Source organism: Manacus candei, unplaced genomic scaffold, assembly GCF_025592945.1.
Source record: "Manacus candei isolate 608988 ecotype Guabito, Panama unplaced genomic scaffold, ASM2559294v1 h1tg000011l, whole genome shotgun sequence".
NCBI lineage: Eukaryota > Metazoa > Chordata > Aves > Passeriformes > Pipridae > Manacus > Manacus candei.
In genome coordinates this window covers 24859381-24970647 of record NW_026138059.1, presented here as the reverse complement: position 1 = coordinate 24970647, position 111267 = coordinate 24859381, and the positions used below count along the sequence as shown (strand labels likewise).

Sequence of the window (111267 nt, the reverse complement as noted above, 5' to 3'; positions counted from 1 at the left end):
ATAAGAAGTGAGATGAAAAGCCAAATTGGGAAGATACATGACTAAAATATTAGTAGATTTGAGGGAAAGGGAGAGAGGAATGGAGTTGGAAAAAAACAGGTATAGGAGTTGTAGCTCCAATGTATACCTTCCCAAAGCCTATATGGACCACTGGAGACCCTACTCTGGCAAAGCCTGAGAAACCTGCTGGCAAAGTCCCATCACCTTCTAGATATGAGGCTCCTGACTGCATTTGAAATTAATGAGGATCATGCCTTAAATGCAGTACTATATAATTCAAAGCTATGGAAAAATGAGATCCTCATTATCTCGAACTGGCCAGCCGGGTTTAAAGAGCCTTTTTGATATTAGTTACCTAGGTATAAAATGGTAGCAATAGTCCCTAGAGGCTGCATGAAGTCTGTTAGTTAATGCCTTCAGCCCCCATGGTTACTGGCACTGCTGAATCTTAGAATCATAGAATGGTTTGGGATAGAAGGGACCTTAAAGATCACTTAGGTCCAACCCCCCTGCCATCAGAGCAGCATTTTGAAATACTGCCTGCAAGTTTTTGCTATGCAAGAAACCGTCAGAGGGTGCAGACTGTGCAGAGAACAACTGATATCTTGAAAAACCATTCAATACATTCTCATCAACTATTCTGGGCACCGGGAGAGGGAAGGGACTTGGGAAAAACAGAAGATGGTGGAGCCATTGACTGCCATAATGTGTATACAGGTGCAAACTGAATTTAAGTTGCATAGACAACCAAAGTTCTGGCACTTTTCTAACTTTCTGGTGCTCTCTATCGCAGTCCTAATAATGTTGTTTTGACACACGGTTGTCTGAGAGTGTGAGACAGATGCACCTCTGGTATATTTTATCTGGAGATTTTGCCTAAGATCCTCCCCTTTTTAATTTCCCTCAAGAGCTTTTATGCATGTCTTTATAGGCCCAAACTTCATATTCAAGATATCACTATCAAAATATAGATATATCAAAATATTCAATATATTTTATATTGAGTGGAAAACTATGAGGTACAATGTTTGGATTTGATGTGGATGCTCAGGTATGGTACACAGCTAAAAATTTCAAAGTAGATGATAGCAAATTTTGTCTGATAGAAATGAACTTGTCATTTTTAAAGAACTTGAACACTATCACAATGTTTTTAAAGCTGCATCCTCAGTATTGGAATCATCTTCTTCTGCTTAAAATTTTATTGATTTCTTTCCTCTTTAACCTATAGCCACATTCTCATGATCACACATTGCATTCCTGCACTCACAATATGAAATTCACAATATGAAAGACAGGATGGCAAATAAGTGTGATATCACATTATTAAAAATTTTTCCTGTCTTATCTTTTAAATTTTCTCCTGACAGATTTTTTCATTAGTACGCTTTCAGAATTCCACATATCCCACTTTCCAAGTTACTGATGTGGCTTTACTCTGTGAAACAGAAGTCTCTGAATAATTAGAATTTTGTTAGTCAGCCAAGTATCTCTCTTGCCTCTAGGCATTACTGCAGCATGAGTGAAAAAAAAATAGTCTGAATTTTTCCATTACATTTACCTCCCATCTTCTTCAGCTGGTTCTTTCTCCAGAATAACTGTCCATACTATATAGTTTTTTGTTGTTGTTATTGAAATATTTTGTGGCTGTAATAGACGTTGTAAATTCTTGCTGTTTGTATTTTCTTACCTTCACAGAATTTATGTTTATCTCTACCTCTAGCTATATTTATATTTATATTGTGAAAATATATTTTATATAAAACATGTATTATATAGAAGAATACAGATATTCTTACCATCCCAGAATATACATATATCTGTATACCATGACTATATATGGAATTTATATGTATATATATACACATGAAATACATATTAAAGTAATTCTTACCCATATATATATTACCTAGTTGGAAAGTGACAAATAGCAAATCTAAACCTTGTCAGATGTATTTTCCTAAATACAAATTTTGAAAAATATATATTTTTTAAAATGGTGCTGCTATTAAGAGGAAATGTAAAACATAAAGAATTTTAAGAGTGTTTTCCAGCTAAAATGCAAAGCTAATAATGGAAATTATTACCTTGGGAGTTTATTATTTCAGCACTGCAAGAGATCTTTCATATTGTCTGTGACATTAGCATTTGGTAAATACTCCAAAATAAAAAATGTTTGACGTGTGCACCAAGTGCCTTTCTGTCTAAAATGAATATTTTAAATACATTGAAGCATGTATATTTGATGCTGGGTTTGTTTGTGTATTTATTTACCGACTTACATAGAAAGGATTCAGAGGACATGAATATGGAGTGCTAGGCATAATTTTCACAAATATTAAGTGAATGTTCTGTTAAAGCAGCTTTTATATATATACATTCTTAACCACCTTGTTCAGATATTTTTCTTTGAATGTGTACATATATTAGACTATATATTAATATATGTATTCATATATAATTTTCATTATATATGAAAACCAGGGCTATGTACTAACTGCAGGATAGCTGAGGGTTTCATTTACTGATGCATTTTTTGCTTTTATCAGAAAAAAACCCTCATGTTGACTGGCAGCATGCTGGAAATGTAGAAGGGATTCAGTGGCCTCTAAAGGAAATACAGTTTTAAATTCTGCCCTGGCTTCCTCTGAAACTTGCAGTGACTTTACTTTGAACTGCAAGGGAGTGATATCGACTCTCAGCTGATGTCGCAGTGCCAATAAACATGTTCCATTTGGAGGAGGGGAAGGAAAGCCTGTCTTGACACTGCACGACCTGTGTCTGCTCAACCAGACAAAGAGAAAATATTGTCTTCTGAGGATTCATCCTTTCACTGCAGTTCTTCAAAGAACTGTAGATCTGAGATGCCCTTCATGAGTTTGCTTATATCATGAGCAAGGAAATAGTGGAAGAGCCATGCTTGTTTTTTCCCACACTGAAGCCAAGAAAAAAAACTGTTTGAAGAAAAACTGATGGTATTTTTCTAAAGAGGTTACTATTTTTCTTCCCTTTCCTGCTGCAGCTTCTGTTCTCTTTCATTGCTCTCTTTCCATGGTAGGAGAGCAGGTGCAAGGCAGACGCTTTGGCAGTAGAGATGTTCTAGTACTATAATTATAATCAACATTTCTGTGTAAAATACCCAAGGGTTTCTGCATGCACAACACATATAGGAAGTTCCACATGGAGTTTTCAGTTGCTTGCTCTTAGTCACAAATGCTAGCATGTTTAATCTTCTGGAGAATTCCATTTTTTGAGGGGGTGGGGAGGGAGTGGTGGGTCAGGGTTGAAATGAGAGGTAATGTCTCTGGGAAGTACTGACTTGACCAGGCTTAATCCTCCCTTGCGTTCAAGATGCCCTTGGTGTAGTGAAATGAGAGGAACCATTGTGAATACTCTGCAAAAGCTTGGATTTATGAATGGCATCAGCCTCAGCCTCCCCAGCACACCCTTAGGTACGTATGTAAGGCTGACAGTGGAGAAGGACCAGAGGCATGAGCAGCACTAGGCTTTGTCATTTTTATGGGCTTTACATGGGCATGGGATTCCCTATCACAGGCCAAGTAGCAGGACAAATCTGTAATGGAACTCAGGGCCAGAAAGCAGTGGCAGCGTAAGCTTTCTGGGAGCACTCCCTGGAGGAGGTGGGCGTGGGGTTTGTGTCCTGCTCTGTGCTATGCACGCAAACCACAGTGACAGTTGGGGTAATGCCTTTCTGAGGCAGACACAAGAAATTAGCTTGGTTAACAGCACACCTCAGTGAGCACTGGAACCAAGGATATAATTTTCAATAAATCATTTATTTCAAAAGGTTTGTCTTTGTGTGTGCAAATGTGCACGTTTCTTTATTTCTGTAATATAACTGTGTGCAGGCTGAGAAATACTTGAATTTTGTTTGTTTATTTTAAAACATGCATCTCCATTTTTAATAAATTATGCACAAACCTGTTTTGTAGTTCCTTCTAACCAAACTGTTCTGTATCAATGAAGTCCAGCAAGATGGACAAACTCACCACAGCTCTCTGCTCTCTTCTCTGTTGAACTGGACTGCTATGATTAAGTGTCCCATGAGGACATTACTCACATTCCTATTTATCAGTTAAGATTTCTATTTCCCAGACTTCTCGAGTATTGTGTTTAAGAGTCTGTGTTTCCATAAACCAGAATTCCAGTAAATATAATATAGACAAATGTAGAATGTGTGAAAACTCCAGCTTTCATTGTAGAGGGGAAGGGGTCTGCTAGCATTCAGGGTAAAAAAAAAAACTGTAGGAGTGCTTTAAAATGGAGGATTGAGGACAAGGTGACAGATGTAGGAGAGCATGCCAGTTGGAGTGACTCATTATTGAAAGGGCAAAGCTGAAAACGCTCTGTGTGCCTGAGACAAGATGACAAAATCCAAACATCTTGTAGATGCCTACTAAGCAGGCTAGAAGATAATCAGTGTGATATTATAATACAGTGGAGTTCAAATATATCTGAATAACAGAGAAGACTACACCATTAGAGGAGCAGTAGTGTTTGTTAGAAGAAAGCAGAGTTTCACAATGGTAACGGAATGAATATGTGCTGTAAAATCAATTTGGGTTGAAATTTCTTAGCCAAGAGTTAAAAAACAGTTGTCCTGCACTCAGAGGTCAGCCTGGCCTCTCTAGAGGACAGCACACCCCATCCCAAGGCAGGGCGCAAAGCAGGGGGAACCAGCAACACTCTACACATACCTGTCCTTCTCTGATGATGACAAGTGCGGAAGTCTGCCTGGCAACCTCTGATAAAATGCTTACCTGTTTAATGGGTAAAGTTAAGCCTGATAAATCCACCTGATGATCGAGGCTGTGCTTCTAGTGACTCACAAGGGTGGTGACAACGGCTGCAAAACACCCTCAGATTAAAGGCTGCAAGGGTCAGATAAGTGCAAGGGAAGACTTCAGCTGTCTGCAGGGGGATTAGGAAGAGTTCAGAGCACGCTATTATTCAGAGACAACAGTTTTAGATTGTTTCAGTTCTTGGCCCAACTAGTCAGATGATCTACAAGGATAAAAGCCATTCTAGATTTAATCCTGAGCAGTTTGAAGGAGGTATTTCCACATATAACTGTGGAGGAATAGTTTTGTATCCATGACTCTAAGGTATTCAAATCCAGTATCCCTACAAAAATGGAAAAGACACTAGCATCCTGAGTTCAAGGGGTACTGCTCACAAATGGTGAAGTTAGTAAAAAATAAATTACATGGACTATAAAAAAAGTAAGGTGAAGGTTTTATATGTGAGGGAGTAAGCATGGCTTGTAGAAATTGAAGTTACACTTCACCAATGTACTAAGCATTGTTTAAGGTATAAGAAACTCATTAATTAAATTTAGAAACTCATTGCCACAGGTTGCCATAGAGAAGTTTTAAAAACTATCAGATGTAGATAAGGCAGATACATCTCAGTCTTCTCAGCATCCAGTGTCAGAGACTAAACTGGACAGGCACCCTGCCTATCTGAGAGTTGCTTTTCTTACACTCTAACCAAAGTCATTTAAAAATTGGAGGAAAAAACAAGGTACTATTTTCTCCCCATCAGAGAACAACTTTTAATTATTGCAAACTGGGCTGGATTCCAAGTGAAAATTTCAAGATGAACAGCTCCAGCTAAGCTATCATATCCCAGGGGTTCTGATTACTAAATGGAAAATAAACATGAATACCAAGTCTTTCTTAACTGAATGAAGCACAGCAGTTCTCTGTCTGGTTATTTTAATGAAGATAAACATCTTTAATTCATATGAAATATATCTCTTTCAATGTGCAATTCAATTATTTCCACTTCCACATTCTTCTTTTATAGTGAGAATTTGGTGAGAAAAACTGTTAATAGAATAGGGTAATTTTCAGACTGATGCTTCCCCTTGTCACACTTGGTTACTTGAAAAACACAGAAAATGGCGTTGTACTTATCTGCCTTTTTCTGGTGTCTCGGTATGTTCTGTGACTTGTCTTGAGACACCGTGGGCCAAGAACGATAAATTTAATTAAGCTCTTTAAGAAACAGTGTTCTGACTCAGTAAACATTAACACTTCCCCTTATGCCTGAACAAATACAAAGATCTGGTCTCAGCTTGGGAATAGTTCAGAGTGCTAATACAAACAACACAACTTCAGCTATTTTTACACATGGTTCTGAAAGGTTTTCTAGCATATGTTGATCACACTTCTCACTTAGGAAGGTAACTTTACTCTGTTACTCTATGTCTTATGAGCGGAACCTTTCGTGTGAATATGGGAAATGATTTCTTTAGGATAACGAAGGGGGGATCTGTGCTGAGAAGCCTCTAGATAATCCTCCCATAGCTAAAAAAAGGGGAAAAAAAGGTGAATAAAACCCAACTGCCCAAATAACTAGAACTTATATCTGCAGTTATTCTCCACTGACAAGAAGGTCAGATTTTTATAGCCCCCCTGCCAGGCTGGAGGGGCTAGAGTTACTTTTTTTTTTTTAAGTTTGTATCCACTTAATTTACATCTTACACAAATATGTAAAAGTCACATGTAAGCAGATGTATGCATAGTTATATTTGAGTTTATATATTGATCAATAAGGGCCAATGCTGGCACACCAGCATTGACTGCATCTCTGTGCCAGATCAGCCACTTGCTCACTCTGCTCCAGCAGACCTTTCTTTCCATCTGAGAGGCTGTGTCACGCTCCACTCTTCAGAATTCCCTTCATTTGTGTTGTGCTTTAAACTACTGATTGGTGTTTCAGGTGGGCAGGTGGGGATGCACAGGAACAGTATAGGAATTGTCCATCCTCATGCTGTTGAAAAGCCATATGATCTCACAGGTTTAATGCTCCTGAGTCTCTTGGGGAAGAAGGGCTGTGCTCACAGTGTACTCAGAGAGGAACAGTATCACACACGTTAACTCATTCACAAAAAGAGGATTTGGGAGCAACAACGTGGTAAAGTAGTGAAGTGGCAGCACAGCTGAGGTCCTGCAGGCCTGTGAGATGCTTCCCTAGGGGTTTTAGGGAAGGCATCTTTGGAGCACTGTGGGAATGAGTGCATTGCACAGTGGCTCAGCGATGCATCAGAAATGCAGTAATTTTCATTTTTTAATTAAGCCATGTTTAAACTCAGCAGTGCAAATATGGTACAATGGGATTTTTGTTGTTGCTTCTTATGCCTTTTATTACAATGGAGAAAGAGAAAGCTCAAGAGGTTTCTAAATTGTCAGTATTTTTGTAAAAGGAAACAAAAGCACTTGCATCTATTTGCACTGGAAGACACACAGCCTTGGCCTTGTTACTTAGCTGATACTTGTTATTATTTCTGTTTCATCTAAACTGATGTCAAAAAATGCAGATTCACCTGTTGAGCTTTTCTACTTGTCATTTTGTGTTCTACTGCTAGGTGACAAATTTCCTTTTGCAAAATCTGAGAACAGGGAAATGCTTACATCCAAGATTATTTTTAATTTTAAATACATGATAGGACTTACTATTTAAATAAGTCTTTGAAGTTTTATGAGCACTGAAGGCTCATATTGAATTGACCCAATTGATGTTCCATTTGGTCATCAAATTATCCAGTCCTTACCCTTTTCCTGACTCTAAGCTACACCTTGTTTAAAAATACACACATGTTTAGCAATCAGCGGTTTTTGGCCTATGTGAATTTTGTGTCTTTTAGGTTCTGCGGGAAAGAGCCAACTAGTTTAAAGGATCCCTATTATTTCACTATCTTTGTTTGCAACTGTGTTTTATTTCCTCTTCAGAGCTCCACTCTCATTCATCATGTTTCTTTTGTTCCATTTTATTATCAGGCTGTTGTCTAAGAGAACACGAGCAAAACACTGAACACCCCTTTGTTAGTTAGTTGTCCTTATCGTTATCATCAGGATCAGTTCCCTTTACATTTTCACATCTGACCAGCCTTCCTGAAACTCAAAATTATATTACAATTAGAAATGTTGTGGACGTAATGTGCACAGGAACTTCCTATTCATATCCACAGAGTTGTGTATCTTGAACTAAGCAGAAAAACAAATCACTGCATTTGGAGTGCTAAATGCAGGGATAAGGCAGGGTAGACCATGATCTGCTGTGGGATATGTCCATTTTATCTCTCATATTTCTCAGCTGAAATGGGGTTATTGATCCTCATAAACCATATGGGAGATCTCAGCTGTGTTCTGCACCAGGATATATCTGTTTGACTGTTATCTCAGGCTGAAAGAACTAAAACTTTGGCTTTCAACTACCCCAGAAAATGCCCTAATCAAGCCATCCTGATGGGGGAGGGAGAACGTCCCCTGAGGACAATCTGCTGTACAGAAAAGTATTTCAGGATTCACTGGCCATAAGATAGTGGAAATCATCTCCTGAATCTAGAGAGCTGAACAGGTCACAAGAAAAGAGCAGGAGCCCAAGCCCTCTCAGCACATCAACTACATCAGCTGGGGAAATGGGTGTAAGGAGGGGGATGCATGGAAAAATACCTGGTAGGGGCTAGGACGGAAAGCGGCCAGACAGGGAGCAGAGGTACTGAGCTGGCAGGAGGAGGGCACAGCCACTGAGTGTGACTGCTTAACACTGAAACCTCTGCCTGCAGTCCATGCAAGGAGGTTCCTGTCAGATGCACAACCGTAATTTATTGGCATGGTTATCGTGATAGCAACATCTATTGGCATCATTATTCTGGGAGTAGGAAAGTTGCACTATTCTAAAGATCCTCATTCACAGATTAGGTAGTGAAAATGTACTTTGTAACTCAAACATATATCTTTTTTTTCCTTTGCTTTCAAGACTTCCTTGTGCAGAAGCATTTCCAACAATATCTTTTTTTCCTCCTGGAGTTCCAGTTTTAACTACACCTGTTGGCATTCTATCAGTATGAGAATGATCTGCTTTTTCTCTAGAGATCAGCAGAGAAAAGAAGCAGAATGTGTGCTGTCTGGATCTCTTCCCTCATTATCCGTGCCTTTCACTTTTTTCTTCCTTGCTGTAAACCTTGAGAGTATATTTTGATAACCTCAGCAATCTGCTGAGCAGATCTTGCTGCACCTTCAATTGACACAATGCACAAAATGAGGTGAGAAAAATACAGAGTTTGCAGGTATGATTACTCGTAAATATAGAGACTGCTTGTCTTTCTGCTGGGCAGCACCTATGGTGAGATTCAAGGTGAGCAGTCATTTAGAGGATGATCTTTATGTTCTCTCCAAATCCATGGAGATTTTGTGTAACATTCTTGTTAATCTGTGTATTTCCATAATGAAAAATAGAAATAGATTGAGTACACTCCTTGTTCCAGGTGCACAAAAAGAATAGTGGGAAATCTGCAGATCATTGTGTTGCACCCAATAACCTGTATATCGTTTGTCATATAAACTTTCCTTTCTGATAAAGATCCTTTGTGTCTATTAAAAAAAATCTGTAGAGTTATTGATGTTTTGATTTTTTTCTTTTCAATTTTTTAATTGATTAAGATTAGATACCAACACTCATGAGCCAAATTTCACTGCCTGTGCTGATGTTGCTTTAACAAGAGGGCAGTGGACGAATATAGCAGTTGGGATTGAATCAGGCCAAGATTTCTTCATGATGAAACAATATGAAGCCCTGGCTAGAAAGCAAATGACATAGGCTAGTCCTGAGAATTCATTCAATTCCCAGAGCATCCCTTTGCATTGCCATGAACCATGCTATTCTGAGCAGTGCTGGTGCCCCTCTGACTGGGGGATCATGCCATTTCAGATCACATGCTTCTACAGGACAGCTTGTGCAATGTTATGCAGAAAGCATAGAGCCTAGGATGAATTTTTTTTTCATAATCTCTGAATTTGTATCTCAAGCCTGAAGAACCTTACATAAGATATTTGAGCACACTGAGCTTAGTGAATAAACTAGCTTTTGGTAAGTAAGGGGTACTAACACTCTTAAAAAAACCCAACTTGAGATTATTTCTCTTACACATTCTGCTAGAACATTCTGCTTTCTAATTATTTTCCTTATCTGAGAAGTCAACGTTTTATTCTTTATCCATTTGATACCTTAGGGCTGACTCTATGTTGTATAAACTGAGGAAAGGGTTTATACAATGTGGTTCCCTGTGTTCCTAAGTCAAAACGAGTTTTGCCGTCAGTGAGAACGGCATCATATCATATTCCCACGACAGATTTTGATGACAACAGGATTAGAATATGCAGCTTAGTAAAGGAAAGAAATAGTGGAAGGAAACAAAGTCTTAAGAAACAAGGAGATCCTGTTTTCTTTCAGCTAGTTTTAACAGCAGAAAAATAAAGCAATGTCTTGAAAATTTCAATTTGGGGCATAAAATGCCTGACAGGCATTTTATCATCTCACATTTGTCACAATCACTAAAGCATAGAAGTTGGGGTTTGCAGGCTGTTCAAGTACAACTATATGTGTTATGTTTTTATCATTATTTTTTTCTACATTTTTATCATTTTTTATTGTATGAAGGAAAAGAAATAAGAGATCTGAAAAATGGTAACTTAGTAACTGAATGTAACATAGAAGTAAAAAAAAAATTAGATTCCAGATGTCTAATTACACCTCCTCTCTAAATCTACTCTAGTAAACTTCAGTGGAGTCCACAACACACAGGGGTATTGGAGCACCTAAGACAACAAAAACTGAAGCTCTGTAATGTCACAAATCAAGAATCATCTTTTCAGCTTCTCAGCTGTACAGAAAGTCTCAGAAATGCCCATTCAGCTTGTCCTACTGCAGACTTATTTACACTGGACACTTGATTAAAAAAGCTTTTTAGTGATAATGTTTAATTTGAGCATGTTCTGTACTTTAATGCTTATTCTATTTTCCTGCTCTACTAGCTTAGACATGTTAGAGATTAACATCTTTTTTTAAACTTACTAAAACCAAATCATTAATTCTGAACCAACTGCCACTGAGGAGTAATTCCCAAGTCATGGTTTCTCATGGACCATCAGTAACTGCACTCAGCCTGTGTACGGCTCCAAAACTGGTGAGACTTCTCAGGTTTTGCGGTTTCTTGAAGGGCTGGCTTGGTTCCTTTGGGATGAACAATTCACCTTTAATTATATGTTAATGATTATATTGCTCTTCAGTTGATTGACATGCTTGATGAATATATGCCAGCATTTAATCAACATACTTTAACATTTCTCATCTGTACTGGGGACACAGCTATTAATGATGAAAAATGGGTTCCTGTTTAGTCTTTCTGCTTAGTATTATGTAACTTCCCTGAGAATGTAGCAGTGAGAGATTATATATGAATGTTCTAACATAGTGAGTTAAGCTCACACATCTGTTAACTCAGAAAGGTGTTGTCAGGTAATTTAAGTCCAAAATAATAAAATATAATAGTTAAGTATATCTGAGCTTCTCTCAGTTGGACAAGAATGGTTAAATGGTTGTCTACATGGTTAGCTCTTGTGGACAATTTGGTTAAAGCATCAGAAGTATTTTACAAAAACAACTGACCACAGAAAGCCTTTAGGATTTATTTTAATATTTCAGGTAAGGCAGTTGGTGCTTAAGTTCACATCTATAGAGAACCAAATCAAACCAATTCTGGGAACTTTCATATCATGCCATGAATTCTGTTCTTCAGGCATTCTCAAGCTTCTGGAACAGGTTGCCGAAAGAGGTGGTAGACACATGTGCTGGTTTCAACTGGGATAGAGTTAATTTTCTTCACACCACAACAACACTTCATCTCTGGAAACATTCAAGGTCAAGTTGAATGGGGTTCTGAGAAATCTCGTCTAGTTGAAGATGTCCCTGGTCATTGCAGAGGTTTTGGACTAGATGACCTTTAAAGATCCCTTCCAGCCCAGGTTGTTCTCTAATTCTATGAAGCAGCAAGCTTTTTGTTGTGGTTTTTTTTAATTAGTAAAGATAGTCCAGAGAAAAAAAACCTGCTGGTTGTCATCATACCATCTGACAAGAAACAACCAAAGATGGTTGTAGCTCATGTGGTAAGTGCTGGACTACACAGAGCAATTTTGAACCCCCCAACAGTCTTCTCAGGGTTACTGTGGCCACACTGTGATATCTCCTCAAAATCCACTCAAGTGATCAATTTAAGCTAGCTGGAGGAAGCCTATTTCCACACTGAAGGGAAAGTGATTTAAACAATCCACTGCCATTTATGTAATTTAAAATTCAATACACTAAAAAAGATAATTAGTATTTGGTGCAATCTGAGAGCAACTACAGCCCTACAGTAACAGATGAAAGAATTCCCAGCCACAGTCATCAATAACATCAATATCAATTAGGATCTCCAGGGGAAGGCCTGATACAGGTATCATAAGTAATAAGTGTGGAGAGAAAACAGGACAGGTAATGCAATTACTGCCAAAACACACAGTAACTGCTTTGCAATCTGAGTTTTGCTAAATTTTGTAGGGCTGAAATACACCCTGAAGATCAGAATTAAGTGCTGAGGAAAGAAAAACCATAGAGCAAGGTGGCAGTAAAGGCACAGTGCCTCATTAAATAGTTGTTAAAGTACTAAGACCAGAAAGGTTTCTTTCTTTGCAGCTCCCTAAATGCTTAGCAGAATGATCTGCTGAGTAACGTGATCAGGATGCAAACCTTCAACCCATGTAGCTGAAATGTATTCAATTTATGGCTGTTTCTCAAGAGGAAGCTAAGGATGAAATAGCCAAGAGTGTGCTGTGGGCACTGGTGAGTGTGGCAGGCACTGAGGAATGTGCAGTGCAGTGTGTGGCCCCAAACACCCACCACCGCAGAGACAGAGAGGACTCCCCAAAGCTGCTTCCTAAAAGCCTTTGGATGAAGCTCTCAAATGAAGCTCATATTTTCTCTGTGGACTTTAAGGGTATGAAAGGACCAGCTCTGTGCTCAGCCTGTATTGGGAAAAAGAAAAATACAAACTACAGCAACAAATTTTCAGCTAGCACAGAAGTTTTCTTTTTTATTTTCATAAAATTAACATGGGAAAATTCAAAGTGGTGCATACTAAACTTCAACATTTTCAAATATGCAGTCCTACAAATTTTACACCTAGAATTTTAAGGGAAATAAATTAAGAGATTTTGTAATTACTAACAATAATATTTAAATGTATAAACATATTTCAATATATGCATTTTCAACATTAAAAAGGGGGGAAAATATATAGAAGGTAATAGGCAAAACACTGAAATGGTTACTATAAGAATGTAGCAGCCAAGAGGTGAGGCTAAAAATGTGTTCAAAGGTGTCTGGATCTGGCACTAGGTGATATGGTTTAGGGGTTACAGTGGTAGTACCAGGTGAATGGTTGGACTGGATGATCTTGAAGGTCTCTCCCAACCTTAAAGATTCTATGATTCTATGAAAAAGGCAAGTAATCAATGTCATGGTTTCATGGCAGGTATATCTTCTCAAATTTCAAATTTCACTGTCTTTGACTTGGCTACAGTTCGGGCAATAGTGACATATAGCTATAAAAATATTAATATATAAAGATATATTAATATACTTAATTTATATTATTTATTTATATATTTTTATCTGAAAGCTTTTATCTGGTGAAAGAAGGCAAATTCTAAATCTAGTCATTTACAGATTGGTCTCAAGGTAGATGAGAATGTTGATCTCCAATGAATCAGGCAGGTTTTGATGGATCTCCCAGCATTCAGATTCTGGGCCAAAGCTACTCAGCATTTATGTTGGTGGTTCACAGGATGAGTCACAAAGTCTTTGCTGGCAAGATTTTGGATCTCAGAAGATTGCATTGGTGGCGTACTAGGAGTCAGCTACTTAGTGCTCTGGATCTGCTGTGTTCATGGTCCTGATACAGTAGGGTTTGTTCTAATGTCTACAGAAGAAAGACCCAGTTATTGGGGGAAAAAGCATATTTCTACACATTTTCAGTGTAAAAGGATATGCTGACAATTAGCAACTGTGGAGAGAATGAAATGAAAAAAATGAAAGAGAAGACAAATCATGGTGTACCACTGGTTCTGCAGCTGTAAGGAGGAAGGTGGCCTGTAATTGAGGAGGCAAACCTGCTCCCTGTGCAACCCAGATGGGAGAGTGCCTACACTGCACCAGCCTTGAGAAGAGAAAGGGGGGTGATTCTAAAACCATATCTCATACAGAGAAGCTGCAGTGATTTCACCCTGGAAAATAGGAACAAGATGTGGTCCAGAGATTGTTATCTGAGCTTAGCTGAACAGAGAGAGTAGTGAATGACTGAACACTTTATCCAGAAAGAAAGAGATGCTGCTCACATGCTTTCAGGTGAACTAGCTGTCTCTCTTCTGCCTCTGGGTGTGATAGGGAAAGCTCTGTATGTGTCTCTGTGTGTGCATGCATTTGAAATCCAGGGCTCACCCTGTGTACCCACTGGTGGTCTTCTACAGAGAAAAGGAAACTTTCTGCTGTGCTCTTAATACTCATAAACTTTGCAGCTCTGCAACAGGACAATGATTATAATCAAATCTCATGCTTCAAGGCTTCAGGGTCAGGAAAAAATAACACCCTTCATGCCACCATCAGTACATGCTCCAAATCCCTCCGGGGCCCAACAGGAGAGTCTTTTCATTTTCCATGAGCTCAGGCGTGCTGAGGACCCTGGGAACTTTACCTGCCTGTGCATGTGGAGATGATTTTACTGCCTGAGGTCATACAAAACCTGCTCCTAGGTTTTGGAAAACAGGTAATATTTAGTGTATCTAAAAGGCATCAGCATGATTCCAAGTGTCCTGGGATTTATGGGTGAGTTTATCTGCTACTCTGATTTCAACTTAATTTCTGTATAGAAAATAAATTCCAAACTGAAGCTGAAAATATTGTCTTTTTTCTTAATTCAGAGGGAGTCACTCTTAATACAGAAAAGCAAATCCGAAGAAAAAAGGACTGAATAGCTAAAGGGAATAGAAGGATAGATGATGTTCAGGGAAAGCTATAACTCAAAATTGCTATTACATTATTAAACAAATTGAAAGAAGGATAGAAAAAGGTTGTTTAATTCCAGCAGGCTCAGATAAGGATAGTGATCAGTTTAGCTATCTCACCTTTCTTTTCCACTTTACTGTAGTGAGCTGATACTAATCAACATTTCATTCTGTTGGACAATAATGGAGAAACATACTTTAAAGGAGAAAATGTACTAATACAAATTCAGAAAACTTGTGAGCATGGAATACAGCTGTTCTTTGGACATATCACAATAATCATGTATGACCAGTAGCAAACATGTTAGAAAAGGGATGCTTAAGATATTTTACTTTGTGCTAAGTGAGAGAAGCAGCTGTGAAGTTTGAGCCTGAATATCAGTTTATCAATTTTACATATAATTTATGCATGTCCTCAAATAAATTTGTGTGTTAGTCAGAAGCCTTGAGACTACTTTAGCTTTGCCACTATTTCATGGTGGAAAGAAAGAGATGTCAAGGACATGAAATGTCTAAGTAATAAGACCTATTAACCCTCACTTATTTAACAGGATGTAACTTCTCAAAGTGCATTTCACTACAACATTAAAACGATTTGAGCACAAGCAGAACATGAACCAAAACAAGTGCCAGATTCCTGAAAGGTACAGATGTAAAGTATCTCTTTATGTTCCCCTGTCCTTTTGCCTTCTCCTAGGATGGAGATCCTGTATGAATCTTTGGTCTGAACCAATTGAGCCTTTTTAATATTCTAGTTCTGCACATTGTGTTCCACCTTTCCCAAGTCAAAACTCCCAAATGAATTATAATTGATTTAATAGCTAACGTGTTCTATAGGATATACAAGAAATCCTCGATCTCTGGAATTCATTATCTATGTTTAATGAGAGACCAGAACAAAGTCTTAAAAATCCAAATTTGTGTTTGCAAAATAAATTTGACTATTCATGTTGTCATATTCATGTAGTACTTTGCCCTTTTTCATTCCAGAAGCAATCCCTCAGTATCAGTCAATATTAATTGACTAAAATGAAATGGATATGTAATCATAGGAAAGGAGTCCTCTCAGATGTATTACTGCACATCTGAGTTGAGGATTATGAAAGCAGACATTCTGACCCAGCAATATGCAAACTTCCTAGCCCCTCTTCTTAACTAAGCATACACAAAATGTCACTTCAATGTTGCAATTAAGTTTGCAAAGAGAGTAGTAAAGCCGGGCGAAAATATAGTAGCAATGCTTGGGGACAAATTGTCCACCTCTGGGTAAGTACTGCAAATGAACCTCCAGTGTTGTCAGTTCATCAGGTTCTTGTTTTAACTTAGTCTAACATTCCTCATTTCAAAATAAGTTACCTACTTCAGAGAGGAGAGAAGCCTGACTGGACCCCTGTGAAGTTTTTAATAAGCCTTCCAAACAGAAAAAACTATTAGCTCAGCTGTGCAAGGGAGGTGCAGTGAGGGGAGTTTCAAGATGGCCATAACTGAGGAGAGGAGAGAGGGAGGGATGGAGAATAACAGCACTCTATGCTTGAAGGTAAGCAAATTATTGGAGAGTGTACTCTGAGAAATAATAGAGGATCAGCACTGGGATCCAGTCTAATGTTCAGGCTTGGGGAATGAGAGTGCACCAATGTGCACACAGCTGCAAGACCCCAGTTGGTCAGGGGAGCAGCTGGCTGGCAAGCTGGGGGAGACTGATGACCTTAATGGCAAGACTCCAGGACAACAGGTAATAGTGCAAAGTGAATTGAGAAAGGCCTTGGCCTCACATGTGACCAACAATGCCTGTTTTCTAGTCTCCCTGGTATGCTCACAACAGGCAATGACAGAAGCCTTCAAAGTTAGTGAAGAGACCGTTGCCGTAAGCCATCTGCACCAGTGCTCAACCCCGTCACCTCTTCTTAAGAGATCCCATCCCCTCACTTCTTTCCTTGGCTGTTTACTTCTTACTCATCCCTCTCCTAACCTCACCTGACTCTTGCCCTCCAGATGGCCCTCATCAAGCTGATGTCTTTGTAAGCCCTTTACCCTATCTATGATGCTCTAGCCCCAGTGGCAGATGGGTGTTTTGTTGGGAGACAAGGAAAATCTCTGGGCATATTTTCAAGGTGTGGAGGTGAAGGACAGAAGATCAAATGTCTTTCTCCCAAACCTGTGATCATGTGGCTCAGAGCCAGTCTGATGATGGGCGTGATGGGAAGCTCTTTTGAGCAGGGAATACCGAGTAGGGAGAAGAGGTATTTAACCTAAAACACAAAGTTGGTACAGGAATGAAAAAAAAAAAAAATGTCTACAAATAATTCTAGGCTGGAAATTAAAAACTTTCTAAGCTTCAGAGAGGTAGAGAAGAAGAAACCATCTGGGTAACTCTTGTGGGAATAAAACACAGTAATTAGATTTTAAAATAGAGCTTCGTCAGTTTATGAATAGCATTACTTTACCTAATGGCTTGAAAATGCAAAAATTGGGCTTCGTGACATAAAATCCTATGCAACAGCCTATTTAGACTGCTCGGTCTTCAGAGCAGCACTGGTCCCTTCCCATGCTCTTTCAAAGTGCCAACATAGTTTATCCACGACAGTTGTAGGGCTTTTTATGTGCTGCCGTATTTAAAAGGAAATAACCCAGGGCAGAGGGAGGGAATTAAACAAGAAAAAGTAGTTGTGACGCTCAGAAAGGCTATTTGATTTGAGGGGGATATGCAGATTCGTGTTTTGGAAGAAGTTGCTACATTTCGGGTATCACGTGGCAGGCAGTCTATTTTCTGGGGCTGCCCCGGGGTGGAGCCGCAAGCCAGCAGCCTCAGCCGGCTGCTCCATCAGCAAGAAGGGATTGTTCCGCTCGTGGTTGTTTGGTGCCATCTATGGCCAGATACTCGCTCACACACCCCAGGATCGTTCTAGGAAGACAAGCACGCATGTGGGTTTAATGAGATCAGCAACGACACTGATGTACAATACACCTATAAATCTGTCTATGGGTATTCACATATCGCTTCTCTGTCAGCTGTTGGATGCTACCAGTGAGCTCCTCAAGGCTGTTAGTACCTTCTGGAGTTGCTAATACTTTTCAGATTGGCCTTTGTATCCAAAGAACAGAATATTAATTTGGGGTATGGAGCTAGGAAACTTTACTGGAGAAAAGGAAGTACAGTACTAGAGAAGATGCAGCATGTGTTTTTCTACACAAATGAAGAAAATAGATGTCAGTTGCTGTGTCATCCCCCTTTTCCTCCCATGCATCCTCAAGGACAGACAGCAGTCAGTGCCACAGCCAGAGGTCATTGTGTGTTTTTGGGGATGCTGTCTGGCCATGTCCATGGCTTTGCAAAGATGACTCTCTGATGTAAAAACCACTGAGTGCATAAGCACATCCCCAGCCGTGCTGCAATGTGTCTGTGAGTCCATCTCTTGGCAAGCAATGTCAGCAGTGCTGCCTATCGACTCTTGCCCCAGCAGCAGCTTCTCTCTGGGGGACATTCAGTGGTGCTGGCAAGGGCGTGTGCACAAACCCAACACTACCTGGAGAGCTTGCCAACCTCAAGGCAGAGGTCTGTGTCTTCTCTCTCCTCTGTCTTGTTTCAGTTCCACTGTCTGACTCTGTATTTGTGGACAGCTGTCAGGCCTCCCACAGTATTTCTGGAGAAGTGTAGGGCACATCAGAGCTACGACTAACCCTGGGAATGTCTAAACAACCTCTTGAAATGAGTCTCCCTCCTAGAGGGATTAGAGGAAGGATGCCAACACCTGCACACAGATCATAGAATCATAGAATCATAGAATCAGCTGGGTTGGAAGGGACCTCTGAGATCATCAAGTCCAACCCTTGATCCACTATCGCTGCAGTTACTAGGCCATGGCACTAAGTGCCACATCCAGACTCTTTTTAAAAATCTCCAGGGACGGAGAATCCACTACTTCCCTGGGCAGCCCATTCCAATGTCTGACCACCCTCTCTGTAAAGAAATTCTTTCTAATATCTAACCTAAACCTCCCCTGGCGCAACTTGAGACCATGCCATCTTGTCTTGCTGATAGTTGCCTGGGAAAAGAGACCAACCCTCACCTGGCTACAACCTCCTTTCAGGGAGTTGTAGAGAGTGATGAGGTCTCCCTTGAGCCTCCTCTTCTCCAGGCTGAACTACATGTCTAGGTCTGCATATGGGCCAAGCATCCAAACTCCCACAGCCACTGAGAGAGGGCAGGAGTGGGATGCAGCACCCACATACAGGCACCTTGTGTCATTAAGATGCCCTTGTGTATCTATCTCACTTATCCACACAGAGCTCCCACATGCAACAGTGGGACCTGCAGGAGACCCAAACCCTTCTTTAGCAAGAGCTAGTGGCCCAGCAGGATGCCCAAGGGATGTCCAAAAGGCTCTAGATGCCTGTATGTGGGCAACAGTAGGCACCTAAATTCAGGTGTATTGATCTGGAGCTGGATTCCACTGATAATATTGCTCTCTTCTCTGAGCTACTCACAGCCCACAAACAGCTGGTGCAGTCTACAGAAAACAGATTTCAGAATATTACTCATAATATCGCACCAATAATTTCTACTGATTCTAATTAATGGCTGCAATGATGGTTAGTCAGTTTAGATCATGGGAACTGCTGCTGAATTTGAAAGAACAGTATTTTAAGTGATTATTTAAATGGCCAAATTACTGGAAAATTGTCTAGAAATCTGTATGTATAGTTTCAGTCATCTGATATTTACTCATGCAGTGCATCTCCTGACAGCATCAGTGAGGTTTGTGATGTAATACTCAAGTGAACGTGTTGTGCATCTGCACGTTTTATGTGTGACACAGAGAAAGAGGATGGGAGATGTGCTCCTGTATTTTGAGTAAGCTCAGCTGTTCTGCATTGATAATAACACTGCTTTAGACTACACATGGACCAGAATTTTACTAGTCAGGGTCTTCAAGGTTCAGAATTTGAAAGTCCCTCACTATTTGTGATGTTTGCTTTGCCAATAAGCTCTAAATTACTTCCCTGGATTTTTGAAAATTCTGATACTCAGAAAGAGTTATGTCTTCCGAGTATTCCAGGATCCATAGGAACCAAATGCCAGTTTAAGATATATAGATATATATATGCAGTAGAAAGCAATAAATGTAGCTGGGCAGTAGGGGGAAAAATAGAAAATAAATTAATATCCTCAAAACACAAAATATACAAGAATATTAAAGAGAAAAAAAGCCAACTGTGAATATAACAAAAGAAGGTGCAGGATCACTGAGAATTTAATGTGATGAAGCTGTCAAATGACAAAAATATTGTAGTACTGGCACCTTTTCTTACCAAGGTGAGTAGATGTGATATCACAGCAGCACTTAAAGGAGAACAGAAGAGGGAAAAGCAAGATGTAGGGAACTTTAAAAAGATATATTTTCATTGAAGTGACTGTTGGTATGGCACAACTGGCATTATTTGAGTATGGTGTATAGATGCCTCAGAGAGGTGTCTGACTTTTGAAAACCAAACTGATCAATACATAGTCAGAGAAATACTGTTTTAAGCTTTACAAATGCAATTATTTTTAAGATAGTAATACTGCAGCCAGCCTGAGCAATGTACACCTGGAATGATGAGTTTGGTCTTCAAATGACAGAACTGTAATATTTGGCAGTTACAAGTCCATTTACTTCAATAGGAAGAAAAACCTTTTTTGATTTTGTATAAGGAGGTGAAGAAGCACTGAGACTAAGTGAATCATAGGTCATGTCAGAAAGAGCAATGCAAAATTCATATATCCTAGGTCTAATTATCATGAAAAAAACAGTACAACTTTATGCAAATCAAACATGATAGTGAATGCAAGTATATCAGTAGGGTATTCACATAATCTTTGTTACAGGACATTACGTAATCTTTTTTTACAAACTCAATTTGGATTTTAAGGGTTTTCTGAATAAGAAAGGCATATACTAGGGAGAGTGGATAACCTGGAACCCACTTATTTATGCTTTTGTTTTCTCTCCACTTTCAAAGAGCTAAAGCACAGAATTAATCATTATTGTTTGACTATTTTAATGGCTTCACTGCACATGCTCACTATCAAAAATAGTTAATGTTGAAATCCTTTTAAGGGATACTTCACAGACATTTTGATCAATTATGTGTTTGTGGTTTTGCCTGTAGGTGTATATCCACCTTGGATATACATCCATATTTTACTGGATTGTGTTCATGCCTTAGAGGGACCTCTTGCATGTCATTAACTGCTGCCTCAAAATGCAAATCTAAATGAAAACAGGAAAATCAAAAGTATGCTTCCAGTGCCTTCAATATTATCAGAGTATTTCCTGTACGTGACCTTTGAAGCCAGAACATTTTTCATTGTAGAAAATGTTTTAGCTCTTCTTAACATGGAAGAGGTCAAATAACTGATCAGCCATTTATGTGCAGAGTATGCTGCTGTTGTGGTGCTTCCCACCCCCCTCAGGCCCCCCTGCAGAGACAAAAAGAATATTTGCAGATTTGTAACATTTGAACATGTCTTACTAAAAGAAACTAGTTCAGAGCCAGCAGCCTCACTTCTGGCAAGGTATCTAAATACAGCTGTACAAACGGACCAGTTTCTGAAGTTGAAGCAATAGTCAACCCTGCTGAAGTGGAAGAATCTATCTTTTCTCTTGGCTCATTGACAGAGATGCAGTCATCTCCAGAGTCCAGAATTATCCACTGCTGTTAATCCTGCTTGCCTTTACTGAGAACGCAGTTGACCTCCAATTTGACCCATCTTTGACAACTTCCTTCGCCTTCAATTACCAGAATTGCATCCATTCTTTTTGCAAAATCTGGATCACTAGGATCTCCCTTCTCATCTGCTGCTTTTCAGAGCCTGCGATGCAGTCCTGGTTCCCACTGTATGCAGGGTTATGTCCCAGAAGTGTTCTATAATTAGAACTGACCACACAGATATGCTTCAAGAGATTATGCAGCTGAAATGCAGAAAATACTTACTTAAAAAAAAAAAAAAGTAGTTGGTTTCAACTTTCATTATTGCTGCTTTCTGTTGGCAGCTTTCCTTCATGGTATTGCACATCACTTTGCCTCCATTCATTTGAGCAGAGGTAACCAATACCTCTTCCATTATTAAAGCCTTGGGAACAGAAGATGAAATCCTGCCTTTGCTGAGGTCAATGACAGAACTCCTGTGAACTTCAGTGCCTTGAGTATCAGGCCAAAAGGGATCATTAGATTGTCCTGTATATCACTGATATTGATGTTGTGTTGGACTACTGCCTATCCTCCAGATGGCATCCAAGCTGTGACTGCTAAAGGACAGAAAATCCACCACAATCCCTGGTGGTGACATGTTCCCATGATTAGTTACCAGCCCACCAAAATAAAAAAATCCCGCATTTTATCCTATTAAGCTTGCCCAGTTTAAAATTCCAGGCACTGATATTTTCATAGTTTTTCTTTGCAAATTGAAGAGCCTTATCTCACCTTTCATATTTTCCCCAGAAAAATGCCAATTTACTGTAATTTAATCTCTTTTTAAAATTCTAACATATACTCTGAGTAATAACTACAATTTCTGATCCTTTGCCAGAAATTAGCTTGTTTCTGTTCCTTTTGCCTGGGTTCTCCCCTATATTCTGAAGATGATCAAAGGACTCTGTGGTGTTTCAATGTCCATCTCACTAGCTCCACCTACAGCATTATCTTTCTATACTTCTGGTTGCAACCCATCTATGTGTGTCACGTGTAGTGCTGGGTTCTCCCAGTGATCTGTTTGCCTGCCGTGGTCCTTATATCCTCTCTTGGATACGTCCCTGATAAAGACACAGTTTGAGTACTTTTTTTCCCAGATGTATAAAAGTACTTTGGGCTATATCAAAATATGTTTTGGTGCAGGTAACTAAATAGTTCAGATCAACGTGTAGGATAGCTCAGTCCTCATCATTATAATATTGCCAGTCCTTGTTCTCTGCAGACCAGGAGTGTTATAGATCTGTTACAGAACACAGAGAGCATTGCATATGCTACAGCCACGCATCCCATGTAGAGCCCCATTAGAAATACTCACATTCAATAGTAATCCCCACGGATAAGTCTGAAATGCTCCATCTGGCTTATTCTTGATCCTGTTTAAATATTCTTTATTGGTATTTTGCACTGATTAACTTTACTTGGAAAGCCAGGTGAATGTCCTCACAAAAGTCTCTCAAGTGGCAATCACACAGATACATTTATCAACTAGAGTCTCATAGAAAAAAGAAATATGTGGGGCAAGGCTCCTGTAGCCAAGACTCCTATGGAGCTGATGAATCTAAGGTTATAGCAGTAAATGGAAAAGGTAAAGAACTGGCCATAAGCAGGACCTTAAATACATCAAACTGTTGTGAAATTCTGTTTGGACTTTGAGTCATCCCAGTTAAAGGCAACCTGTATGTATTCACTTGGTATTCTGGGTAACACAGCTTCGAAGCCAGGCAGTGATGCTGAATATTTTTTACTAGCCATCAGGGCCTTGGTACCTAATCATTATGGTCAGGCCAAGGCAAAATAGTGATCTTAATAAAGATAGCTTGTACAGCATGTAAACAATTTTTAAAGGCTTATCTTCTAATGCAATTATACCATAATTAGTATTTTATAACACCACTTTGTGTTTAACACTTCTGTTGCAGCATGCTATTGCACAGTACTTCACACTTTCACAGCACATTCTACCTGAGAATCTGACCCTCTACCAAGAATAATGAGCCGAGCTCCACAAAACTACCCTGAAGCAGCCCTTGTGCTAGTCCAAACCCCAAGATGATGAAGAGGAATGACAGCAAGGATAAGGAGTGTCCAAGAAAGTCTATGGTAGAACTGATTCTGGAAATAAATTTCCTATTATCTTGCCTTAGGCTTTCACCACAAGACCATTATTCTCCAGGGCATAGCAGTGAAAAAAAAAAGGGAAAAAAAAAAGAAAAAGGCTTTAAAGGCCTTTTATTAAGAAATATTTAATTCCATTAATAATCTTAAATATTAAGAAATATTTAATTTATTAGGAAATTATTAAGAAATAATTTCAATATTTTGCATGAGGATGTTCCTAGGATGTTAGTGCGCTAATGTACTAGAGAGGTCAGAGTTTGCAAAGTCAGGCTCTCAGTAGCTGGGAAAAATGCATGTGCAACATTATCTGTTTGCATTACAGCATTTTTATGAGGATCATTCTTTCTCTGCACTGAATAAGCAGAAATAGCTGTGAAAAAATTATCTGCAATCATATAATTAAGAAGAATTTCAGGGTCATGTAGCTGGTCTAGCTGTTGTCACCATGACTCCTGCTTCACAAGCTCAAGAAGTTATAAAATGTGCAGAAAATGAGGCAGGGGACTGCAAGCAATTGAATGCAGCCCTGGAGAGATTGATGCTATCCCCACCTCTGTCATTCTTCATTTTCTTCTGGCCCAATGGGAGGCATCTGGATCTAAATTAGAAAAGGGTTGAACATTCACAGCTGCACTTAAAACTGCTAGCTGCGATTTGAACACATAAAAAAAATCAGGCTCTGAGTTTCTAAAATTGGGCACACAAATTTAGATAATACTCAATAATTCTGGGTTTAACATCTGTTCTTCTGGTCTCTCTGTCTCAGGTCCCTGGGCAGAAAATTAAGTGGAGAATAACCTCAAAACAGAGCTGTAAGGATACATTAATAAAGTTGGTAAACAGTGATAATATTGCAAAGAGATCATCACAGTAAATCTCAAGAGGAGATTAATAATTCAATAGAGGATTTGAATAATTGTGTTAATAATGTGTAAGTAAGGCCGAGCTTACTGAAAGTGGAATATTTGATTAGCTTGCACTCAGCGAGCTCTGTCCATCCTCCTGACAAATGAGGCAGGGATCTGGAAAAGGGATGTGACAATGTCACAAGTGAGCTAAATTCGAGTTGCTCTTCTAATTTTGGCACTCCCTAACTTTTAAGAGCCTGAATAGCTCTGTAAAAACTTTAGTTTATTACATGCCTCTGCAAAATAAATTCTATGTATACTAATTTTTCGGTATACTTTGGGTGTAATTGCCGTACTTGGTAAATAGCAGCTTCCACAAACTTGCATTTTATGTGACAAGTACAGGGAATTATGTAGAGAGAAGATAAGCCAGTTCAGTGTTGTGAGCACACTGAAATATCATGTACAGATAATAATCACTAACTCCCCCTTTGTTTTAACTAGGTACTTTTTGTTTTGTCTTTCTCTGCTCAGGTATATTTATTATGAAAAATCACATGTTCCTGCTGCTCCTGAGAAGCTGGTATACTCTCCATATGGAAAAATCTTTGGTGTCTCATAGTGGGAGCACATGCTCTTTTAGACATGACCGCTGCCTTCAATTACACAGGTGCCACCTTCACATCATTGCAGAGCAATCTCCTTGACATCCCACCAGTGGGATTTGGCAGACCACATCCTAGGAGTGCCATAACAGGCAAAACCATAGCATGTTAATTTTAAAGGGATTTTTGCAAAGCGATGCATGGATATTGTGTTTCAAAACGCACATGGCAGAGGGATGATAACAACTGCTACCAAACGCTGCGCTGCAGTGCCTCGGCCCTTTTCCTGAAAAGCTGTGTAAGGTTTTGCTGTCACCAGCTTGATTTTGCCTCTCTTACAGTCCCTTCCCATCACCAGAGGGAATCCTCTGGCAGTTTAGGGATGAACAAACCCTATCCCACTGTCAGAAAGCACCAACATAATAAGGCTGGAATTTTTTTCACTGATAGTCATTGACTTACCTACCGTATCACCCTTCAGCTGCTGCTGGAAAACCAGGCTGTACAGACCTGTGGCCACAACAGACCAAGGAGTAATATATTGAAGGGATGATGCAGCCTGATGAAGCATTGCATCTTGGGTTTATCTTTAGATAACTCAAGCTCCATTTGACTCTTCTGATTCCACCAGCCGTCTCTCTTCAACTGCTTTCAGGTATTGGCAGCCCCAGCTTCCGTCTGGGGTCAGACCTTGCAGACTGACTTCTGCATCACTGGGAAATAGTGCTGGTACTTTTACCAATTTACACCTGCTCGAATAAAAACAGGACTTTTGCTTTTAAAAATGAGGTTTTTATCTATACAGAAAACTACACAATGACAAAACCTAGAACCCTGTTATCTATTCCAACACCAAAACAGACACATAATATAGCTTAATTCGAATGCCAGCTTGTAATGTAATAATCTGTTTTACATTATTTCTGGTCCAACTTGATATAGCAAATTTTAATAGTTTCTGATTTTTTTACAGTATGTATTTTAATCCGGAAAGGAAGGATTTTTCTTCTATCTTCAGAGAACTTCTAAGGCAGTCAGCCAATGTAGAAGGTGTATTTGGAAAATTTCCCTTTGTTCAATTAAGACAGCTGGGAGCAATCCAGATTCAATGCAGTGCTTTCTCTAACCAGCTCTCATCAAATTTATTATTAATTTTTTTAGCCTAGCTTTCAAGCAAAACTGATGAGGATATTAAACTATGAAAAAACCATTCAGATGAAGGGCTGACTTCATCTCTCAAAAAGCAGGAGAGCCAAGGTTAAAACTGTCACTACTAGGAGACCTCTATAATATTAAAGAGACACAATGAGAACAAGCTAAAAATGGTATTTCAGGATTAACTCAATTTTTTTAAATGTGTTTGCAGATTTGTTACAGAACCAACTCCTACTTATGTTAGGTGACTAATCTCATTGCAATGTAGTAAGTAGGCAAATAAGACAGCCTTTAATGACTGTTAGCTTGCTGAATTAAATTATAGTTTATTTTAATAATTCTTTAAATATATATACCCTTAACTACTGAATTGATTTATATTTTTGATATTTGGTCCTACCAGTGACAGAATGAGTTGGATTTTATAGGAAAAAATAGGAAGAATAAATATGTAAATCATGTTAAACAAGTATTGCCTGCCATGCTCTGGAGCACTGTCATCCGAAGTGAGCCAGGGAGCAAGACTATAAAATCAATGTCATATTTAACTGTGTTTCTTGGTCTGAAAGATTTTTAATTAAAAAAAAGAAAGAAAGATTAGCCTCTCCCCTGTGTGCACAGATTGGGCTGAATTAAACGTTTAGACTGGTGAATTGTTTCATAATTGGTTTTGATAGTAGAACTAGTATTATGTCTGGCTGTAAATTCAAAATCTATGGCAAGAATGCTGGCTAGCTGGTAATCAAATACTAGTTAGTTTTATTGTAGAAACATGGCACAGTAATCTGGAATGAAACATGTACCTTACTGGTGATCTGTAAGAATTAAAAAAAAAAATAAAATTGTGAGAAGGTAGAATATTTATTAAAGTTTTTGCCCTGACAGTGAAAGCATTGCTTTTTTTTAAACTAAAGAACTAAATGGAAGAAATGTGTGTATATTTGCTAGCAAACAAATACATCTTGAAGGCACAGAAGGTACTGAACTGTAGGAAGAAACATTAAATGAAATGATGACTGTTCCAGTTCTGAAAGATTTTGTGTTGGCTCTTTGTTGCAAGAGGGTTGGAGCAGTGTATGTTGTGATGATCTATGTCTGTCACTTTTATGCAAGTTCAAAAATTGCTGAAGGGAAATCTAAATATATTCAGGATTCTCTCTGAGATTCAAATTCTAAACCCTTTATTCATATCAAAGAATAACTTATTCCTTTTGTAGTCCTATAGTCAGTGCTCACCTTCCAGAATGAGGGACTTTTCAGTAGATATACACAGTGATGAGCATCTTTCCTACCAGTTGCTGTCCTGGTCCTTACATATTGAGCAAATTGGTTCTATCCTACATAAAGGAAAGATTTTTTTCTGTTTATGCAAGCCTAGAAAAAGCACTGAGGGCTACTGTGCAAGCGTATCTTCATATACTTCCCAAGTTTTGTGTTGCCATCCTGGTTTGTGCAATCGGAATCTCTAAAATCTCCATCACACTACGTGCAATTGTTTGCATGTTTGTGGACATGCACACACGCAGTCTCTCACTGAGTTTTCTCCTGCCAACTTTGCTAACTGAAAGGCATTAGAGCTTCCACTGGGTCTAAGTGTCACCAAATTGGATGCAACGGTACAGGGTGCCGTTTCATCCTAAATTTCCTAAATTTTGCACACAGTTTCTTCTCCTAAGATAAAATAATTCCGACTTATACTGGATGAAGGCCTTAGGATTTTATTTCTAGTAAAATCCATCATATTAAAATTGACTTGCTGAGTGAATGGGATGATAATATTAAGGCAAAAGCCTTTTAACCATCCTACACAGCTGCACAGATTGGGGATTAGCTTGTGGTCTACCTGAGCTATGTAAGTGGGAAGTCCCTGAAATAGGTATGTATACAGCTGAACAAATCACCATAACTTTCTCTGCTCTAGTATTATTGGGTCATGCAAGTAGCAGGAGATAAAAACACATGGCACAAATAGGTCAGAAACCCTCCTGATGGTCTCTTCCATGGAAGCAGCCACTACTGCAGCCTTCTGGAGGAGCAGATGTCCTGTTCCTTCTCCATCTGCATCTGGAAAAGAGAGGGAGTTTCCCTTGCCTCCTCTTTCCCCATCTCTCCCACTCAGTTTCAAGGGAGAATATTAAAGCCTATTTACTCGGGATTTGTGGAGAGCTCTAAATTCACCTTCTCTAAAATCTTCTTTTTCTTTTTAAAAGAGGGCTGTAAAGAAGGATATTCTGAAGTATTTTCAGCAGCTCAGCAGGTCTCAGGTTCTGTGACCTTTGATACAGCCTGGAGCCTTTATTATTGCTGAAGACCAGGTGTTCATCCTGCACTTCCACAGGCTCTGAAATTGTCAGCTATAAGGAAAGGGATTAATGACACTCTTGAAATCCCGGGCAGAAGATTGTAGAAGATTTGTACAAAGACACCAGAGGGATTCCTGCATGTTATGTGCTTTGCAGAGCTAACACTTTTCAAGTGTCCTATCCCATTGTCTCTGCTTTGCGGGATTCATTCAGGGATAAAACAGTATTAATGGGGAAGTAAAGGTCACAGGGTTTAAATTAAATTGGTGAAGCTGTGACTAACATTCATCTTAGGTCACTTTAGGTGCCCACACCATGGATATTTGTGTGTGAGCTCATTACCTGGCTTTTCTTTATTGTCAAGGGAACGATATATGCAGGATTCATCTGATCCTTATGAAGGCATCTATTTTATGTTATGCTAAGATGGATTGTAGCTCAGAATTATCTCTTTTTGTCTAGAAAGCAGATAAATAGCTCAGCTCAATGTCCAAATTTTAACAAATGAATCACATTCCTAGAGGTACATCTCCATCTCTCCATACTTGTGATATTGCCAGTACAGTGTACTCAGTCATAATGGTGACAGGAGTGTAAATGAGAACTAAAACCACATGTAGCTTTGAAGAAGGTTAATAGAGTATAGGAAGAGCCAAAGACAAGGACATCACCTAGTAAGGACTAGAGAGAAATGCTTCCGCAATGATTTTTTATTTCCCCAGTTACAGTGGGACATTTTTCACCCTTTTTTCCCCCCAGTGATTATTTCTCTATGAAAAATTCAATTTTTTTACTGTTTCCAAGACAATACTTACATGTTAGGTACTGTAAAAGGCATCACAGTATTACGTGTTTAGGAAACCTCCTCTTAAAATACTATACCCAAAGTATCTTCAACAGATTTTAAGCTGACTATGAGTCAACTAATCTTTTTTAGATCATTAAATGTTAAGTATCTGGTTTTTTTACTTTTTTTACTCGAGTGGGTGAGTGGGTGCTTGAAGCTGGTTCACTGCAGGTTTTGTTACTGTTTTAAAAACACCCTATTTGGTTTTTTTTGCTATGAACCTTTATTATTTAGTATTGTCCTTTTTGGAAAACAGAGATATAATGACCCAAGCTGAAATATATCTGAAGCCATTCAGAAACATTATCTAATTCTTTATTTGCTATGTATGTTACATGCAGAAGAAAAGTTTAGTTACCCTTGCTTTTAAAGAAACCAACAAACCACAAACTGAAGGTGCATATGCACTTGAACAGATATCTCAGCTATATAATTTTCCTGTAAAAGACCAAAACAATGTTTTGTTGCTGTGAATTGAACATGAGCCAGAACCAAGTTTACAGACCCACAGTCCTGAGAGATCATGAAGAATCCACGTCATCCAATTGTTCAAAATCATCAAAGTTCAGTGCTAAACTTAAAGATGTCTTTGTGAGTTTCAGAGAGAATTTTTTCTTGTTTATAGCTTTGTGTGTCAGGCTTGACAGCAAAGTTTATAATTAAACCTGAGTTCCAGACCTGTGAATAGAGAAAATTCTGAAACTTTTGATAAACCTCTACAGCAATACAAATGACAAAACTGTAAATAAAAAAAAAAAAAAAAAAAAAAAAAAACCAAAACAAACCCAACATTATTTTATCCAGGTTCTTTGGATTCCTGCATTCATGGGGGATTTTGCATCATAAAGACGATGTGCTTGATTTTCATAAAGACCTCTGCCATCCATAACCCCACTCTGACTCAGAAGAATCACGCCATCCTTACAGTGTAAAGTCTTACATTTCCTGTAATTCAGACCATTGATTGTAATGAAGCCTGTAGGACTCATTACATCTGCATCAAACACATACAGGAAATCTCAAATTTTGACATTTTATATTCTGTACTTGCATATATACTCCTCTCACATTCCATGCTCTTGTAAAGCATCTACACGAAAACTTTCTGCAGGAATACTGGAACAGAATATGGCTGAATTGTAAAACAAGGCAATCAGACTTTAACCCTCCAAGGTAACCAGTGCAGAGAATTCCAGGTGTGTGAGGGATGCACAGGCAAGGCTGCCTGCATCAGATTTATTTGGGTAAAGAGTGCTAGCTCATGACCTTTTGTTGCCAGTGCTCAATAGAAAAGAAATCTTTAAGAGTTCTGGTTTGTTTCTCCCAGTTTGTGAGCAGTGATACAGCAGCAAACTTCTTTTTCTTCCTAGAGATTTTTTTGAGGCAGTTCAATAACATTTCAAGCATGTCTGATGGCAGTGAAGAACCAATACACTAAAAATCAGAGCGCACAGGGGCATTCCTGCACTGTCTTGTATCATCCAAAGAGTCTAAACACTATGGTAATCTCTAACAGTTTGAATTAACTCTGCAAACTGCTCTGGCATTTTAAATAAAGGCTTACCACATAATTTAGGCTTAGTTTCATCAATACAGCTGACCTATGGTCTATTTGATGCATGGCAATGACCACTAAAATTCTCTTCAGTGTCTGATATAGGTTAGAAAAATCATGATGAAGGGTTGCAGCATCCCCATTACTGTTATTCATGGTTGAGATCAGCCATCTTTCCTACTGAGGGGCTGGAAAGAGACGGCATGCCATTCATATGTTGTTTTTATTCCACTAGAAATACTTTGTGGGATGATTCTGGTAGGTTTCCAGATCCTTTATGGGGCAGGAGTGGCATAAAAGGGCAGCAGCAGACTGGAAATCCAGCTCCATTATTCTGCTCAGTTACTTATTTGCCAATGCAGATCCTCAACAGCTACTTTTAATCTTAAAAAATGGATGGTTTAAATTAATAATGATGGTAACAAGATGCAATCTAAATTAGTTATTCCACTTTATTACATCTATTCCGAAGTCATTATCGGTGATCAGAATGACTATCAAGAATTCTGGATATCAAACCTTCATAATGGATTAGGTGAACTCTCTGATGTCAGGCTTGAGAGAGAAAGACCAGTTCACCCCTACTGAAAAAGTAATTTAATGATGACTCTACTACTAATGTACATAAAATGCATACATTACAGGTCTAAAGGATTGGTATGCTCATTCTGTCTTTTTCATGAGTAGTTATCAAATAGCTTTATAATCCAGGTGAAATTCAGTGCAAGTAAAAAACAGTGTCTGCATGGCATAGAGAAATGGCTGTTTACTCTATGAATGTTTATAAAAGGGACATAAATGCATATCATTAATTATTCTAAAAGACATAAATATAAATATGTTAGCATTATGCAGTGAGATAGCCTCCCTCTACAGTAGTCCCACTCAAATTCATCAAGATGAAACACCCACAAATACTGTGTTCTGCCCTGATCTGCCAAGTCTGACACTGTAAATGAAAGAAAAAAGATGAAAAAGGATGAACTTCCATATTTTCCATATTCTCTTCCATATTCTATTCTAAGTACAGCAGTAAGACTTAGTAACTAATTTACACAGCTGTAAGCCACATATATATGTGTCCATGTGTTTATCAACACAGTTTGTACACCAAAATATAAATGGAGTATAATATAATATACATATTTTCTGTATCATACCCTTGCTACACCTTTTTAAAGATTTTTTTCATTAATTTGCATTTTTCTGGCAATTTTTAGACTTAGTGCCTAGAGATTCACTAAAAGAATTGTTTCACATTGAACAAAGATAGCTTTTTATTGGTTCTGTTCCTTAGGTCTCTAGTGCTGCAAACAGTTTATTATGGAAAGTCTCTAGCACCATTAGCAATGTGGTGAGCACTTCCTCAACATAAAGAGAAGGCAGTCCCTGGGGGTAATAATACTTACATTCCATACAGTGAAGCTGGGAGGTTAAATTAGCATCTGTGAAGTACTTGGAGTTCTTCGAATGAAGGACGCCATAGAAATGAAGGCTAAAGCAAAGTACATTGTGAAGCAAAAATGTCAACAATCATGGCCATAATTTTTCTATTAGCAACATGGAGAAATGAGACATACTACTTGTGGATCAGTTATTACAGACTGAAATTTTCCACTTAGGCTATTAATTATATACCCAGGGATACAAATAAGTAGCCCAGGAGACATGATCAGTTAGGCAATGTCTGTCTTCATTTTGCTCTCAATCCATGTTTGCTTCTAGAGGCTGTTCCTCTCTTCTGAGCATAAAAATTTGTACTCATCTTTAATCTCTTGTTCTTGCGGGTTCTGCTATGCTTCCTTTTATGTGGCCTCAGTCTGGGAGTACAGAATTATCACTTCCCTTACCACAGTTTCTTCTAGAGATCATTTTAGCCATTCTGCCATCAGAAGCAGCATTTCTTGACCAAACCATGCATGCAATGTATACGAGTATGCATACTAAAAGAGCACTGCCTTTTTCTAGTTATAGCCTTTAATTCTCTATGTCACCCCAAATTTAGCACAATATTAGCCCTCATACATGTAATTTCTAATTTGAGGCAGGGTCAATAACTTGCTCCTGTCAATCTTTGGATCTTAAAAAACCAACAACACTTTCCAGAGCTGCAAAATACTCATAGTACCATCACTTTCAAGGAGAGTGCTGGCACTCAGCACTTCCAGAAAACAGTCTGTCTCATCAGATAGCTAAACAAAGATTGAAAAATTTCAGTAATGTTGGGCTTGTTCTTCTTATAGGCTGAACTCAACTTGACATCAGGAAACATTTGGCTCTTTTTCTGAACTCAAAGTAATTAACAGGTAATTGTTTTCCTCTTAGACTAAGTATTCTACAGCAGCAGGATAAACACAGTTTGGCTTCATTAAGGATGATGCTTAAACATTCCTTATGGTAATTAGTATTTTTTTTAATATTTTGAGCAGTCAATAATGTGCTTACCCAACTGCACTAAACTCAAAAAGAAATTAACTTTGATTCATATTCTTTAAGTAGTAATTTAGTTTACTAACTAAGGTCAGGTGCTGCATCTCCTGTAAAAATTATGCTTTCTTGTGATAACATAAGTGTATAGCCTGTGAGGAAGCATTCCTACCACGGTCTCATCAACCAAATTAATTCATCTACCCCGTGCCAAATCTATGACCCTGGATTTTTATAGTCCAAATTTTCCAGAAGTTGAGGCTGGCTTTTCTGGATTTCTCTTCAAGTATAAGCAGTTTTGATGAAATGAGAAAATCATACCACAACCAGAGGATACAAGGAAAGAAATGAGGAATGCTCTGTAGGCAAGGAAACATGCTCTCACTATGTGCACTAGATTGAACTGCTGAAGAAAGAGCAGCTGTGAACATCAGGATTGCACTGGGCAATGCCTATGCCAAGTACTTACCTGCATGGTGTGTGTGCAAACATAGGATTGGCCAGTTTTCTCCTGTGCTGGAATATATGGTTTTTTCCAATTAGATGGTAATTATCAGACTGCAGAGTGAGCTAAAGAATGGTCAGGGGAACTTACATTTATCACTGTTCATTATAGGCCTCTGAGTAAGGATTGGAGATTGCAAAAAGCCTGATTACAGTCCTGCCACTGTGGAAAACCTTTTGGCTTGGATGTAGTTTGAACCAACCATTCTGTGTAAAAGGATGCATATCTCCCTCTACAGAAAGAGTAGCAATGTCTACAGCTGGGCAGGAAAAAATGCCATGGTACACGTCTATCATGAGAGTATGCAAGAGCCTTCAAACACTCTAATTCATTTTCTCAAAATTCTTGAAAGAGGACACGAAAATCAGAATTTAAGCACTCTTGTAATACCAGTGTCATCCCTGTCATACATAGAAATGAAAATGACACCCCAGTCCTGTTGGTGGTATCTGATTACAAAGTCCTAAGTCTGACCAGGTTTTTTTTCCACACAGCATCACACTGAAAGTTCAAATATGTTGTTTGCCTGTAATGACCCCTAATCCTTTATCAGAGTAAAAGCTTTCCAGTAAAGTAATCTTATAGGATTTGCTTCTAGATATATGCACTTGACTGCATTAAAGTGTTAATGATTCCAGTTTACCAAGCAATCCAAAATCAGAAGGGCTTAGTCTTTTATATGGTTGGGACACAGTCGATATTATGCAAGACCAATTAACTGTGCAAGTCATAAAGTCAAGAAGAAGGAGTGAAAGAGTTGACTGACTATGTCTCATCACCAAAATGGTTCTTAGGTTGCCACTGGAGGCCAGTACAATCAAAAGTGTCCTTCTGTGGGTGTACAGATTCAGTTAAAGAGCAACTTCAAGCTTGGAAGAGTAGGATGTGAGAACTCACCACGCCGTACGAGTCACGCTACCACTTCAAAAGCACAGCTGAAGAATTTGGTCTTACATTAGTAGTCTGAGTTTTAGGCTCACAGCCCTCAGCAAAATTATGATGTGCACGGAAAATACCAAAACCATTAAAAGATTAGGGATTAAGTATTGCTAAAAACAGAACCAAAAAATCACTATGATATACATATATGCATATATAAGTTTTAGCATACATTCATATATCTAACTGCATAAACCAGCTTCTTTTCAAGTGAACAGAGGTCATATTTAGTCATAAAGTATTACAATTCATAATCTCCCTTCCCTTTTAAATACATGCTTATCTTTTTATGCTTAAAACTTATTTTACCCTCTGGGTTGAAAATTGTACTTTTATTTGACATATGTCTGAGATCTATTGAACCGCTGCTGAACAAATCTGTCACTGAAATTATAACTTCAGAAATTTCTTAGCAGACTTTGACTGTCACTTTACTGTACAGCTGAGTATTTCTGAGCCTAGAGCAGCGACAGACAGGGCAAGCACCTTGAACAGGAGGTGGGTTGCCCTTCCTGGCCTTGGCTGAAGGCCCACTGTCTTAATAGTTTTTGCCTAACAGTCTCTCCATCAGCTCCTGCAAACAGCAGACAACATGTAAAATAAAAACATGTTGTAAATGCACATAGTTTGCAAAAGTACTCAGAATGTTAAAGTTGCTGTTTAAAAGCAGCCCCCCTTTTGCACAAATTGACAAGTTGCCAAGAGCCAGACAAGTAGGTGAGAGACCAGGCTTAGGTTTCAGGATGGCAGCCTTTACTGATTCAGCTGAGCAAAGAAATGGAATTTCCTTCTCTTGGTAGCCTTTTCTTTTTGGAAGAATATAGAGAAGCTTTCTCCTTTGCAAATCATTGCTAACTGCTTCTCATCCCTAGTAGTACTTGCGCTCAATGTAAGCTATGGCACATAATGCTTCCACTGACAGAGCAGACAGAAGCCAGGCAAGTCACAGTCAGTGAACCATCCCTGGTTCTTTACATGATGGCCGTAGCCAGGATACTACCACTGTTGTATTAAAATACAATTATTACAGCTGTACAGCTGTATTATTGCTGGTTTTAATACAAGAACAATTCACCATTTACAGAAAAATGCTGGCACTTTGTCACTATGAATAACAAAATAATGCACTGTTACCAAAAAATGTTGGTTTTGCTTGAAAAGAAAAATTGAATGTCCACAAAGCCAAGCTAAGTTAAATCCCTGTTGTCTTTCCATGGATCAAAACTTCTATGGCACATGAAATTTGGATTTTATTTCAGGCAGCATCCTTCCCTCTTTGAGGAAATGATGCAGTTGTGAACAATGCCTTCAGAGTTACTTTGTGTTCAAAGACAGGATTGTCAATTAGTCAATGAGTAATAAATTTTAAATGTCAATTAGTAGTAAATTGTCTGTTTCTGTATAGTCCCGCAAATCTGTTTCATGATAATGTCTGTGAAACCCAGCATGACTTCACCTAAATTTTTTAATAGTTGTTCTCCGTCCCACTATCAGCAGCTTCAATGGAATAATAAACATTTGTATTGAGGTTGACTTACAACTTTCTTAAATTACTCCTCACGACTGTCTAATATCAATATAAAGCTGTTATTTCTACATTGAATATATTAGAATATGTATCATCTATAGAAGCAGCAAGTTGGGTACCTTTTGGTACACAGACTTGTTTAAATAAGTCTGTAAAAGATTAGTGCCCAGTGTAAAAGAAAGGGTAAAAAAAAAAAAAGATAGAAGTCTGAGTCTGTTGTGTGGAAGTCCAATATACTTCAAAACTCCAGACTTTTGCATTGGAGACTCTACTGGGATTACAAAATTAGTGATCAAAATCAATACTAAATAGTGAGGAGTTTCACAGGTACTGACTTTCATGATTACAGGACTTTTCCTCCACTTCTGATACATGTGTCCATCTGCCCCCTTTCTGGTCTACTAACCTCAGTGTTATTGCCAGACTTAAGCCAAAAGCTACTCCAGCAGCAAAAGCTATCCTTGTGATGTGGATGACTGGGTCCACTAAGTCATCAGTCAACAGAGGTCTCTAAGATGATATGGATTTTAGGGTTTTCCTTGTGGGAACCAGCATGCTGGATAAGGGGAAGGAACACAGCTGTTTGATCTGTACAGAACAGCACAGCACATGCCAATTACTTCCTTTCTGTAATCATCAGCTCTCTGATATGCCAGTCGCACCATGTTCTGCAGAACACGACCTCAGTTTGACATAGCTTAGCGACCAGTGAAAGAGCTTTGTGTAACTTTCTCTCTCCTATTAATTCTCTCTCTTATCTAAATTAACTTTTTAATTTTCCAAGTTCTTCAAACACACAAAAAAGGCATTTCCTATAGGATGTAGAGTATATACTTAAACCTCTGAGCCTGTACCCTTAGCACTGTGTATTGCCATTCTCTTAGATTCAGTTGTTGAACTGGTTCTCCAAAATGTAACGAACCTTCTACCTGGGATGTATGAAACTATTCAGGCTATGTCCTTCTCAGGCCATCATTCTGACTGGAAAATTGACAACCTTCTTTATTTTCTCACTGGCGTTTTATATCACAGCAACCAAAGGAACTACTGGAACAGTTGCCATTAAGGAGTGTGAGTACAGAGGCTGCATGAATTGTTGTGGACAGAACCCACACAAGACCAAGCAATGAGGCCACATTTAACAGCAAAAGCACAGAAACTCCTAGGTCTTGCACGATTTGAGTATCTACTGTTGTTTTGCAACATCTGCTGCACGCGTTGTAGAGGAAGCATACTGCTACCTGGGTCCATCAACCTGATACAAAGTCATGAGGATGCTTCTCTTTTGAAAAGTCTTCTCCCCCTCTCCAGAGCTAAACAATCTGTTCAGGACTGCTGCTGTCACTATGGTTACAGCCAGCCTCTCCAGGACCTCTGTTTGTACCACTGGCCCTAATAGTAAGAGAGAGAAGCAGAGCAGCAGCACTGGGCCTGATGCTGGCTCAGCCGTAAACGGGATGGAGTCTAAACCTCTGCCTGGCCTCTGAAGGCAGGAAGAAAGGGCATTGAAGCTGGCTGAAGAACTGGAAGACCTGACAGGAGAGACTGGGAAACAAATGAAAAAAGGTAGAATTATGGTGAGAAGACCCTAACTTTTGAGTGTACTTTCGTACATGAAATACTGTCTGCATGCTTTGCATCACCCAAGACATGGGCATCTCTGGTGCAGAATTCAAGTGTGATGAATCAGCCCTAGACATGCCTCCTTCCCTCCATGTGGGTGCCTGAATGTCAGATTAACACAGACCAACTCTTTTTTTTCCTCATTTCAAATTCAGTTAAGAATTATCTTTGTGCATTTATCTCAAAATGGCTATTCAGTTTGTTATTAATACATCTTCTCTCCATAAAGGTTTTCATTATGAAGTATAAAGCAGGTTTTCAATATAAAGTTGAAAGCACAGTTACAAAGAGTCAAAAAAACCCCAATTCTGTGTTATTCTTAACAGCAAGAACCCTCTCCAGCTGCTTATATGGCCCTCATCTAGACCTCCTAGTGCCTCTCACCACCCAAACTGTCAACCTGGGTTTCACACAGCCAGCATACCAGGCAACTTCTCAGGACTTAGTCTAAAACTACCTTGTCAAATGGCAACCCCAATCCCCTATCTATTTAGGCCTGGGCAGCTCCCTCCATGGTCTCTCTTTATTCAATATGGTTCCTATTTCCTGTGTGGCTTGAACTCCTGTTTTGTGAGGTTGGGTTATTTTTTGGGGGGGTAGTGGTTGGTTTAAAATCCAAAAGCAATTCAGTAGATCACATCCCTTCACTCTTAATTTTAAGAGTACTGATATCTTCTTGTCCTACCCTCTTAAAGCATCTTAGGTTTTCATAAAGATCATCATGCATCAAAAATTCACGACATGCTTGTCAGGAATGAGATTTGTCTGAAATACTTCATGAATCTCACATGTCAAATGATCCTGATTTTGCTCAACAAAATCTTTGTATGCAGAAGTCAATGGAAGTCCATCTGCTGACTGTAAGAAGAAATAGAGGAGTTCCATGTGGAGCAGTACTGACCAAATGTGATATAGATGTAAATAAGAAAAATTTTCATAGAGGATTTTATTCATTAGACTGGTTATTTGTTGGTGAATATTTAAGTAATGGCAGATAAATTCAAAGCCTAAAAGGCTTCTGTAATTGCATTCTTGCAATTTTTTCCTTTGGATGCTTCAGATTGTGACTTGGCCACCTGCTGCCTTATAACAAAAATACCGAAGGATATCTTTATTATTTGCATTTAAATTCAGTTTGCAATGCATAAACTTTAAGGCAATAGTACAAATTGTTTGACTTTTCTGTAAATATTTCAACAATATGAGGATATAAAATTAGTATTAACAATCATAGTTTTTGGTGACACAGATGAGAATCTCAGTAACAGAAACTGCTGATAACAATCTGGACTAATTCAGTAAGTATCCAGACCTCCAACTGAAGATGTACACTAGATGTTAGTTAAAGTTGCATCACTAATTAAATACTTTGCCTACTATAAAGTGAAAACTATCTTGCTTGCAGCAAATAAAAACACTCTAAATTTCTGCTGGGTGGAATCAGCAAACGCCAAAACAATTTATGTATTTTTTTTCCTTCTAGTTAAAAGGAAACCTTTTTTAAAGTCAAGCCACTGTAAACTCCTGTCAGTTTTACCAAGAAAAGGTAAGTCATTCTTAATGCCAGTAATGAAACAAAAAGTATCTGTAGATCCCAACTGTTTCTTTTCCCTGAAATCAATTGGAACTACGACACCAATAACTGATTGTGAAGTACAGAGGAAAAACTGTTTGTGTGCCTCTGCTAAGACATGCTTCTAGTTGCCACAAATCACTCCATTAATGACAAATTTCTAGGAATGGAAGTTAACATTTCTGTGGTAAACGAAACGCAATTTCCAAATATTATTAAAATTTGTCTGTACTTGAACAGTGGACTATAGTAATGCTGAAGAACATACTACTATATTATCTTTCTGTGCAACTCCAGTGTTTATTCATTTGCTACTCATTACTGAATAGGGCTGAGAAGCACAGACACATTCTCACTATTGGATAATGAAATTCCCACTTACAGGAACATTCAAAGTTTGCAGACCCATAATGCTGATTGCTAACAGCGACATACACTTTACATCTTTTTTGAAACTAAATCTCTCTCCATATTCAAACACTGCATTTGAGAAAACTTTTGAATCTTGAAATCCAAACATCTTGATCTGCTCTGCAGTTAGAGAGGAATTTAACGAAGAAAATTTAGTCAATATCAAAAGCCTGAACATTCCAACACATTTCTTGAATTGACACAGGCACCATTTTAATTGCTGTTTTGGAAGAGATTTGCCATAGAAAAGATTACTTAAACTTTTGAGCATCATTTTAACAGCATTCCCAAGCTTTCAGGCTGCCTAGGACTTTAAAATCTCCTGGTTGTCAGGTTAAAAAAAAAAAAAAAAAAACGAAAAAGAAGAAGAAAGAAGTAGTAAAAAAGCTGCTGTTTCATACTGTCACAGACCACAATCCATTGTCAGTATTTTGTTCCTGGCATAATAAATGAAAATGGTGCCGTATGTCTTTGTATGCAACAAAACCCAATTATCACTTCGTGTGCACAAATCTTCAATACTGACCGTACATAGTGTTTTCTCCAGCTAATTAATAACATACACTGACTGAAATTTGTTCTACCGGCGGCTCGAAGTAATTGCTACCACTGCCATTTCGTTTAGACCCCACCCACTTAAATCACTTTACTCCAAAACTAAGTTCAGCCAATTTATGGTAATATATGTATGCTACATTTCCCAATACTCCACGGATCACTCCGTTAGGCTCCAATTACACAATTAAATTGTGGCAATATATCCTCTCGAGTGTAGCACTGGGTTGTAACCAAGACCTTTAGGGTATCTTAGATAACAGAAAGAAAACCCTTCAGGGAACATATTTCAGATGTCTTTGATAACAATAACAACATCATAACAATATTATGGAGAAGTCTAGTCTATGTGCAGTTTTGGGATCCCTCAGGGCATTATTTTAAGCGTTCACGATAGGACCACGACGCAGGCAGGGGAAGCATCAGTGGCTTCAGCTTCCCGCTAACCTCCGTGCCCCGCGCATCCCCAGCGGGACAGCCTCCGTATAGGGGCAGCTCCGGTCGACCGCCCCCGCCGCCACCTCCGAGAAGCGGGATGCGGGTGGGGGAACGGGGTCACCTGACTGCGCCGGGCCACCGATCTGCGGCGGCAAAGGCAGCGCCGCGCCGGTCCGCTCCGCTCCGTCCCGCCCTCTGCACCGGGGTAGGGGCGGCGCTGCTGCGGCAGTAGCGCGGGGATTAGGCTGCGGGAGGATTAAGCCGCCGGCTGGAAATAGCAGCGTCGGCTCCCGGGCGTGGACGCCCAGCGCATCCCCGGCGGCGGCGGCGGCTGCGGGAGGGGCAGCCCGCCCCGCACCTGGGGCTACCGGGGCCGGAGGTCCGGGGGGGGGGCTGCTGCGCCGCGGAGCGTCTCGCCAGCGGGCCGGGCGGCGGGCCGGGCCGGGCCGGGCAGCGGTCGCGGCGGGAGGCGGCGGTGCCCTCCCCGGAGAGGCAGCGGCAGGAGGACGGGAGGCAAGGACTCACTGACAGGTCGGCCGCTGGCGCTCGCTACATCCCGCTCTGCCCCCGCGCCGGGATGCTGCATGGCGCTGTGTGCCGCCGCATGCAGCGGCGCCCCGTTTCCCGGCGCGGGGGGTTCCCTGTCGGGGCCAGGGGGTGGCGGAGGGGGGAGGCACCGGGAGGGCATAACATGGCGCAACGGTGCCATAATCTCCCATCGAGGAGGCGGCGGGGCGGGCGCTGCAGCGGGGCCGGGGCGCGGCGGCGGTTCCTCCGCGGGGCCGGCTCCTGGGGCGGGCACTGCCGGGGCAGGTGCGGGAGGGGTTCCTTTCCCCCTGTCCCGGGGGCTCAAACGTTATTTGCGTGCAGCCTCCTTCAGCTGCCGTCATTATTTCTCCTTCATCCGTTCCTTGCAACGCCTGAAATACCCTTCTTTCTGCCCCAGGCGGCTTCCAGCTAGGCAGAGGCTTACACAACGGGGCGGGGGGTCTGCACCTCGGGAGGGGCCGGGCTGCCCGAGGGACCATTGTGCGTGTGTCTGTGTGCCCCTGCCTGTGCGTGTCTCTGCCGTGCCTACCCCCGGCGATAAACGTGGGATCTCCCGTTCCCCTCCCGTGTTTTCCGCCCCTGCAGAGGAGACAGCAGCCAGCACGCCGTTCGAAGATGTCGGGTCAGACGCTGACAGATCGCATCGCAGCTGCTCAGTACAGCGTTACGGGATCAGCCGTAGCCAGAGCCGTCTGCAAAGCCACCACGCATGAAGTGATGGGGCCCAAGAAAAAGCACCTGGACTGTGAGCATCCCTTTTTGTTTCCCCAGCAATGGCCCGGGGCTGAGGAGCCTGCCCGCAGGGTGCTTTGGTGGGCCTTTGAGCCGGCTGGCTGTCACGCTTGCTGTAATCCAGCTTGCAGAGCGTAAGAGTGATGGGAAATCTCCAGGAGAGGATGAGTTATTATTGCATTTCTTCTCTTATTGCATAATACTGCTCTTTCGGCCATTTTTTTTCTCATGACCTCTTGCCTTTTATCTAGGAAGACAGTGCAAAGAGTGCCTTGTGGAGCAAGGGCTTGGAAAGAGGGGAGGGGATTGGACACAGGGCAAAATGGACACACGCTTGTCACTGCCTACTTTGCTCAGGATTAAGCTGGGCTGAGGTATACATAAATGCTATGTCCAGAGCTGGCCAAGCACCGGTAGGAGTGTGGCCATCTCCACAGCAGACTTCTGAAGAGGTTTAAATGATGGTGGGCTTAAATGGCAAGGCACTGGGATAATGCTGTGCTGTAGATTGGGACAACCTTTGGAGGGCTTAAGGGCTGTTGCTGAGGTCCCAAATATCTGACAGCAACTTCTCGAGCTGCCCAGTTGTTTCCATCGTGTTTTATTGAAGATGCTGGTGGCTTTATCTCATAGATTTATGATGTATTCTGGACTGATGTTAGCTAGTTTCGCCAGGAAACAAGGTTGAAGGCAAAACATTTATTAAAAAACAACGAGCTAGTGATGGTTTGTCTTGACAATTTCAATTCAACTGTCAGTCCCTGCTTGGACCAAGTAGCAGAATAGTGAAAGAATTTAGTTGTGTGGTGTTAACTAGTCCTGTTTACCAATAGTAATTCTGTCCAGCACTGAACTTGACAGATCAACAGCAGGTTTTACTAATTTACTAAAATTAAGGGGATTTCGCATGTTTTTTTGGACATGGTAAGAAATACTTTCAAGTAAAGATCAGCAGGTTTTATACCAGGCAGTCTCTTGGCTGCTGGCCATTAATAAGTAATGCTGGTGCAGGTGTTTGTAAGTACAATTCTGATGATGCTGTGTTTGTTAAAAGGAGGTAGTATTACTTCTGGAAAATACTTGCAGATTTCAGTTCTATTGACTTTGTAGCTAACCCTCAAAGTGACAAATGGTATGCTGGTCTTTCACTGTATCTAAATATTCTTGTATATATGGCCAAGAAATGCTGGTGTAAGCAGCATTGATTGAAGACTGACTTGGGTCTAAAATGTTTAAATAGATCATCAGTCTTAAAATCATGTATTCTGTCTTATTTTCTTGTATATTTTAAAAAAATCATCTTGGTTATTGATATCTCTCCTATGTTGTTGTTTGGTAGCTGTGGACACTTTAATCTGTAAGTTGTGTCTGGACTGTCCTGCTGTAACTGTTACTAAAAGCTTTAGCTAAAAAAAACAAGTGTAGCTCATGTATTTAAAATATTCATGTTGTGTCTCTGTGTATGTATATATACATATACATATATATATATGTATATATATAAACACACATATATATACATACTATCTGGAATAGGCAGGATTAAAGAGAGGTTGAAATAACCTACCATTGCTATATTAAGGACTCTGAAGGGTCTGCATTTGGATATTGGTGCTAATATTACTACTTCAGAAAGTGAGTGTAGTAGAGATCGAAGCCAGTAGCATTCTGTGCAATTTCATATGTACCTGCATGTCAGACAAACAAGAGGAAGAGAAATTATCATCATGGCTAGGCTTCACGAATGAAGATTTAGGAAGGCTCTATCCACGTTAAGAGAAATTATAATTTCCTGTGAAGATACATCCATGCTCATTTTTCCTTCTATTTTCCAATCTGTATTTAACAGTTCAGAGTTTAACTCTCTGGTATGATTAAGGACAGAATCTTGTCTGTGGCAGGTATGCATGTTCAAAATTTGTGGACAATAAATGAAAATCAAGTTCATGTTTTAAAAGAAAAAATATTATCAGGCTCTTAAACCTTAGGCATATCCTCATAACTGTGAATTGATAGGCAATGTCTTGAACTCTGACATATGTCTTGTGAGCAAGTGTTAAAATGGGGTTTATGTATTGTAATAAGACAGTAGATTACAAGTTCATCCTCTGAAAGAGCAATGCACACATGCATACAGGAGATATGCTGCTAAGTGGAGGTAGATATAAACCATGTGGCTAAGTGCATTTCAAATTGGATAAGTAGTATTTGAAGATGTGGAGAAGGAAAGATAAAACTAGCCAATGCCTTACAATAAGCTTTAAGTCAAGGTACAAATGCCTTACAATAAGTTTTAAGTCAAGGTACAAAGGATTTAGATGACTAAAACTTCAGGTAGCCCAGAGTGATGGTTGGAGTGATGCTTTATGAAGGGCTATAATTCTTGTATTGATATTGGGGTTCTGTGTCCTTAGGGAACTCCATATTTTTGTTAGTGTTTTAGTAGCCAGGTGTCATGTCACACAACCCCTCTTCTACTCCCCTGCTTAGCAACTGGGGTTTGTAAATCAAATTGAGAGATCAACTATTTAACATGAGTTTAGTTCTGTATGGATAGGATACAATGAAGTCTGCCCTCATATGTTTTCTGCAGAAGATATTAGTTCCAGAGGGTTATAGGAAGATTATAGATGAAAAAGTGTGGGGTGTTTTGGTTTGGTTTCGGGTTTTTTTTGGTTTGTTTGTTTGATACAGATTTTCTCCTGAGTATTACTTAGAGGGGGCTTGCTCTTAGGAATAAAAAGTATGATTTGGGTATGAGTACATGAGTGTGAGGAAGGAAGGAAAGAACAGAATTTGTGTCTTCTGTGAACAAAAGCTGAACTGCTAAGTGTTCGCTTTTGTGTTTTTCTGTATATGCATAGTTTTCAAATACAGACTTCAATATAGGTGCTTCTGTCCTTTGGCATGGGCTCTGGGTGCTGCACAGGCTGGTCATGTAAAGAAGTACTGAAGAATCATTAGGTTGCTATCATATGCTCAGCAAGATTTACCATTTTCTTGAACTCCACTCTCATACTAATGAATTTTCAGCAACTGCTGGAAGTAGTGCAAGATGGCATTAAATGTGCTTCTCAAATTCCTGTGGGGAGAAAAGGAATGTAAATCTGGAGTTCTCTGATGGTTTGGGACAGTTAATATGTTAAAGCTCTGACCATTTTGGACTTAAACAAAAGTTGTCTTAAAGTCACCAGAATGATACAGATTTATATCCCTCAGCTAACCATGTTGTGTTAACCAGATTACAATTAGATACAGCCAATGAAGAAAGTCTTCCCATGAAAAGTGGTTATTAGCAACTTTATTTTGATGCAGTGAGAAGGGCCATTGCAGAGTGGGTGAATAAGGCATATGGATACATAAGCTGATAATTCTAGTGGGAAGGCAATCCTAGAGCACAGCATTGAAGTTTCACTCTCAGAATTGTTCTGAAAAATGCATTAAGGCTTCACTGAGGGTTGTGTGGGACAAGTACAATCTCAAATGGTGATGACTGATGGTATGAACAGGGAGGTGCTTTTGGAGAAGGGAAATGACTTTAAAAATGTGAAAATACATGCTAGATAAGGGAAAAGTAGGTAGATCTGAACTTGGTCCTTTTATAGAGGATCTCACTCGGAAACAGACCATCAGGCTTTCATTTAGAGAAGTGAATTGAAAACCAGTGAGGTTGTTACATCTGCAGTTAGTTGTAACAGGTTCCTCTTTCTGAAAATGTTAAAAATGACTGGGATTTTCCTTCACTGATTTTGTTGAGTGAATTTCTTTGCAACAGGAGGAAGTTATGGAGTGTATGTTCTAAAAAGACCACATGGTGCCTTCTTACTTCTTCAAAATAATTCTCATAAGGTAGAAGGCCCTTCCAGAGGCCTGATCAAGAGGTGGGAGATGTTTGTGAGAAGTGGAAGCATAGCAGATGAAGATCAGAATTCAATTATCTGTGGCTGTGGAGAGATGACCTGTGTATCTGTTGTAACATATTTCCACCCTAAGTCTAATTTTGTATATTTGTATGTAGCTGGCAAAGGCTCTAAAAGCAAGTTTATAGTTTAATTCATGATGGTAACTAAACTGCAGGGCTGGTGTCAGTATTTTGCTTATACAGACACTTTTTTTCCTGCAGTTTCTACCTTTCTTCTGCAAACTGTGGGGTTGATCTAACGAGTTTGAATCACTATGGTCTCTGCTGTTGAAAGAGAAGCGTCTGTTGACCAAAAGCAGTGGACCAAAATGAACCTTTTTGCCTAGGCTCAGTAAAGAGGAAGTTGCCTCTGTCTCATTCCTGAGGAATATATCTTTCTCTGTCTTTTGGGAGAGGTGGAGATCAATGGAGCTATCTTGAGTCCCTAGACTTCAGTTACTGTTAACTTGGCAGGTTAGAGCATAAGGTTAACTTGGCTGCGTATTTCAGAAGTTGTTTGCTGTTGAAGTGATTTGAGGAGTGTTCCAAGTCTGTTGGCACTTGGGGCCCTTTCCTAGTGGGAGTAGCGCAGATGTACTGCATTGCTCTGCAGTCCAGCTGACAGGCTTTACAGCTGTGGACGCATCTTCAAGAAAATTGCCAAGAACACAGTCCCTGTACATACTGGGCCTAATCCTTCACATTTTACTAATGAAACTGGTTTTGTATGTCTCACTGTATCTTGTATTGCAGTAATTTGTCACAGCCTCTGTGTATGAGAGAACTGACTTTTTTTAAAGTTACCATTGAAGATCAGCTGGAATACTGTGTCTTGGTTTTTGTTGTCATAGCTAAGGTGAATTTTAAATTGTGAACTTCTCTGTCACCCCAGTGAATCGTTCTCACACCTGAAAAGAAAAAAAATCCCAAGCAAGCAATTTTCTTTAATTCATTAATGGTTTATTTTTGTGTAAGGACTTTTCATCAGTCTTTCTGTGGAATAGCTCTCTGTTTCTTTGGGCTTCTACCATGTCCTTTCCCAAAACAGTATTGAAGACACACTTCATTTGGAGGCATGTAGGTTCCTGAATAGGAGTAAAAATGTCTTTCATGGGTAAGGGGAGCTAATAAGAAGGATTCTTTGAGTATTTAAGTGGCATTAACTTTCAATTCCCCCCCAGCCCCACACTGCTTCTAAGGCATATGTAATACCAAGAGAAGGCTGATCTTTTAATTAAGCTAAGACTAAGCTAACCAATAATTCTTCAAAATATGTTTGAATCAGGGTAGAAGTTTAAATTCATGTTAAGATATGAATGTTGAAACATGGGCAGGATCACTTGATCTTGTGCATCTCAGCTGTTCTGTCTTTAGGTTATCTTATGGTGCAATGCCTAAGGAAAGGAGAAGGGAGGAGGAGGGAACAGAAAAGTGGGTAGGCAGTGTAATATTAAACTTTTTTTCATCTAAGCAGTGTAACCTGATAGATGGACTAGTCCTACCCACGCTCCCTTTGTCATTTCCTCAGCTGAGGGCAGGTATTCTTAGACTTTTTCAAGAGTAAGCAAGGTCCTTCTGCTAAACATGCTTTGTCAAGATCATGGATGACAAATTCTGTGACGACTCAGGTCTTTTTGTTGTACTGACTTCCATTAGTAGACCTTGATAATGGAGTAGCTATTTATGAGATCATCAGGATGACAGTGACCAGAGCATAGTTTTAATCACTTCTCTTTAGTTGCTGAGTATGTTTCATAATAGTCTCATAGTGTTACTCCCTTAGATCTTGGGTGACAGCAACTGAACAACTTATAAACAACAACAAAAGTCTGCAGCTTGATTTGATCTGTGCCTCTGGTTTCCCAGCCTCACTCTTAACCCTTTGTCTTCTGTGCCTGCCTTACAAGGACCTGTCCCACTACTGAGGAATTCTGTGAAGTCTCCAAGAAAATGCTGTGTAGGTGGGATCAGTCCATAGTTCTGTGTCTCTGCCATGTGAAGAATCCTCTGAAGTGCTTAAGAGTAGATGACAGTCAGGATAATTTTGAAGGGCATAAAGCATTTTGTATGCTATTCGTTTTCCATGCTTCTTGCTGGATTGAGAATTTGGTAGCCAGAGGAGAATTTTCTGTTCTCTTAGTTCCTGCTTTTGAAGAAATGGTAATATAACAGAGGCACACCTACTCTAGTATTTTTTTGCCACTGCTCAAGATTTTTGCTTTGCTCTTCCTGGCCTGCTTACCTTTCCTCGGTACTGGTTGTCCATGACATGGTTTTGGCTGCAAGGCTGGCCTCTGTGAGAAGAGACTAGGACATGCTCTGTGCCAGACACAGCCAGCTCCATGGTATATCCACTGCAATACACAGCTGAGCCTATCCACCGAGCTTGTGGTACCTCAAGTAAAACCAACTTAAGGCAAAAAACACTGGACAGGCAGAGGAAGAGGGAAAAAGAAATGGCAGAAGGAACACCAAGGTTAGAGCTGGAGCAGGAGGTACTCCGTGATGCTGGAGCAGATATCCCCTGCAGCCTGTGGAAGAGACCTCTATTCTCAGCAGTCACAGCTGCAGCATCCTCCACTCCTACCAAAACCTTGCCATGTGCACCCAGTATACCCCCTGGTCGTGAAGGAAAGAAAGGGGTAGACCTTCCTCAGTCAGCTGTGGGCATACAGTATTGCTGAAGGAGCTGGCTCCAGTATTTCTGGAGGTGGGGAAAAATTGGCTGTGGAGGGATGACATTATATCCCTTCCTTTAGCCTTTCTATAGCCTAAAGATGAGTCAGTGGTACCAAACAGTATCATTAGGTTAGCATGCCCTGTTCCTTTTTGGAGCTTCTTTTCAAGGTAAGGGTGGAAAAGCGTAAGTTCTGCTGTGTGCCTAAGGGAAATACTAGAGTCTCACCAGTGAGTGTCTGATGAACCTTGAATTCCAAGCTTGAACATGGCATGCAGATGTTGGTTTGGACAGAGGGGTTTCAAATACCATGGAAACAAGCAAGGAATAAAGCAAACCAGGGTCTGAATCTCAGCACAGAACATATAAAGAAAAGAATGGGTCACCTGACACAGGGCTAAACCCTGAACTCAAACTAAATGATACAATAGAAGAAGCCTTCCTAGTAGCTTTACAGGCAGTGATCTGTAGCACAGGATTTGCAGCAGTACTTTCATTCCCCTGAGTCAGCAGTATCAGCAAGAATGCGGTGTGAAGCTTCATTGGTAAGCTGATATTAGAGTGTCCCCCCCCATCAGATTCAGCATGCCTGCATGATTTTCCTTCTGTCCAAAATTTCGTTTGCATGAGAGCTACTGGCTTAAATTAACCTGAATAAACCAGATGTTGGCAATTGATAGAAGACAACTAGAATATTTGGCAGAGGCTAGCTTGTCACTTTGCAGAATATAGTAAAACCTGCTTTTTGTGGAATCTTGCAAACCATATACTAGACCCCTAAGCCAGTTTTTAATGCTTTTAATCATGCTATTTTGATCATGTTTACTTCTGCAGAGCTGGTTGAAAACACTCAAAATCAATATATAACACGTTTTCCTTGTGCTCATTAAGTCTTCTCTTTAGGTTGTGAAACACATTTGCTGAAGTAGTTGAGAATTGTAGTTCACTAGGAGAGGGGATATACTAGCCATCTGGACTAGCTTCACAAGTGCTATTGGACATCAGCCTTGAAATGAATGTAGGTGGAATAGTAGAACAGTATTTTCTAGGCTGCTGGGAAATGGGGCATCCACTGGGCATCTGAGGCTTGCAGCTTAGTTGTAGGCATAGTATAGGAAATGGCAGTGCACAATATTACTGACTTCTGGACAAGCCAAGTCTAAAAACCCTTCTGTTTCTCCTTCCTACCCTGGACAATGTGATCTCATGCTTTGCTTTAGATTATATCTGTATCTTAACTTAGTTTAATGAAAGGGATTGGATACTAAAAGGTCCTGGTGCTATGCTGATATTGCATATTTATGTAATTTTTACTCTGGGCATTTGAACTGAGGCAACATGTCAGTCGGTTGCCTTTCCTAGAACCTGTTTTTTCTAGCTATTGATAAAACTCAAATGCGTTACTATATTTTTTGTAGAGGAGATTTTGTGAGTACATAGACATGATAGTGCTTGAAGACCACCAAGAAAGCAATCCCTGCCTCTCATGTGTACTGAGAACTGCAGGTTGCTGACAAGACATGTCTGCAGCTTGGGTCCGACTCGTGGCAATCAACTCCTTTTGATCATAAGCCAATATACAAAATTACCACAGGTAGAAAGCAAGCTGACAGGAAATCCTTTGTTGCAGTTGGGCCATAGAGCTCTAACAAAACAGTTGAGCCATGTGCTTTGCTAAGGTTGCTTTACTGCCTCAAAGAAGGAATGAAAAAGAAAGCAATGTTCTTTGCTCATTTTCTCTAGGTATTTAGGAGACTAGGTTATGGCTGAGATGTGAAACACTTGTAAGGTTAGATTGGAGAGTTTGGTCCACTTGAGCTAAGATTATTCTACCAAAGGACGTGTCTTTTCAAGAAAGTCTTAAACTTTTCTGTCCTAAAGAGGTAGGACAAGGCTGTGACTTGACTACTAACAGTATAGCCCTTCACTTCAAACTGACTCTTGGCTTGGCACGAGCGTGGATGACACAATGGCAGCGGGTGCTTCCATACCAGATGGTCAGGGGTTAGCCTGCAGTGCCTGGCAGACTCCCAGTGCCTCTGGCATAGTTTTGTTATATCTCTTAAGTCACTCTGGTAGTTTACAGAATGTTCTAAAATGGTCCTTCACAGAAGTGAGAGAAAGACATGACTGCTCAAAGCATGAATAAAACATGCTGACTTGTCGCCCACGTTTTTTAAACGTGTGCAAGTTTACAAGTTTAGAGGAAGGTCCTCAAAATAAGGCAGTGAACAGTTATCTTGCCACAGTGCAGGACTGCACTAGCTAGGGTGTCCATAATTGAACATAGATGCACTTAAGTGTTCAGTTCAAACTGTTTTCACAAGGACTCTCACTTCTCGTTTCAGGGACTTGTATGAAAGGGGGAAGCCAGCTGGCCTGTTTCCTGGCTCTAAAGGCTGCTGTTTCTCATTACATGTACGTTGAATGTAGACAACAGGTTTAACATATCATTGCATTAGTTCTTTAGCAACCCTGGAGTTTTAAAATCTAACCTTTTTAAACGGAGGCTTGGCTTTGGATCTTGTTGCATGCTTCTGCAATCCAAAGTATTGTGCCTGTCGCTCTAAGTTTTATAGCTTTATGTAAACCTATTAATAGGAGAATATACGTTTTGCTAAGGGACAGCAAGCCATAAGTAAGTCAGCATACCTAGTGTACCAGTGTTTTCAAAACATGTACATTTTATCATGGGCGATGTTTTGTTGCTGGCATGTGAAACAATGGTATTTTTATACGTGAACCTTGCCTGTGACTTTCTGATCTTTCATTCTATGCCACGTACAGTCTTTCTCATTTTGCTAAGCTTAATTTCAACTTCAGATTGCTTTGTTGTTTGTGAATGGCAAGAGTGTTAGCAGGCAAAGTTTGCTATGTTTGGAATAGGTAAGTTTAAAGAGATGCTTCTTGTTTATTGGGCAGCTGGCAGTTGCTTAGTCAGTATTATGAGAAGCCACCTTTCAAATATAATGTTCCATATCATGCTTAGGAGTTTAATCCACACTTCTGGGTGTTCCAGTCTAGAGATCTGACTCCACACAAAGCTTTGCTGCCTGGATGCGAGCCTACGTGATGCATTCCAACTTCCCCACTCATCAATAGCTTAATAGGAGACTTCCAATGCCACTTGCAAATGCATCATCCGGAAGCCTTGGTGACTTTGAACTGTTGATAACAACTTACTATTCTCAGATTTTTTAAAATGGTAGTAGTCCTAACTGCATCTTCTATCTCTCAGGTGGATGGTCCATTGAAATTAACAGATTTTTTTTTTAACATTAAGAAATCTGCAGTATGTGAAAAGCTGCTGGCTCATGTTGAAGAGTAAAGCCTATTGGTAATAGATGTGAGTTTTTTCAAAATTATTCAGACTTAAACTTGCCTGTCTGTGTGACAGAAGCAAAGAATATTGTTTAACTAATGCAGTACGGGGGAATGGACATAAAGGAATTGCACATTTGGTTTCATATTTTACTTTACTTTTTTATCAAGGAGAGAGTAAAGCAGTGTCTAATTGTGAAGGACATCAGTCAGTTTGTAAAACAACCCTGTTTTAACACACAACATTAACATATGAGGCAGCCAACTCTTACGGTCTTTTTGTTTCTTTATTGTAGATACATAGATACAAGAAGAAATGGATTGAAATGATGATAACCATGTTATAAAGTACTTGCCGCTTAGTTGCGGCTGCTTCAGTGTACTTCCAGGAGGTCATAGTGTTGTACTGGCTGTATGGAGTGGTTTGCGTTACCCTTTGTTTCTTTCTGCTACAGATATGTCCATGTTTTCAGCAGGACTGCCTGCATGGTTGTGGGCATTTCATTCCTAGTTAAGAATTTCAGGTTGTGTCATCATGTGACATCCACTGACAAAAAAAAAATGGACTCAGAATAATTCTGCTGAGGGAGTAGGAAAAACAGGACCATGGTCCGGACATGGCTTCTGAGCCTGCCTACTCAACTGACCTGTTTCCAGCATACAGGCTGTAACTAATCACCATGTCACTGAAGTTGCTTGCACGTTGCCTCATCCCCACCCAAGTTTGGTTTTTTCATGTATTCCCAATGTGTAACATCTAAGTAGGGCAGCTGAAACATCAGGCTCCTTTCAAAATATTTTCGGTCTCATTCATATTTGTAGTGGATTTCAAATTGCTGTTCTGGACAGAGTTGATAGGCTAGTAACAGCTTCATTTCTACAAGTTTATTAAAACCAAATGGTTTTCTGAGGAAAGCAGATCATTTGGGGGTAGAATTCTTCTTAGAATTAGAGTGAACGGCAGTGCAGACACTGAAATAGCTCACACACCATGGCTCAGTTGATTACCACTTTCTGCCAGATGTGTTTGGAGTGTGAGATCAGCCCAGCATGTAAAGGCTGATTAGAAAATGCTGTAGTGCAAAGATTACAGTAGATGTCCCAATGCTGCTGTGGCAAACGTGAAATCCTTGTGTTTCTAGTGTAGCTGTACTGTCTGGATGAAAGCTGCAGTTCGTACTGTTACTGATATTCCAGTAAGCAACCAAGTGGTAAGAGTTATGAATTGATACTATCAACAGGGGTTAGTCACCTTCATAGAAGGATAATCACAGACCACAGCTGGAATCCTGGTATCCAGTCATGGACATGCCTAGTGTCAATGGGCAATTGACAGTCGTCATTTAAGTAGATCTTACTGACTTTTATCCTTCTAAGCAATAATCTTTCAACTCTATAACACCTTTAAACTTGCTTTATTGTTTGCAACAGGAGCTATGATGCAGCAGGACTGTCACTTTAATGTTTGCATGGACGGAGACAACAATTCCATTCCTTAGAGGAAATTCAATAAATGCTTTAAAGGCTTGGCGGAAGATTGGCTGGTGGCTGCAGTTTCATGTTTCTTCTCTGAAATTGGAAGTACTGACTGAAATGTAGAATGAGGTCTGAGATTTGCCATGCAGGATAAAAGTTCCTTTTCATGCAAGTTATTGGTCAAATGCTACTTGTAAAGTTAGTAGGTTTTTTTCCTTGTCCCTTCCTCCTCTAGAGTTTGGCATCTAAGATGCCATATTACAATAGGATGGGAAATAGCATTTCTTCAAGACAACTGCTTTGATATTTTAACCTTATAACCATTGGTTGGTGTCCCCCAAATGCAAATGTAATTTTGCGTATCTTTAACTATTAAGAGCTCTGCAAAAAAAAAGGTAGTGCAATGTGGATTTGTGGCTCAGCTCATCTTTGGAGTAGATCAATAAAATAGAGAAGTGGCACATCTAGCTCCAGAATTACTTGGTGTTTCATATTAACATAAGCAGAACTGCTCAGTTCTTGTCTTTGAGCAGAAAAATGCACATTTCTGTTGAGCTAGTTGTGGAGCAGAATTTGTGTGGAAAGAAGGTTTGGAATGGGTTCTCCGAGTGAGAGGAAGGGAAAGTTAAAGCAGTGATTTCTCATCTTTCCTCTGCTTTGCTGAACTTCTATTCTTGCCTGAGACAAATTCTTTGGTATTCAAAGTGAGCGAATTCTGTACAAATGTGGTTCAAGATTGAGCTTCTTACTACTTTGGACAAGGAAAAAGATTCCATGCTTAATAACTAATACTTTTCCTAGAGTGAAGCTGCTTTAAAAAAGCTGTGGTGGCTGTAGTTGGGAAGAAAGCAGGTAGCATTCTTGGACTTTGGGACCTTTTTCCCTTTGTTTAGTGTTCTGGCTTAATTTGTGTGAGGCTGAAATGCTGCTTTCCATAGTAAGTTTGTACCAGAAAGTTTGTGTTACATATCTTTTGTTGTTCCAGGTATGTAATTCCTGAGTAAAATTGAACCTTTTATTCTTCTGACTAGTTGGATCGTGGAAGTCAGCAAGGTTTTGGACTTTGTTCATAAAATATATTAATTGCTAATTAATTAACTATCTTAAAGACCATACTTAAACCCCTAATGACTGCTACTGAAATTGAGCTTCTGCAGCTGGTCTGAATGTCATCTTGCAGTTGTGGTAGTCTCAAGGAGAGAACTCCAGTGTAAACACTAAAGGTAGTGTTCCCCCCGGAGGCAGTGGAGCTGTAAGTTCTGGGAACTTTTTAAGTAAAAAAAAATTCATACTTCATGAAATTTGAAGGAGTTCCTTATGGCAAGACTTATTTTTTTTAACACAGTACAATAACACTTTCCCCCCATTATTTGTGTGCTTGGAGAGACAGCTGCCTTGATTGCACCCTTTCAGATCTCCAGCAGAAGACCACCTGACTTGGCTTTTATTTTCCTCTTTCCAAGAGAGCTGAAACTGAACGTCTCAGGAGGAAAAACCATGTGTATAAATAATTAAGGACCAAAAGGGACACAAATCCAACATAACTAGTTTAATACTGCTAATGATTTGGGATGGTTTTTGCAGATGACTTAAAGCCAGATGTCTTGCCTTGATATGTTGGTTAAGGAGGGATGCAAACTGTATGGAAGTGCTTTAGAATAAAATCATCAATGTTTGTGGGCAATTTATCTTTTGCTTTGTTTCAAAACAAATAATAATGATATAGGAGGTGGTGTACTGTTGTATTTTAAAAGGAACAGAGAGATAATAAGATGATTCTAAGGCTAATTAAACTCTCAGTTTGAGAAACTGGAGGACACTCCAAGAGAAATTTGCTGGTACTCAGTCATTTGCTGTCTCTCCACAGACTCTTTATGTGATTGATAGGTTCTGCAAAACACTTGATAATACAGGTAGTGTGAGTATGCCTGTGAGTAGGCAGAGGTGAAGAAATTGTATATAAAAGCTTGTCTTTGTGTGGAGTGCTGTTGTGTGGTTCAAAGATTGACTGCCTTGACTTCTCAAACTGCAGCAAGTATTTGTCCTCATAAGACTCTGAGATATATTTTGGAAGGAGGAGGTCTTCAAGTAAGGCTGGAGAGAGGAGGTAGCAGTCCCCTTAGGGCTAATGCTCCATTACTGGGAGGGTCTTCATAGTACCTTGAGAGCGTGTGCCCAGTGGAAGATTGTATTTCGATTTGTTGAGTTGGCACAGGCATGGAAGGGCCAAGGCAATACCTGAAAGATGCTGGACTTTGATAAACGGTAGGCTTGCGGGGTCAAGGTGGGATGTAGCGACCCTTGAGGCAGACTTTTGGGGAGGAAAGAGGAGATAGCATGAACTTCTGTTCTGATTGGGGTGTTACAAACCAGATTAAGTTTCATGTGGAGGTGGAAAGAATGGGTGATAAGCTTCAACCCCACAAATAAATTCCCAGCTCTTTTTTGTGGAATTGTTTGATAATCAAAGCCAACAGCATTAAAATCATCTAATATTCTTATGAAAAATTATTGGAGAAGCAGAAACTGGTAGCTTTGTTCGGCTTTCCTGTACTGTTTTGTAGACATTGGTTTATGATCTTTTCTAGACCTCGAAGTTCAGACCTTGTATTGATTAGCACAACACTGTAGTAGCTTCTTGATACAGTTCTGTATCTTGTAAGGGAAGACTTGTACTGTTGATTGCCTATTTAATTTTTTTTTGGTTGAAACTTGTGAACTCTTGCTTTAAACCACTTGTTTCTGTTCTTGACTAGTTTGGTATAAGAACAACCCTGCATTTTCTTTTCTATTAGGTCCAAGGCATTACTTAAATACCTATAAGCAAGAAAAAAACCTTCTAAAGACTATTGTAGCATGCAGTGTAATAGTGAGGAAGGTCTGTAAGGGGGTTACTGTCCGAGAGATGTGGCAAAGTTTAGGAACTGAATGTATGACACAGCTGAGATGCTGAGGCAGCTTGTGTAGGGAATGACAGCTACTCTTAAGTTGGCACTGATATCCCTCTGAGCAGAGAGATCTTGTGCTCTGCTGCTGTTACTCTGCATACTGAAATGTAAATTGTGAATAATTAATTTTGAACTGGGAAATGCCAGGTCTGTTTATTAAAGAATTGAGGGGGGGAAAAAAACCCCACAACAAAATGAAGTTGTATAATCTCTCTCATCTAAAAAAACCCCAAAGTCTCAAAACTAGAAACTAGTTTTTAAAGAGACTGAAGGAGTCTGAAATTCCAAAACTTTCTTGCTGGTCTCTTTTTTTTTTCTTTTTGGTCTTATGAGCTTAACAAACACTAAAGCGAGTCACATCTTCTTTTAGTGGTCTGAGGTATCTTGACTTACTTCAGTCTTCCTCACTGAACTCTCCACCAATCATTCTCAATTTGGCAGTTTGTCTTTTTGTTAATGAAGGTATAAATTATACTCTAGCTTTACTTCTATTCCCTAATTAGGTTGCAGATATTTTAAGCCTGGGTCAAAAAGCTGGTCTGTCAAATGGTCTAAAGACTGATATTTAGATTTCAGTTATGGTGCCAAAGAATTGACAGCCACATATTTCTTCTATGTGCATTGGTTTTACATCTCAAAATTTAACTCAAAAAAGAATACTGAAGTTCAAGTTATAATTTAAACAAGGATCCCTAGACTTAATAAGTATTCAAAATAGCAGATACCAAATATGAAGAAAGGAAATAGGAGAAATCATGTACTGTGATCTGACAGCTATAATTTAGTCCCACAGCAAACAAATGGATTCAAATGAAGGGTACATGAGTTCTTCATTCTCCAACTATTTCCTTTCTATGACGATCACGGTGAAAGCACTTGCTGCTACTGCAGTATGATTCCTGATTGCTTACTCTGCTTGGAATTTGTATTTGAGCTCAGTGTCTGTGTTTGGGGATTAGCTGTCACTGTACTGGATGGCTGCAGTAGCATAAACTTCATCAGAAGGGTACTTTTAATTCTTTTTTACCCTGCTTGTGTGTGTCCCAGATGGAATCAACTTTGTAAGATTGTTTCTTATGGCTTCTGTTGGGCTGTTCTTCATCTGTTACTTCTTAATATTATCTATTTTGTATTAACATGTATACCTGTGATTTTCTTGGAAGAGTAAAATTCATCATCTCTTTTGAAAACTAAGTTTCTGTCCAACCAGTAAATGTTTGAATCTGTATCTTTTCAAAATGTACTTTCTGTGTTATTTCTTGTATATGCTTTCTCTTTCCTTATACCTATTCTTCCTTACCACACTGAAGTAAAATTATTTTTTCCAAGTCTTATTTTAAAATTTAGCTTAGCCACCAAACTCTGCTGCTCAGTTTGTTAAGTTAGCCATGTTGGTGAGTTGTTCCAGATGCTGATGATTGCCGTTTAAGCTGAAACTCTGTGGTATTGGGGAAAGAAACCTGGGAAACTTGGGTACCTTATCTTTGTGGCATGGCTAGATGGGAAACAACTTTGCAAGAATTACCCCCATACACCTTCCAGTCTCCTTTTTCTGCACTCAGATGATGAGTGACATCTTCATGCATGGTTTAGTTCTTTTCTGTGCACTGGAAGTAGTAGGCTTAAATTTAATCATGCCTCTATTTGGCACACTATAATTACTGATGTCCTAAAACATTCAGAGCTGCAGACTGAGATGCTGTACCCTCCAGCAGTTTGGAGAGGAGGCAGAAATGACTGACTGACTCTAGAAGCAGTGCTGTGGAAGCATATAGTAGTGCGTTGTAACCTCCATTGCCAGCATGGCTGTGGGTGGACTCCTCTGAGGTTTCATTATCTAACATCCTTCGATGTTAGTGTCTTCCATAGAGAGCTACATACTGAAACCTAGGACTAAAAGCTTCCAAATTTGATGCATGTTTCCTTATATTGAAGACAAATGCTGTCATCTGCTGTAAAACCTCTGAACGGGGTAAACAGTGAGCAAACCACTTGTGACTTGCTTCTAGGCTTTTACAAGCTGCCATCTTCTATAATGCATTAATCAGCAGCACAGAATAAAAGATTATTGGGCTGTTTGTACAACAAGATCAAGGAGAATTGTTTCAGCTCTGAGCTTCAGCTGCTGTCATTCAGTATCATGGCTTTACTACTGTAATACTTAGCAGAACTGCCTCCTCCAAAGGTAATATTACTGAGGTTATAGAAGTCAATGTTAAGTTTCAGAAGGTGTTCTGAAAAAAACCCCAAACCAACGTCCATAACCAAGACCAAAAAAACACCATGACAACAAATATATTAAATTCAAACTGGGTGAACAGTTCACATAATTTTTAATTCCTGTTTCATTACAGAAAATATTTCCCTTGGCCTGAAACTGAAAGCAACTTGCAGCTTTTTTATGGCCATAAAAAAGACAAATTTAAAGTCAAGCACTGCAGTTTTCCCAAGCTTCTGACTCTGAGCTTGAATAGGTCTGTGTAATAGAATTAAAAATACCCATAAAATCACTTGTCATAAATTAAAAAAAAACCAACAAACCAAGCAAATAAACTAAACCTAAACTTTTGAATGCATCTGGTACAGCAGTGTGGATTTCTGAATGCATCAGGTATGTCTCAATAGCTGATGTGACTCATCAGTCTGTTTGAACAGACCTGTCCTCTGGACTCTACCTGCCCTGCAGAGGCTGAATCAGTAGTTTCAGAGCAGTCTGAACCTTGACTTTCCACTTCTAGGAGCATTAATGCTCTCCATTATATGGAGGGGAAGGAAAGGAAGTCTGCATAATGGTGACCCTACTGCCCAAGTGAATTGAACTCTTGTAGAGTGTTTACAGCAGACTCGCATAGTTAAGGTATGCAAGGATCAGTCACAGAATGCCTGTCTTCTTTTAAGGTAGAATATCTGTCAATACTGAATGACTTGAGTAGTTGGATGAAAATTTCTAATCTGGGGGTGGGGAAGATATCATTAAAAATTATTCCTCTAAGGGAAACTGAAAGATGAGTATTTTCATTAGTAACACAGATATCGCTTAGTCTAGTAGTTAAACTGTTTAACTTTTCTTACTCAGGTCTTCACACTTTAAGCCTCAGCCCTACAATTAGGTCTGTATTCTGTGTTCTTTGTGTTGCATGAAGTCATCTCCTGGTCTTGCTAGGGCTATGTCTGGCATCACATGGGTTTTGGTCATGCAGTTGCAGTATGCAGTTTCCAAACATGTCTCAAAAATAGGTAATAGCTTGTAGAAGGTAATTGCTGGCTGCCTAGCAAGAGTCTGTAGGTAACAGGTGATGTAGTAAATCACAGATCCTGTCAGTACATGTGTAATATAGATGCTAGTAGAAAGCTTGCTGCCCTACTGTTTAACTACTTAACTTAATTTCATGCATTCCTCTGTGCAAGTCTATACCTTTCTAATGTACAGGACACAAAGCTGTATTTTATTTTTGTTCCCTATAGCAGTCTAATGTCTTATTTCTTCTATGTAAGGTGCAGTTGCTTGCAGAAGACTGTTATTCTTGAGTATAAACTAATGTCTGTCCTTGTGCTCTTTCCTACTGTTAAAGAGGTCTTAATGCATGTCTGAATGCAATCTTCTGCTGTCTGGGTCTGTAGAGACCCTAGAAGGTGTACTGGAGCTTGCTGATGAAACTAACCTCTGGGATGACTAGAGTATCTGTTGCTGGTGATACGTCTTGTGGCTGATGTGACTGGGTTCAGTGTGCTTGCCGTATTATCTGTAAGTGAAGAATTCAATAACACTTAGTTCTGTAACCCAACGGTAGTGAACTGCCACAGTTAACTGGAAAACCTGCAAGCTTTAAGGTTATGTGATGCTGTGCACCCTAACTTCATCTGGGATAAAGATGGAGAAATGTTTGGTCATAGCTCAGGACAGACTTACTGGAAAACTAGTATTGTTGGATGAAAGAGTTAGACCAGTGTTTTGTTTTGTTTTGTTTTTTTAATGTGGAATGTAAGCACTGAACTTACTGTTTGTCAAAATCATGGCCTGCAGCCTGGTGGTCTGAGAACTTGGCCGTGCTGCAAACCCTTTCGTCTTATTTGTAGCACCTAATGCCTTCCTTTTCTCTCTCCTGCAGACTTGATCCAAGCAACTAATGAAACAAACGTCAATATTCCTCAGATGGCTGATACGCTTTTTGAGCGAGCAACGAATAGTAGCTGGGTGGTCGTATTCAAAGCCTTAGTCACCACACATCATCTAATGGTTCATGGAAATGAGGTAACAACTCTTCCAAGACCCCATTGACACTGAGCAGATTCCAAGCCAAAAACGTTAGCAGTGCAAAGGCATCTCTTCTGACCTGAGAACAAAGGGCAAGAATGATTCTTGAAGAGAAAATTTGCCTTTAACAACATAGTTGGAGGCATGCCAATTATCTCTTCATGTCTCTTCATTTATAAAACCAGAACATAAGACCAAGATGCAGCCTGTTCCTGGATGTTGACAATTAATGTGCTATCTGAAAACACAGGATTAAACACATTTTTTGACTAGGACCAAAGTTGATGTTCTGGCATATGTGTACTGCCATCCAAATTGCTGCCCTCTCTCTGCATGAGCATTAAAACCTTTCTGGTGCTGTAAATTCAACTTAATAGCCTATTCAATTGAGTTTTCCTTTCCCTTGCTTTTCATTGACCTGTATAGACAGGTATGGCTGCATAAAAACAGAAAGAATATTTGAAGAACTTCAGTATGACTGTGGAACAGTTTGTCCCTAGCTGTATATAAAGTGTTCTCATGCAGTGAACTTCTCACAATGTAAATTTTTACTCCTATTGTTCCATTCCAAGTTTTGGCCAATATTCTCATCTGATTTCTCTAACTGTTTCAGGCTGTTAGTCCCTGTGCTTGATGTGGGGCCTTGCTTGTTATTAAAACAGGCCCTCAGTTTGGCTGAAACTGAAGGCTGTTGGATTGAAAGTCTGGGACTAGCCTGGATATGCTGCTTTGTAAGCAGATAAATCTTGTGCTCTCTCAAATCTCTTTGAGAACTAACCATTTTTATTGCTCTTTCCACAATCTGGTTTCTATTTTTCACAGAATCTATTTTTTATATTTACTGGAGATTCTGACTAAAAGTAGTTAATCTCAATGTATGGAAAAAGTTTTGAGGAACGTATTGGAGGCTAAGACAAAAATCTGGGGTTTCATGGTGTATGCTGGAAGTAGACTGTTAATCTTCCTGCTAGGAGGTGCAAAGCCTTCAGATACAGCCTGTGATAAGAAAAATAACTTTATGTTGCAGAGATTTATTCAGTATCTGGCATCTAGAAACACATTGTTCAATCTCAGCAATTTTCTGGACAAAAGTGGATCTCATGGTAAGCCTACTCATGTCTATAATCTTAACAAGATTTTGAAATAAGATACTATTGTTAATTAACTCCTTCGTTCGTAAGATGTAAATAATAAAAAATGTGCTACTGAAGCCTTTTTATAAGTACTTGATAAATACAGAAGTTCAAGTGAACTGCTGAACAACTTCAGAACAATGTTTCTCATCTCCTGCAATATTTTTACTCAAAAGGTGAAACTGTCCAAATCCCTTAAATGCTAGTTGAATTCTGGGCTGGCTCAGCTATCTCCTTAACTATTATGGGTACTAAAGTTGAAATTAATAACTTTCCATTTAGTTTTTTGGGTTTTACTCAGTCTTAAATGGTAATTTGGTTGCTTGGAGACACTGCACTGCACTGCATTTAACACTGGGGTTGTTAAATCTGATTCTTATTAATAGGCATTGTCTATAACTATTTAAGGGGGGGCTGTTAGCACCAAAAGAACTAGTTGGTTTTAATTTGATTTGAGTAATAAATTTAGAAAGGTCTAGGCAGAAATTAAGGACTTGTTACCTCTAAACCTTACAAGGTCTACTTTTCTGCTTTTTACTCTGGAATTATTAGTGAATTTTCCTGTGCCCTCACTTAAGAGGAGAAGCTTGTTCCATGGTAGCTCTACTAGAGAAGAGAGAAAGCATAATTCTTCAGCTGTCAGAGAATATTTGTAGACTGTATGCAGAGCACAGGAATGCTGCAATAATGGGCAAAATCGAAGCAATGCCACATTACTCTCGATGTAGACATGTGACACCAAAAAGACTTTAGCATCTTTTAGATGTGGTAACACAGGGCAGGAACAAAACTAAACAAATACTGAAAGTGTGTTTGTCTCACCAAAACATACTATGTATGTTCAAAGACACTGGCATTTGTCAATGATGGATTCTGTTAAATGCATGCATTTGTGTTCTTCACCACTTCAAACTTGTATTGCCATTTCATAGATAATGCAACAACATGTCATAGATAATGAGGCATCAGATTTGGTAGTGTTATGGTTGATGGCAGAGATACTTAATGATGAGTGATACTGAGGAAAAATATAGTCAATGACTAAGTCAAGGGGTGTGAATATTTACAAAGGTAGCAAAAAGGGACCTGCACTGAAGGGAAGGATGGATTGGCTTCTGCATGCGTTTCTGTAGCTTAGAGGAAGAAATTTAAAAGGACAGACTGTAATACTAACTGCTCAGATGTCATAGGCTTGAAGATCACTGAAGTTTGAGGCTGCTTGTACGGTATTATGTGCCTTGAGGATCTCTAGTGTCACACTTCAAGGAAGGGAGTAATCACTGTGGATGCCGTCATAGTTTCTTTGTTCTGATAAACCTAGTCAGGGGGATTTTGAAGGTCTGTCTAAGAGCTGGAGTGACTAACATATCAGGACTAAAGTATCAGGAGTGTTTAAGTTGAAATTGATCTTTATCCTGGAAGTCATGTACCAGTTAAACGAAAACTTTTTGCTAACTTGATATTTTTCTCCATTATTAGAGGGGTAGCTTTTGCCATCAAGTAATGTTACTTCCTAAGTATGTAGGAGCCACTAGCAGGTTTCCCCAGGAACAATGCCACTGATGCATTGGATGAATCTGTTGACAGCATAGGACAGTGGTAGATTGTTTTGGTGCATCACTACTGATTTTTCTTCAGAAGCTGGAAGATGTCTTGTGATGCCTGTTCTGTATGTGGAGTTGTATAGTGCAACAGAAATCATATAATCTTAGGGTCTATTGACTGTATATTATTGTTTACTAAAGAACACCCAAACAAGCATGAAAATTAAATATGAGATGTGTAATTGTTTTTTGCAGGTTATGACATGTCCACCTTTATAAGGCGTTATAGTAGATACTTGAATGAAAAAGCATTTTCCTACAGACAAATGGCATTTGACTTTGCAAGAGTGAAGAAAGGGTAAGCAAAGTTTAGATACATAGATTAATAGGGTTGCCATGAAAATTTTGTTTGTGGCATTATGCTCAATTTTAGTTTCTCAGTGACTTTGTTCTTATGTTCTCTGTGTAGGTACAATAAAACACCAAACTGGTTTATTTTTAAAGTATTTATAATGGTTTAAAAATTGCTAAAAGAGCAGAGGAAAGACTGGGTAGTAAGGCAGATACTAAAAACCAAAGTAAGGTGCCTTGCAGAACTGGGGGTGTTAAGTCTGACTCTTATAAATTGTGCTGCCAGCAAGACTGTGTTTATGACTTGGAAAAGAAAACACTCTGAAACCATATTTAGGATGCTTCATTATTCTTCAGGTACTTTCCCTAAGAAAGATGGCTAATTACAAACAAAACCTGAAGTGAACACCTGAAGTTCTCAGCAGGCAACAGAGCAAACAGTTGTAAACTGAACAGAATATGGTTGTAAACTGCTGGTTTTATTTCCCACAAGAACTGTGTAAAAAAAAAAAAAAAAAAAAAGTTAACCCAGCCCAGAGTAGTATGTTGGTATTTATGAGAACATTTTTGTGGTCTCTGAGTACTCTAACTGAGACTTTAATGGCTCTAGATTCTCTCTTGAAGCACAGACAAACAGCTTAACACCCACTGAAGGTGCAGCTTCATTGACTGCATGCTAAAGATGCTTCTGCTAATCAGAGTTGCTTACAGGATCCTTCAGGCAGTTCAGGTGTATTCTGCAGCTTGGGATTGTGACCTTTTAATGCTGGCATCGCTGCCATGCTGTTCTCTCATGCTTCTCAAAGAGCCAGAAGATGTGGGGCCTACTATGACAGCTTTGCTGTGTAGCTAGATGCCATTCCCTTAGTGGAGACCAGAAGAATTCTCCCTCGAACACTTGATGTTAAATAAACTTAAGTTTGGGTTGCTGGGAATCCTGCTTTGCTGTATGTTCCTGGAAAGGCTTTCTATGCATGTTATTTTTGGTGCTCAGAGTATAGCATAACGTAAGTAAGAATAGTGGTATGCATTTCCAGAGAGGAGATGCTATACCTGTCTGCAGCCAGAACAGGGCAATACATAATGGTGGTTGTGCAGGTAATAATCATAGATAAAAATTAATATGCTTGAAGACTGCTAAAAGACTATGGTCAACAGTTAAGAAATGCTATACATCTGTGAGCGTGTTAGCAGTGAATTGTCATTAGTTATTCATAACAAACTTCAGACACAAAGTTTATCAGTTCTCTAAGTACTTGTGAGGCAGTCAAGTCATTTAAACTCTCTGTTTTCTTTCCATAAAGAGATCAATCTCTTGCATTCATCACTAACACAAAACCTTTCCTCACCTGCTGTGAGGGAGGGTGGCTGGATGAAGGATTTTTCATGCCAGCTCTCATCATAATGTCAGAATCAGGAGAATCAGACAGTGCTTTTGAAAAGGTTTATAATGAGTTATAGCTGCTTTAAGTGTAAATTTAGACAACAGATCAGTTTAGGGGAAGGGAGAGGGGAAATGCTGTGGCTTCTAATTTGTATTCCCTCTTGCAGAGCTGAAGGTGTAATGAGAACAATGGCTCCTGAAAAGCTGCTGAAGAGTATGCCAATATTACAGGAACAAATTGATGCACTGCTTGAATTTGATGTATGTATTGAAGCTGACCTAGCATTAACGCTGGGCAACAACTTATAGCTGCTGCATTTTAGTGAACCCATTTCGCCTTGTAGGTAATGTTTTATTGATCATTCCGTCATTTGGGCCAAAAAATCCCCTTTTCAGTGTCCCAGTGAGGCAGTGTGGCGAAGGATGGCCCTTTCATCTGCGTATGAAATGTGCAGATTGCACTTTTGGTTTTGTAGAGAGGGAAATTGGAGTTTCATCTTCTGTATCAGTGAGGGGAAGAAATGGACAAAATAAGGAGATTGAACACTTTTTTCTGTCTCTTGGCAGAAGAGGAAGAGGGAAAAGCCCATTAGAATACCACATGTACATTGTTTGGCTTCCTCAAAATCTTCATCTGGTTTTCATCTGTAAACTAAATTGGCTAAAGGTTAATCTGGACTGTTCATAGAAATAAGTGTGTACAATATATTTATAGTGTCATGAATGTTAGTGGGATTGTTTATTTGACCTCGGGATAAAAGCAGGAATCAATTGTTGTAGGAGGTGCAGTGTAACACTTTGAGGAGGTCTTTGAAGGAATCTGTCATGAAGTTCGTCTGTTCTTGGTGGGCAGAAAGATACACTTTGAGGTGGAAGGCAGGACCCACTACAGCTCTCAGAGGAAAACCTTAGAAATACGTATCTCGCTAATGAGTTTTTTATTCCTTAAATGGCATAGGAATTGTGATAGTGCTCTCAGAAGAGGAGATAGTTTTAAGGAAAGAAATACCTTTTAATAAATGACCGCTTATTTTCTTCCCGAGTTCATGTGAGAACTGAAAGGGTCTTGACATCATTAACCCAACTGTGTTATCGTGTAGACTGTTGAGGTTTTCTTAAATTCTGCTGTAAACTGACAACTTTTGTCCTGTTTCATTAAAACTTTGTTAATAGCATATCTGCCTTCCTCTTGTTTGTGATAGGTGAAGGAGTCCAGACTAAGATGTTTACTGTTCATGTGGATACTCCTCTGCTATGGTGGATTGTTTTGGAGTGGTGAAGAAAGCAATCCTTGTTCTGCTAACCAAAACTTTTGTTTAGTATCTTAGTGTGAAAGCTTCAGTGCTTGATTCTGTCTGTAAAAGCATCAAATACCTGGTGTGAGCCAAAACTTCTGATTGCATTCAACACTTCTGTTGTAAATAACTGATATTTTATTTGTAGGTTCATCCAAATGAACTGACAAATGGTGTCATAAATGCTGCATTCATGCTTCTATTTAAAGATCTCATCAAACTTTTTGCTTGCTACAATGATGGGGTTATTAACTTACTAGGTAAGTAACCTTGAGTCTTTATCTTACATACCACAAGTGTGTGAATGACAGGTTTCCTATCTGCTTCAGATTTTTTTACTTAGCTTACATGAAGACTACATTTTTCTTGACTGTTCTGTTCTGAAATGAGACAATTTTAAGCTATAACCTCTTACATTAGTGTTCATCTGAGGCTGGATTGTCACATGCCTTTAAAATTGTGCAGATGTATACTTGAAGACACTGACCATCTCTGTGTTTAAATGAATGTACAGTGCTATGCGAGCATGCGTAATATGTCCTGCAAAGTTAGCAGCCTTTGCATTTTTAAGATGCCAGCATTCCTCTGTTATATATCACAGAATCAATTAGGTTTGAAAAGACCTCTGAGATCATCAATTGAACACCACCATGTCAACCAGACCACAGCACTGCATGCCACATCCAGTCTTTCATTAAACACCTCCAGGGATGGTGACTCCACCACCTCCCTGGGCAGCCCGTTCCAATGTCTAATCACTCTTTCTGTGAAGAACTGCTTCTTAATGTCCAACCCAAACTTACCCTGGTGCAGCTTAAGACTGTGTCCTCTTGCCTGTTGCTGATTGCCCCCACCAGGCTACAACCTTCTTTCAGGTAGTTGTAGAGAGTGATAATGCTGTGTGGTAGCCTTATATGAAGTAATGTACTCCTTAATAACAATCCTTATCTGTCTGAAAGCATGACTGCCAAAACTGGAACTCCTCCAGAACCCTACCTACCATCAGCCTACAAAGTGTACAGGAGGCTGTGAGCATGTTCTGAAGCTCAGGCAGTCTGGTGGGATCATCAAAATGAAACACTTTAAGCTGTCCCTGTAGAAGGCTTCCTTATGATGTCTAAATCCAGGGGTAGTTGTAAACTGCAGGAAACATAACTGACCCTGTAGAAAATGAGCTTCAACTGTTAAAATTTGTGAGCACTGCAGCTGGTCTATAAAGACAGCTAAAAACTCAGATTGCTTGACCAACATGACTGACCTAAAACTGTCTGCAACTAGAACAGGAAGAAACAGGCATTATAGCAGTGTTACAGTGACTGAACAGGCAAAAAGATGTTCCTGAGCTGTAAAGGTCAATGTCTTCTTTATCCATGTTTCAGTGCTTTCTGGTGGTTTCATAAAAGTAAATCCCACGTGTTTAGACTGAAACTGTAGGCATAGGAAGCTTATGGAGCAGATACAAATGTGTTGGGCATAAAAATTCAATTAGACAAGTAGACAATTTCACTGTCTACTGCTACTTAAAGTGTACGTTCAGGTTGAAATATGTGGCAGTTTAATAATGGACACAAATGAAGTTTAGAGAGCTACTTAAGTGAAAAAGGTACTGTTCTTTGGACTGAAGGCAGTGTGGAAGAGGACATAATATATGTTTAAGTATCCTTAATTATTTTGAGCTTTAAGTTTGGTAGCTAAATCACCTGCTTTTTAATCTTTAAGTAAATGGTTTACATCACATGCAATGCTGTGGCTGGTTTGGGTGCAATTTTATGGTCTGTACAATTCTTTAGCAGCTCAGCAAGCCCAGCTTCTAAATTCTACTAAGGACTAGGAATGCCACTAAATTAGTGTCCAAGTAGAAAAATGTTAATGTAGTGCCATATTCTTGAAACGGGATTTTTCTGAGAACTAAAGTTGCTGATGAATGCAGACCTAATGTAAGACTTCTTAACTGAAATTTGTCAAATTCTTTCTGTAGAAAAATTTTTTGAAATGAAAAAGGGACAATGTAAAGATGCTCTTGAAATCTACAAACGATTTCTAACTCGAATGACCAGAGTATCAGAGTTTCTTAAAGTTGCAGAGGTAAGTGACTTCCCATCTTCTGGAGTCTGGCACTTAAATATTTTGTGAATTTTTTAGCACCAATATAAAATATTAATTGCACTTGTTAAGCATCTGTTTCAATGTGTATAAATGTATAAAAGTCCTTGAATCTGCTTGTTCAGCTCTTCTTGAAGTAGTTAAGTCCTGATTAGGATGTCCATGTGTCTCTATGGTGCAACCAGCCTCAACTTTCCTGATTAACGTAAGAGGTGACATGATTTCAAATGTACCAATATTTCTGAGAAATGCTGTAATAAATGTATACTTCTAGGACAGGGTTGAACATTAGAGGAAGATATAGCAATTAGTAATAAAAGCATAATTATTTTGTGAGTCTGGTTTTTTTAGTCTTTGCAGCCAACATCTAATTAAGTGGAATGTGGGATTTTCTGGTTTTGTTCCTTGTTATCATCCTCTTATGTGGATAATAGGAATATTACATGGTTAATTAACTCCTTTGCTGGGTTCTCATTTGTAGTAGTTGGCTCTTTGGCAGAGCATGCACATTTACCATGTTTCATACTTCATCATAATGGACAGTAGTAATGAGCTGAATAAAAAGTTTGTTTCTTTGCTAATTTACTTATCTCTGAAGGCCTGATAGACTCCCTAGTGACTTGCACTGTCAGATATGAGTATTGAATCTGAGGGAGTAAAGTACATTAGAGACATAGGTCAGCTTTGCTGGACAGAGGTTATAATGACTGTACTTCAGGATTACCATGTGCAGTGGAGCTTGCTGTTCTGCAAAAGCCAAACCAATAGTCACTCTGAAGAACCATAGTGCAGCAACAGGGCAATTAATAGAAGATTTGCTGACTTAGACCCTAACTTGTTTTATTGGAAATGCTAGCAGAGAATGGCAGAACAAACGAGTGACTTGAGCTTTAGCATTTTTTTTGAAGTGATGTCTTCTAGGTTTTTCTCACTGGCTGAATTTCAGAGAACTTCATTAGGATAGGCAGGTATCTGGATAGTCTATGTTTAGCAGTTCACTACTGCTGTCCTCTGAGACAACAGGGTATTGCAGTATGGAGTATGAACTTAACCTGTGTGAAATAGAGCTCCATTTATTAATAGTTTTATTTTAAATGGATATTTAATTTGTGGGAGGGGGGAAAAGACTGGTGCAGGTTGTTGGTGGTAGCTACTGGGAAGACGAACATTGCTTTCTAAATTTGTAGTATTTTTCTAAAGACAGAGGGTGTTATAGCTTGAGGAGCAGTTCTACTCAAAATTAATGCCTGCTGCAGTGGAATAATGCACTTAAATTTTCCCTTTGCTCTTTTATATCCACAGCAAGTTGGAATTGACAAAGGTGATATCCCTGATCTTACGCAGGTAAGCTTCTCTTGTGGTGTTTTTGGATCTGTGTAGTAACTAAAAGTTATGTAATTAGGAATTACACCAGGAATATAAATGCTGGTAGGAAGTTATAGCACCTAACATGCTGGAGCTGCTGGTCCATTTTCAGTATCACTTGCAAAGTTGGGTGCCTGGCTTTGAGTTTAATGTGAAAAGGATATTTACTTAAAGGAAGAGGTCCATACTGAAGAATTCACCTGTGGCAGTTTTGATGCCAATAAAATTGGAACAGAAAAGCAACCCTAACTGCTTAATGGTTGTAAACCCCAAGTGTTCATATAGTTTTTGTTAATGTAGTTTTTGAAAGCTTCTTGAAAGCCTGGTTTAAATCAGCATCAGAATAGTGGCTCTCTTGGTTAAAAAACCACTTAAAAATTCTGAAAGTAAGACATTATGAGGGGGTGAAGAGTTTTAATCTTTATAGATTTCAGATATTATGAGGCTATGAAGTCTGGCCACTCTTTCGGCAGAGGAAAGTAGTGTGTGGAATACCAGACCACATTCTGAAATAGCTGATGTAGTATATTCACCTAACCCTGTGCCTCAGGGGCTCTTTTTTAACACAGTCCAGTCCTTAAAACCAGAAGAATTCACCTTAAACTCAGTTAATGAAATATGCTGTATAAATTTCTGTGGCACTTCTGTCTGCTTCTGCTTGCACCAGCCTGCTCTGCACTGTCAGTCAGTGCCACACTTGTTCAGCAGCACCTTAGTTACTGCTACCAGATGGTCCCTTTCACCCCATGAACCAATACTTTAAAATAGAATAGTTCTTTTGGAAGGGGGGGGATCTGCAATGATGCAACTGCCTGACCACTTCAGTGGTCTTCTTAGGTAGTCCCTCATAACTGTATTCTCCCAAAGGCTGCTTGGGACTCTCACTTATTAAGGCTAATCTGCAACATGCTGTAGCTTGTGTCTAAGACCTAGGCAGTGTATTTCAGTGATAAATAAATAAAAGGTGAATAATAAAACTGAATTTCAGTTAAGAACTAATACATAATTTGTATGTAGTATCAACTTAGGTATACTAAATTCTTATAGCAAGCCATGGCAGTAGTCAGTAGTATTCTGCAACAAGTTAGTTGTGTTGATACTCAGTATGTGTACATACTCTCTAAATGCAAACAAGTGGCACAAAAGTGTAATTCAAGTTGACAGTTGTCATTTTTGGACTTTGGCTCCAAAGTTTTGAAGGTTAAGGAGGCATCTTGGCAGTTAAAGATCTTGTCTCACTTTTATTTACTAGCTGTTCTAAAAGTGTGACAGTTTTGCCCCTAATAGCTAGTGAGGAACCCATATCTAAGGTTCTAGCGTAATGCTGACTGATAGATGTTGAAGCAGCATTTAGAAGAAATTAAGCAATGCTCAGTTTTGCAAATTTGGATGCCGGATAGTATTTACTTCCCTAATTGTTGCCTCTGGGTAGAAATTTTCTGAAGCTTCCTCTCTCTGTTTGATGGATAAGTTTTGTATTACCTTGTTGGCTTTTAAGAAGCCTGTGAATAATATGTTGGAAAGCTATTTAAAGTGTCTAGAGGTAACTGGTAACAGGAAGTCATGGACTTTTTTTTTTTTGAAACAGATTATCCTTACATGTTTAAGTAGCACAACTTCTATCTTACACTGCAGCCTTTTTGAATATGTAGAAGTCTGAATCTCTCTGGATTTTTTAGTTTGTTTTACCTTTGTTCTTCTTTTTCTTGCTGCTGGAGAATTCTTATAACTAAGTCACTTATGTTTAACCAATTCTTTATTATGCTCCAATGAACTGAAAATTAATAAATGCACCTATAAAAGCAGCAAGGTCAAGATGTTTCTGCATTGCACATGTACGTGGGAAATATTTAAACTCAATCTGTCATTTAAGATTATTTTGAGCATTTTAAATTTCTACATGTGTTAAGTTACTGAGTTTAGTGCCAAAATTAATATGCAGACACTGTAAGTACACTTGACTGTGCATTGGTACTAGCAGGCAAAAGCATCCTGAAATATCTGATTCATCCAGCCAGCTGGCTTTTCAGCATAGGAGCAGCAAATAGTCTGTTTTCAAGCATTGCAAACTGACTTGTTTGATGAATATGTCTGCCCTGAAATTAAAGATGTTATTTATGAAAAACACCATAGGTATTGCTGTCAGGAATTGTGGTTGATCTCAAAGAGACTGATAAAGAGAATTCCCTGTTTAGAGACTGTACCACTGATGGACTCGCAACCCTGATGAAATATTTGACTATTATATGCTACTGTATCTCTCAAGAGTTTCCTCCCTGCTTATTGATCTTGTAGGAGTCTACTTACCCAGACTCCATTTTTATACTGGAGTAGCTAAGCCTAGTGTGCATTTATGGCTACTTTTTCTATCTGCCATTGTAACATCAAGTGCATGCCTCAGGGTGTTGGCTGACCACAAAGAGGTTGCTTAAAATAAAACCTAAGACCAGGGAGGCTTGAAAAAGCTTAGTTTTTTATAGATGTCTAAAATAGTAATCTTTCTGCATTTTGAGCTAGCTGCACAGTAACCTGTGCCAGGCTACCATTTTGAGAAGAAACACCCGTGAGGTTTTGTGATGATGGGAGTCTCGAACCAAAGGTAGCTGCTTCTGGGGACATTGAGAAGGACTTTTTGTTTTGTTTAGGCTGCAAATGCTGTCTAATCCTCTGGTCTTGAAGGAGGTGTTGGAGTTCTGACTGAAAGCAAAACTCAAAGTGTGACCTTGAATCCATTACTCTTAAAATTAACCCTGTGGGTGCCTGTGCTGTTGTCAATGTTTAGCACTGATTTAAAGCATGATGAGCAGTACATCCTGGATTTAAGCTTCAGGTGCTGTGCAGTGGAGGTAAATGTTTTCTCTCTGCAAATCTGGACACAGTATTATCTTTCTAAAAACTGTCTTTGCCTGAATATTTCTAGCATAAAAATCCACTATTTCCACAGTGATGTAAATAAAACAGGATGAGCATGAACATGGTGGACTTCAGGGAGGCTGGTGCTGGATGTCAAAGTATGGTCAGGTTAATGCAATACATTTAGGTGTGTATCTTTCTCTTTGCTTTCAAGGCTCCTAGCAGTCTCATGGAGACCCTTGAGCAACATCTAAACTCACTGGAAGGAAAAAAACCTGGCAACAAGTAGGTATTATATGTTGTACCATGTATTTAGGCATAATAGTGCCAATGTGAGATTAGTTGATGTTTAGGTTTGCCTCCTCCAATCTCCTTTTGTTACTTCTCTAGAAAATAAGAAAGATTAGGCTTTTCCTTTCCCTTAAAATGTCCTCTTAATGGCAACCTTTTTTAATTCTGGGGAGTGGGGGGGAACACGCAGAAGAAGTAAGACGCTTTCCAAAAAGAAGTGAAATTACCTGAGGAAAACTCTTAGAAGGAGCTGGGGTTTTGCCTGCTGCTAAGGTTTTTATCATCAAAATCTATTTGTTTTCTAATGGTTTTGCATCTTCTCACTAGATACTTGTCATGGCTAAGTCTAGGAAGGATTAAGCTAAACCTGTATTTTCTCTTTTACTGTTGCTTTCCTTGTGATTTAGTGAAGGGTAAGTACATATGTTTACATATCACTTGCATGCATGCATGATTATGTGGGTTTTTTTAAGATGGCTTGAAAACTTTATAGAAATAGATATTTTCTTTAAAATTAGCTAACCTGTTCCTTGTTTTTTATGTAGTCATTAGGTTATTTTTTGTCATTTCTTATTTTTTGTCATCTTCTAATCAGTTCTACAGCTCCTAGGACTTACCCAATTCGAGTAACTTATAGGATGGATGATAGTTCAATACTAGTGAAGTTTTATCTCTAACGCCTCCTTTCATCTCTTAGATCAAAGCAGCTCTAAAAATATGTAGCAGTATTTTGGTGCCTCATAATAATGAAATCAAACAAACGCACTGACATACATTTGAACTTACAATTGAAGCTCTGTCAGTTATTGTTAGTGTGATTTTTGTGCATGTGGAAGAACTTTCAGCTTGAACTTTCCAACTCACTGTTTTCGTACTTTTAAATACTGTTATTTTCAAGTAACTTTGACTTTCTTTAAAAGAACAGTAGACTTTGAAAACTTGCTGACACATCCTCAGAAGACTTGTGTTAGATAACTGCTTCAGTATTGGTGGTGTTCCGCTGCTGTTGCATGGGTTTATAATGTGGTGACATCTTGCCCCAGTATCTTTTTTCTACTGGCTCCTGTAGGCCCCGGAGCAAGACATTTGCATGCATCTCTGCCTTTCCCCATTTAGTAGAGCTTATTTAAAAGGCAGAATAATCTTGTGGTATCAGTTAGCTTAAAAGATTTGTTTAAGATTTGAAGTAAAATTTGCATTTCTTGTCTAAAGTAGCACATGGACTTCTGAAAAATGGAGAGGGCATGCAATTGTAGAGATTTTTAGAAAGCTTTCATGCTTAGTTTTTGGTTTTTTTGTGGGAGTTTTGATGACCAGAAACATAGTTTCCAAAACTGTACTTATCTGAAACACCCCCCCTCTGCTTTTTTTTTTCCTAGATCTGGGGCTCCTTCTCCTCTGAGCAAGGTAAATACTGCCAGTTGCTGTACTAGTTAATTCTTGTTCAGGTGATATACTTTAGAAAATCATGAGGGCATAATGATTATGTCCATGTCCTAATCTGCTTTTTATACTTTGTCACCTAGGCCCTACCTAATTGACAAAATTACATCTTTTAATGGCTTTGTAAATAATGGCCCCATAAGAGCATGTCACTGATCTGAAGGGCTGCAGTGCTTGTACCAGTGAAGGATGCTAAGGAACTTTGCCAGGATTTGTTGATCACTCTTTTTGAGAGCTTAAAATATACACACATTTTTATCTCAACTTTTTTTTCCTTGCCCTCCCCCTTAATCCTTATGTCAGTGAGAAATTTACTCCATGGCATTTCTCTTCCAAATCCTTCACTCCATTTGCAGCTTTTTAGGAGGGTGGTCTGACTCTTTTAAAACCACATTCATGTGAAAAGCTAGGAGGAAAACTTTCATCTAATATATCTAGTTTCAGAAATGACCTTTATTAGTGAGACTGCTGACCTTAATGTAAAGCAAGAGTTGCTAGTGAAACTGTCTTGGTTTGAGTGTCAGATAAAGTAATGAGCTTTATGGTGTTAGTAATCGTAGCTCCTGGTATCCCTGGAGCGTTGCCAGGTGCCATAGCTCTGTGTCTAATAATGGGTGTTGCAAGGGAAAAACTCAATGAAATCTTCTAAATCTGAGGGAGGCAGTTCAATGGTTGATTCTAGTGAAAGCTCTTATATTTATGAAAAGCCATTTACAAAAAACCACAACAAAACCAGGTAAAACCAACAAAAACCACCTGCTCTCCTGTTTAATATGATACCACTTGGTGAGAACTACATGATGGCTCAGAAAGTGTTCTTACGACTTTAACCCTCTCTTCCTTGATGCAAAGGAGGGATTTGGACCACTCTAGTTTCAAACCTTAGTAAAGCTTTGAGGAGAGTCTAGAAAGCTTATATCTACTGCTAGAATTAGAATGATGGGACACCAGTAGAAGAACTCAGAGGAAAATCTCTTCAAATTTGCCATTGTTTTTGCTTCTTGGGAGTGGTCAGAATGGCAAGCAGTACCAAAATTAGGACTTGTTTTCAGTTGTTAGGAAAAGTATCTCTCTAGCATGTGAGATGTTGTAACAAAGCTTGTAGTATCTTTTAAATTGACACCTTTCAAGGTAACTTGAGTCTTCAAGTTCACTGAAGAGTTGCAATATGCTTTCCTGAGTGTCTGTCCTTGCCATACTTAAAGTATCTTTATTGAGAATTGGAGGAGCTGAAGAAGCAAAGTCATAGGCTGAGCTGTCTTGTATCTTCCCAAGGACTTAACCTTCAGTGCTGTTGATGGCTCTTTAAACTCTTTTCTGAAAGTTTACAAACAAACTTTTAACTTGTTTCTAACCATTTCTCTTCTGCCACCATTTCTGTGGTTAGCTGTTTATCCACAACAGCACCTTAGTACTCTATTTCATTCCATATGAAGGGTCTGACAGATGCAGAAGCAAACCCTGTAGAAACTTAGTTCTTTCTTTGGAGTCACCTTGGAGTTTCTCAGCTTCACTACCATCTGAAAACTTAGCCTAGTCTTTCTTAAATTCTTTCAAAGGAGGGAACAGCTCACAATAAAAAGACCTGATGTTAAAATTGGGTTTTTTAAGTATGTGAATCTGTGCATGAATTGTTTGTGGAGAAATGCTGGTATATTGAATTTATATTTAAAATATTTCTCCAGTCTTCTCCAGCCACAACTGTTACATCTCCTAGTTCTACTCCAGCAAAAACGGTTGATACATCTCCTCCAGTTGATCTTTTTGCTACTTCATCTACAGCTGCTCCAGTCACGTAAGTTTAAAAGTTGTGTTTGAGTTACTGAGCTGGTAGGTGCCAGTCACACTTGTAACAGGGGACTTGCCTCAAAAGTTTTGCTTATTTTACAGGTACTGTACACCAGTATTCAATAGGTTACATTTTTCTGCTGGTATAGATCACAAATAAACTCTTAACACAAAAAAAAATAATTAAAAGTTATGGCTACTCTGATTTGCTTGCAGCGTAGTAGTAATGCTGTACCATTCCCAACATAAACTTCTAATTGAATAGACTGAAGTAATGTGCAAATCCAGAGTAGTCTTTGCTGACCTTCAGGATTCTGTTTCTAAAACTTCTGAATTAATATTCCTTTTTCTTGCTGTTCCAATCAGTTAATGAAGCACAAAGATAATGAACTTTTGGAGGTTAAAATAAAAAATAAACATTTGACCTATGAGAAAATCCGAACCTTGCTTTCCAGTCAAAACCAGAACTGCTGTTGCTCATTGTAATGAGCAGAAGTGATAGAACTCTAGAGGTCTGAGAACCTCTGAGCTTGAACCCATGGTCTGAAGATGTAACTGACTTAAGTTAAATGTCAAGTGGAGAACTTCACTGAAGAAAGAGCTTCCACTGTTTGTTACTTAAATGTTTAGATGAACAGGACCTGGTTTCCTAAGTAAATATCTGACTGGCTTAAGCCACTGAAGTTTTACCAACTCTCTCCTAGCTAATGTCTGTTTATTGCCTGGAAATGCAGGTTTATTGATTTTTGACATGCATGATGGAATATTGAAGTAGAATGGAGATGGTTTCAGCCACAGCAGTTATTTACTCTGTTTTTAGGGACCACATCGGATTTGAATTTTTTGTTTTGGGTGTTGTGGTGGGTTTTTTTTCAGATTTGTTGGGTTTGGGTTTGGATTTTTTTTTTTTTTGAATTGTAAGTCCCATAAATGTGTTGCAATGTCATTATCAAGTAATGGAAGTAAGTTAAGGTCCCATCCTGAGTTGTAATGTGTTCTTGGCACTCACTGCACTAGGGGTGTTTATGGCCACTGCTCTAATCCTAAAACCTGAAAAAAGGTGTCTCTGTTTCATCAGTAATCCAAACTAAGGGTAATTCCTATAATTCAATTGTGACTTTTTAAAAAAAATTGATTGAAATGGATAAATTCCTTCAGTATCTATTATCCCTCTTCCTTTTCTTGGCAGTGCTTCCAAACCATCCAGTGATCTTCTGGATCTTCAGCCAGATTTTGCCGCTACTGGGCAGGCAGCTCCAGCACCTGCTCCTGGTGCTGCTGCTGCTGCTGCTGGAGCCACATCATGGGGAGGTAGAGAAACCTCACTGTCAGCATCTCTTCTTGCAGTCTCCATCTTGCCTGGCTGAACTGAAGTCTAACCCTTTCTCTGCTAGCACAAGATGTTCCCAGCTCCCTCCCAGGCTTCTGCTGACCTGTCAGGCAGGCATTCCTTTGCAGCACAAGGCTACTTCTTCTTTCCAGGGATATGCATAATAGTATAAGCTGCTTATAAGGGCCTGGCTACAAAGCTGGGGGGAGCCAGGATTATTTGACTAAAAGTGAGCAGGAGGGGGATGGATGAAGGTGAACAGGTAGGGTAGGCACTTCAAAACAGAAGAACTAGAACTGCTCATGTGCTTGTTGGAAAGGTGAGGGCAGAAATCAACTCTTCTGTTCATAAAGCAAAGCCCACAGATCAGTAGGAGGAGGATCAAAAATACATTTTAAAATAGAAATGAGTCTACAGCAAATGGTGGCAACTTAGTTCTGTTGCAATTGCGATTACCTCTGACAACCCTTAACGTATTTTAATAAAATACCTACCTTGTCTGCTTAGAATAATAATATAAAAATAGAAATAGAGGGCTAACTGCCTTCAAACAGGAATGCCTAACCAGCTTTCTGGAATCGAAGCTCTGTGGTGAACTGAGCCTGTTGTTCCAGGCAGCACCAGCAGCTGGTGATCTGAAGAGGACCGCAGTAAATGTAGGCAGTGTTCACTCCTGTCTTGTTAAGACAAGGAATTAGGCCAGTAATTGTGATTTAACTTACATAGTTGTAAACCCACTGTAGTATAATCTTAAGAGATCCTGTGTGGCAGCTTAATGAACTAATCAGCCCTCTCACACCAGGAATGCAACACTGAGTCATGTTGGCTCTACTATCAGTGCTAATCCAATGGTTTCTGCGTTCCCTATTTCTGTTCCTTAGTTTTAGTTCATTAAAGATGACATTATATCTCAGCCACTGCATTATGATAGGGATAGCTATGGCTTTCATGTAGACCATGAAAGCATATTCCAGTTTAATCTGTTGAATTGATTTTACTTTTTCACAAATGTCAGTTTTATTAATGGAAATGTAATCTTACCCAGAAAACAAGACCAAAGATTCATCTATTCTAGGATGCCTGGGACTAATTATTCTGCATTTTTTGATTGCATCCTATTTGTCTTACTTTGTCATCACCAAACACTGAAATACAAGCTTTTGAGATGCTTGAAAGAGCTTGAAGGAGCTAACTTTTTTAAGCAGTTGCTCATTTCTGCAATAGAAATATAAATAAATAGCCAGTAATATTGTGAAGTATTGATTTGCATAGAAATTGAAAGCTGATTTATTTGTTTTTTCTGCTTTTTGAACAAAACACCTGTGGTTTGGAACTTAGGTGTTTTTATTCTTCTGAATTACTGAAAACTTTAAAATTGACTGGTAATGCACCTACTCCTCTTATTCCACAATAGAAAAGGACAGCTATCCCTTTTTCTTTGGCCAGGATTATCGCTACCCTCATCAAGTATACTTCAGTCTTATTTTTCAGAACAGCATTTTGGTAACTTAGTAAGCTTCAACTTTGTCTGTTTTACTACTGGCAGGAGTCCGGTCCGGGTACGATGACCTGTTACTGCACTACTGGAATCTTGCCTTTTTCTTTTTTTTTCTTTTTTTTTTTTTTACATTTTTCTTTTTTAAACTCTCTTGAAGAATTGCCAAACACCATGTCACACATGCAAAAATTGAGAACTAAAAAGGCTTTTCTGTGAAACTACTGGAATTTCCATTAATATTTTATCTGATAATGAAAAAATCTTTGAGCCCATGCTAAAGGTTGTTTATTCACTTATTTAAACTGAATTTGCAGAGTGAACCTGGTAGTGATTATTAATTGTACAATCTCATAGGTACTACACAGCCTTCTAATCAGTGCAGGTGAAGCCACATCAAAAATAGTGCATCTAGTTCTGAGCTCTCCTGTTTAAGGTGGAGGGGCTTGGCAGAGGGCTACCAGGACTCCAGAAATCTGGATGACTTCTCTTCAGAGAGAGATTGAGGGAGCAGGGCCTCTGTCATCTGGCAAAGAGGAGGCTAAAGTGGGCTCTTAAAAGTGGTCTACAACTACTTGAAGAGAAATTACAGAGTAGAGCCAAAATTTTCTTCGAAATGATAGTTAATTATAATGAAGAGCTTGAGTGGAAATGAGAAAAAAATTATTTCACTTGAGGGGTAAGACAGTACTGGAGCAGATTCCTGATGCAAGCTAGTGAGCTCTCCATTCCTAGAGATTTTTCAAGACCTGACTAGTCAGAGCCATGACTGCTCTGATTTGGTGTTGGGAATACTGTCGTTCTGAGCAGGAGGCTGGACAAGATAACCTTCCTTCCACTCAGGACTTTTGGGAGGATGTGGAACAGTGCCTCCATGCTACTTGAGGTGCTTACTTTCTGGGCTAAAGCAAGTTAAGGTAGGAACTCATGAGGAAACAGTAGAAGAGAGTGGAAGTTGGAAGAAGTGCTACAGCTTGGAATAGCTAGAAGAATGTGAATATCAAATACTTCAAGATGCAGCATCAGTACATGTCAACAATAAATTATCTTGCTTTTCTCAGTCTCCCTGGCAGTGTAGATCCTATGTATTCTGGCATATACTGGATATATTCACTGTAGTGAATATACTGTATTTAGGGATATATACATTATACATGTACTACCTTATCTAGCAAATGGACTATAACTTGTGATAATCTGCACTTCTGTGCTAACAGGAGATCATCAGAGTAGGGTCATATGTTGCCTGCAGCATACTGCAGGGTGAATAGATAGGCATTTGGCAGGTAAGCTAGACTATAGTATTACCAAAAATACAGTAGGTCAAATTCTGTGTCCTTGTGAGGTCTGACTCGTGGATATAAAAGCAAATTGACTTAAATTTGTGCTCTGAACTACCTTGCAGTGTGCCTTAGAACATGGATTTTCTAATAGTATTGTTAATTTAATATTAATATACAAAAAATATTGGGTTTAATCATTCCCATTTTAACAGTAAGTGTAGGTTACTGTGATGGATAATTGTAATTTCACTGTATTGAGATCTATAACATAACTGAATAACAAAAATGCATTGAAGAATAAGCTAATAGAACTTAAAAGTTTGCTAACAGTTGTTTATTTTAAGTCCAGCTGAGACATTCACCTGGTGTGCAGTAATGGGATACCAGAGTGCTGCATTTTTAATGTACTGTTCTGCTCTTTCAGAATGGTATTTTGACTTACCTCAGCTTGTGCAGTCAGTCTCAAGTAGAGCTCTCCCAAGGAACCAATTATGAAAACTGTAAAAAACCTACATGTGGGTTCTTGCTGCCTTTTTTACAAGTGTTGTAAAATAAGGACAAATTTGTGAAGATTGAGCAGTGCTTGCTCAAATCATTTTGCTTCCTGCATGCTGACCCGTAGTAAAGCATCTGGACTCTGTGCTTGCTGTTCAGTGTGGATCAGATGAACCCATGGCCCTGTTATGTGTACAATGAGCAACACGGAGCTACTGGTTAGTAAATAGTTAGCTGGTGAGCTCAGATTATCCTAACTACAGAATTAAAATATAATAGGACAAACTCATTAGTTTTCACAGGTTTTTAAATCTTTTATGTAGTCAAAACTTCTGTATTTGAGCTCAATCTGACTGATCTCAGAGGACATCAGATTGTAGGAAAGTCTGTCATTAAAGATGCTTCATTGGCTTCCAGAAACAATTGACTAAAGAACCAAAGTTGGAGCAGAGCCAATCTGCTTATGCTTACCCTTCCTTCCTGCCTTCCTGCCTGCCTGCCTGCCTCCCTCCCTCCCAACAATTGACCCAAGTCAAAGGATCACTACTTGTTTGTCTCTTAAAATATACTTGTGGCACTAGGGATGTCATGTGTTATGTCCTGAAATAACTGCTCTCTGCTAGAATACCCTGACTTTAGTGTCAGTTCTGTGAATGGTTCTACTGATGTACTCATTCTGTTTTGAATAGTTGTTAAACAGAATGAGCTTTGTCATGTCAGAATAATTTCCTGAATTTTAGAAAATCAGGTGTAGAAATTGTTTAACCTAGACATGTCACTTAGAATGAACATTTGGGTAATGAACATCTTCAATCTGGAAGCTCTACTAATTGGTCTGTTTCTTTATTCTGCTGTCATTTTAATGGACAATCATTAGACCTCTTGGGAGAGGGTGAGTAATATTTTTAATTTCTAAGACTTCTGAATGTTAAGACTCCTGAATAAGCTCCAGCTTTCTGGACTTGAGTGATTGTGGTCTCTCTGCCTCTCCCCTTACTTTTCACATTTGATTTCATTATATGGTTGCATATAGATAATCTGGCTGCGCTTTCCGGTGTTACCTCTGAGCCACAGATTTCAGATCCGTTTGCTGCAGAGCCTAGTGCAACTACTGCTGCAACTACTGATACTACAACTACTTCAGCTGCTGCCGCCACAACTACAACTGTTGCTGCTGCCACTGCTGAAGTGGATCTCTTTGGAGGTTAGTTTGGTTGCTGTAGTGCACTACACCAGCTCATGAGGTAGATGAAGCAATATTGAGTTCAGCTGTTGTAACAAGGCATCTGATTTAACCAGCTGTAGCAGAGGTGCCTGTGTGTTGGATGCTAAATGGAACAGGAAATATAAACTGTCCAACTACCTCTTTTTTTGCTGTGCTAATAGACTCCTATGCATATATGAAAAATAGAAAACTGTATACTTAAGGCTGTTACCTTATGATTGAACAGCTAAGAACAGTAGTTCTCAGGTCCACACCAGGGTAAGCAGGTATTGTTTTCACATTATTCAATAACTATGCACTGTACTATAATTTCTGGGAAAAGCAGCTGTGCTTTCATAGTTGAAGAGGATGGATATGGCAGTGTCCTGCCCCTTCATTACTTGTCACACTTCAGCTGTGCTGTGTTTCTTTTGAATATTTCCTACAAATATAGTGTTGAGCCAGAGAGCCAGATGAAATTACTGTGTTTCAGCATTCTTGAGTCTGGGTGATATTTCACAAGGCATTAAAGTGGTGATGAACTTGCACTAAATGCCAACTATGTCAGTAAGGTATAGGAAACATATTCTTATAGGTTGGTTGTGCTCTTTCAGTCTTTAATGTTATCTGCTATCCGCTTGAGTAAGAATTCTGACTGTATGTTGTCAGTTTTCTTGTCACTCCTGTGGAGCAGGAGGCTTCTCAACAGCATGTCAGAAATTACGTTTCTTTTCAACACTATACCAGCCTAGTAATGGAGAATTCTTCCTGTTTAAAACCTGTTAACATTTTTAATATCACCTGACCACTGTATTTTTCTGTTTTTCTCTTCCATTGATGCGTACTTTCAGCGTGACAATCGGTGTCAGGAATAAGTAATAACTTACTGTAATTCAGTTTTCATAGCAAGTATCTTCTCTGTGGGGGTTGTTTATCTATCACTTCTGCTGACAGGAGTGCTGGAGAGGTCTCGTATGTGAACAGTTTGACTACAAAGCTGTTTCCTAAAGACTGAATGTTCCTAGTTAGAATTTTTTTAGGACTGACTTCAGCAGACAGCACCAAACTATCCCCAGTAAAAATGCTGAAAAGAACTACAAAAGGAGTACAACTGCTACCTGCTACTTAGTCCTTGCTTTTACAAAGATTGATACTAATCCTAGTGCCACAGGATCAACCAGTTAACAAGCAATTTTAAAATAGTCATGGGCAAGGTTCTGGATGCCACTACCACTGGGAGCAAGAGAGAGTCTGATAATGGTTACTCTCAGAAGCCTGTTGCAGAAGCCAAGACCTGTGCTCATCAACAGCCCTGCAGATGCATAGCATATGAAAGCTTTGGGGTCAAGCCAGTCTTGGATACAGCACTTTCAAATTACATTGTTAATTTAGCATAAATATATGACTTTTTGAAAAATGAAACTATAGTTAAATGGATAGAAATCACTGTAAACTTGCAACAGGATTAGAAAAACACCTGCCCATGACTTTCGTCCATTACTGCAGCAGCAAGATGAAACTTTTATTTCCTACCTTTACCACTGTTCTGTGCCTAGAGAAAAGAAGCTACTGCCAAGTCATGTGTCTTCTTCCAGGCTTCTCAAGTGGCGAAGACCTGGATGTGTTTAGTTTCTAGAGATTTAACTTATCATTGGGTAACTTAGTGACACATATTAAGTGGAGTTGCCTTCACCCTCCAGTGTGGAAAGAATTTTATTTTTGCAGTATGCAGACTTCTGTGGCTTGATCTCTTCTTTTAAAGAGAATGTATTTTGTTGCTCAAATGCTATAAATCTCCAGTGGATTGTATGTTAGATGAATAGTGACTTTTTCCTGGAACACTTGAGGATGAAACAAGGTTCTATTATTTATGATAGCAGAAAACCTCTAGTTCTCAAGAAGAAAAATCTCTAAACACTCTCAGCAGTGGAGGTACTTTTGCAGTGCCTTCAAGACACCCACTGGCCAAACCCTTTTAAGATCCATGAGTCCATACTGAACTCCCCCCTCATGGTTTGGGGTTTTTTTGGTTTTTTGTTTGTTTTTCTTCTGAAGGCTGTGCTGTAAGTATATACTAGCATAGTACACTAACATTCATTGTCACTTTAAGATTGTGTACAGTGCAAGAAGAGGTAGTTTTGGAGGCAGACACTGTTGCTCTATAGCTTTTGTGGTGTTAGACATGCTTACACTTAATGTGATTAAGTAGGTATTTGACCTTTGAGGTCTGCTGGAGATAGTCTTCGAGGTCACCTTAACTTCTTACAGCTTGCCAGTGCTTTCTTGCTTCACATGGTTTCTTGTGGTGAGGTGTGGTAGGGGAAGGTACAGTGGCAGTGATCTCAGGAGAAAAAAGATAAAGAGTCTTCAGGGAGTGGCTGATTAGAGGAAGAAGCTGAAAACTGCAGGAGAAAGGCAGCCAAGCTGAGGGAAGAAGCAGAAGAGGAGGCTTTGGAATGGTTGTTGACTGCTAACTCTTGCACTGTACTGCTGATACTTTAGCTGATAGGAGCCTGCATGCTTCCTAGGACTGGGATTTGTCTTTAAGACATAAGCTCTGCATTATGTCTTCATCTCTAATACGGTATTGGAAAGCAGATGAAAAATGCAGAATTGATCTAGCATAGCTTTTTTAAAGAACTCAGTCTCATTAATGGACAAGCTCTCAGTTACCTGGGCCCACTTGAAGAAGTCCTTATCATGTTTCTAAGATAAACAAGAGGAGGCTGTTTTCAAAGTGCATCTGGAATCATTCCTTAGAGGGAAAAACATAAAGGTGAAAGAAAAGCGAGAAACCTTGAAATGCCACATCTCAGTAATAGAATTTGGCACAATATGTTTGGACACTAGTCATGTGCTATTGAGTTACATGTTGTTGTGTGATTACTCTCTAAGCAGTGCAAGTAACAAGTCATGGTAGACATTGTGCAAATGTCAGTTGTTAGGCATTCAGATGACTTGAACTGTAAGTGGGCAGGAGAGCTATGGTGTTCCCTGTAAAGAAACCACAGGCCAAGTGTGAAGACTTTTGGCACTTGACGGCTAATGAATGTCCCTTATGCTGGAACATGCTGGTATAGTGAGGTAACAATTAGTTTAAAAAACAAACAAGAAAAAATTTTGCAGCATTATTATAATTTTATAGAATCATTAAGTTTGGAAGAGACCTTTAAGATCATCAAGTCCAACTGTCAGTTTCCTAGCACTGAGCCTAGTAGAATACTTCTTTTTAACTCAGGTCAGGTTCACATGTCAAAAAGTAATGAAGGGTGATTGAAGAGGGGAAAAAACTGTGGAAACAGTTTCTCATGTACGCTTTAGTTCTACAATCTTTCCTGTGCTTGTGACTTTCTATAGGTACGTTTCACTTGTTGCATAATACATTAAATAAGTCAGCTGTATCATCATGTGTGAATAACTTGTCATGTATTTGATGCTGTGGCATCAGATAAAACCTGAATTTATGAAATGAAACAGATCACTCTTCAGGAATGCTTATTTTACTGCAAACAAGGTGTATTGAACCACTACTTCAGTATTTCAGAACTTTAAAATACCCTTGTTTGCATATGATTTCAATAAGAATGATATTTATTAATTTAAATTTAATGCAGTACTTAATACATACCTATCACTCCTAGTAAAGGTTTCATGCAGTGGGAACTTGCAAAGGTTTCAGCAACATCTCTAAGTTTTCATGATATCAATGCATTCAAGTGAGAACCATATGCTACTTGATTCTAGAAGTCAAAAGCTAAATTGACTTTTGAAACAGAAGATGCAGAAATGTAAGGAATATAGTAAATGCTTTAAAAGGGGGAAGATCTCTTACAGTGCTGGATATGCAAATGTAGTGTTACTGTGCCAATGTGGAGGAACAAAAAAAGAAAATAAACAGTCCTTTTTTTAATGATAAAATATGCAGACTAAATTGTATCCATTTCTGCATTCCATGCTAGATTTTAGCAGAGGGCAAAGGGCAACTGTGCAGGTGCAGCAGAGCTTTTTGGAAAGCTTCAAAGAACTTGATAAGCGTTAACTTAAAAAAACCAATGGCAAACCCTTAATTTGAACTGTGAGTTGTAGGGTCACCTGTTCAGGTTGGTTTCTCTCGATGTTCATATACATTTCTTGAACTTCTCAGAGTAACTAGTATTAGAAATTCTTAATATGACTTTTTTTCCTTTAGATTACATTATGAACTTAGGTGTTTATCCCCTCTGCCATTTAACCCAAGTCTGATGCTAAACAAAATTATAATGCTTGGCAAGAACCTTATTCAGAAGTGTCAGTAAATAATACAGCTGCTGCCAAACTATCTGTTTCCTTCCATTTGTGGCTGGAAGTAATTTGTGCCCTCTTGAGTATCTATGACTGTTACATGTGGAACTTCAGTAGCCTACATCTGTACAGGAATAGGTGTTACTCTGAGGCTAAAGTGATCCCAACATAGAACTAGTGACTAACTCTATGCATTCTGAATTCCTTTATATATCATCTGAAGTCCATCCTTTCATTCTGGGAAATAATTATAAGTAGGGTTGACTAACATTTGTGCTGTTGGCCTACAAGCTTGTGGGGGTACAAATGTGTTCTTTTGAAAGAGCCCAAGGTGACCGTCCATCTGAAAGCTGGCCCTGTAGAGCAAAACCCAACACACATGACCTTACACATAGCATATTCCCGAGCAGTACAATGCAAAACTCTTCAGTTCAGTTCTGTGTTGAATTTCTTCTACGTGGTGTATGCCAATGTCTGGTATACCTACAATACTGTGACGTTTGACGCATTCTGACTTTTTTACTTGGACGACTGCCATCCAGTTTTGTTGTTGAACAACCTTGTTACTTGAAAAATAGAATTATATTTGAAATGGCTTATTAGCAGGCCTTTTTGCTACTAACTCATTTTAATTCTATTGTACAAGACTAATTGGCTTTCTTCTCTTCTGTTGAAATTTCCATGCATGTTCTTTTGAGCTTTTTAGATTTCCTGGCACAAATTTGTTTTTAAAATGGTTGTTTTCATTTTAAAATTGACACTCAAGTTAAAGCATGTTAAGCTTTTTCCTGTACTAGTTTGACAGTGCAATTGCAGTATTCCCCAACAGATTTTTTTTAACTTGCTAACTTTGTAGCAGTAGAAAAATGGCCTTTACAAGCATCTTGAAGTATTTAATCCTAATCGTGCAGTCTTTTTGTGAAGAAAATGCTTGCCTATGAGGATAGTCCAAATGACTCTGTCCATTAGGACTACTTCATAGAATTAAGAGCTACAAATTGTGGTTTAAGCCTAGAAATAGTGCTGTGAAAGTTCATAGCTTGGAATTTAAGCATGCCAAGTGACAAACAAAAAAAAAACAGTCAAAGAAAACTCATGAGCAAGTAATTCCAAAACCCCAGACTTCTTGTTTTCCCTGACTTGACCAGTTGGCCTAGAAGTGATCGTAAAAGGACAGACAAGCTATCCTGGCCAGCAGTTAAGATGAACATTCTTGATCTGTTTGAAGCAAGCCAAGTAAATATAGCCTATGCATCAGGGTATGGCTTCAGAAAGATCCAATTGGAATACTGTTAAGAAACAAGTAAGTTCAATTTTCCAGACGTTGCATGACTGACTTGGCTCAAAAACTAGAAATAGTAGATTGAGTTATCTGCCAGAGTAACTAGATTGTTATTCATAACAATGCTTAAGTTTGCAAAGCACTATGCTATGTGAGTAAACTCACAGTTGCAGATTAATCACATGTAATAGAGGCTTTGAGCATGCAAGTTGTTAATATCTACTCTTCAGTTAATTTTGTTAATTAGTTAATTTTGGGTAGTACCTGAGCATGCTGCTCAGATCCCTTATACAATGAGAATAATGCCTTCTTTTGCACTCACTGTACTTCCAGTGAGCAACCCAAGAATCTCCATCTGCAGACCCTGTCTAGAACCTGCTTGCGTGGGGTTGGGGGAGAGACAAAGTGTTTTGCGCTGCATGACTTTTGCTTTTGGAGTAATACATTCATGTTGTATAAGGGTATCTACCTGTGCAATTTAACTTGGTTCTTTTACTATATTTTTCTTCTCTTTATTCTTTTTTCTTTTAATTTCTGTTCCTAAACTGCACCCAAGATGCCTTTGCAGCTTCTCCTGGGGAAGCCCCTGCAGCAGCTGAAGGGGCAGCAGCACCAGCTACCCCAACCCCTGTAGCAGCAGCTCTTGATGCATGTTCAGGAAATGGTGGGTTTTATGTCATTAGATAGTATCTTGTTTTGCTGGTTTTTTTTGTTTAAACTACATGGCAGTGTGTTTTTCTGAAATTTTCATAGTGTTTGCAGTTGGTCAAAACAAACCTTAAACTGAAGAGCATGCTTAACAAAACTGCCTGTTTCCGAGTCCCAGTAACTTTGTGCTTATATTAGTGCTAATAAACAATTCTCTCAGTGCTGAGTTGTAAGCAGTACTCTGGATAGTCTTTTGTCATATTTTGTTTTTTGGCCTTGTCAAACAGCCTGTGAAAGTTCTCCCCTCTAGTAACTAAACTGCTCAGCCTTTCAGATGGTCTTTATTTTAGAAAAACATAAGTAACATGTCTGGATAAGTAAGCTAGACGTTAGAGCGACGTCCTCTACATGTGCGTGTATTTGCGGTATGTGCATTGCCTGTAGTTGCTTTGTTCTTGACTTCCTCCCTCACTGATCCTAAGTATGCATACACATATATTTCCCCTCTCCTTTTTACAAGACCCCTTTGCCCCATCCGAAGGTAGTGCAGAGGCTGCTCCTGAGCTGGACCTCTTTGCTATGAAGCCAACAGAGACTGCTGTTCCTGTAGTTACCCCTACAACTAGCGCAGCCACTCCAGTTCCTGCAACAACTCCTTCTCCAGCTGCTGCTGTTGCTGCTGCTGCTACTGCTACTACAGCTACTGCCACTACCACTACTGCCACCACTTCTGCTACCGCCACCACCTCCGCTCCTCCTGCTCTAGATATATTTGGTGGTAATTTTGTTTTTAACTCTTTGATTCTGGTGGATTGATCTGTCAGGAGTACCAAACAGTCATTGTTGCATGCGTGTTGTGTGCTAGGCTTTCAAACCAGAGAGCCTATTAATTTCAAATATGATGTGCAAAATTTGAGAGTTCTGCTTTCAGTCCTGCCTTTCAAAAATGAGTTAAAGATGTGTTGTGTTCTTGGCCTTAGATTTATTTGAGTCTGCTCCTGATGCACCTGCAGCACCTAAACCAGATGCTACTCCTAGCATAGATCTCTTTGGTACAGGTAAAGAGAGAATTCTTCCAATGGTCTGCTGCTTTGATGCTGTGCAATGATATAAACTAACTTGAGTGACACTTACTTCTTGGTTTTTCTTTCATTTCTGGAAGATACATTTTCATCTCCACCACCTGCGGCTTCTCCTGTGCCTGAGAGTTCTCTCACTGGTGATCTCTTATCTGGTGAGTGCTTGTTTTCACAGGCCTTTCTTCATACTTCCTGGGTTTGGATTTTTTTCCGTAAGTGAAAAAAGGAAAAAAAATCAACTTGCTACCGATTTACATCTTTAAGCTGAAATACTAAGAAATACTAAGTTGTGGATTTGATGCTTTGGTCACAAGATGTGCACTTGTTGAAGATGCAAACCATGAATTGGCTGACACTGAAGCTGAATAAATAACGTGGTTGTTGAAAGAGTAAATCCTTCTCTAAGCATGAGGAAATTCTTAATAAACAATGCTTTCTTTAAAGTACTGTGGTTTTCAGTTGCTGTGTGAGAAATGTAACATTTTCTGTTTGCAGTTCTGAAGACTGTTACCTGAATTTACCAACCCTGTGGTTCTAACTGGTGGAGCCTATATGGCTTTGAAATATTTAGCTATCATTGTTGCCTTGCTGATACTAAATATTATTTATCCTGTGCTCACTGCAGTGGATGCATTTGCAGCCCCCTCTCCTCTACCCACTGCCTCTCCAGCAAAGGTGGATTCTTCAGGTGTGATTGACCTATTTGGTGGTGGGTATTTTTCTTTCCTCACCACTTCAGAGTTGAATCACTTCATTTCAATTACCTTTGCACTTTGCTAAAGCTGCAGGTTTTCCCTTCTCACAACTTTTTTGTGTGGCATTACGGCTGAGACTAGCATGTCCCCTTCTTAGCACAATAACGAACTGCAAATGAACTGTTGGTGTGGTCATTCTGTTGTCATGACACTTGCCATCCTGTCTTCAGTCAGTGCATGTGTGGCTCTTCCTCAGATGTCCAGTGAAAGTCTGCTGTGTCCTTTTTTCTTTCTTTGCAAGTCTCCATGATCATGTTGTTTTCTTTCAGTTCCGTTTCTCAAAGCAGCTGAAGTTTTAAGGGTGACTTGTCTCAAACTGGGTATCTGAGTCACAGGATCTTTGTTGGATTTGACAAGGTGGAAATCAGGATAGGCACAACCAACTCTAGGCGTGTTGCAAAACAGGAATGTTGCTTAGAGGCAGTGAATTTGAAACATCAGTGAAATATTCCTCTAAAAAGACTTAATGTGAGTCACTAGGTTCTGGCTGGAATTATTCCAAAGTCTAGTTCAGTGCATTCATCTCCAAATGAGTTAACCCTGTTGTCTTGAATGCTGTGCTTTGTATGGGTTTTCTGAGGAGAGGCTTAAATAGAAAAGATTTCTTTCAAGTACTGGTTTGTTGCACCTCCTTTTTTCCACCTGAACTTTGTGTCCATGGTACTGCTCTGCAATAAAGATGGCCAAGCACTTTCATTTTGAAGTGGTTATCCTTTCATCTTTTGTTTATGATAAGTAATGAATTGATATATTTAATATTGAACTCTTAACTTTTTCTTGACGCTTTCTGGAATTCCCTTTAGATGCTTTTGGAAGTAGTGCTCCCGAACCCCAGCCCACAACTCAGGCTGCTTCTAGTTCCTCAGCTTCTGCAGACCTACTTGCTGGTAATAAAGAACTTCTAAAAACTTACTATTTTAAAGCAATACTAAGAAGTTGTTTTTTATGTTCCTTGGGTGTAGATAAACTTTTGGAGTGGCATAATATAATCAATCATAAGATTTCTCAGTACTTTAGATATTTTAATTAAAACTAGAGAGATTTATAATGGAGGCAATGTACTGAAGTACAAGTTGACTTCCTAGATTTTCTTCTTTCCGTGTTCTTTGTTTTCCTACCTCCCACACAACTCTTATTTTTCTGTACTGTTCACTAAATATGAGTGTCTGTATAAAGTTTCTTTGGCTGTCTGTAGCAGTACTCAGGCTATGCTTCTTGTTCCTACTGCTAATTATTCTTCATTGCATTGAGTTCATTGAGTTTGGTTGCTTTAAGTGAGGTAGGTTGAACACTTAAGTGTTAGTAGCTTGAATGAATGACTTGGTAGCAGCCTTGCATTTAGCCAAGGAGAGTGGGATGGTGAGAGTACACTTTTCTCAACACAAGGGCATAGAAGTGATAGAGACCCTCTCCTTACTGGAAAAGATGAGGTCTCTGCTAGTGCTGAATGTGACATCACTGTCACACATTATATCAAAGGTTGAAATAACTGTATCATTGTAGTCTGCATCCTACAGATGAGGAGCTTCCCTTGAATTCTGTGTGTACCATTCTCCAAAATTCTTGCTATACCACGTACTGTAGTGGCTATAGTGATTGTGCTAAACAGTTGTCACTCCCCCATCCCAGTCTGAAGTTTGTAGGCCACATCTTCATCAGGAGGAAGGAAACTAATGCACTTCTGGTTTGTAGAAGATTTGTCTTAAGTTCTCCCTTGTTTCTGAAAGGTGAATTTGTGTTGTGATTTAAAGTAACTCTACCCCAGCCAAAACCAGCACAATTTGTCAGTAGAATTGGTTGGTAGGTTATCCCTCATGAATTTCAAAGGTGATTTTTAGCTTCATGTTGTACCTTTGTGCCTTTAATTCTGAGCTGGAGTGACAGTCTGCCCTTTATGCTACTGCTAACCCATTCTAGTTACGATGGACCCTGACGTCAGTTGCTGTCCCTATGTTTGCAGATCTCTCAAGCCAACTCACACTGTATCAAAAGTCCAGTCCTGTGTATGTTTTGCCCTTTATATGCTTGTGAGAGGTCCTCTGGTTTAGGAGTAGTACATAGTGTGAGATATTCAAGTGTGTAATCTGCTGAGTGCTGTGAGTTGATACAGGTGTGTGCTTGCACACTGAGGCCATCTCAGAAGACAACACTTTTTCTAGTACCCACTCTAAGAGTGGGCATCGTCTAGTTGCGCCATAGGAAGGTAGTAGTCTAGATAATAAAAATAATGTATGTGTTCATTCTCAATCATTCCAGATACTAGAGATGCAAGTTAGATACTCAAAGTGGGACATAATGTCTAAATGCATGTTAAAGCTTTAGTGCAGACAGCTTCAGATTTTAAGGTAGAAGACTACTTTTTGTTTTTATATTCTTCATATGTGCTTCAATAGGTCTTTGTATTAGTTAGTTTATGGATAGCTTAAGGCCAAAGATCAAGCTTTAACTGTAGTTCTGAAACATGCCAGTCATTTGCAGTTATGTGTGTTGTTGGGGGACTGAGTGCGAAGATGTTGTTGGACAGAAGCTAATTCTGCTTGTGCAAACATTACAATACAAAATATTTTATGACCTTATCTGTAACTAAGCTTAAATGCAAGTAGAAATTGTGCTCCAGATGGCTTAAACCTCAGCAGTGTGGTCTCTGAATCTGGAGAGTTGCACTAAATCAAAACCTAAATTATAAAAGGAATGTTCTAAGTCTAAATACTCAAGCCCACCTTAAGCAGTTGGGATGAATGGATGATTTTTTAAAAATTTATTTTATTTTTGCTTTGAATATACATTCAAAAGGGCTCCAAGTAGATTTGAATCTTTTTTTTTGGCAGACAGAGAGAGTCTGTAAACATTGCAGCATATTGCTAAGCATTTGTTCAGTCTTGATAATGGCAGATGTATAGCCCGCAGTGTAATCCAGTTTCAAATTTAAGAGTGTCCAGAGTTCATATAGTGGCTGAAGGTTTGTCCTTCATGGTTTATGAGTGTTTGGTTGTAGTAAGTGTTTATATGAATATTGTTATGAGTATACTTACCATTCATAGTTGTCTTAAGTGTTGTACTGTCAAATAAGTTTCTGTTCCTTCTTGACTGATGTAGGAAATATGGTAGAAATATTTTCCTACTCTTCTAAGCCTTTTAGCAGACGAGACTAGATCTATGCTGATAAATACAACAGTCCAGCCATTTTCCCTTCTAGATCTTTCTATCCAATTAAACTGTGTGCATGAGTGTCCCAGTTTTTACTCCAGTAACATGTTCTTACATAAAATCTTACTTGAATGTGTAAATAAAAACAACCTCAAAATCAGGCAGTTGGGGATGTCCAGACACCACATCTAAATTGGTTGCTGTTGCTTGTGCAGATTTGCTCTGGGTCTTGTGCAAGACCTAGACTACTAGGAAGTTGGTCTGTTAAAGGATTTTTATGGCTTTTGTGTCTGATGTTGCTGTTAAATAGTGCAAGACTAAAAGCTATGGAATTATGCTATTATCATGCAGATTTTCAGCAGATGCTGGCGAATACTCTCTTCTGTAGCTGGAGAAACAGACACTTTATGGGGCTTTGCAAAAGCTTACAGAACTTTCTAAACAGAATCTTAATTATGGATATTGGATCATACCCTTCTGCCAGACTCCTTGTTCTCACTCAGGAAATGGAAAGACAGGCTCTTGAAATGTGATTTAGAATTGCAGTAGTGAATGCCTTTGTCATCCCTGGATCTTGTCAGCCTGCTTCTGGGTCTGATTTTTTTGGAGATTAGTACTTTTCTGCAGATAGTTGAATGTATGGAGCTCTGCCTTGGGACAGGTGATGATCTAGGACATAGCTTGTGTCAAGAATCAAAGGACAGCCCAGCATCAGTGATGCTTCAGCAGATATCTGCTACAGACCACCTGATCAAGAAGAGGCAGTAGAGGAAGCATTTTTTAAACAGTTGAAGAAAGCATCACTATCACAAGCTTTGGCACTCAGGCAACTTGCATCACCATAGGATGTGCTGAAAGGGAGATAGGGAATACAGCTGGGCATGGGTAATCCAGGGGACTTCTGGAATGTACTGGAGAATCTCTTAGTGTGGGTGATCAACATGTGCCAGAGTGAGTTCAGTGGAGAACAACACATATGTTGACTTGTGCACATGACATATAAGGAGAGGCTCAGAACTGGGCTGATTCAGCCTTGAGAAGGCAAAAGGGAAGCCTTTTAGGTGTCTAAACTCTTGGGAGTATACAGAAAAGACTAACCATGTTCTTCTTGGAGGTGCACAAAGACAGTAAAAAAGGCAGAGTGTGTGGGGAAGCTCGGGTTGAATACTCTAACGTGTGGTCTGATATGACAACAGGCCATGCAGAGGAGGAATAAAATCTCTTGGAGGTACCAAGGCAAATATCTGTGCAACCTGATTTGATTAGACTTCCTTTGAGCGGGCTGCTGGACTGGCTGACCTCCGGAGGTCTCTTCCAACCTAAATTATCCCATGACAAACCTGTTTCAAGAATAGACCATGGAGAGATGAGGGCAGATCTCTGATCCCAGTGTGTTTGTCCACATTCAGTGTTAGCATCTGCAAGCATGTGTCTTGCTGTAGACTGGGGTTTGGGTGATAAAGGCTTCTTCGTTTCATTGCACTGAAATAGGCCTAATAAACACAGGGAAGCTCACACAGACTGTTGAAATGCTCTTTGGACTGCAGAAACCAAACCACTGTGCTTTTCCTGTTCCTGCTTCCCTGGCTCCAGCCAGTGCCCTTGGTCAGTGGCATCAGTGGCATATGAAGGGACCAGTATAGGTTACCATCTGAGTATTTTCAGTCATTACCTGCAATCTGGGAAGCTTCAGCTGAAGGATGTAATTTATGAGGTGTTTCTAATCAGGTTGTATTCTCCTGGACCTGTAGTGCTTAGTCAGGTTTGTTGTCCTCTCCCAGCTGTGTCTGGGACCAGTGTATCTGTTCATACAGGCCAGGCGTTCCACAACTAAAGCCTGTCTGCTGGAGGTACAGCAAGTTGCTCGCCTGGTGCCCAGGACCCAGTGATGGCACACTGCTCTCATTTGCCCGCCCAGGGTTTTGATTTGAATACAGTTACCTAATGCTCACCTGCTTCTCTTCTAAAATATGATGTGGAAATGCTTGCATCCAGTGTGTGCATATATAAATTTCTCTCATTCTTTCAACATTTGTTAAGCGTTTGGTATTTAGTCTTTTTTCTCTAAGAAAGCAAAATTTTCAGAGAGAGCGTCTGAGGGCTCACAGTAGTATTTGATATAATTGAGGCTCACAATTTGAGCATGAGTTCTTTATGTTGAGCTGTGGCCTGTAACATCTTTAAATGTCTGGCAGATGTTTGATTTCACAGCTGGGAAATGTACTGTTGTCAGTGTTTTTAAGTGTCATGGTCTGGCCTGCAACTAAGGCTCCACACAGCCACTTGGTCACTTTACTCCGGTGTGATGGGGGAGAGAATTGGAATAGTAAGTGAGAAGACTTGTGGTTTGAGATACAGACAGTTTAATAGATAAAGCTGCATGTGCAAACAAAGCAAAACAAGGAATTCATTCCCCACTTCTCATGGGCAGGCAGATGTTCAGCCATCTCCTGGAAAGCAGGGCTCCATCATGCGTGATGGTTACTTTGAGAGGACAAACTACTTTTTCCCAGAGCTTTATATGCTGAGCATGATGCCATATGGTATGGAATGTCCCTGTCACTTGGGGTCAGCTATCCCAGCTGTGTCTCCTCACAACTTATTGCACATCCCCAACCTTCTCGTTGGCGGTGTGGGGTGAGGAGCAGAAAAGGCCTTCGTGCTGTGCAAGCCCTGCTCAGCAATAATGAAAACATCCCTGTATTATCAGTACTGTTTTCAGCAAAAAATCCAAAACATAGTCCTATGCAAGCTAACATGGAAAAAATTAACTTTCTAACAGTCAAGACCAACACAGTAAGATATCTGCATACTGTACTGTGATTGATATATCCTGTGACCATGGAAAGCAGTTTGTGTAAAAGAGTGTTTAGAAAATCTTCAGAATTTTCTTTATTTTCCAATTTTAAAAAACTGACATCCCTGTTGAACTGATAACTAAAGAAAACTGGAGAAAGCTGAGGAAGAAAGGAATCAGTTGACTGCTTACATAACAGTAGTGCAAACCACTCAGTAAAAGGCAAGTAGTGATAAGGGTTCAGCATAAATAGATGATCTCTTCCAAATTGGTAAGTTGTATGGGCACTTATTTTCAACAATCCACATGAAAAGAACTGTATTTACTTTGGAAGAAAATGAAATTTAAAATATTGGACAACATTCTCTAAAGGAGAAATTTCAAATGAGTAAATATTCAAGCTTTTGTCCAAAGGCAGCAATGATTAGTTGGACAGATAAGGATAGTAGACTGTAAGGCAGGAAGTTTCATGAAAAGAAACTAAAGGCAGTGGTTAAACACTGGCTCATCGCTGTCTTGTGGGGCAAAACACTTTCTGTACAGTCTGCTGGTTGTCCAAGTGCTCTTCCTGCTGTATTTGCATAGTCCTGGTTGGAGCTTAGATCTGATCCTTTCTATGCAAGGGTAGCTGGAAAATCCAAGGCTAAGAGACTGAAGATACAGTGTAGAGGTCTCATCAATCACTTCAAGAAGAGATTGACTAGAGAAATGGCTGGTAGACTAAAGAGAATTGAGAAAGTGTCATATTTCTTCTCATTTTGATGGAGTCTTTGCATATTTAATCAGTTTCCAGAGTCTGTAGATACAAGTCTTCTTCAATTGCAAGGGAAATCAAATTAAATAGAGGGCAAGGGAGGGATTTTAAGGATAGTCAAGCATTGGAGTGCATTTCTTGTAGGCTAGAGAATCATACAATGGTTTGGTATGGAAGGGACCTTAAAGATCATGTAGTTTCAACCCTCCTGCCATGGGCTGGGACACCTGCTACTAGACCATGTTGCTCAAAGCCCTATCTAGCCTGACCCTGAACACTGCCAGGGATGATGCTCCATGAATAGGGTATATTTATATAAACATCAGGTTTATAACCTTACATTAACCTTAATCATGGAGATTCTCCACCTTAGAAGCAGTTCAGTTGTGCATGCTGTTGATCCTGCTTTGACATGGGGGCAGGGGGACAGCTTGAAGACATCTTGACCAGGAAAACCAAAATATTTTAAGATGCTGAGAAGGGCTAAACTCGACTAGTAAAACCCTACCTTCTGAACTGAGATTCCAAAGTAGTTGATGGGTGATCTATATGCTTTTCTCAAGTTAGTCCTCTGCTTCTTTTTTTTTCTGAGCTGTTTGTTGCATTCTGCCTGTGAGATTACTTGCGTAGAACAATAGCGCATAGAGCTGGAAGAATTGCGTTCTCTCTGCTGCTGGTCTGCCTCTGCAGAAAACTAAGTATAGAACATCAAAGTTTTTATTGGTGACTCTTAGTAAGTCTTTACATTTCCATGGTCATACCTGGCATACCAAGGATGCTTGTGGAGTACTGAGTTATTTACAATGGTCTAGTAAGAATTATCTGTATCATTCTGCCCTCTATAGATTGAGCTTTCGTTAAACACAGCCTAATAAGACTGACTCTAATGTCCACACCTCTCTTATGTAACTTTTTAAAGGCTTTGGAGGCTCTTTTATTGCACCCTCTCCATCACCATCCCCAGTCACTCCGGCTCAAACCAGCTTACTACAACCTAACTTCGATGCAGCTTTTGGGACAACAGCTCCAACAACTGGCGGTTCGTTTGATGCATCAGGTGAGCCACAGGGTTTCTTCTTGTGAATTTTCTAACGTGTTTTAGTTAATGTGTTAATGTGTTTAGATGAGTTAATGATACCATATGTAGGATCTGAGTACAAGCAAAATCAGTGAACTCTCTCTCTCTACTGGAAGAACCTCAGGGCAGTGTTTAGGCTGGTGTGTGCCCAAGGGCTCTCTGTACCCATTTTTTATACTACCATGTCAGTAAAATCAAACTAGTGTGAACATCATCCTTGCATGTGCTTAACAGCATGAATTAGGAATTATGCAAGGAAAACACTATTCTGTAAGTAACTTATATAGGCAAGTCATCTTGCTGCCGCTGCTGCAGGTGTTCTTGAGCTTGCATGGCACCTGAGGGTACACACAACAGAGTGGCATAGCGTTCTTTGCCTGATTATAAGCCTAAACTTTTATCACTGCTGTCATTTTGTTTGCATCTCTTCCGTTCTATATTTTTCATGCTGGGTCCTTGCTACAAACTTAAAATTGGTGAGTCCTGCAACTGTATAAGAAAAAAAGGTGGAAGTAGTACTGCTGCTTGGGTATTTGGTTGCTTGCCAGTGCACATGCTACCCTTTCCTGTTGACTTAACATTAGCATGTACCTCAAATACAGATCAGAAGATAGAACTCAGGCATGAGATATACCAAGCAGTTTGACTTCAAGGAATCTAAAAAATGAACTTCTGAGTTAGATGACTGGACTAAGGAGGGTAGCACTGTCAGTGTGGATGGTTCTGGTTCCTTCTGATCTCATGTTAGTAGGTTTTCCCAATTCCCTGCTGCTTGCAAGTGAATAGTAACAACTTTAGACTTCCAATCCTGTTGCTGTGAGATGTCAAGGTATAAGACTGCCTTTGCCACAGTAATTCTGACTGGTGTTTGCTGCAAGATGTTCATTTTAAAAGCATTTAAATGAATATCTCCTGACATAATATGTGTGCATTTGACATCTCTCCAAGAATGGTTGTTGGAAAAATAGTTTAGTGTGGAAGTGGTGCTGTATCTATGTAGATTGAATGCTCCAATTAAAGTCCTTTTAGGCATGTCTTCTCATATTAGTTTTCATTGGTATAGATTTTTCAGGATTACTGTACATTCAGTGTCTAGTAAAATGACATGCATGCCCTTGTTGGCATTATTTTTAATGTCAAATGGTGTTTTGGTAAGACCTGTGATGTGGTTGTCTGTGCTATATTTGTTGGAGCAACAACAAAGTGGCAGGCAGTGCTTTTCTTACCACAGCTGCTCTTCTAACCAACTTTCTTTTCACTTTCAGTTTTTGATGGTTTAGGTGATCTTCTTATGCCAACTATGGTTCCTTCTGGTCAACCTGTAGCACCTACAGCAACAGCAACAGTCCCTGCTTCAGCAGCAAGCAAAGGCCTTGGAAGTGATCTTGATTCGTCTCTTGCAAACTTAGTAGGCAGTAAGTGACAAATTTTGGTTTTAAGTGCTGTGGCATGCAGCTGTGTTACTTTTCCATTGAGTCAAATACCTGTATATTTTAGCTTGCTTCAGTATCCTTCTGTTTTGCTGGAGAAACTGGGGAAGCTATTCACAGGAATAAGGCCTGATCCAGGTAGCTGGTAGTCTGGGTTTGTGACTTGTCCTTCTTTGTGCCCAGGATCTGAGTCAAATAATGGCATCTGTTTGGTAGGTATGATTTGTAATGTGTGACTGTCTCAGGTACATTCCAGGGAGACATCAGACTCCTAAGTGGATGTGCTCCTGGGTAATAGATGGAAAAGTGAAAATTGTCCAACGTATCTGATAGCATCGTGGAATTTAAGCAGCAAAGCTGGTGGACACAAATAGTTGGCTTCATGCTTAATGAAAGAAAGAGGAACAGGGGAGTGATGAGTGTACCAGCACTCAAGAACACCACAGCAAAGATATAACTGATCTTATGATACATACACGTCCATTAGATGTGGGGGAAAACTGCTATGCTTAGAAGTTAGCAGAACTCTTAATCCCTTGAAACATCTTCTGCAAGTCATTTGGTATATCCAAGTTTGGGGAGAAAGTCAAACTGAGCAATCTCTGACTTACAGGACTTGTACTGGTCATATGACAAAAGTGTTCTTTAAAATTTAGTCTAAAACTTCTTCCAAAGGATAATTAAGGAAACTACTTGGGATTTCCATGTGTGATAGAGCAGATAAAAGAGTGCAAAACTTATAGGTAATGTTCAGATTTATGTGTATTTGAAAAGCAACTTTTTATTTCCATTTGTATAATGAGGAACAGAAACTAGTGTTGTCATTCATGGTAAATAGTTTGGTGCTCTTAAATAAGTTAGCATTTTGTAGACCTAAATATATTGTTACTTTGATTTGCTTATGAAGCAAAAATGCCTTCTCCAAGTGTAAGACATGTACAGGATTTCTCAAATGTTTGTCCTGAAGAATGGGTGGATGTGGCCAGTCCTCTCAGTCCTCTGATGCTGCCTAAATGAAGATAGCCAAAACTTTTTTTACTCTTTTTAAGCCCATGTGCAATGAAATGTAAGCTGTTACTTGGACATTCTTTAATTTACTAAACATGTGACTTCTTTTTTTATTTCCTTTTTTGTTTCAATTTCAGATCTTGGAATTTCTGGTACTACTTCAAAAAAGTAAGTTCAACTTTGTTTAAAATAAAAGGAAGTTTTCAAATCTACTGTATAGCCTTACATCTATTTCAGTGTTTATTAAGACACAATGAATTGGTTATGTTCCCCTGCTTCCCAATCAGTTCAGAAAAATTCTGGAGAAAGTATTCTATTTGATACAGATTCAGTGAGTAATTAAGGTTAAATGTTCCTGACATAGCTTTTAAACTTGCTGTCTTTAATCTGAGTCTGAGAAATATTTTTTTTCCTGTAAATTACTGTCTTCATATTGAATGGCTGATTTCCAAACAGTTTATAGTGAACAAATTGTCCAGATAATAAATTGTATAGCTCCTCTCAGTAATCTAGGCTAAGATATAATTTGTTATATTTTTACAGATGCTGGATGTAGTTATTGTGTAGGCATTAAAATACTTACAAAATAGAAAAGAAGTTCATTCCATGCAGTGAAAAGCTTCTTTTTGCAAAAAGAAATATGTATAACATTGCATTTATTTTTTTAATATATCATCTTAGTCTAGCTGCTTAATCCTGAGTCTTCCTCTGTATGCAAGACTTCACAGTGTTTTGTGCCTCTGTGGAGATGACAGGAGGGATATGTATAAACACATCAAGAGGTTTATCCCCAAAAACATAACTTCCTTCAATCTACTTTGTTCAAATTATGTATTTTATTCTGGATAAAGCAGTCTCTAAGAAAACCTGGTTTTGCAACAGCCCTTTTGTTCTATGAATGATTTGTTTCTCTTGTATCTGTCAACTTTTTTCAGAACTGAATGCTTTCCTCCTTCAGCTGTCTGAGCAAGATTTCCAGCAATGAAATCACCTTTCAAAGACATCTAGCAGGCAGCTCTACTGCCTGGCCCCAGTAGAATAGGCAGTAGCAGTCCCTCTTCCTACTTTGCAAGGGTATATGCAATGTTACCTTCAGTCAATACTAAGTAAAACTTCTCTTTAATTCTCACCACAAAGGCCATAACCATGTAACTGACTTCAGTATAGAGTGTACTGATGTCTACTGCTAACAACCCTTGAAACTGAGTGTCACTAAAAGTATATCTTTCTATTAATAACTGCATACACCATAAGCTAATGTAGCTGCACGTCTAATGTTAATGTATGCTGCAATCCGTTTTCATTTTCACTGTGGGAGTATGCAAATAATAGCCTGCCTGTCTCCCTCTCTATTAGGGGAGACCTTCAGTGGAATGCTGGAGAGAAAAAGTTAACAGGAGGAGCCAACTGGCAGCCAAAAGTAGCACCTGCAACATGGTCAACTGGTGGTGTCCCAGGTGCTCCACTGGTAGGTAGTTGATCCATAGGTAACACTGGTATTGAACTATCGATACTTCATGAGATTTTGCAAGCATACATAGGCACTGCTCCAGTCTACTTCAGCTAAAGAAGCTATACAGCTTCTGTATAAATTATATGAATGTTTCAAGACACATTTTTTAAGAACAGATTTACAGCTGGCATAAAGAAATCATTGAGTACACGTAAATGAAAAATACACTAACATGTATCAAGATGTTACTCTACATGTACATTCAAGACCTATGGGCATTTCTAAGTGTGTGATTAGCTGTATAAGTCTTGCCAGCATGAGGCCCAGGTCGATTTCCCAAAAAGAAAATGCTACTGATCCAAAGCTGAAGTACTGGATGGAGGGAAAATAAACAGGTTTTTTTAAAGTTTTCCTGAATGAAGTAGATCAAAATACTACACAGTATTCATACTGATTAGGGGATTGATGTTAGGTTAGAATTGGGTAGCTTATTTAGCAGGGTAAAGCAGTCTGTTGGAAAAGTTAAGATTACCCATGACCCTGTAAAAGATTCAGAAGGCACTAACTTTGAGAGAAGAGGATCGAGTGAAGCTAAATGTCTAGATTTTGGCACAAGAACAACTTGATCATGAGTAAGCTACAAGAGTAATATGAAGAGGTGTCATACCTGATCTCGTCAAAAGTCTCACAAGGCATATATCAGCCTCCATTTGAAAAAAGTTGGCTTAGGAAAGGAAGGAAAGAACTCTGAAGGGGTTTCAGTTTCTTACTGCCACAGCTAGGTGTTAACATGACTCTAAGCATGTTCCTTAACCTTACGGAAGGAACAAGAATTCCTTTACTTCACTGAATGTGTTAGTTGTAACTTCAACTTTTTTTCTTAATAGAAAGGCTGGGCAATACTATACAATGTAAGTGAAATTCATATTTTTTTAATCTCTATTTGTACTTACGTACTAAACATGAAGATACTAACAAAACCTCACCTGCACTACAGTTATTACTGCTGGCTTAAAACTACCTAACACAGCTCCTCTTGGACTCTCTGTCCAGCAGGCAATTCTCAGGCAATGTGTTGATATGGTAGTAGTAATTAACCATTTCTGTGCTGTAAGCTTGAAAATAATGTCTTCAAACAGTCCTTGCTCTACTTGGATGTGAACTATCTAATGAGTTGTACCGCCTGAATTTTCAAACTTCTTTAAGAGCAGCCTGATCTTGTAGCGATTTTACCATCTGATAAGTAACTAGTCTTTCTGGGAAGCTGGGTACTTTTGATAGCATTTCATTTAACATTTATTATATATATTTCTTCAAAATCATACACTTAGGTATTTTTTGAAACCAGAGAAAGCCAGATCATCAGGAAAAATAAATGTGGAGACCAAAATTAAACTTTTCTTTGTGTCACTGTTGAACTACTTAAGTTTTGGTCACTTATTCCCTTCCTTGTGATGTTTCAATTTCTGGATTAAAATCAGCAGAATTTCATAAAAGCCTCTTCCCTGGAGTGACCCTAGTGCTTTGAGGCAAAAGCAGATTCATTTTGTGTGACCATTTTCTTGGCATCTGCCTAACTGAATTTTGAACTACAATGCATTCCTGTGAATAGTCAGATCAGTGCATCTGATGTCATGAACCTGTGTGTTTCTATTTCTTGCTTTTCATACCTGAGTGTCCAGATGTTTGTTTTAGTCTGCGGACTCTGCTAGCACAGTATAGCTGTTAATTGAAATTCTCCCCAGAAAACTTTCAGACTGAAATAGAGGTTCATAAATTCTCAGCCAGAAAATGTAGGGTGTTTGATTAATGAATCTGAGACAGGTTATCTTGACTTGTCTCCAGCTTCCTGAGAAACTGGCATATTTTAGTGTAGAAGCAAGGATCAACCAAGGGCACTAAATGCAGCATTCACAGAAGTGAACTGTTCAGTGAGTAATTCCAGCATATCTCCAAAGACACACTGTCCTTTGAACTGTAAGTGTGCTAGCTGCTCTCCAAGTGTAGTGGGATATAACTGACTCAAGGTAGGAGGTGAGGATGTGGAAGCACAGGCATGACCACACGTGCATCTGTAACAGCTTGAGAGATTGTGCCAATATACTTGGGCCATACAATAGCAGTAATGAAATCCTACTGCCATTTTTAAATCCCTTCCTTGAATGCTTTCTGCCTCTCTTCAGAGTTATTAATAATTTGCATTGTATATATATCTGTGAAAAGTAAATACTGGGATGCTTTCAAGGCCATAAGGAGACTCTGTGCATGGGAAGTTACAGACAAGGGAGTCTGAATTCTAGAGAAAGATAGGCTTTTTTATCCCTTGTGTTATTTGAATGAAAATGATAGCAAGTCAAGCATAGGAATGAAAAGCATAGCAAGATAAACTAAACTGTCCTTAGTAAAGTATGTCATGGTTCTGATTGTGGCTTAAGTGGCTTAACTTACTCTTTAACTTAAAATGAATCTTGGTGTGTAATTGATTTTTTCATTGCAAACTAATTGTAGCAGTTATTTGCCTTAGCTTTACAATCTGCTTAAGCTTTTACTAAAATACAGTGCTGCAATAAGTGCTATAGTGTGTTAGCTGTTGTGAAATTGGAATGCTTTCTTATACAGTGTAGAAGGAAGTGGAAAGTGTGTATTTTCTTGGTCCTATTTTGTGTTATATTCAGTAAATGGACTATTCATGAAGAGAATGAAGTCTGTCACCCTTGCTTTCTTATGAAGAAGCAAGCTGAGCATCAGCATAAGGACTCATTCAGCTCTCTCATTCTTTGAAGCCTTGTGGTTTTGAGGTTACATATGTGCTGCATAACAGTCCTACTTTCCAGAACAGCTTTGAGAATGCTGTACGCTGTGTGGTTTCCAGATGGTTGGTGTTAGAGTCTTGGTTTTTTACTTTTTTTAATCTATTTTTTAGGCAGGAGGTGTGCCTCCAGCAAGTGCTGTTCCTGCTGCAGGAGGTACTCCACCTGTCCCACAGCCAGGAGCAGCATTTGGGATGGTGAGTCTCATCTGTTACACTGCTCTCCTTCCTCCATCCAGAACCCTGCTGACTCCATGTTAATTTACAGCCCCCAGCAGGTGCAGGCATGCCCATGATGCCTCAACAGCCAGTGATGTACGGGCAGCCTATGATGAGGCCCCCCTTTGGAGCTGCCACTGGCCCTGGTGTACAGGTAAGCATTAGTGATTGCTCTCCATTTCTCTAGAAAGTAGCTTGTGTGTATGCATTATCTCACTTTAGCTGTAGATCTGTAAATGAGATGCCTTACAGAAATCAGCTGCCCAACTTGCAGCAGATCACATGAACCAGTTGCCTTGTATGAGACCAATGAAACAGGTTTGAAAAATCTCCAGCAGCTAGCTAAATTCACATTCTGGGAGATGTTTGGGTAAAACTCAAAGTAGAACTGATGGGCGTTCCTATCCTGTTCACAGCCTATCATAATTTACTAGAGCTGTACTCGGCCTCTTTCCTCCCAACCCAACAAGAGACTCCTCAGAAAACCAACCTTCTGTTTATGAACAAGCTAAGATCTCCAGTTCTTCCATGACAGCTGTTTCTCAATAAATACAACTTTATTTGTTTCAGGCTGGTAGCTTGCTAGGTATCTTTCAGTGCAAAACAACTGCATTCAAATATGAATAACCATAGTGTGTGCAACATTGGAGTGCACACTTTTCACAGCAATGCACAGATTTAAATACCATGAAGTTTTTTTTCTAACTTACATTATGGTAAAGGAATGCAAATGAATAATCTTGATCACTGTGCTCTTTTTTAAGTGGGAGATCCATGACTCCTTCAGTTTTTCTTGTTTTTAAACTAAATCTGACTTTGTGACATTCACATATTTCAACATAGAGGGAACAAAAGTTTGACCATCTAAAACTAAAGCAAACATATTTTTAATTCTACACTAATTAAAAATAAGCAGGAAACATTGTGTCACAAGTTACTGGTTGCCAGGGGGATTAAACCCTTCTTTAATATGCTGGAAAAACCTAACAGGGTAATTATTGGTGAAGTAGATTGAGTAGTGGAACCATGCCATCCCTCCTGTTGAAGTGAGTATTAACAGCTGCCTTCCATAGTTTCCTAAGATTTTTTTTTAAACTGGATGCTCATAAATTTGGAAGTGCAGCATCATGTACCCACTGTGATGCAAAGCTTTTAGCTCCTAGCCAGTAGGCGATACAACATTAGCTATAATACCTGTTCCAGGCTATTTTTTCAAAGTAGAGTTTGGTTTATAATAACTCTGAAAAAAAAAAGGACCCATCCAGAGGAGAGGCAGGGAATGACTTCGCTGTAGTATTTTGCTTCTTTGTGAGTCAGAAGTCCATCTTGTCTTTCAAGTAAGGTGGGAGATGGAAGTTGATGCTTCAGCTCTAAAAATCTCACTCGTAACCCTGGAAACCAAGTCACCTCCCTTGTTTTGCAAATATTAAGCAACCAACATGTAGCAAACCACACTTTTTAAGTAGGGAACTACATTCCCAATGAGGCTTGTCAGGGTTTTCCATGTGGAAATGGTAAGATCTTGAAACTGCTCCAAGTAAGAACGTACTTGGTCTTGCTGTTCCTCCCACCTTAAACTGTCTCTGCACTTACCAAGAATAATATTATGGGACATAGACAATTTTTCTAGAAGAGTGGTCATCAAGATGCCAGGGCTACATACAAAATACCTCTTGTGCCCCGAGTTAAGGTAGGGATAGGGAGGAGTGAAGACAGGATAAGAGAATCATTTGATCACCATAGTAAGAAGTGTTGCATGGAACTTGAAAACTGACATTTTCTATGGAATAACTGATGCCTTTTACCTGCCAAAGGAGGAAACTTGTATAATCTAGTCATGTTTTCACTACACTTTGGACTCTTATTTACATTACCAGTGTAGAATAACTTGTACTTAAATGCCAGTTGCTGGAATTTTCAGTCGTGCTCTGTAGCATGTACTCTGCTTACTCTGCACCTTGATGTTAAACATCTAACAATTGCTTATCTTCTGTCTGGATTGGTGATCCTAACATCATTCTGTCTTACAGGCAGAGTGTGATTTGAAGCTGTGCTAATTAGGATCTACAGTGTCTATAGCCTTATCCATTAAACCTACCACACATTGTTAACCCTGTAGTACGGATGGAATCTAAACAACGCTTGAGTAAAGTGGCACCATGCTGAACTTGCAGAAAAATGAGAATTTAGCATGCTTGTCATGTGCTTGTGTGAGAACTGTCTATGTTTATCTAACGCTTGTGTGTTCTTGTCTGCTTTGTTTTTTTCCTGCCTTCCTGGCTGGCATCTGTTAGCTTTCTCCAAGCCCAACTCCTGCTACTCAGAGTCCCAAGAAACCTCCAACAAAGGACCCATTAGCGGATCTTAACATCAAGGATTTCTTGTAAACAATAAGGTATTCTGTGACTGCCTGCTTAAGCATGTCACACTGTGGTACATGTCTGGCACACAGATGTTGTTTAGGCCAGTAGGTTGAATATGACTGATAAAATAGCAGCTGCAGAGATAGATAGAAACATGCACTGATAATGAAAACTAAAATCTCTGTCCACACTCTTAATTTTGGCCTGAAAGCTTGACTTTTAACTACATTTTTGCCAAAAGTGACTGCCAGGAAACATTATCTTCAACTTGTAACTTCCATTTTTACCTTGCTTCTATTAAATCTAAGGATTCAGGTTTGGGTTTTTTCCTAAATTAATACTGAAATATATAGAATTATAACAGGGTACAAATTCTGAGGGGGGAAATGGTGTTGAAGAGGCATATTTCAGTCTTGTAGGTGTTGAAACAGATTTTGTATAACAGGTGTAAAGGTTTCAAAACAGGAAAAACTAACTAACTTCCGTGTTCTGGTCATGAAGGGAAGGTTATTTGCATATTTTAACTGCTGCCAGCTAATGTTTTCCCCTGCCATACAATTTTTCAAGGCATTGCTTTTATGAATGCTAAGGCATGAGGTCCTGAGCAGGGCTGTATAGAACAACGGTGGGGAAGAACAGAGGAGTAAATGTAAAGAGAAAATGGAGGAGAAGCAAAAAAACAGTACTGCAGAATGGAAGGGAAAAAATACCAAAATATTACTGTGGGGGTTTTGGAGAAGGATGTTAAATGTCAAATTGAATTGAACACTTATGCCAATTAAAAAATAATAATGCAGAAGTAAGGCAGGCATTTTATAATTAAGACTAGAATAATTCGCCAGGTGAGTGGAGGACAACCATTATATAACTTTAAAGCCTTCTTCATGAGTCACTTTTCTTTCTTCCTAGAGCTTAATTCTAAACCTCCTCTGCACTGGAGTTGGCAGCAGTGGATGGAATTAGCCTGGTCTTAGCAGGCATCACCCAGTCCCACTTCACCTTTCTTCAAATTCCAGCCACAGGAAGGTGTACATGGCACTTGGTGGAGATGGCCAGGAGTGGGGATGCACCTTCATTCCTGGGACTCACTGCTTCCAACTAGTATTTATAGCAGAGAGATAACTAATATATATAGTAGAGAGATTCATAACTGTCTGTGGGAAGACTCTGCTTCATTAAAAACTGATAGCAAATCCTTGAAGGTGTGAAGAGATGAGCAGATTTGGTGTTCTTTTCTAGCATGTGCTTTACTAACTCCGTACTCCAGTTTTCATCTAATACTTTTCTATATTCACAGCTGCAGTTTTTCTGACTGGATGCTAAAAACGTGAGTTTGGAGTCTACAAATGGATGCTCAGAGTTTCAAAGTGAGCCACCAGTACCAAACCTAGCGCTTACTCAGACTTTCTCTTCCTCCTGAAACGTGTAGCACAGCTGTGAAAGTGAACATTAGGAATGTGTACTACCTTAGCTGTTATCCCTACTCTCTCTTGGAATTTGTGTACTTGGGTTATTTGTGTTTTACAATTTAAACAATGGATGTATGTTTCTGATGCCTTCTAGTGCTTTTCTGAACCTATCCCATGGGGGCAGATTATGCAGCTGTTGTTTGGTGAGCCATTTGGAGCTATGTCTGTGGTTTTTGAAGGTTTCAATGTATATAACTTTTTGAGGACACCTAAAATTTCCCTAGGACTCAATTTCTCCTTTATCTGTTATAAAGCATAGTGTGATAATACCAGATAGTAAAGAAAATACTTAAGAAATTGTGCAGGATACTTTTTTTTCCCCCAGTCACAGGAATCTCAATTGTGGTGAAAAAAATGTTTTATTTTTGTGGCACTGTATATGTTAAGATAATTTAAAGTAATATAAAGGAAAACTTCCATAACAAATACTTTTTCAATGATTTATCAAGAATGAAAAATCATGTCTGAAAAGTACCATATTTATTGCTGTTTTATTTTTAAATCTATTTTAATTATTTGAGGTTTTGCATTTAAAATTGACATACTCATCAGTTCTTGCTAAATGCACTGAAAATAAGTAAAGGGTCAGTTTCTCTCCATGTAGTTGGGAAAAAGCAACCATAGTTGTACTGGCATTAAGGGATTTCAAATACGAGAGCACTTTTTGGTATATCTGTAGTCAAAACATTACAAGTGATGTTACTCATCTCTGTTCAGTTCTTATGTACATCTCTTAATTTAGTGCTTACCTGTGTATGCCTTAGGCTAGTGTTTTCTCCATTGCCCCGAATGCGCTGTGAGTAGCTTTTGTACTATTGGTGATTAGATTTAATTCTGATCCAGAGATCCATGCCCTTTACTGTACATACTGTGTTTCTTTAATTTTTGTTTGTTCTCATACTGTTTCTGCTGATGGCTTGGTGTAAGATCTTGACTCTTCAATGAGGTCACTGTTGATCAGTGTTACAAGTGGCTTGGCAGTTCTCTGTAAAAGCATATTGGGTTGGAAAGATATTCACCTAAAGTCTTTCAAATGAACTATTTAATCAATGTATGGTACCATTAAAAGTGGTTGTATCTGAATTTGCTGTGGGGATAACACTGTAATGGGAAAGTTCTATAAAAAGCTGATTTCAAAATGGCTTTTCTTTGTATTTCAGTTAAAAAAAAAATCCCAAACAGGAAAAAAAAAAGAAAACAAAAAACCCCAGTGCATGTGTGCCCTCTGAGATGCAATAAACACCTTGATCAAAGTAAATATCTTGTTGCCAGTTTCATAATCATTGAGATGTTGAGCACAACAATGTACTTTGAAAGGGGAAAAATGTGTATAGGTCCTGACACTGATTGCTGAGGCTGCTGCATATGGTAATGACTTTTATAGAATCATAGAATCATTTTGGTTGGAAAAGATGTCTGAGATCACGGAGTCCATCTGTTAATCTAACACTGTCAAGTCCACCACTCAACCATGTTCCTAAGTGGCACATCTGCACATCTTTTAAATACCTCCAGGGATGGTGACTCCACCACTTCCCTGGGCAGCGTGTTCCAATGACTGACCACCCCTTCCATGAAGAAATTTTTACTAATATCCAATCTAAACCTCTCTTGCTACAACTTGAGACCATTTCCCCTGGTCCTGTCTCTTGTTACCTGGGAGAAGAGGCTGACCCCCACCTGGCTCAAACCTTATTTCGGGTAGTCGTATAGAGCAATAAGATCTAAGCCTCCAGGCTGAACACCCCCAGCTCCTTCAGCCACTCATCATAAGACTTGTACTCCAGACCCTTCACCAGCTTCACTGCCCTTCTTTGGACATGCTCCAGCACCTCAATGTCCTTCTTATAGTTAGGGGCCCAGAACTGGACACAGCACTCAAGGTGCACCCTCATCAGTGCCAAGTTCAGGAGGACAATCTCTGCCCTGGTCCTGCTGGCTAGACTGTTTGTGATACAAGCCAGGATGCCATTGGCCTTTTTGACCACCTGGGCACACTGCTGGCTCATCTTCAGCTGCTGTTGACCAGCACTCTCAGGTCCTTTTCTGCTGGGCAGCTTTTCAGGCAGTCTTCTCCAAGCCTGTAGCACTGCACAGGGTTGTTGTGACCCCAGTGCAGCACCTGGCACTTGGCCTTATTGAGCCTCAAACCTTTGACTTTGGCCTGTCCATCTAACCTGTCCTAATCCCTCTGCCTTTCTACCCTCCAACAGATTGATACTCCTGCTCAACTTGGTGTCATCTGCAAAATTACTGAGGGAGCACTCAATCCCCTTGTCCAGATAATTGATAAAGATTAAACAGGACTGACCCTAATACTGAGCCCTGAGGAGCGCTACTTGTGACCAGCTACCAGTTGGATGTGGCACCATTCACCACTACTCTTGGAGATCTCATTGCAGTTACAACTT

General features: G+C 39.3%; 1 protein-coding gene across 1 annotated transcript; it reads left to right on the top strand.

Annotated features, from left to right (window-relative positions):
• The first annotated feature begins 41251 nt into the window (after window positions 1-41251).
• On the top strand, window positions 41252-110114 carry SNAP91 (synaptosome associated protein 91). The gene is made up of 30 exons (XM_051777999.1): window positions 41252-41273; window positions 42203-42362; window positions 60782-60924; window positions 61955-62030; window positions 63860-63962; window positions 65507-65600; window positions 66783-66894; window positions 68613-68719; window positions 70040-70081; window positions 73170-73240; window positions 73654-73659; window positions 74626-74653; window positions 76375-76484; window positions 77667-77788; window positions 81958-81972; window positions 82114-82284; window positions 88404-88511; window positions 89016-89273; window positions 89476-89553; window positions 89658-89729; window positions 90200-90283; window positions 91133-91216; window positions 97947-98084; window positions 99371-99520; window positions 100681-100711; window positions 101900-102011; window positions 104920-105003; window positions 105074-105178; window positions 107319-107419; window positions 108685-110114. The coding sequence occupies exons 2-29, from the start codon at window positions 42233-42235 to the stop codon at window positions 107409-107411; spliced, it is 2727 nt and encodes a 908-aa protein (XP_051633959.1). The 5' UTR covers window positions 41252-41273; window positions 42203-42232; the 3' UTR covers window positions 107412-107419; window positions 108685-110114.
• The last annotated feature ends 1153 nt before the right edge of the window (window positions 110115-111267 follow it).

What these genes read in the sequence shown, in the direction of transcription:
- SNAP91 (XM_051777999.1), top strand. Translation starts at nt 42,233, where the DNA reads ATGTCGGGTCAGACGCTGACAGATCGCATCGCAGCTGCTCAGTACAGC. An exon ending in TCTACAGCTGCTCCAGTCAC is followed by an intron (nt 76,485 to 77,666) that starts GTAAGTTTAAAA and finishes TTTTCTTGGCAG; the next exon opens with TGCTTCCAAACCATCCAGTG. An exon ending in CAGGAGCAGCATTTGGGATG is followed by an intron (nt 105,004 to 105,073) that starts GTGAGTCTCATC and finishes GTTAATTTACAG; the next exon opens with CCCCCAGCAGGTGCAGGCAT.